Genomic DNA, 144,179 nt, shown 5'->3' on the forward strand with positions numbered 1-144,179 from the left:
ACCATGACTGTTCTGACCACCGTCTTGGTTCCATGGTATTCTAGGCATCTGGCATCAGGAGCAAAAGCCTTAAAAGGCTGAGGAAATTCTGCAATCAGGGAGAGGCCCAGGGTCCTTCCCTACCCCCATTTCTAGGACCCTTAGGATGTGCAACCCACAGTTGTCATGTGATCTGGGAGAGGGATCCAGAGAGGGAGGGAAGATGGGCCAGAGAAATGGAAATGGAGATGCTGAGATTGATGATCACCCCCATTGTCCCCCGGGTCCAGGACCCCACCTCACTGCAGAGGTCAGACTGAATTGATTGGTGGGAAAATAGCTTGAATTTGAACGTGGGAATCTGGCTTAAAGTTAGAATGTTTCCATAATGCAGATAAGAAGTGTGGGCTCAGGAACACTGGGTCTTGTCAGCCCAATTGTTTGCATGAGGAGGCATTTGAAATTTGTATGGCCTGTTCCCTAGTATTGTAAATGTTGCAGTTCTATTAACAAACAGACTTGAAAGTAAACATGGAAAGCAGCTGCTTTGTAATTTCTAATAAATATGATATGGAAACCATGGTCAAGACACTCAGTTCCAGAAGCTGTGAATCCCCTGGCTTCATCTTTATTTCCTCTCTTGTGTTTTTCTTTCTTTCCTTTTATGTCTTAAGTTCTGCATCACCATCCCTTTGAGTCAACCTATTGCTGAGCTGGTCTCAGCAAAGTAGCACTGTTTATTGGTTATATTTTGCATATTTCTTTTGCTATTTCATGCATGGAGTGTCCATACTCAATTGATCATTGGACACAGTCTTTAATGCTATTTAATTCCCTCATATTTGCAGCAGCTTGAAGCTTTTCTGGACTTCAAAAAATCATCACGTACATACAAACCTATAATAGGATGGAATTTTTGATTAAATTATGTCAGTTAAGGGCCTTTAATTAGATTGCATGATTCTGCTTTAGTCTTAATCCTATTACCAGGTCCTTTATAAATGGTGGAATAAAAAGACAGATAATAATAATAATAATAATAATAATAATAATAATAATAAACAAGCTGCAGATATAGAAAGGAACCAGGCTGAGCAAGAAGACTCTGGAAGCCAGAAGCTGAAATCAAGAGAATACAAAAACTGAGAGGACACCACTTTTGATAGGCATTGAAAGTAACAAGGCCCAGAGGAGAAAGGATAGACAGGTAGGGCACCCCATGTGCCTGATGGCCCCTAGCTGCAGGCTCAGGGAGAAAGGATCCCCTGATGATGCCTTGGTTTGGATGCAGTCACTAACTCAGAACTCTAAGCTTTTATCCTAATAAATCCCCACTGTAAATGCTGGCCCATTTCTGGTACATTGCTCCCAGGAGCTTTCAACAAATTATAAGAGAAGTTGATACCAGGAGAGTGGGGTGCATGCTGCTATGCAAACACCAAGAAGGTGTGAACAGGTTTATAAATGATTAAATGGTTGATTTTGGAAGACTTGTGAGACCTTAATAAGAAAAGCCTCTTATGCTTTGAAGGGATTGTTAGTAGATACATGGATGCAAAGGATACTTCTGAAGAGGCCTTCAAAATAATGAATACATCATTGCAAGTTGGAAACAAGGTGATCGTTGCTTTAAAGCAGGGATTCTTAACATTTTTTGTTCCACAGACCCCTTTGCCAGTCAGGCATAAGCCATGGACCCCTCACTAAGTCCACACAACATTGTGTATTATTTAATAAATGTATCACACCCACACCAACACATCCCCACAAGAATTTTTTTTTTTTTTTGTTTCAAATCAGGCTTACAGATCCCCTGTTAATAACCCCTGCTATAAAGTGCCAGAAAACTTGGCAAAATTGACTCCAGGTGTTAGAAGGAAGGCATAATTTGAAAGTGATCAACTTGAATATTTAGCTGAGGAAATTTCCAAACTAAATGTGGGAATGTGGTCTGACTTCTCCTTCCTGTTTATAAAAAATTGTGGGAAGAAAGGGATAAGCTAAGAATGGAAGTCTTGGGGACAAAGTAACCAAAAATTATTAGTTTGAAAAATTCTGAGCTTCTGGAAAATGAGTCCCCAGAGAATAGACCCCATGTGAGTATTTCACTGACAAGGGAAACAGTCAGTCACTTCACTGTAAGTCAGGATGGGAAGGGCAGTTATCCAGGAGGATCTGTGGGAAGAAAGTCTCACTAGGTGACAGCTGGCACCCAACATGGGGCCCGAAGAAGTGAATCTTCCAAATCAGTATCAGGAACCACAGAAAAGACCTTGTTGAGGGTTAAACGAGACATCCAAAGCAGAGTGGCTCCACCAGAAAGGTGAACATCATGAGTACCAGACTTTGTGCTGCCTAGCCCAGCAGTTCCAGCTGCCTGTTACTTACCAACAGCTCATGGACTTCACCCATGAGTGTCCATTGTGCACACTTCAATGACTGTGACATCAGATCCTTCCAGATCCTTTCTGCTTTGAGAGGAATGGGCCCTCAGATACATGATACAAACCCTCTGGGGAGTAATACAACAAAAAACCACCTGAGCTGTATTCATTACTTTACAAAAACAAAAAGGGGGAAATGTGGAAATATGGCCAGAGATTAAAATACTTCACTGAGACCTGTGGCAATTGCAGTCACGCATCACATTAACTTTACAAATTCTGGAACTGTGAACTTGCAGCTTGTTTCTGCCTATGAACTTTGGGCCTGTGTGCTGTCTCTTTATGCTATTATGGCAGGAACTGTTAACATTACAAAGGAAAATGGATACCAGCTATGACACTCATAGTCATAACCTACAAAAGAATTTGTGGAAAGTATTTCTTGGAATTACCCCTACTTATGAATGGGTGGGAAATAGAAATAAGACAAAAGAGTATTTGACCCTTAATCAAACATATCATCTTAAAGCCTGTTAGAGATCCATTTTGTTTTCATAACTGGTAAGATAACTATTAAGAATGACTCATTGTTTTATGAAAATGGTGCCTTGTATACACGTCTATCAGAAACTGTGTTGCAGAATGGAGAAACAATAGCGATGTCCAGAAGAAGGAAAGGCATCTGGATACTTGTGAGAATGATGCAGTTTGGCAGCCATCTCCTGAAAGTCAGTTATTGCTACATATGGCACAAGAATTCTTGAAATGGACTAGATGCTTTATTGGACTGCTTATTATAAGCATTTCTGGGACTGATTGGAATCATTACTGCTACTGCTATGGTAGCTTTACATGAAGGTACAGACTCAACAATACGTGCATGATTGGCATAAAAATGCTAGTGATTTATGGCATAGCCAAGAGCACATTGATGAACAGTTAAATAATTGGGTTAATGATTTAGAATCAGCTGTTTTGCATAGTGGAGATCAATTGTATAATTTAAACTTGTTAAGGGGATTGAAATGTGATTGGAGTGAAAGCAACTTTTGTATTACTCCTCTTGCCTATAATTCATCTGATATACAATGGAAAAAATTAAGAATCATTTGCTAGGCCATAAAAATAATATCTCTCTGGAAATAATTGAATTACAAAAGAAAATATTAGAAATGTCTCAAAATCAAATTCATGTAGCCAATGAAAAGGATATTTTCTCAGAAATGATTTCACATATTACAAAATTTAACCCAGGTAATTGGTGGAAATCACAGCATTTCCTGTCAGCTTTAGGAATAGGGCTAACCATATTTGTTCTGTTGCTCATGATTCTCATCTGTGCCATACAGTGCTTTTGAAGAAAATTGCAAAGTGTAACAGCCATGGGACATGTGAATAGCCTGGTGTTAGCAAAAGCACTTTAATAACTTCCCCTAGTTGAAGAGCTTGGCCAGTAGTCAATGATGGGTAAGACTCAAAAGAAGGGCAACCTAAGGCAGGCACAGTCATCTCAACAAAAACAAAAGGGAGGAGATGTTGGAAACTGAGGTACAGTGGTCTCACGAGGAGAGACATGCTGTTTCCATGGCTATGCTTGCAACGTAAGGAATGTGGTAATTAAGAGTCCCCCGCAAATGGGATGAAGCTGTTAAAGTCTGAAAGAAAAGATGAGCACAAACCTTTTGTAGTAAGTAGAACACTTAGACTTTGTACCTTGAGATAAGATCTTTTGAGTTCCTTAGTAATGTTAATAGTTAACTACATATTGCTGCTTGTTGTCATGTAGACGGATATATAGAGAGCCCCTTGTAAACAATAAAGTTGTCTGATGAGTCTCTACTCGCAGACCCCCTGATCCCAGCTCTCTCACTCTTTTCTCTTTCTTTCTTTCTCTCTTTCTTTCTTTCTTTCTTTCTTTCTTTCTTTCTTTCTTTCTTTCTTTCTTTCTTTCTTTCTTTCTTTCTTTCTTTCTTTCTTTCTTTCTTTCTTCCTTTCCTTTCTTTCTTTTCTTTCTTTCTTTGCTTTCTTTTTCCTTCTTTCCCTCTCTTTCTTTCTGTCATTCCTGATACCCTTCTGGTCCAAATCTCTAATAGACAGCCTGGACACTTTGTTGCCAGATTTTCTCTAGGTTTTCAGCTATGTTACAAAAGAGAATTTAAGAACATGCCAGTTTCATTAGGCCACTACTTTATTAAGAAAAAGAGAGAAGAGAAAGAAAATAACAGATTATGGGTCCCAGGTATACTTGTGGGCTGATCCAGGCAGAGAGAGGGAAAAGGGGCTAAAAAGGATAAAAAGGATAAAAAGGATAAAAAGGATAAAAAGGATTACAACTCCCCATTGCAGATTACAAGTCCCCAGGTGGACTTGCATGCTGATCCAGGCAGAGTGAGAAAGGAGAAAAAGGGGGGAAGGGGAAGGCTGATTTAGTCTCTGTGCTGGCTTTTTAAGCCATTACTTACCTCCCCCTTTGTTCAGGGGAGGAGTCCCAATGGTTTTGCTGTTTTGATTACTTATCCCACCCATCAATTCAGATGACAGCCACCTTAAAAATATCTGGAGCTTTCCTTTGATCCCAGACAAAATCCTGTTCCAAATGGGGAGTTCTCACAAGGTCCTTCCCTCAGGGAGGGTCCCAGGGCATGTGCCTCACAGCTGTGGCTTTCTGCCAGGCCCCAGGTTCATCTTTTCATTCCCTGACCTAGCCTGCTTCACCTTGATTCCTACATGTGTGTTGCAATTTGACGTTATTGATGAATTTCAAAATGAGACACTGATTATGTTTGTAAACTGGTCTGTTCCTCTGGGCTAGTGATACCCTTAGATTGTATTGAATTCCGAGATGTCACTTTTACTTGAGCAAATTATGACTAGGGCTTTGATTGGGCCACATTGTGGGAAACAAAGGCATGCTGTTTCCATGGTAACAAGTTACTTTCTGACCACTGGGTCATGCTGTCCCTGGAGATATATGTGCAGGTGGCTAATCTCTCTGGGAAACAAAACATTCCAGCAGAACCCAGATTTGATATCTCAAGTAACCTGGGCAAAAAGATTTATGAGTATACTTGTTTCAATAACATAATAGAACATCTTGGGCTTTACTATCTTATCCACTGTGCACTGTGTTTTCATTAATGAAGTTATGGGAATAGTCAGCTAGGATAGTTGCTGGTTTTCACGATTGCTTGGGGGTAAAGAAGCCCCTGATATTAATAAATTTGTCTGATGAGCTTGAGAAATCCTGTGGTAGGCAGATGCCCTATCCATTGGGCCAAGTCCACTGCCCTCATATGTATTTCTAAGATCCAGAGGGTTGTGAGTGACCATTTGATATTGTGTGTAACTCAGAAAATCATGTCCTTAGTACTAATCCATTCTTATGTATATAAACATATACATATGTATATGTAGGTGAGATGTTTGGATTAAATTAAAGGGTATGTATTTGGGATAGGAGCTTATAGTCACAAAAGCCATAAAGCATAGGTTACTTCCTTCACTGAAGTCTACTGCTACTTGTTGGAGCAAGATGACTGCTGACATGTGCCAAGTGTTCAGGCTTCCTCTTCCCCTTAAGGCACCGTGGTCCCACCTTCTTCCAATATCAGCTATAGACTGGGATAGGTCTTGTATGTCTCCCAGGGCTGGTTTCTCTCTAGGCTCAATTGCTGTGTTGTCCACAAGGACAGTTCTAGATTATCAGGAAAAAGGCTTGTCTGTGTTCCCAGGGGCTCTACCATGTCTAATGGATCCTGGTCATTTTCCTCATGCATCTGCTTCACTGTGTATTTACTTCTTGGTATCCAGGTTCAAAAACTCCAACTGTCTCCTGTTTTTTTGTTTTCTATGTGATGTGGCCCAATCAAAGCCCTAGTCATAATTTACTCAAGTAAAACTGAAACTTCTGAAGTTCATACAATAAGGGTATCACTAACCCAGAAGAACAGATAGTTTATAAACATAATGCAAATCTATTTTTGGAATTCATAAACCATATCTAAACTGCTACAAGGGTCTTTGATTAGCTTGTGTGGCTCAGGTTGGGTCTGAATCCCCTTACTGTTGTCCTTTATAAAAAGTCCCAGATACCAAAGAAATCTTGATAGAGAGGAACCCAGAAGCTCCTCCCCAGGAGCCTGAAGCCTAAATAAAAGGAACACAGAATCTGAGAGGAAGCTGGTGTAGACAGAAGCTGAAGCAACGAGCCTGGAGGAGAGGGGAGCGGCAAGCAGACACACCATGTGCGTGACTGCCCACAGCTGCAGCTCAGGGAGAAAGGGTCTCCTGATGATGCCTTGATTGGACACTTTCATGGCCTCAGAACTACAGTCTTTTAACCTAATCAGTCCTCATGGCAAAAGCCAACCCATTTCTAGTATATTGCTCCCAGCAGCTCTTAGCAAACTTAAATAATATTAGAGAACCAATTCCAAACTACCAGATTCAACTCAGAAATCTTAAAGATTCTGCTTTTCAGAACCATTCTCAGGACCAAAGTGTGCTTTAGCCAAAACTGACAAGATAAAAATATATAAATATTAAGAGAATTTTTAAAAGAGGAATTGGTTCATGTAACTGTGGATATTGGCAAGTCCAAGTTCCATATGGCAGGCAGTAAGTCAAAAACCCAATGAAGTTGATAAAGAATTCTCCTGGAGAAGCTGCCTGTTTCTTTCTGACTGCTTCAACCATCAATTCTTCCCTTAATGTCTTCAACTGATGGAATAAGATTTCCCTCAAAGCTGAAGGCAAGTTCCTGTCTTGATTGTAGGCATAATCAGGCCCAGATGCAATCAACTGACTAATGAGTTCAAGTCATGAAGTATCCTCATAGTAACAGACCAGTGCTTGTTTGATAAAACCACTGGACACCATTACTGTTCTGGTCGGCTTGGTGACTGAAAGCAATATACCAGAACTGGATTGACAATGGGGATGTATTAGCTTACAAGTTTAGTGAAGAGGCCACGAAAATGTTTAAATCAAGGTATCATCAGGTGATACAGTCTCCCCAAAGCTTGGCTGCATCATCCTGGACTCCCCTGTACATGCAAAGGCCTTCTTCTGGGTGGCGTTGCTTACAGCTATTGACTTCCTTGCCTTTCTCTCCCTTTGTATCTCTATCCATATTCATCCTGTTTATAAAGGAGTCCAGTAAGAAGATTAATGTCTGGGTCAGGACTTAACTGAATTGGCCTAATCAAAAAGTCATATTTAAAATAGGTTTACACACACAGGAATACTTCAGCTTTAAGAACATGATTTTTCATCAAACTATCACATTCCCTATTCAAGTTGATGTGAAATTATCCATCATTAGATTCATGAACTTACACAGGAACAACTGCTTCCCTATCCTGGAAGCTAAGGAAACTAGTTCACAGCTTAGCTTTGCCCCCACCCCTTCCTCCTCCCAGCTTTTCAGCTGATAGAAAAATCCAGGTTTGTAGCCTTTACCATTCTCTTCTGCAATTTTGTTTGCTTTCTCTTTGTTGTCTATAACTCAGCTTTAAAAATGGAAACCCAATAAAAGGCATTTCTAATATTAAGATTATATGAGTAGAATAAATTGCAGTATTGTAGTATGATTGGACCCTTAAAGATGGAAAGGTGATTTATGTTAAAAAAAAATCCATTGAAAAATGATAGAAATTCAGATTCCCTTTCTCTATAGCACCGTGGACAATGGTGACAGGTACAAGAAACTCCAGGGGAGTGGGATTGGGGGCAGTGTCCCGCTGGTCCCCAGATGTGACCTTTCTGGTAACCACTTTGTCCTGAATGACAGCTCTGACCAGGAATCTGCTCTGGGCCTCCAGCCATCATGCTCACCTCTGGGTGGAGGCAGGCAGCCACTGAAGTCCCCAAGTGCCCAGAAGGGCCCTGAGGCAGGCCCTCATCCCAGCTTATGCTAGATGTGGCTGCAGCAGGCCAGCATGCTGCACTGGGTCCCCCATCTCCTCCCCTGGGCATCAGAGCCCCGTGTGATCAGATAGATGGCCCAAATTGAGGTTCCCATCCAGCACACACCAGAGTCTCCTTCACCCTGGGCACTTCAGATCTACCTCCAAAATGTGGTGACTTTTCAGAGCCTGTTTCCTTGAAGGCTATGTGTTGAGTGACCCAACCGAGTGAGGGTGTGTAGGGAATAAGGCCAGGCAAATGCACGCCTAAAGGGCCTGGACTGAGGAGCCACTTGGCCAGGGAGTCTCCAGCCCTGGAAAAGCCCCTGAGTGTTAGCATAGGCACCTACCTGTGATGGCACAGAGCAGTGATTCCCCAGGCCCACCTGCAGGATGGGCTCACTTTCTGAGAGCTGGGGGCTTTGAGTGCTGGAGCCTGGGGCTTCTCTACAAAATGGGGAACAGAGCTGGGCTGAGGGGCTCTCTGCCAATAGGTACTGAGGAGATCCCACTCTGGGCAGCACAAGGGTTGGCCTCCTTCCAGGGCTAACTCCCACCCTCACTGCACCATCTGGGTTGGCGGAAGATGGTGGAGGGAGGGGTCCTGCCCTGCCCTCCTCTTGGTGTCACTGGCTACTGAAGGTTTACAGATCTACGCCCACTGGTGGATCTCACAGGCAGTGCATTCTGAGGTTCCTAGGACACCAATCTCCACTCAGACCAGGTCCAGGGCCAAGCAGATCACACTAGCTGGACTTGGGGTGTTCCTGGGTCCCCTGGGGGAGTTGACACAGAGCAGGCCCTGGGGGTTGGGCAGGCAGCCATTGGCTCCTTGCACATGCCCAGAGAGGTGGGGCTCATTGCAAGTACCTTCCTCTGTCTAGGGAAGGACCTCTGTGTGTGCACTGCTCTGGGCATGAGCCTGACCACCCTGTGTGCTGTCCTTTATATCCTGGCTTTTGGAGCTCAGTACTCTGAGTGCCCCAAGTGCATTCTCACCTACCTCCTCCAAGGCTAGGGGAGGATGGCCCTGTTCTCACTGAGCACCTTCTTACCTAGATCCATTTTCAACTCCTCACTTTTCAATTAAGGAACAGAGACCCAGAGAAAGGCGAAGCCCAAGGAGCACATGGTGGGCACAATCCAGAGGACCTGGATACTGCTGGCATTTGAGGTGTGGGCCCAACTCTCTTGCATAGAAACTTGGAAAAGGACAGCCCCTAAATAATGGGGACCCCTGCCTGCTTCTCCCCATATGAAGCTGTTTTCTTCTCAGGATCCCCAAATGGCTTCACGAGCACTGCCCGAACACACACACACTGACCAAATGGGTAGGGACAATGTCCTGGGAGTCAGAGTAGGCCTGGAACCAGGGAGGTGGCAAGGAGACAGAGGGGTTGGAGTGAGCTCTGCCATGGGGCAGGGCATCTTTCTCCTGTCGACATATCCATAGCCCCATGTCTGGAAGGGGAGATGCCAGCCTGATGGGCAGTGGGATCTCAGAGGTTCCCAGGGTTCTTCCTGGGCAGGGACAAGCCCAGAGTAAGCAGGAGAGGATAGAGGTGAGGTCCTCCCTCCACTGTTCTGAGCACCTGGAATTAAGATGAACTCCCGGGATAGAGGGAGGTTACTGGAAAGAAGGCCTCAATTTCCTCTATAAATTGGGGTGCTTGGAATGGGTGACCTTAAGTGTGCCACAGCCTAGGAGGATTATTTGGCCTTAGTTCTCTATTGATAACCATGGTATTCTGGGGTGCAGGAAAATGTGTTCTAAACCCTAGGTGTCCTACTGAACAGACACAGGCTTGGAGGATTGGGGAACTGATGACTTGCTAGATGCAGCAGAGCACAGGACCATCTATGGGGCCCAGGAACAGGTCAGACCTTGCAGGAGCCTTGAATCTGAAACTGAAAGGAACAGGAAGTCTTTCGAGGGTCTGACACCTGAAGGTGACTAAGACTGCTTTTCACAGAATTTAAAGCCTGTCCTGGCTGACTGTGACAAAAGCCAAGGTGGTCATGACTTTCTCAAGATTACACTGCCAGAACTCAGCCCTGTTTTGCTTGTGTTCCCTGCTGCTTCCCACTCCATCTTGTAAATTCTTCCTTCTCTTAATATGTACATTGGTTACAGGTGTGACCAGTCCTCAAATTTTCTAGGAATTTTCTCTGAGCTACCTGATCCCTTTCCAAGGAAGGATCAGGTAGATTTGATCCATTGTGCAAGCAGGGGAAACTTGGGAAGTGTTGCAGATTTGGATCCGAAGGGTATCAGGAATGAGAGAAAGAGAAAAAGGAGAGTGAAATGAGAAAGAGAAAGAGTCAGAGAGCTGGGGTCAGGGGGTCATCAGACAACTTTATTGTTTACAAGGGCTCTCTCTATACCCCCGTCTACATGACAAGCAGCAACATGCAGTTAATATTAGCATTACTAAGAAACTCAAAAAAATCTTATCTCAAGGTACAAAGTCTAAGTGTTCTACTTACTACAAAAGGTTTGTGCTCATCTTTTCTTTCAGCCTTTAACAGCTTCAACCGCTTTGCCAACTCTTAATTACAGCGTTCCTTACATTGCAAGCATAGCTAAGGAAACAGCATGTCTCCTTATGAGACCACTGCACCTTGGTTTCCAAAAGGGAAGCCTTGAGAAACAGAAAGACATGCCCAGGATCACAGATCAGGCAGGAGCAGGATGGTTGTGTACCAAGTTCAATCTCCTTAGATGGTTCTTGATGCCCCCAGACCTCAGTAAGGCAGGAAGGAGGACTGTATTGGTGAAATTCTGTACACATGGGAAATTCAATGGGTTAGGGGGGTAAAGAGTCAGCAGCCCAGAGGGGACACTGGGAAGTTGTTATCCAGGAAGAGAGCACAGAGAAGGGGAAGCAGGAAGTTACCTCACTTCCCTGGAGACAGAACCCAAGAGAACTTGGAACTCCAGGAACCAAGTACCCACATTCTAGATACTAACCTAACAGCTCACTCAGGCCTAGATGCTCAAGAAATGTTCTTGTTGCTGCCTGCCTGCAGCCTTGGCCACAGGAAACCCACAGCGAGAGTCTGATCCAACACTGTAGACTTTGGCTCAACCCTCAACTTCAAAGAATCTGGCCATTTGGCAGTAGGAAATCAAAGGTAACCCATGAAACCAGGGCAGGGGATGTAGGCCAGGCTGACACTGTTCTCCTTATGAGCAGCCGCAGCACCTCCCACTCCCAGGATGGGTGTATAGAGGATACAAGGCTGGGCAGAAAGAGGTGATTGGGGGTGAACACCTGCTGGGCTCATCATGTTCTTGTCCAGTTCATGGCTGGCAGGGACAAGAGGAGAAGCCTGGGGTTGGTGCCTTTCTGCCCAGACATTGATCCAGATCTGCAGAGTTGTCATCTCTCTCCTGGGAAGAGGTCAATACAGATGGGGTCTTTGCCTCATCTGGAAATAGAACTTCATGTGGGGTTGGTCCTCTTGGTGATAACCAGTCAGGGTCCTGATGCTTTGTAGCCCTGCTGATGATCCTATCTCATTGCAGAGCTCCACCCACAAGACCAGCTCAGAGCAGGATGATGGTGTCATCGACACCTGAGCAGGGTGCTGGTGCACATGGCCACCAGCAGAAGCTGGAAGAGACAAGAAGTGAAATGGGAGCTGAGGGGTTCTCCACACCCAGGTCAAGACAGGGGACTTCAGGACCTAGATCCTACCCTGGCAGAATCTGCAGGCTCCCTGCCAGGAATTCCCTCTGTTGGAACTCAGGACCACACCATTAGGAATCTAGGAATGCACACCACCCCAAACTCAGCCCCATTTGTGACCAGGTGCAATGTTTGTTGGATATCAGAAAAGAGCCCTTTTATGATGATTCAACTTTACATTAAGCCATAGCAGTCTTTGTTTTGGAACCTGCCTTGGTTGTTTAATCTACTTGTTCCTAGGGTCTCTCCATCCCCATATTTTCTGCCTGCATTCAGCTAGACTGGCTCTCCATCCTTAAGCATCCTCTCATTTCCTAGGTTGTTTTTACCTAAAAAATGGTGAGAAGATTACAATAAAATACATATTTCTGTATAACTTGCCATCCAACGGAGCTCAATACTGTGACTCTTCCAGGTCAGTGGTAGGGCTGCATCATGTTCCAAAAGGAGGCTAGGAACCTCAGAAGTTCAGCCTTCATGCCCTTAGACCTAGATGGGACTCCTTTCTTTTGTCATTTCAACTGGGCGTCAAGGAATGCCATGTGACTTTGCCTAGTCTAATAGTTCCAGATCACCCAGAATGGGCTACTAGAGTTGGGTTGGCTTGTTCAAACATTATACACATTTAGAGTTTTAATGGCTGGGGCCAAAGTCCTTGAAACAATTCAGGCATCCAAAAGCAGACAGTGATGGTTGGTGGTTCCCTGCAGTCAGCTGAAGTTGGGTGTGAATAGTCTCAAAACTTGTCTATCTGGTGACAGCAAGGCAGAATCATATTTACAATTGCCCCATTGGAAGGCGATCTACACTTGAATATTTTCAAGACCATTTGGAATTTCTCTTCCCTGTCACATTAGCTCGTTGCCTTGGGCAATCCAGAGTCTTCCTCCCATCCTGGAATCTCCAGGAATTTAGCCCTTACAGAACCTAGTATTGCCTTAGTCTCACATCCTCAAAACTCTTTCATTTGAAAAAGAGGAATGAAGATATTTGAGGTCATTGAAGTCAACTACTTGAACCCAGGATTGGTCTCCCTTTGCCCTGTCACTAAGTGGCACCCATGATCCACCTCCTGCCACAGTCACTTGAGGTCAGTGATTTCCGGTTTGAAATTCAGGCATAACCATCTTTTTATACATTTTGCAGCCGCTGACTGCATGTCCTTTTTTGTCCCAACATTCCACCTGCCAGTGTGAAAATGACATGGCTGAGATGAAAGGTCCCAGGTTGGTGCAGACAAGTTTCAGGTCCAGCAAGAAGAAAATGGAGCAGCACCTGATGCCTGCCCAATTGGGCAGGGAGTACGAACTGATTCAACATGAAAGTGGTCTTCCCCACCAAGCAAACACTGATAAAAATGATACCCAGGTGAGCACAATGCCCGTTCCATGGCCTCGAGTTTGCCAGACATTGCCATTGGACATTGGAGGTCAATTCATTTCTCTGATCCTCAGGTGGCTCCTTGGATGAGTATGGGGCTGCAGGACAAACAGCTACTAGTTTTTGAGAGGACCGAATGGGAGGAGATATAGGAAGTGTTGACCAAGTTAGTCCATGCTTGATGGGCTGTTAGAGGGCCTGGGATAGACAGAATGATTTTCCACTCACCTAGGGAGCAGGCTCTGACTCAGTCCTCAACTACCACAGGTCATAGCACAAACCTATTTCCCTTTTTTTAAAGATTGACACTTCTGTCCTAGAGTTCTTCAACCAAGGTCTAGTCAAAATGCATTGAAGGGGCTGGAGAAGTAGAAGCTGCCAAATCTGACTTCTGGGAATGTGATGATTGGGATCAATCAATAAATAGTGACTATGTATGTATACGGAAATTGCACAATTTAGTAGCTGAAGGAATGAAGGAGTAAAAATCCCTGCTGCTTGGGGTTCATTCCACAGGGAGTCAAATACACTAGACCTCACAAGCACAGGGAGAACATGAATGTTAGGTGTGAAACCTTAATGTCTCTCTAGGGATGAGAAAGTCTCCAGGTCACTCAAGTACAAGGAAGACTCATGGACCTAAGGAAAATGTGTGTAGAATATACATAAACTACAAGGGCTTTAAAGTCTACAGTCAAGTCAGAAAGTTTAGGTGGGGGTAGTCCCTGGGAAGCTCAAGACAGATCCCTGTGTCCCCAGAATTTCATGATTTACATCTTGGTTTCATTTGTCACAAACTGCCCCATTGTCTGAACAGAATCCATGGTCCCGGGGAGATGTGTTGAGCAAAATGCTAGAGTTTGCACGGATGTTCTGTCGTGGGTTCTCAGCTATAGGAAAAGTGGGGTTAGGCTGTGCTCCTGCCACTAAGAGGAAAATAAGACTTGGATGAATTATACCCATAGGCACTCAAAAAATATGGCAGCTCTTGGTGACTGGGTCACAGGCTGAGATATACTTAGACCATGGGAATGTGGGGTAGAGGGCCCCACTGAGTGCCCCTCTTTTTGAAGCACAGTGCAAAGAGGGAGGTAGTCACTGCCTCCCCTGCCCACTGGAACTCAGATTCCTTGGTACAGAGAGCAGGGAAGACATATGTGTGAAGGGTCTCTGACATAGGTAAGATTCGTTCAAATATTGGACATGAGCCTACTAGGTTGGACAATAGCCAGCAGTCTGCAGCTAGGGGATAAACAGTCTTAGCCATGTATAACAGTATTTTGGGAGTAGGTGCAGGGTCTGGGAATGGGCAGGGTTATGCAGAGGAGCTGTCTGAAACACACACTTGGATACTTTTGAGAGGGAAAATGGGATTAAAGGAAATCCTGTCTGATCTGTTGTCTACACTCTAATCACAGTGACACTGGCTATCTATTCCAAACAACGGTGGACCATGCCAGTGGGGAATTTTTCAGGCCCAGGGCATTCTTACCTGCAAGGACTGGCTGGACTCCATAGATATGAATATGTGTGGCTTGATATTTCTAGGGATGTCCCATTATGCCCGTTATCTATTTCAGTTTCTGCAATCAATAGTCAACTCCAGAAGGTGAGGATATCTGCAAGTGGGTGCCTGTAGGCCTCAGCAGACTGTATGGGTGGAGAACCCAGGCAAGATCTGCCTGGGCTGGGGTTCTCAAGGAATAAGAGGAAACTCAGAAGGGAAATAAGGTGGACCACTGCCTATAGGAGTTTCCTGGTTTAGTTGTGGTGGCTTTGGGTTTTTTCCATCTGAAAGGATTGTGGCTATTTTCTGCCTTCTAAAAGAAAGCTGGAAAGGATGTCAGGGTGGGGAACCCTTCTCTTCAAGTTGCAGTGTCAACTCTATGGCTAGCTCCATGGGCGGTGGTGTCTCCTTCTCCAGACACACCAAAGGGTAAAGGAGCACCTATAGAGCTGCTTTTTCACCATCTTTGCAGTAACTGCCTATTTTGTGGCTATTTCTAGGGTCCACCCTACATCTGGCCACAGCTCTAAGAGCATTTGACAGTGATCCTTCTGGGGTTGAGGAGGAGATCTGTGAGCAGGTTGTCCTCACTGTCACCTGGCCAGAGGAGCCAGAAGAGAAGCTAGTGTCCTTCCACCTGGGCAAGGAGTTCCCTTTCTCCTGTGTGCTTCCAACGCATCATCAAATCTCAAGGCCTACTCAATTGTTCCTGGACCAGCTCCTCACTGCGTGAGAACCATGCTCCTTCTACATCCATGACTCACTCCACATTTGTTGTTCGTTTGGTTTGTTGATTCCCTTGTCACATCCCTCCTCATTCCTCAGGTGGTGTGAGTGGACACACACTGCAGGTTCATATTCAGAGCCTAAGCACATTAGCTATGATACTTTGACCCAGATCTGATGGGCTGATAGAGGTTCAGGGGCTTAACAGATTGTTTTCCTCCCCCTGGTGGGGATCATGTTTCACAGCCTTGAACACCCTCTTGGAAGGGACAGGCCTCTTTCCCATTTACAAAGAATGTTGCAGCATCCATCCTGGAGGTCCCGTCTGAATTCCCTTGATAGCAGAGTTCTCTGGGTTTTCAGAGGGTCACCCCAGACCCACTGTGACATGGGCAAAGGTGATCATGGAGCTCAACTGACAAATATATTCTGGCTACCTATATGTGTAGGGACATTGAAAAATTTAGCTTCGTTGGAGGAATGAAGCAGAAAAATTCCCTGCCTCTTGACCTTGCATTCCACTAGGGAGTCAGACACCTACACTTGATCTCTTGAGCATGAGATGCGTTGGTGTGATGCAGTCATGGCTCTCTCTAGGTATGGGCAAGTCCTCCTGGTCTCTCAAGGAGATGCAAAAACGGTGTACCAATTAAAAATGTGAGTGGCCCACAGGTCAGAACAGAGGGCTCCAAACTCCAGTTGTGTTGGAAATGTGCAGTGGGTGTGGAGGTTGAGGAGTGGAGGTCCTAGTCATGTGTCACAGAGATCTGATATTTCCCTTCTTGGTTTGATTTGTCCCCACCTGAACCATCCTACAAATGGGATCCATGGTCCCAGGGAAGTAGATGTGTTGAGCAAACTGCTAATCACTCTGCCTGGATGTTCTGTTGAGGGAGCTGAGCTGTAGGCAAGGTGGGACAAGGCAGTGCCCATGCTAAGAAAGAAATGGTAGGAAAAGGATGAGACACTCAGAGGCCTGCTTCAATAAGGCAGTTCTTCCTACATCGGCCTCAGGCTGAGGTACAGTTAGGACATGGAAAATGGGGCAGGAGTTCCCCATTCAACCAGGCATTTAAGAGCGCCTAGTTTTTGATGCAGAACATTGAGTAGAGCAGTCACTGCTCTACTTCTTCTGTGTTGGGGGCAGGGAAGACTGACAGATAGGAGTCAAGGGTCTCTGATGTAGGCAAGATTCATTCAAATATTGGACACAAGCCTTCCTATGATTGATAAGAGTCCTGAGTCCTCAGCTGTGGGACAGTCAGCTACTGCCCAGTTTGACAGTTTGTGGAGTGGGTGCAGGACATGTGGATGGGCCATACACAGCAGCCCTCCAGAAACACACACATGGTTACCTTCAGAAGGGAATTTGGGTGGCCAGGGAAGGCCTCTCTGATCGGTGGTCTCCACTCCTCTCACAGTGCTTTCGACAATTTACTGTAAAACTTCATGGACCATCCCCATGGGAGCTTTCCCCAGCACTAGGACCCTTTGATTCTCCAGGGCCCAATGACCTTCCTGCACATGAAAATGACATTTAAATGGCCGTCCTGTCCTGCTCGTGCCAAACCTGAGGCTCAGGATTCCAGGGAGTCCAAGCCAGAAAGTCAGGATGTATGGGAGTGGATGCCTGTGAGCCTGAGCAGACAGCATGGGTGGTTACCCCAGGCAGGATTTCCAGGGCTGGGGTTGCCCAGGAGTAAGAGAAACTTCAGATGAGGCATCAGTTGAACCACTACCTACGAAAGTTTCCTGGTTTTGATGTGGTAGGCTTAGGTTTTTGTCATCTGATAGGATTGAGGCTATTTTCTGCCTTCTAAAAAACATCTGGAAAGGATGTCAGGGTAGGGAACCCTTTTCCTCTTCAAATTGCAGTGTCAACTCTATGGCCAGCTTCATGGGTGGTGGTGTCTCCTTCTCCAAACACACCAAAGGGCAAAGCAGCACCTATAGAGGTGGAGCTCCCTAGGGCTTTTGTACCATCTTTGTGGTAACTGCCTATTTCACAGCTATTTCTAGGGTCCACCCTACATCTGGCCACAGCTGTAAGAACATTTGACAGGAATCCTTCTGGGGTTGAGAAGATGTCTGAGCAGGTTGTCCTCACTGCCACCTGGACAGAGGAGCCAGAAGAGAAGCTTGTGTCCTTCCACCTGGGCAAGAAGGTCCCTTTCTCCTGTGTGCTTCCAATGCATCATCAAACCTTGAGGCTAACAGGATAATTTTCTGAAGCCCACCTACAAGAGTAATGAGAAAATTCTTAGAGAAGAATAAAAAAAAAAAAAAACACCATGCAATAAATTTATGGGAAGGAGTAAGGCACTGCTCACTGGGAAACATATAGCTATAAATTCCTACATTAGGAAACAATATCATCAAAGCAATAACCTAACTTCATATCTTGAAGAAAGAAGAATAAGCCAAACTTAACATTAGTAGGAGAAAGGAAATAATAAAGATTAGAGTGGAGATAAGTGAGATAAAGAAAAGGAAAACAATTGAGAGGATCAATGAAACCAAAATTTGGTTCTTTGAAAAGATTAATAAAATTTACAAACCTTTACCCAGACAAAGAGAAATGAGTGAGAGAAGATGCAAATAATTATTTAAGGAATGAAAATGGGAACATTACCACTGACCTAACAGAAATCAAAGGGGTTATAAGAGAATACTATGGGAAGTGGACTTGGCCCAGTGGTTAGGGCATCCATCTATCATATGGGAGGTCTGAGGTTCAAACCCCAGGCTACCTTGACCTGTGTGGAGTTGGCCCACGTGCAGTGTTGATGCACGCAAGGAGTGCCCTCCCATGCAGGGGAGCCTTATGTGCAAGGAGTACACCCCATAAGGGGAGCCACCCACTGTGAAAGTGCAGCCTGCCCAGGAATGGCGCTGCACACACACAGAGTTGACGCAGCAAGATGATGCAACAAAAAGAAACACATTCCCGTGCCACTGACAACAGAAGTGGACAAAAAAAAGAACACGAAGCAAATGGACACAGAGAGCAGACAACTGGGGTGGTGGTGGTGGGGGGGGTGTGTTAAAAAAAAGAGAATAACATTCATATGCCCACTAACTAGATAACCTAGAGGACATGACAAATTCCTAGAAACATAAAAATAACCTGCATTGACTCAAGAAGAAATAAAAGTTCTTAACAGACGTATAAAAGCAAAAAGATTGAATAATCAAGAACCTCCCAATAAGGAAAGGCCCAAGACCAGATGGCTTTAGAGAGAATTGTACCAAACATTCAAACAAGAATCAACATAAATCCTTCACAAATTCTTCCAAAAAAATGAAAAGGTCGGGATTCTTCCCAACTCATTCTATGAAGCTAGTATTATTGTGATACCCAAACCAGAGAGCAACATCAAAAGAAAACAACAGAAAAACTTCCCATATGAATACAGAAGCAAAAAATCTCAACAAAGCACTGGAAAAGTAAATCAAACTACTTATATTATAAGCATTATAACTCATGACCAAAGATGACATCCCAGGAATGTAGCAGTGGTTTCACATAAGAAAAAATCCATCTGATCACTTGAATGCCACAGAGAAGGCTTCTGGTGAAATCTACCATGATATCATAATAAAACCACTCAGAAAAATAGGAATAAAAGGTTACATCTACAACATAATAAATATAAAAACTCACAGCTAACATCACAGTCAATGTGAGAGAGCATGAAAGCTTGCAATGGGAGACTGAAACCTGAGGTCAGGAACAAGACAAGGATGCACTCTTTTACCACTTCTATTCAAAATTATCCTGGAAGTTCTAGCCAGCGTAATCAGGCAGAAAAAGAGAAAGACATTGAAATCAGAAAAGAAAAAGTAAAACTAACACTATTCTCTGATGGTATGTTCCTCCATATTGAAAGTCCCCAAGTAGTCACAAGAACACTACCACAGAAAATTTAAAAAAATTAGTAAAGTTGCAGGGTACAAGATACACCCTTAAAAAATCAGCTTTAATTTTCCATACCAGGAAAGAACTATCTGAAATGAGCATTAAAAATCTATTCTATTTGTTGCAGCATCTACTCTCCAGTTCATTGGCCTCACCCTGGTAAACAGGAAGGAGAGGATGGACAACTACCATACAAAGGAACTGAGAGTCTACAACTGCAAGTATCAGAGTGTCATCCATCAGCCATATGGAATTGAAGCCACCTCACAATTAGAGGTGGAATAGCTATCACCATCCCAGAACCTGGGCAATAAAATGTGGACCAGAGTTGACTTCCTGGTATTCTGCTAAAAACTTATTGGTACTCTAGCAATGGAAGAAATTATATCATTAATGTGGAGACAGTGGCTACTGGAAGTGCTAAAGGCAGGGAGAGGGAAAAAGAGGTATAATATGGGGAAACTTTTGGGACATGGAATTGTCCTGAATGGCACTGCAATGACAAATACAGGCCATTATATATCCTGCCATAACCTACAGAATTTAGTGTAAATTACAATCTGAACTATAATCCATACTTACTGGCAATGCTCCAAAAGTACTCACCAATTGCAATGAATGTACCACATTAATGAAAGAAATTGTTAATGTGGGGAAGGGTGTGAGGTGTGGGGAGTGGGGCATTTGGGAATTCCTTATATTTTTTTCTGTAGCATTTTGTGAAACCTAAGTATCTTTGAAAAAAATAAAAAATATATTTAAAAAAAATTCCATTCACTAAAGCATCTGAAAAAATAAAACACCTGAGAATAAATTTAAAGAATGAACTCTATATACAATGAAAACTGAAAACCACTATAAAAAGAAATTAAAGAAGACCTAAATAAATGGCAAGATATTGTGTGTCCATGTTTCACATTTAATATTGTTATAATATCATTACTACCTAAAATGATCTACAGATTAAATGCAACACCTATCAAAATCTCTGCAGCACTTTTTTGTAGGAATGGAAAAAGTCCATCCTCAAATTCATATGGGACACCAAGAGGCCCTAACTAGCCAAAAACAATCTCTCAGAAGTCTCTAACTATATAAGAATAAGCAACCAGAATATCATCCCAAATTATATACCATAACATATAAAGAACTAGAAAAATCTCATCTATTCTCCAGGGGGATAAAACCAATCAGCAGATACAGTCTCAAAAGAACCACAAAAGGAATTATGATTTTTCTCAGTTACTATCTCTGCTCAAAGAGAAAGGTAAATACTCTTGGAATGAAAGAAAAGATAGTTCACAACAAAGAAACAAGCAACAAAAAGTACATAAAAGGATACTTTATACCTAGGTATAAAATATCCAGTTCAAGGACAAACAGCAGAATGGTGGCCGAGTAAGAAGATCGTAGAGTCAGCTCCTGCTAAGGGCAGTTAGTAATCACACAGCTATCTAAAGCACCTGTTTGGGGGCTCCAGGAGACCAGAAGAACATCCTGCAATGTCCTTGGAAGGAATGGAAGGAGACTGCCCCTCTTCAGAGAAGACTATTAAATAGAGTACTTCATGTTATGGAGGCTGGTGCTCTTCCTCCATTGGAGGCACAAGCTGCCTCGGAAGCTGTTCTGTGGCTGGAATTGAAAGCTCCATTTCACAAAAATGGGGGGAGGAAGAGATGGTTGGGCATTAACTTCAGCTATTGATGAGTAAATTAGACTGGCTAATGTATAGTCCTAAGAACAGCTGAAGTCTGAACATGTCCAGGTCAGAAAGAAGCCAGGAGCTGCCATCTTAACTTCATCCCTGGCAGGGGGTGAAGTGGGATAAACTGAAATCACAGAGTTGGGAGGGACCTGCTTCTTTCCAGCCAGTCCAGAGGGCAGCTCTAGCATAAGCCCCAGCCCCAGCTCCAGCAGGGAGAAAGCTGGGGGAACCTGCACCAGCCTCTCCAGGAAATTATAGGCCATGCCACTGAGGTTGGTAATCATCTTACTTTGGCAGCACAAGGTGCCCCAGAAGCTATTCTGTAGCTGGGATTGGAAGTGCCATTTCCCAAAAACAGGGATAAAGAGACGGTTGACCACCAATTTCAGCTACTGATTAGTGAATTTGGCTGGCTAATGTATGACCCTAAGAACACCTAAAGCTTGAACCTCTCTCCAAGTCAGAATGAGGCCAGCATCCAACATTTTGAGTCTGCCCCCAGCTTGGGGGAAAGCCAGCCTGACCAAAAATCACAGTGAAGGCAGGAACTAGTTTCTTTCACCCAGATTGGCCTGCAGCCCTAGGCTAGGTTTCAGTCCCACCTCTGTCAGGGTGGCAACTGGTGGGACTGGCCCAGCCTGTCCAAGTAACTGCAGGTACCTTTGGCTGGCACAGACTGAATAATCAGAAATCTACTGGGGCAATTGCAGTCACCCTGAGCCCATAATGCATAGATTGCTACATACACCTGCAGCTCCATGCCCATCCCAAGCAGGGGAGGAAGGGGCATGAAGCTTCATAAGGTTTTCTGGGAAACTACAGCATAGGCCTGCATGAACTGGATTATTCTATGCATGTGTGACTCTGTCCTACCCCTGGCAAAGGAGAAAGTCGGGAGAAGCTTCATTGGTCCTTGGGGCAATGAGGGAAGCTTGAGTACCTTACTCAAGTAGCTTACATAACCTACTACATCCTTGGCTCCTACCACACAAGCAGCAAGGGAGAAAGGGCAGGAAGCCCTAATTTAAAGAGAAAAACAGCACCCAGAATAAATACTCTAGTAAGCAAGATACCAAGACACCAACAAAAAATTACAATCCATACCAAGAAACAGGAAGCTATGGCCCAGTTAAAGGAACAAGATAAGCCTCCATATGACATAAAGGAATTGAGACAACTAATCACAGATGATCTCCTAAGTGAATTTAAAGGGATTAAGGATCTTAAGAGGACACTGGATGACCACAAGAATTTAAAGCATACACAGAAAAATAGTACACCTTATGGAAATGAGTAGTGCAATAAATTAAATTAAAAATACTTTGGAATCATATAACAGAACATTTGAGGAGGAAGAAGAAAGGACTGGTGAGCTTGAAGAAATGGCCTCTGAAAGTGAAGAACAGATGAAGAAAGGAAAAAATCAAGCAAGATCTCAGGAAAAGAAATGACAGCAAGAGACATGCAAACAGCTGTGTCATGGGTATCCCAGAAGGAGAAGAGAAGGAAAAAGAGACAGGAGTATTTGAAGAAATAATGGTAGAACATTTCCTAATCCTATTGAAGGACATGGATATCTATGTCCAGGAACCACAATGTACTCCCATCCGAAAAAATCTGAATGGACCACCTCCGAGACACATACTAATCAGAATGTCAAATGCCAAATTGAAGAAAGAATTCTGAGAACAGCAAAAGAAAAGTAATGCATACCTTATAAGGGATAACCCAAAAAGATTAAGTGCTGATTTCTCACCAGAAACCATGGAAACAAGAAGACAGTGGTATGATGTATTTAAGATACTAAAAGAGGATAACCTTCAGCTAAAAATCTTATATCTGGGAAGACTGTCTTTCAGAATTTAGGGCTAGTTGAGAATATTCACAGATAAACAGAAACTGAGAGAATTTCTAACCAAGAGACTAGATTTTCAGGAAATACTAAAGGTTGTGCTAGAGCCTGAAAAGTAAAGGCAGGAGAGAGAAGCCTGGAAGAGAGTCTAGAAATGAAGATTTTATCAATACTAGTAACTAAAAGTGTAAAAGAGTGGTGAAAACAAAATATGACAGATAACACAGAAATATTCAGGAATAAACTTAACCAATGATGTAAAGCACTTGCATTCAGAAAACTACAACTCAGTGTTTAAAGGAAACAAAAAAGGCCTCAATAATTGGAAGAACACTCCATGGTCACAGATTGGAAGATGAATTAAAATTAAGATGTCAATGCTACTCAAATTGATATACAGACTTGATGTAATCTTGATAAAAATTCCACCGCTATTTTTTAAATAAATTGAAAACATGACGATCAAATTTATTTAGAAAGTTAAGGGGTCCTAAAGAGCCAGAAGCATTTTAAAAAGGAAAAGTGAAGTTGTAGGACTCTCATTTCCAGACTTTAAATCATATTACCTAGCTATGGTAATAAAAACAACATAGAACTCCCTGAAGGACACATAGGCCAATGGAACCGAACTGATACTTCAGAAATATACCCTCACATGTATGGTCAAGTGATTTTTGACTAACCTGTAAAACACTCAGTTCTGGCAGAACAGCCCACTCAACAGATGGTGTGGAGAGAACTGAATATCAATAGCCAAAAGAAAAAAAGAGGACCCCTATTTCATACCTGATCCAAAAATTTACTAAATATGGTTCAAAAAACATAAATATAAAAGAAAAAACTATAAAGCTTCTAGAAGAAAATGAAGGAAAATATCTTCAAGACCTGGTGGTAGGTGGTGGATTCTTAATGGAGACAAAAGGAGGACTGTGATGGCCTACTGATATTTAATCTATGTAGAAGTTTTAATTAGCTTTCCTGTAAAAGTGTGGAAATGTACAGAGTGGACAGTAACACACAGTGAGTAACAGCCAGTTCATAAATGGGTATGAAAATGGTAGTCTAGGGTTGTAAATGCCAATTGACAGAAAGCTAGAAAATAACAGGAACTGAATAGCACTGAAAACCTAGAGGTGGATGAGAATTGTGTTTGATGGTACAGATGCAAGAGTGTCCTTTCTTGGCTAGAGCAAAGGTACATCCCTATTTGATCATATGCAATATAGTGGGACTGAGGACAAACAGGAAAAGCACAACTGGAGTGGCAGATGGACTGTGGTTAGCAGTAATAATGTAATATTCTTGCATTTATGAGAAAGATGTACTGTGTAGGTAATGGGGCAGTATGGAAAATATGTGCCAGATGTACACTATAGACGTGGTTAACAATTGGATGATATTTTCTGCAACCAATATTCCACCATAGTGTGGTGTGTTGATAGAGGGGTTTTGTTTGGGAATTCTGCAGAAGTGCACAATTGTTTTGTAAATTTACAACTTCTGTCATAAAAATATATTTAAAAATAATAATAGGGTGGGTTTTGGGGAAAAGCTACCAAATGTAAGAAAAGGACTACAATAGTAAGATTTTGAAAATATTCTTTCATAATCTATAACAAATATCTCACAACAATGCAAGGTATTGATGGAGGGTTGATATATGGGACCCTGGTATAATGTTACACGTTTGCTTTGTATGTTAACAATTTTTACTTCACATTTATTGTTTATGTATGTTCACATATAAATGACATAAAGATAACAATAGGGTGGGTTGGGGAAAAATACTTTCATTAGTAGAAATATTTTGAGGAGGCCCTTTAATCATTACTTGAAAATGTTTAACAAGAATTCAAGATATTGGTGGTAGGGTGAAATGTGGGAGTCCTGTATGATGTCATATATGTTTCTTCTGTAAGTTCATAACTATTAATATACACTTGTTGTTTATGTATGTTTATGTATGAGTGATACACTTCAATAAATTTTTTAAAAATAAAAAAAAAACAAAAACAATTCCATTAATTACAACACCTACTCTCCAGATCACTGGCCATATAGGATTGAAGCCTCCTCTCAATTATAAGTCGAGTGGTCATCACTGCCATCCCAGAATCTTCAGGATTGGGGAATAAAATATGGAATAGAGGGACTTACTGGTATTCTACTATAGACATATTGGTATTCAAGCAATGGAAGAAATTATATCAGTCGTGGAAATAGTGGTCACTAGAGGAGCAGAAGGCAGGGAGAGAGAAAAGGAGGTGTAATATGGGGTCTTTTTTGGGGCATGGAATTGTCCTGAATGACACTGCAATAACAGATACAGGACATTATATATCCTGCCATAACCTACAGAATTGAGTGGGAAAGAGTCTAAACTAAATGCTAACTATAAACCATGCATAGTGGCAATGCTTCAAATGCGTTCATCAATTGCAGTGACTTTACCATACTAATGAAAGAAGCTGTTAAATGTGAGGAAGGGTGGGAGGTATGGGGAGTAGGGCATTTGGATACCCCTTATAATTTTGTGTAAAATTTTGTATAGTCTATGTATCTCCTAAAAGAACAAAAAACATTTCCATTCACTATATCTAAAAGGAAAAAATACCTGAGAATAAATTTAACCAAAGAGATGAATAACCTGTACATTGAAAACTACAAAACACTACTGAAAGAAACTAAAATTAAATGGCAAGATATGACACCCATCTTTCAGATTTAATATTGTTACAATATCAGTATTATCTAAAGTGATCCACAGATTAAATGCAATACTTCTCAAAATCTCTACAGCATTTTTTTTTAGAAATTGAAAAAGTTGATCCTCAAATTCATATGGAATGACAAGAGGCCCCAACTAGCAAATCAATCTCTTGGAAGTCTACAACTATATAACAAGCACATGCCACCAGGACATCATCCAATATAATAAAACATGATATATAAAGAACTAGAAAAACCTGATCTCTTCTCCAGGGTGTTGGAAACTGAGGCACAGTGGCTTCTCCAGGAGAGACGTGCTGTCTCCATGGCTACACGTGCAATCTAAGGAATGTGGTAATTAAGAGTTCCTGGCAAACAGGATGAAGCTGTGAGAGGCTGAAAGAAACAATGAGCAGATAACATTTGTGTAGTAAATAGAACATTTAAACTTTGTACCTTGAGATAAGATTTTTTAATTCCTTAGACTATGAATAACGTTGATGGTTAACTGCATGTTGCTGCTTCTACCCATGTGGACTGGGGTATATATAGAGCCCCTTGTGAACAATAAAGTTGTCTGAGGAGTCATTAGCCCCTTGTGAACAATAAAGTTGTCTGAGGAGTCATTACTCGCAGACCCCCTGATTCCAGCTCTCTTATTCTTTCTTTGTTTCCTTCTCCCTTTTCTCTTTCTTTCATTCCCAAATCACCAACATCTGGCGCCCAATGTGGGGCCCAAAGAAGTTAGTGAGTCTTCCAAATCAGTATCGGAAACCGCGGAAAAGACCTCATCGAGGGTCGTGTGACATCCAAAGCAGAGTGACTCAAGTCTTCTTTTAAGTAAGTAACATTTTCCGCAAAGTCATCGGGGTAATGGGTAATCAAATGGGACGTGTGGAAGCATATTCATTTGCGTTAGGGAAAGTTAATGGGGTGCCTGTAAAAATCTATAAATTACTAGAATTGTTAGCTTTAATACAAAAGCATTGTTGCTGGCTTCAGCCTCAGGGACATAACATTTTAAATTTGAAACAGTGGAGATGTGTAATGAAAGCCTTATGAAGGGCATATCAAAAAAAAAAAAAAAAAAAAAAAGGAATTCATTCCATTATCAGTATGGGCCTTATGCCACCAAATAGCAGCAGCTTTAGCCCATAAGTAAATCTGAAATGAAAGAAAGTAAATTGGAACAAGAACAGGAGCTTGAGGTGCTCAGTATAGTCTTACAGAGTAATAATCCAAAAATGTGTGTTAATGGTCTGTCTAAACTGCTAAATAAGAACTTAACTACATTTATGCTGCTCAATTTACCTTAACTGCTGATAACTAATAAAAATGTTCCAAGCACAAGCTTGAATGTTACAGGCAACATGGATTCCAGAATAAATTTTAAAAAGTACAATCTAAGATGTGATATAACAGAGAACTTAAAAGCACCTATGCCAAGAAAGTAAGAATTATGAGTCTATTGTAAACTGTATGTTTCTGTTAATGTGTTGTAATTGTTTTGTGTTTGCCTGTCTGTTCAACGTCAGTGTATATTTTGATACCTCTGGATGATAACATAAATTAATAAGTAAAAATTTTTTAAAAGAGCTCTATTCAAATGGCCAAAAATTAAATAAGTGCTTATATTAATACATAAGTTTAAATGTTAATAAGATCTCTACAATTATAAAAATTGTAAGTCTTGATTAGCAAAATTACTATAAGTCTTTTCATAAAAGATTGTTCTTGCCTAGATTGAAATGAATAGTTTATTTTTCTTCACAGGATAAAATGAAGGATGTAAAACTTAAATGAACATTAAAAAAGGTTAGAAGTTTGTGGGAATGCTGACAGAAATTTAATGTTTTTTTCTAAAAGGTGTGTTTTTGTCCTAAAATAGAATGGCTAATTTTCATAAACTCTTGGAACTTAAATGCATGTGGCAAGTTATAGAAGGTATTGTGGTAACTTTAAGTTAGGGAATGTGTTCTGTGAAGGTAAAATTTGTCTTAAAATAATATAGTTATAGTCTATATGGTTATAAATAATTATAAGAAGTTTAATGAAGCATTATTTAAATTAAGGTATTTAAGTGGCTAATTCCAAAAAGTCATTATTAAATAAAACCTGAATTGATAATACTAATAATAAAAGGTAATTTTATAACAGGAAAACTTGTTGGCAGCCAGCCTCCCCTGCCAATTTGCTTCTAGGGAACTGTTTCTAGTATTACATGCTACTAAGTATTTAAAGTGAAAAAAAGTTAATTTTAACAAGCTCGTGTTGATGGCAATTATAGGTTGTAAGAAGTTTGCCTGGTAACTTAGTATGTGGAATATATAGAATGTGTTTTTATTATTAAAAATAATAGTAATAATTTTGTCCCAAGATAAAATGATTGATTATTGGGAAAGAGTAAAATGTGGGTCAAAACCTGAATGAATACTGAAAGTGTAGAAGGTTTGTGGAAAAAAAATGTTCATGATTAAAGTTAAATAAAATTTAATGTGTTTGTCTATAAAGTTTTAAAAGGTTTAATATCAAGTAGTATACTAATGCAAAGATAAAAACTTTGTCCTTTTTCAAAGTCTCTCAAATCATTAGTTTGTTTTGGTAAAAGTTTATGAAAAGTTTCTATCCTCATAATCAGTATTCAAAGAAAGTCCGTTTTATCAAAATAGCTTCTTGTGCTTTAACCTCATCATTTCCTCAGTGTTTGAGGAAGAAAAGGTCTTATGTCTTTTAAAGGAAAATAATGCTTAAATCTACTTTCTTTTTATTCCAAACTAATTACAAGAGATTTGTTCTTTTACCTTGAAAGAAAAATTGAAGTAACAATTAAGTTCATTTAATATAAGTTAAATAGGTGTTTAAAAGTGTTATAAAATTAACAGGATTTTTTTTAACCCTCTTTTAAATAAAGTTGTATGAGTAAAAGTTTCAAATGAGTACTTAAGAGTGTATAAATTTACCAATATTTCAGCATAATATTAAACAGAAGTGTAATGTAGTTAATTATGGTTAATTATTATAAAAAGGTGTGTGCCACAGAAACTTATCATAAATTGAAGTAACAACATTGTAGTATGCAGCAGTCACAAATATTGCTAGTTTGTTGCAAAAAGTTATGTCCAGCTGTGTTGTTATCACTTTGTTTTAAAACACGGTAAGACTTTCTTTAGTATTTCCTTGGGCAAGTCAAGCCAGCCTGCATTCTCCTACCTGTAGAAATGTCAACAATGGACTTTTGCAGTGCCTCCCCAAGGCTGTGTGCATAGCCCAATCATCTGTCCTGGCATGGTGATAATAATCTACCTGCATAGAAAAAATTAGTGGCTGAAACTCTACTGATGACATTATGTTAACCAGTAACCCTTTTTTTCAGAATAAAAAAAACCCACCAGAGACACTACCTTATCTTAAGAGCCTGAACTAAGCAAACAATTGGGACAGGTGGCAAAGTCCCTGCTGCTCTATCAAATTCCTAAATGTGGTTTGGTTGGGTGGGATAAAATTATGCCCTCTTGTTATAACTGATGAAGTGCAATGTTTCCTCATGTTAATAGAGTTTGTAATAATGTTGAAGTGCTAAAAATCATTCATCTCTCATTTAGCTCAAATGTTAAAACCCACTATATGTATTAATTGGGAAAGGTCCTTCATGGAAGTAGGAAAGCCTCCAGCAAGCTGCTTTTAATAATAATAAAAGGAAGGTAAATTGTGGACATTAACTTAGCCTATGAATTGGATGTAGCAAGCACCCATATTGGCTTTGGGTAGAGTTTGTGGCAAGAGCAAAATTCTAAACAAGTAACCCTTGGATTTTAATCACAATTCTGAAAAGAGTCAAAAGCAAAAATGAAAAAGGCAATTGTGTGCAGCATAAGAGGTCCTGCTAAAAGTGAAAGACTTAACCCAATAGTGTCTGGTCACTCTAAAGACTGCCATGCCTATCCAGGGGTGGACTGCAAATACTAAAAACAAAACAGAAATGATAGACTGTTGTAAATCACCCTCAGATTATGAAGAAACATCCAGGATACCTGCTAGTAATAACAGGTGCCTGCCTATCATGTCCTTGTCCACTCCACAACATCCCATTTAGGATGGTTGATGCAGATGCCTTTGTGAAGATCCAGGGCCTTACCACAGAAACCCGAGAAAAGGCAAAGTGGCTCCACTGAAAAGGCAAACATCGATGAAGAAACGATAGTGATAGCTAGAAGAAAAAAATGCATCTGGATACTGGTGAGAATAACCCAGATTTGGCAGTCGTCTTCTGAAAGTCAAGAATTCTTGAAATGGACTAAATGCTTTATTGGACTGCTTATTATAAGCATTTTGGGACTAATTGGAATCATTGCAGCTGCTGCTACTGCTATGGTAGCTTTACATGAAAGTACAGACTCAACAATACATGCATGATTGGCATAAAAATGCTACTGATTTGTGGCATAGCCAAGAGTACATTGATAAACAGTTAAATAATTGGGTTAATGATTTAGAATCTGCTGTTTTGCATATTAGAAATGAATTGTATAGTTTAAACTTAAGTGGATTGAGGTGTGATTGGAATGAAAGTAATTTCCGTTTGACTCTGCATATAATTCATCAGATATAGAATGGAAAAAATTAAGAATCATTTATTAGGCAATAAAAGTAATATCTCTCTGGAAATAATGGAATTACAAAGAAAAACATTAGAAATGTCTTAAAATCAAATTCATGTAGCCAATGATAAAGATATTTTCTCAGATATGATTTCACATATTACAAAATTTAACCCAGTTAATTGGTGGAAATCACAGCATTTCCTGTCAGCTTTAGGAATAGGGCTAATCATATTTGTTCTGTTGCTCATGATTCTCGCCTGTGCTTTCGAAGAAAATTGCAAAGCGTAACAGCCATGGGACATGCGAATAATCTGGTGCTAGCAAAAGCACTTCAATACTTTCCCCAAGTCGAAGCGCTTGGCCGGCAGTCAATGATGGGTAAGACTCTCAGAAGAGGGCAACCTAAGACAGGCACAGTCACCTCAACAAAAAAAAAAAAAAAAGGGGGGGGGGGAGATGTTGGAAACTGAGGCACAGTGGCCTCCCAAGGAGAGACGTACTGTCTCCATGGCTACACTTGCAATCTAAGGAATGTGGTAACTAAGAGTTCCTGGCAAACAGGATGAAGCTGTGAGAGGCTGAAAGAAAAAATGAGCAGATATTTGTGTAGTAAATAGAACACTTAAACTTTGTACCTTGAGATAAGATTTTTTAATTCCTTAGACTATGAGTAATGTTGATGGTTAACTGCATGTTGCTGCTTCTACCCATGTGGACTGGGGTATATATAGAGCCCTTTGTGAATAAAGTTGTCTGAGGAGTCATTACTCACAGAGCCCCTGATCCCAGCTCTCTCATTCTTTCTCTTTGTTTCCTTCTCCCTTTTCTCTTTCATTCCCGATACCCTTCAGGTCCAAATCTCCAACACAGGGCAATAAACGATCAGCAGATACAGTTCCAAATGAACCAGAGAAGGAGTGATCAGATAAAGCAGTTATTAAGTTTCTGCACAATGAGAAAGGTAGATACTCTTGGAATGAAAGAAAAGATAGTTCACAACAAAGAAACAAACAACAAAAAGATATAAAAGGAAACTTTAGATCTAGATATAAAACACCTAAAATTCAAGGACAACCAGCAAGATGGTGGCAGAGTAAGGAGCTCCCAGAGTCAGCTCATGCTACAGAACAGTTGGTAAGCACACAAAGCTATCTAAAGCATCTGTTTGGGGGATCCAGGAGACCAGAAGAGCATCCTGCAACATCCCTGAAAGAAGGGAAGGAGGAGACTGCTCATCTGCAGAGAAGATTCCTAAGTAGAGCATTCCACGCCCTGGAAGGCAGTGGCCATTCTCCACAGTCAGCACAAGACACTTCAGGAGCTATTCCTCAGCTGGAATCAGAAGCTCCACTTCCCAAAAATGGGGGAGGAAGAGAAGATTGGGCACCAGCTTCAGATAATGATTAGTAAATTAGGCAGTCTAAAGTATAATCTTTAGAATGGCTAAAATTTGAACCTGTCCAAGTCAGAGAGAGCCTGGTAGCCACTATTTTAACTCTGCTTCTGGCACAAGGGGAAATTCACAGTGCTGGTAGGGACAGGCTTCTTTCCACCCATATCAGATTTCAGCTCTAGGCAAAGCCCCAGCCCCACCTCCAGCAGGGAGGAAGCTGGGAGGCCCTGCACCAGCCTCTCCAGGAAAATACAGGCCATGCCTCAGAGGACTGTAATCATTCTTCTCTGGATGCCTCTGGAACTATTTTGGATTTGGAAGCTCCATTTCCCAAAAAGCAGAGAAGGAAGAGATGATTGGCCACCGATTTCACCTAATGACTAGTAAATCTGGCTGGGTAAAATATAACCCTAAGAACAGGTAAAGTGTGAACCTGTCCAAGTCAGAAAGAGACCAGTGGACACCATTTTGACTCTGCCCCCAGCATGAGGGGAAGCTGGGCTGGCTGAAAATGATAGTGATCATAGGGACTGGCTTCTTTCACCTAGATCAACCTGCATCCCTAGCCTAGGCATCAGCCCCACCTCCAACAGGGAGGAAGCTGGTGGGCCCTGCACCAGCCTCTCAGGGTAAGTGCAGGTACATTCAGCTGGCAGACTGAAGAGTGGGAAGTCTACTGGGGTAACTATGGTCATTTTGCACATGCACACCATAGCTTGTTGCTCACACCTGCAGTTCCATCCCTGCCTAGGCAGGGGGAAAGGGACTTTAAGCTATGTCAGTCTCTTTGGGTGACCACGGTCTAGGCCTGAACATGTGGATCATTCCACACAGCTGTGACACTATCCTAACATGTAAAGGAGAAAGCTGGGAGGAGATTTATCAGTCCCTGGCAAAGAAAGGGCAGTTTGAGTCTCTACAGCGTTCAACACCAACTATATCCTTGGCTTTTACTACACAACCTGCAGGGAGAAAAGGCAAGAAAGCCCTAAACTAAAGAGAGAACACGCCCAGAATAAATACACATAGTAAGCCAAATGCCAATACACCAACAAAAACTGCAATCCATCCCAAGAATCAGGAAGATATGGCATAGGTAAGGAACAAGGTAAGCTTCCAGATGACATAAAGGAGTTGAGACTGTTGGAAACTGAGGCATGGTGGTCTCACAAAGGGAGACATGCTGTTTCCATGGCTATGCTTTTAACATAGGAATGCAGCAATTAAGCCTTTCGAGTCAACAGGACAGAGCTGTCCGGGGCAGAGAGAAATATGAGCAAATGCACTTTGTAGTTTGAAAGGAATACTAATTCTCTGTACTTTGAGATAAGTTCTTTAATTTATGAGTCTTGTTGATGTGTAGTTACACTGCTTGTTATCTCGATAGTTTGAGTATATATAATGCCACATGTAGAAAATAAAGTTGTCTGAGGAGTCATTACTCACAGACCCCCTGATCCCAGCTCTTTCTCTTTCTTTCTCTCTTTGTTTCACTCTCTCTCTCCAACACAGACAACTAATCATAGGTGTTCCAACAAATCTCCTTAAGAAATGCAATGAGATGGCTGAAGAGATTAAGTATATTAAGATAACACTGGACAAGCACAAAGAAGAATGTGAAAGCATACATAGAAAAATAGGAGAGCTTATGGGAATGAAAGGTACAATAAACGAAATTAAAAATACACTGGAGTTATATAACAGCAGATTTGAGGAGGATAAAGAAAGGATTGGTGGGTTGAAGAAATAGCCTCTGAAAGCAAATGTAAAAAAGAACAGATGGAAAAAAGTGGAAAAAATTGAACAAGGTGTCAGAGAACTAAATGACGACAAGGGATGTGCAAACATATGTGTAAAGGGGGCCCAAGAAGGAGAAGAGAAGGAGAAAAGGGCAGAAGGAATATTTGAAGAAATAATGGTAGAAATTTTTGAAACCCAATTGAAGGACATGGATATCCATGTCCAAGAAGCACAACAAAGTCCCATATGAATAAATCCAAACAGACTAACTCTAAGACGTATTAATCAAAATGTCAAATGCCAAAGACAGAATTCTGAGAGCAGCAAGAGAAAAGCAACGCATAACATAAGAGATACCCAATAAGATTAAGTGCAGAGTTTTCACGGAGGCAAAAAGACAGTGGTGAGTGTTACAGCTCTTTGAGAATTTGCTTAGTAGGTCTTCTGGCTCTTGCTGGAAGGCCCTCACAGTCCCCATATTTTTTTATACTAGTTTTTTCTTCCCCTCCCCCACCCTGCTGTTACTGCTATGTGATAATCTATCTCTATTCTTTTTTATCTTTGTGATAATCTGTGTCTATTTCTCTTTCTTGTCTTCTCTTCTCATCTTTCCTGTTTAGGATTCACCAGGATTTCATCCTGAGGAACTCCGACGTGAAGAGAGATTCCCTGTCAATTGTGCCACCTCAGTTCCTGGTCTCTGCATCTTGACTATCTCCTTGTCTTTTATTGCTTCATGATCTTGGGGTATGACTCACTTGCGCTGCCTCACCATGTGGGCATTTGGTCACCATGTGGGCACTGGTTCGCTGGGCAGGCACTCAGCACACCACATGGACACTCGGCTTGCCAAGTGGACACCCACATGTGCACATGGCACAGCATGCAGGCAATGGGCTCACCATATGGGCACTGGTTTGCCATGAAGGCACACTTTCTCTTCTTGTTCACCAACAGACCCCAGGGACTGAACCTGGGTCTTCCCATATGGTAGGCAGGGGCCCTATCACGTGAGCCACATCTGCATCCCACATTCCCCATAAGTAAGAATAGAGTTAAGTTCCCATTAATAAACTGTGTGTTCTTAAAAAAAAATACAACATTGGTATGACATATTTAAGAAGCTGCAAGGGAAATTTTTGAGCCAAGAATCTTATATCCAGCAAGATTGTCTTTTAAAATTGAGGGGGAGTTTAGAATTCACAGATAAACAGAAATTGAGAGAGTTTATAACCAGGAGACCAGCTTTGCAAGAAATATTAAAAGGTATGTTACAGCCTGAAAAGACAAAACAGGAGAGAGGCTTGTAAGAGAGTCTAGAAATGAAGAGTGTATCAGAAAAGTAAACAAAAGTGTCAAAGAGTGGTGAAAATAAAATATGACAGATCAAACACCAATATTTAGGAATCAAATTGACAAACATTGTAAAGCACTTACTTGTATTCTTAAGACTACAAATCATTGTTGAAGGAAATTTAAAAAGACCTAAATAATTGGAAGAACATGCCATGCTCATGTGTTAGAAGACTAAATATGATTAAGATGTCATTTCTACTCAAATTGATATACAGATTGAGAGCAATTCTGATAAAAACTTACACCAGCATTTAAAAAATAAGTGGAAAGCATGATTATCAAATTTATTAGGAAGGGTAAGGGGTCATGAATATCAGAAACACCTTAAAAAAGGAAAGTGAAGTTGGAGGACTCTCACTTATGGACTTTAAATCACATTACCAAGGTATAATGGTGAAAACAGCATGGTATTGGCATAAAGACAGACACACACACCACTGGAAAAGAACTGATGGTTTCACAAACAATCTGCATCTAGGGTCAAGAGATTTTTCTCAAGCCTGTCAAATCCACCCAGATCAGGCAGAACAGTCCATTCAACAAATGGTGCTGGGACAACTGGATATCCATAGCCAGAAGAAAAAGGACCCCTATCGCACACCTTATACAAAGTTAACTCAAAATGGAACAAAAACCTAAAGATAAAAGAACCATAAGGCTTCTGGAAGAAAATGTAGGAAAGTATCTTCAAGACTTGGTTGTAGGTAGTGGATTCTGAAAGGAGATAAGAGCAGGACTGACGTGGACTACTTATGTTTAAAGTAAGAAGTTTTAATTAACCTTACTGTAAAAGTGTGGAAACATACACAGATGATGGTAACACTATAGTGATTAACAGCTGGTGTATAAATGGGAATGTGGCTGAAAAGTGTAGTCTAGGGATGTAAATTCTAATTGACTGAAAGCTAGAGAATAAACTAGTAACTGAATAACACAGTAAACCCAGAGGTGGATGACAATAGCGGTTGATGGTACAGATGTGAGAGTGTCCTCTGTGATCTAGAGTAGATACACATCACTACTGCAAGGTGAGGGGAATGTGGAGAAGCATGGGAAAGATACAACTGGAATGATCTATGGATGCTGCTTTACAAAATTAGAGTAATATTCATGCATCTATGCGAAGAGGTACTGTGTTGATAATGTGGGAGTATGGGAAAAATGTGCTAAATGTAAGCTATGAACCTGGAATAATCCAATGACATTCTTTCATAATTTTTAACAAATGTGCCACCACACAGTGGTGTGTTGACAGAAGGGTGCCGTATGGGAATTCTGCAAGTATGCATGATTGTTTCATACATTTACAACTTCTGTCATAAAAATATATTTAAAAAATAATAATAGGGTAGGGTGGAGGAAAATACACCAAAGGTAAGATAAGGACTGTTGTCAGGAATATGATTTTTATGACATTCTTTCACAATTTGTTACAAATGTCTCATAACAATGGACATTGTTGGTAGTGGTTGATGTATGGGACCCTTGTATGATGTTAGGCATGTTTGCTTCATTAAGTTCACAACTTTTAATATGCACTGTTTATGCATGTTCACATATAAATCATATAAAAATAATAAAAGGGTGGATTTGGGGAAAAATACTCCAAGTGTAAGATACTTTGGTTACTAGTAATATTTTGAGGATGCTCTTTCATCATTAGTTAAAAATGTTTGGCAACAATGTAAGGCATTTGTGGAGGGTGAGGTATGAGAGTCCTGTATGTTATGTATGTTTTGCAAGTTCACAACTAGTACTATACACTTTTTGCTTATATAATTTTATGTAAGAGTGAAATACTTCAATAAATGAAGAAAAATGAAAAAACAAAAACAAAAAACAAAAAAACACACCCACAATTCAGAAGTCCCCTGGGTGGACCAAGAGAATGGGGGTAATAGAGGAAAGAAATCAGGGACATGGAATGTAGACCAGTAACATGATCTAATGAAGAACACAGAGTGGGGGAAAAGGCTAAACTAAAGTTAACAGGAGGAGGTGGGGAAAGACAGCATCAGAGTGAGTGCACCTCATAATCTCTCCTGTAAAGAAGTGGCTGAGAAGGGTTGGAGTCCTGCTGGACCGGGCAGTTTTGGGGACTTGCAGGGCAGGAGGTGTCTGGATGCCCATTTGGTGAGACAGTGACAGAAGAGATTCTTGCAAGTGGTAGAATTTTGGGTTTTTGACATGGAGGTCAGAAGTTGTGGGTGGGACCCTTCCCCCTAGGGCTGGCAGCTCAGCTGCAGTGATCCCTGAAAACTTTGTTGTGCTGAGGTGTTCCCAAACCCCAAGTGGGCTGTTTTGGGGGCTTGGAGGGCAGGAGGTGTCTGGATGTTGATTTGGTGAGACAGCGACAGAAGAGATTCTTGCAAGAGGTGGAATTTTGGGTTTCTGACACAGAGGTCAGAAGTTGTAGGCAGGACCCTTCCCCCTAGGGCTGGCAGCCCAGCTGTGGTGATCCCTGAAAGCTTTTTTCTGCTGCAGTGTTCCCAAACCCCATGTTTACCCGATGTGTGGTTCCCAGGTCTGTATCCCCTAAACCCTGATAGCCCATGCTCCAGAAACTCAGACACCTTGAGTCTGCAATATCACAGACTTACCATTCCCAAATCCACCACACCCTGAGATCCATTTGAGGTCCATGATTACCCTAGCCCTCCACATTCTTTTTTTCTTTGAGCTTGGAGGAGCGTACCAGCTGACTTGGGGAGAGTCTGGGAAGGAGAGGTCAAACTGCTGAGAAAGCCCAATTTACCTAAATATCCTGGGATAGGAAACTTTGTCTGGGAGGTGGAGTCAGAAAATCAATTTGACATCCCCTAGCACACCTAAGGGGAAGGGACTGTAGGACGTGCTATCCAAGGTTCCAATAGCATATCTGGGTTTTCTGGTGAGGTGTAGGTGTTCTTGCGCTGGAAATAAAGATAGTCTTCTGTGTTGAGTTGGTTCACCAAGGACCCACTTGAATCTCCTACCGGACCTCTCAGGCAGCTTTCCTGCTGCCCTGGGAGAGAGAGAAGTGAGGAAGAGAGAAAGGGGGAAGGTCAGATCCCTAAGCATTTTATTTAACTGCAAAGAGAATTCTTAGCTTGAAATTTTGGTTCTTTTTTTTTCTGTCATGGTTGCTACTGTTGCATTGTCTTCTGGTCTTTTCTCCCATTTAATCCCCCAAGGTCCTTTTTCATTTATTTCATTTTTTTCCCCCTCTTTTTCTTGCTTGTTTCCCTCCATTTTCTTTGTTCCCCCCTTTTTCTCTTCTCTTTTTTTCTTTTCTCTCTTTTTCTTCTTTTTTTATTTTATTTTCTTTATATAATAGGTGCTAGAGGGAGCGCTTCACATTTTCTGTGTTTCCTCATCCTCCATCTCCTCTTTTCTGTGTGTCTTGATTTTGGCCACTAACACTATTCCCTTTCCCCACATCTTTCTATCCTCCATCATCTACTGTTTCTCTTATATTCCACCTCCCTTACTTTGGCCCCCAAATTGTCTGACTTTTTATTTCTAATACCTTTGTTCTGTTTTCTGTCTTTTATTCACTCTTGACATTATTTCTTTGTTTTCTCTATTTTCTCTCTCATGTGACCACTGGTCATTTAATTTACTACATTCCACCCAATATTCAGTTGACTGTCTCATTATAGGTACTCTACTTACTGCTATAACTCTACAGAACTTACATGAGATTAATATCCATTCTCCCAGATCTCACATTGTTGCTCTGTTAACATTTATTACCAATACTACTTTACACATTTTCTTTTCTTACTCATTTTACTTTCCCTGGCCCTAATATTTTCCCTCAAAGTGAACTTAGCCAGCAACAAGAAAATAGAGTAAGAAGAACAAAGTGACAAAGAGAAGACATAACACACATGAACAACAACTAATTAATCTCCAACTTGACAAAGAAGCTAAGGAACTGATTAAACCCATCAAGATAAAATGATGACGAGATAGCAAAAAAAAAAAAAAAAAAAAACCACTACAAACTGAACCAATACTCAGGAAAACATGGCCAAATCCAATGAACAAATTAAAAATGAGGAAGAGGAGAAGAACATCAGAGAAGTAATTAAAGCTCTCAAAACATATATTAGAGACCAACTTAATGATGTAAAGGAAAAGATTAACAATATGAAGAAAACACTTGGAGAGAATACAGAAGAAATTTCAGTCATACACAAAGAGATAACAGATGGATGGTGATGAACACCACAGTTCAAGAAATCAAAAATACACTCTCAGCAAACAGCAGCAGATTAGAAGAGGCAGAGGAGAGAATTAGTGACGTGGAAGACAGTACATCTGAAATCAAACAGATAGTAGAACAGATCGATAAAAGGATAGAAAAACTCCAGCTAGGACTTAGGGAACTGAATGACAATGAAAAATGCACAAACGTATTAGAGGCATCCCAGAAGGAGAAGAGAAGGGAAAGGGGACAAAAAGGGTGTTCGAGGAAATAATGGCTGAAAACTCCCAAAATCTACTGAGGGAGATGTACATACATGTCCAGGAAGCAGAGTGCACCCAAACACTATAAATCACAACAGGCCTACCCCAAGACATATACTTGTCAAATTATCCAATGCTCAAGAACAAAGAGAAAATTCTAAAAGCAACAGAAAAGGGAGCTATCACATAAAAGGAGGCCCCATAAGATGAAGTGCTGATTTCTCATCTGAAACCATGGAGGCAAGAAGACAGTGGTATGATATAGTCAAGGTACTAAAAGAAAAGAATTCCCAACCAAGAATACTCTACCCAGCTAAGCTAGCATTCAAAAATGATGGAGAGTTCAAAATATTCACAGATAAACAAATTAAAAGAGTATGCCAACAAGAACCCTACCCATCAAGAAATACTAAAAGGAGTTCTGCAGGAAGAAAGAAAAAAACAAGAGAGGCAGAGTTGGAAGAGAGTGTAAGAGCAACAAAAAACATAAAAAGAGAAGAAAAACAAACAAGCAAAATTGAAAAACACAAGTCCAAAGAAAATATGGCTAACATAAATAATTCCTTGAAAGTAATAACACTGAATGTCAATGGATTAAACTCACCTATCAAAAGATTCAGACTGGAATATTGGATAAGGAAATATGACCCATCTATATGCTGCCTACAAGGAACACATCTAAGACCCAGGGATTCAAGGAGGTTGAAAGTGAATGGCTGGAAAACAATCTTACAAGCAAACAATAACCAAAAAAAAGGCAGCAGTATATATATTAATATCAGACAAAATAGACTTTAAATGCAAAACAGTTGTGAGAGACAAAGATGGATACTACATATTAATGAAAGGGATAATCTTTCAAGAAGAATGAACAATCATAAATATTTATGCTCCTAACAAGGGTACCTCCAAATACATGAGGCAAACACTGGAAAAACTAAGTAAAAGAATAGATGCCTCTACAATTATAGTGGGGGGCTTTAATAAACCACTATCAACTTTGGGACAGAACATCTCAAAAGAGAATCAATAAAGAAACAAAAACTTTGAACAGTATATTACAGGAGCTAGACCTAATAGACATATACAGATCATTACCCCTGAATATAGCAGGATATACATTTTTCTCAAGTGCACATGGGTCATTCTCTAAGACAGACCATATGCTAGGCCACAAAGAAAGGCTCAATGAATTCAGAAAGATCGAAAATATACAAAATAATTTCTCTGATCACAGTGGAGCAAAGCTGGAGAAATGGGAACACTCATCCACTGCTGGTGGGAATGCAGAAGGATCCAATCATTCTGGAGGACAGTTTCTCAAAAAACTAGCTATAGATTTGCCATATGACCCAGCAATTCCACTCCTGTATATACACCCAGTAGAATTGAAAACAAGGACACAAACCGATATATGAACACCAATGTTCATAGCAGCATTGTTCACTATTGCCAAAAGTTGGAATCAACCCAAATTCCCATCAACAGATGAATGGATCAATAAAAGGTGGTATATACATACAATGGAATACTACTCAGCTTTAAGAAGACACTACAAACACATGTGATAACATGGATGAATCTTGAGAACCTTATGTTGAGTGAAACAACCCAGGCATTGAAGGACAAATACTACATGACCTCATGATATGAAATAAGTAAACCAAGCTGCTTCAGAGAGCTAGAGATTGGATGATAGGCTTACAGGAAATTGGGGGTAGAGGAAGGATGTAAGCCGACACCTACATGGATTAAATCTATGATAAGCTGGAGGTCAGTATTTGTACAGGGAAGGGATAAAATGGGGGCTCTGCGGGCTTGAGGGGGGCTAGGGATAGGAGGATTGGTAATATTGCCCAAGAAATTGGGGGGAGAGTGGACGAACATATGACATAGGAGATTGTCAGAGATTTGGTTGAGAGTGTAATGCTGAGAAAACTTTTTCAAAAATATAATAAGGAAGGTTACTTGTTTTAGATGCTGAAAGGGGATAATCTGACACAGGACAGGCTTCTAGGGAGTGCCTAGAACTCATTTTGTCATAGTGGATTATATCATTGGATAGAGACCCATATAATGAGAATGAAGGTATACCCACATCCTGGGGAGGACTGATATTCTCAAATAGAGGGAACTGTATCTCTTGAGAGAAACGGTGGCTCCCAATGTGTTAGGGCAGTCGAGCATGTCAAGCCCTGAACATTGATGCAAGTATCTCTGAACATGGCCCTTCAAGGAATGAAGATTGACTGTCATTGTGGGCCCTGACGGGAGGGGGAAAGAGGTATTGAATAGATGGAATCAATGTAATTGTGTGAGCAATAGAAGTGTTCCACAATATTACACAAGGATGGATATAAGACATGTTAAATTACACCAAAAATGTATAGGGGCTGATAGGCTAAAATGTAAATCATAATGTAAAACATAAGATAACTAAAAATTTAGAAAACTGCATAGTCTAAAATATAAACCACAATATAAACCCAAATGTTACCTTGTTTGAAAGCTATTGTCTCAATATCTGTACATCAGTTTCAGTAAATATAAATATGTAAAAAGATTATTGCTGAGGAAGGGAAAAGGCTTTTATGTTGGATATGTGGGAGTACTGTATATTGTATATATGAAACTTTTATGAAGACAAGCTTAATAATTAAGAAAAAAAAAGAATGGACATAGACACTGAGGAAAAGATGGAAGAAGTTGCCTTGCCAATTTGCATACAGGGCAACACTTATTGCAGTGATGGAAGGCAAAACATCAAAACCAAAGCTTTTGCATCTTCTAATTTTTTGATACCTCAATTTATTTTTACCTTAATTTTTCTAAATTAATATGTATTCTATATCTAACCTTTAAACCCATCACTATATTCCATTTTACTATTAATGGAACCTGGCAATATATTGGGCTTCATTTTTGAAGATGTTTTGGATCACAGAGAGGTTCAACAATGGCAGGGGAGGAATACTGGTGTGGGATGTTATTGGCAGGGGACACATGATTGGCAGGGAGTTCTCCAGGGCATATATCCAGGGTACATACAAATATTTTCATATTGGTTACAATTAAAAACAACAATGGAGGGAGTGTTGAGTTCCTAGCCAGGGGAGCTCTATCACAGTCCCTAAAGGAACAGCAACAATCCGCCAAGTGCAATGGCAAAAACCAAAAGAGCAGGAAGGTCCAACAATGAGCCCTTGATACTAATAACTATGCTTGTGAGCCTGTGCACCTGAAATAAGAACAAGGCCAAGAGCTGCAGGGTGCCTAAGAGTTACCTCTTGAGAGCCTCCGTGTTGCTTAAATGTGGCCAGTCTCGAAGCCATACTCAGTATGTAAATGCATTGCCTTCCCCTCAGCGTGGGTCATGACTCTCGGGTATGAGCCTCCCTGGCACTGAGGGATTACTACCAAGTACCAGCTGACGATGTAACTAGAAAATGACCTTGAATAAAAGGGTCAACTCAGACCAGCAGAATATCTCAGTCTACATATAATACCAGGAGTTAAAAATGCTTTTTGACCTGAATAAAAGGGGGAAATGGAAAGGACCGATGAGTTTATAAGGTTATGAGTCTCCAAAAAGAGCCAGGAGGTTATCAGAGGGGTAAGCCCTTATGCACACCTCCGAAGAGTCCCACGGACAGACAAAGTAGATACAATCCCACATACTGGTTCTCCTGAGGGTTACAGAGACCCACAGGTTCTAAGGTCATGGCAGATGGAGTTCAGTGCCCTACTTTGTTCAGTTGGCCCTACTTTGGAGTTTGTGTTTCTGTGTGACGGAGCTGGACTCAGATGTGATCTTTGTCCACAAGCCTCTCCTGTTACTTTTACTGGATCTGTAGTTGGCACTGGGGTTTAATGTATATCCAGGGGACCAGAATCTCTGGACTGATCATGTGATAGCCAGGCCCTGAGCCTCAACAGACTTGCAACTCCTACACTCTGGTTTATTGGACTTACCCCACTCAGCTAACATGGAGGTGAAGGTCAACCACCACACCAGGGAGCCAAGAATGCCTACAACTGAAAGCAGGAGAATTGTATCCAGCATCCATGTGGAATCTAAGCCCTCTCTTGATATAGATGTGGAGTGGACACAACCATTCCAGGGTCCACATAAAGGAGGAATAGAGTATGGATTAGAGTGGTCTTACTGATATTCTATTCATGAACTATTGTGATTAGTAATTGCAGAAATGTGGCATTGGTGTGGAGAAAGTGGCCATGGTGGCTGCTGGGGGTAGCGAGTGGAAGAGATGTGATGTGGGGGCATTTTTGGGACTTGGAGTTGTCCTGGGTGGTACTGCGGGGATAGTTACCGGACATTCTATGTCCTTCCATGGTCTACTGGGTGGACTGTGGGAGAGTGTGGGCTATGGTGTGAACCGTTGACCATGAGGTGCAGCGCTGCTCAGAGATGTATTCACCAAGTGGAATGAATGTCTCATGATGATGGAGGAGATTGTTGTTATGGGGGGAGGAGAGGGGTGCAAGGGGTGGGGTGTAGAAGGGGACCTCATATTTTTTGAAATTAAAAAAATAAAGAAAAAAAAGAGAAAACAACAACAACAACAAAACACAGATTCCTGGTGCTGCTGATAAGGATAGAAGCAGTCACAGAAGAACACACAGCAAATGGACACAGAGAGTAGACAACTGCGGGGAGGGGAAGGGGAAAGAGAACTAAAAAATAAATCTTAAAAAAATAATAGAACATCAGAAAGTTGTAGGACAGTTAACATTCATGCTAAATGCTGAAGGGAGAAGAAAGAATGGTTCACAATAAATATGGGCTAAGACAGACTGAACACTACCCAACCTTGTGACACACAGATCTGAGAAGCTAAGAAAATCACACCCTGACACATCATTTAAAAAGAACAGCTGATAATCAAAGATGAAAAATTCTGAAAGGAACCTAAGAAACGTGACACATTATAAGAGAATAACAATTTGAAGGCCTGTCATTTTTCCTCAGGTCCAGTAAGACGTCAGAAGAGGGTAAAACAGGATTTTTAAAGTGCTGAAATAAAAAAACATCAACCCAGAATACTACATACAGCAAAATCTGTCTGAGGATTGAAGACAAAAAAGAAGACAGATGGAGAGGACAGAGAAATCTAAATTCATCACTTGACAACTTGCTCTATAAAGATGTGAAAGGAACATCTTCAGATAGAAGAGAAATAATTTTAAGAGGAAAACTTTGGACTTCAGGACCAGAGATGGTGAGTATCTTGGGTATATATGATAACGTATTTCACAACTGTTAATTTTTTAAAATTAAATTGTTTTTCTTGAAGATATACAGAATGTTACATTAAAAATATGAGGTTCCCACACACCCCACAACCCACTCCCCCAACTCCTCCCACATCAACATCCTCTTTCATCATTGGGGCACATTCACTGCATTTGGTGAATACATTTTGGAGCACTGCTGTACTGCATGGATTATAGTTTACATTGAAGTTTACACTCTTCCCCAGTACATTCAGTGGGTTATGGCAGGGTATATAATGTCCAGCATCTGTCTCAGCAATATCATTTAGGATAACTCCAAGTCCCAAAAATGCCCCCACATCACATCACTTCTTTCCTCTCCCTGCTCTCATCAACTACCATGGCTACTTTCTCCAGATCAATGCTACAGTTTCTTCCATTACTAGTCACAATAGTTCTATAGTAGAATACCAGTAAGTCCACACTAATCCATATTTAATCCTCCCTTTTGTTGGACCCTGGGTTGGTGATGTCCACTCCACCACTCTATCGAGATGGGGCTTAGATCCCACATGGTTGATGGATGCGATTCTCTTGCTTGGAGTTGTAGGCACTCTCAGTTCCCTGGTGTGGTGCTTGACCATCTTCACCGTCCTGTTAGCCAACCTGTACAAGTCCAACAACCTGTGCAAGTCCAACAAACTGGAGAGCAGGAACTGCAACTCTGCTCAGGGCCTGGCTAGAACATGGCCAGTTCAGAGATTGAAGTCTCCAGGGTCTACACCAACCCCAGCGCTAAACACAGGTTCAGTAAAAGTGATAGAAGAGGCTTATGTAGAAAGTTCACATCTGAGTCCAATGCCATCACACTCAGGAACACAAATTCAATATACCAATGAATAATGAGCAGAAATTGGACGATTTTGGGGGTAGATGGCCATACTGCATGTACATGGAATACATATGACAATTATAACCAAGAGTAGGGTTTAAATACCCTATAAACTGTGAGGCATCTATGTTTTACTTGAATTGTTAAAGCATTAACTGATTAGTATGTGAGAAGTTATCCCCAGAGCACCCACTGTGAACAATTCCAAACAAAGTAAGAAAAACTGGAGAACCAGACCGGCCTTTAGCTAGAAGATACGATTAAGCAGCTAAAAGATTGGCACGAAGGGTTTTCAGGTGAACAAAAATATTCATTTCTATTGGCTAGAGGATGCCTTTTTTTTTTTTTTACTTTAAGGCACAGAACTTTATTTCTAAATCAACACTAAGTACTCAGAGATAAAAGTTCATAAAACAAAAAACAAAGAGAACATAAATAGCTATGGTTGACAATATGTGCTAATTCTAGTGGCCAAATGGAATTCTAACAAATGTCAAACAAATGATGTCCCTGAAGGAGAAACAAAGAGTTTCTTGTTGTCATCACTGGTGTCTGGGTTTCTTGGAGGAACCTACCTATGACTTTCCATTTCACAGCCCCCTAGTTTGACTTCTCAGGCATTCCTAACTCTAGAGGTGTAGTTCCCTGGGCAAGCTGTGCTCCTCACAAGGCGAAAGACCTCTCAGGACAATGAAAAAAGGGCTCCGATGGCTCTGGGAGTGCAGAGTCTGCATTAGGCCTTTGAGGGTCAGGGGAGGCCTGGCCTCCCTCCTGCCCAGACCTGGGCCTTAAGAGAAAATTCCCTTCCAAAGGCAGAGAAAGCAGCTCCACCCAGAACTTCTGGATCTCTCTGAACCATGCACATAGGAAATGCTGTCAGGAACTCAGAGAGCTCCATTCCAGGTCTGCTGCCCCTGAGAAAGGGAGAGGTCCAGCCCTGTCTGTCTCCCAGCTGCTCCACAGATACACAAAGAATGTGACTGAGGATGGGCATCTTCCTATCTCCTCGACCTCCATGAAAAGCCCGAGAAAGATCCAGATTAATCAGGCTTCCAGTCACCTCAGAGCAGAAAGTTAAGAGATGGCCCATCCACATCTGATAGTTCCAGGCACCATTAACATAAGATTCCTCTGCTGTCACACAGGTGAGGGGCCCACCTGAGGCTGCCATCATGCATGCACACGCACACACACCCCAGCTAGGGTACTGAGTCACTGCTGAGGATCTAGACCCAGGAGAAGGAAGCAGTGCACTGGATGATTCAATAGTTCCCCGGGTGGCAAGACTGAGGGACCCCGGAATGGCAAGACGGAGGGACCCCGGAATGCAGCACCTCACAACCTTCCTGTACGTTCCCTAGCCTGCTCCTGGCCTGCTCCTCCACCAGCTGCCTCTGCATCCCCCACAATAATTCACAGCTGAGGAGATGTGGGAAGGACTCCCCAGGCCCAGGGTTCATCCTGGGATCCACTGCAGTGGCCACCTCAGTGGGTCCTTTGCCTCAGAAGAAATGCTGCTCAGCAGACCCGTCCTCTCCTCACTGTCCCAGCCCCACCTGACGTTCTGGCACATCCTCTCCCCTCAGCCTCTTTCACCTCGCTGAGCCCTGCTGCCACCCCATCATCAGATACCAACCAGGCTGGGCTGTGTGCTGGCCCTCTTCTGCCCTGGATCCCGGCCCCACAGGAGGTGGGAACTGAAAGAAGAAATCTGCTCCTGCAGCTGCTGCCGAGGGTCCTCCTCCTTCATGGTAACACCCATTTCGGGGAGACCTGAAAGGGGAGAGAGGAGTTCCTCTGCATCCCCGAGTCTCTGTGTGGCTGCAGCTGATGCCGGTTCTGCCTTCCCCACAGCTCCCAGCACCTCCACCCTCCCCAGTTATCCCAACATATTCAGAATGGGGTCAGTGATCCCAGTGTGTGTGGTCTCTCCTGACTTCTCCTTATGGCCACCCCTCCCACCACCTCGCCCGGGGACCCTCACTCCAAGGGCCTTCCAAGGGTTGTTTCTATACCACTTCCAACCCCTCAACCAGGACACCTGCAGGCTTGGCTTCCCACCTTCTTCCAAACTTGGGGGGACCCTGATGAATACCACATCCCTTCACCCCACTGCTCTGTGGGCCTCCTGCTGGCTGCAGTGTGACTACATTCCCATCTGACCAGGCCCTTCAGACATACACCGTGGCAGCACTGCCTCAGCCTGCACATACCTGGGTTCCGCAGCCCTACCCCGAAGTGTAAACTCCCCTTTACCCCTAGAGCCACCCACCATCTCTATTTGGAGTTCCTGGTGGGCAGCCTCATGGAGCCATCAGCTCTAACCATTCTTTCCAGTTTGCAAAACTCGCAGTTCCCAATTCAACCTCTCCTCATGGCTAGCCAACCCCGGTCAGCACCGCACAACTGTGTGGCGCTTTGGGGGAATGATACACATAAGTTCCACCTTGGGCAGCCATGCCAGGCTCCAGCTGGTCTTTGGGTCCACCCCCGCTGTGTTCTCTGACACAGTCAGTGCCTCTGGCTTTGCAGCCACCACCATGCCCTGTTGCTGTGACCAATTCAAGCCCAACATGAGGCAGCGATGCTCAACATTTGGCAGAACCACCCCAGTCGTCTCCAGGTTGGGGGTTTTAGCAGCACCGAAGAGTTTTGGGAGCCAAGTGGAGGTCACAGATGTGAGCTCCAACATTGATGCGCTCAGTGTAAGAGCAGAAAGGAGTGGGGCCCCCCACACCACGAATCACTGTGGGGTAAGATGAGGCCTGAAGCCATGGGAACCTGGAGCCAGAGCAACCTATGGCCAACATAGGGGCCAGCACCCCTAAGAGTATCCCTGTGTTTGGAGGCACTGATGCCCCTACATGCTGCCTAATACCCAGGGGCCTGCCCTGGCAGGGCCCCCTTATCTCCCGTGGAAGGTCCAGAACCTCTCAGAGCCCTGTTGTGTTTACATGCACGTCCATCCCAACCTTTATTCCCACCAAACCTACCAAGAGCAGCTTGGCCTTCAGGGTTCTCTCATTATGAGTTAGGGCTTTGCAGGAGACAGAACTGGTGGGCCCTCAGCCCATTCACTCCTCTCCAGGTGGGCTTCCACCATCTCAGGGTCTAAAGAGGCAAATATTGGCCTGAGGCAGGGAACCTCAAGAAGCAGCCTTGTCCACTTTCCTGCAGGCTGGATCTGGGTTGTCCAGTTTAAAAATGTTACATAAATAGACCCTGTTCTCTTCACTCCTAGAGCCAGCTGGAGCCCCAAAGACAAAGGTTTCCATTTCCTCTGTGTTTCCTACAGTTTTGCTCCTGAAGTTGAGGGTTTGTGCTGTCATCTGGTAGGATCCCAGCAGTCAGATTACTCAGACAGGAGAAGAGCCCTCGGCCCGTCCCCTCCAGATGTGGAGCTGGCAGAGCCCACTGCTGCCCACAGGTACCTCCTGCCCTTCCCATTTTCCTTGTCAGTCTTCCAGATCTTTTATAAATAAAACCTGGTTCTTTTACATAATTTATCTATCCTCTGTAAATCAAGTATAAAGAAGCCATTGACTTGTAGAACTGGAGACAGATGAAGGCAGGATTAACTCTTTCAAGTTTATGATGTCTCAGCTAATGGGGTGGGGAAAGCAGCACGACAGATGAAGCCTGAGTAAAAACCTGACCCATAAATATTAAAAATGTGTTTTGACTTTAAGGGATGGGAGCTCATGATATAGTGGATCCAGGGAAAGGAAAGATGGGGTGCAAGGGTAAAAGTGGCCTGGGGGAAGGGATTGGTAGATGGGGAGCCTGGGGTGAAGAGGGCCCTGGGGAGGGAGGGAGATAGGTGGAGGCCCAAGACAGTGGGCCCAGGGGAGGGGACTCAGACTGTGGAATGCACTGGGTCATCACTACTACACACAATAAAACACATGGGATATATTAAGTGTTTTGAAGCTGGTGATTATTTTTACTTTTAATTAAGTATAGACAAATCACAGCTCACCTATAGAGTGTGTGTCTGACATCAAGGCCCTAGGACCAGAGTGAACAAGGGATGAAAAGTCACCTCTGCACTGTAAACACTGAAATGTGTATGTCTAAGATATGACACATTCCTAGACGATTTACCTTAAAATAAGCATAGGACCCACTGAGTCCATCACTCTCCTTTCGGAGGAATAGGGAATGGAAGGAGGCTATTTGGGGAGGCAGGCAAGCTAAAATTAGATTTTAATTATACAACAAAGTCTAAAAATTAGGGATGCTTTCTTATCACCATTTTACAGATGAGGGATAGGCATAAAGATCTCAAGTACTTACCCTGAAGTGACCACCAAGCATATATCAGGATCTAAGTATAGGGAAGGAGTCTGACTTTAGGCATACCACTGTGAATATGAATTCACAAGAGTCAAAATTCCACCCAAGCGGGCTGACCTCAAAGCCCCTGACAAGTTTCAACTATATCCAAGTGCTGCAGATGTGAGCCTGAAAGCACCTCCCCTGCCAGGAGAGTCATTGTACACATGGTGGAAAGAGCCAAGCACCAGGCACTGTCCTCCATTCTTTACACTCTATTAAATGGTGAATGAGTGATGACTGTATATCTGACCCTGTGCTAGGCCCAGGGCAGGGAGAGATGAATGTAAACCTTTTGGAAGTGATTGACAATCCAGTGAGCAAGAGATAAAGAATCAGCAAATACAACTTGAGGGGTCAGTTAGGATAACAGAGCAGGTAAGAAAGATGTTGGAGTGCATGCGGTTCAAGCAGTTGAGCAACTGCTGCCCCCATGGGATGTCCCAAGTTTGGTTCTTGGTGCCTCCTAAAAACAAAAAAGCAAACACGAATAAATCAACTCAAGGGAGCCTATGTGGCTCAGTGGTTCAGTGCCAGCTTCCCACATACAAGGTCCCAGGTTCAATGCCCAGCCCTGGTACCACCAGAACAAAAAAAATTTCTACCTAAATCAGAGGAGACAAGACTGGAGCTGGGGATCAAAGGAGGAGAAGGAAGCAGCCAAGGGGTGAGAGGCTATTTCCACATCAAGGAAATGGCCAGTGACAAGCGGAGAAGGAAGACAGAGCATGGCTCACTGGGTAACCTCCAAGGTAGTTGGGCATGACAAACAAACCCATTAAAAGTAGGTACAGTATTGAGATAGACATTTCTTCAAAAAAGATACACAAATGGGAAATAATCATATGAAAAGTCTCAAGTCCATTAGCCATTAGGGAAAGGCACATCAAAAGCATGATGGGTTATCATTTCACACCCATTTAAATGGCTATTATGTTAAATTGTAAATTAGGAAGTGCTGATGAGGATGCATATAAACAGGAAACCTTATACACTGTTGGTCTGAATGTAAATGTAATGCATTGGCTGTGGAAAACAGTTTGGCAGTAAAAACTTAGAATTACCTATAACCTGGCAATCCCACTTCTGGACATATATCCAAAAGAAATGAAAGCAGAGATTCAGACAGGTATTTGTATGCCAATGTTCAGAGCTTAATAGACAAAAGGTAGAAGTCAAATAACCACCAGCAGATGAATGGATAAACAAAAGGTGGTAAATATATACAATGGAACATGATTCAACTGTAAGAAGCAATGAAGTTCTGATGCATGCGACAACATGGATGAATCATGAACACATTACGTTCAGTGAAATACACCCAACACAAAAGGACAAATATTGTATGATCTCACTGGTAAAAACGAATTATAATAATCAAACTCATAGACTTACAATCCAGAATATAGATCACCGAGGGATAGAATGGGGGTAGAGAATGGAAATCTGATGCTTAAATTGTGCATAATTTCTATTCAGGTTGATTGTAAATGTTTGGAAATGGATTGTGGTGATGGTAGGACCTTACTATGGAGCATGTTTGTGAATGTGGTTAAGGGAAGAAGTTTAAGGGCATATACATTACTAGAAGAAAAGTTAGAAGCCAAAACATGGGATTGTTTAACTACATGTACAATGCTGTGGACGATGGACTGCAGGTAATAGTACAAACACGAGATTGTTCTTTCATGAATTATAGCAAATCTATGACACTATTACATGTTGTTAATAATACGAAGGTATATGGAAAAATATACCTAATGTAAACTGTTCTTACATGAATTTTCTGTAGATACACAACTTTCCTAATTAAAAAAAAGTACAATAATTTAAGAAAGCATTATGGTAAGTGAAAGAATCTATGAACAAAGTACTACATATTCCATGATTTCATTAATATAAAATGTAAAAATAAATTTATAGAAATGGAATTAGATTAGTGGTTATGTAGGCCTGGGGAATGATAGAGGGATTGAGAGGTGACTGCTAAGGGGTATGGGACTTTTCTTCTTGGAATGATGAAAATGTTCTAAACTTGATTGTGGTGATGAATGCACAACTCTTGTGATTATACTAAAGTCACTGCACACTTTGGATAGATTTATGGTATGTGACTGTATCTCAATAAAACTGCTTAAAGACTTGGACACACATTCTGGAGTTCTTTGTAGTCCAGTATAATAACTTTGCATTTTACTGTAAGCTGGGAATGCACGGGGATTTCAGTAAAGAGTAACAAGGGACAAGACTTGCCTTAGGTTTGAACAGGACCATTCAGGTTGCCAGATAAGAATGGACCACAGTGGTAAGCAGGTCAAAGGCAGGCCAAGCTGCACAGCTATCACAGTAGTCCAGGCAAGTGATATGATGGATGAGACAGAGCAGTAACAGGGAAACCAGGTGGTCAGGTTTTGCACATATTTGAAGTATTGATACTGGACTGATGTGGGGTAAGAAAGTGACACAGGGAAGTGGATTTGGCCCAGTGGTTAGGGCATTCGTCTACCACATGGGAGGTCCGCAGTTCAAACCCCGGGCCTCCATGACCCATGTGGAGTTGGCCCACACACAGGGCTGATGCTCGCAAGGAGTGCCCTGCCACATAGGGGTGTCCCCGCATAGGGGGGCCCCACACACAAGGAGTGCGCCCCATAAGGAGAGCTGCCTAGCACGAAAGAAAGTTCAGCCTGCCCAGGAATGGCGCCACACACACGGAGAGCTGACACAACAAGATGATGCAACATAAAGAAACACAGATTCCCATGCCACTGACAACAAAAACGAACAAAGAAGAACACGCAGCAGGGTAAGGGGAGAGAAATAAATAAAATAAAATCTTAAAAAAAAATTAAAAAAATAAAAAAATAAAAAGTGACACAATCACAAAATCTAAAAGACAGAAGAATGAACAAACAGGAGGAATGCAACTATGGACTAAATTAGACTATTATTATTCTAATAATGGAAGAACTGATAGAAAGACAGTGGACACAAGAGGTTCTGAGGGGAGGGAGAGGGAAGAAGAGGAGTTAACATGGGGCATTTTTGAAACACTGGAATAATTTTGCATGATACAGCAATAACAGACACAACTCATACATTTTCTCAAAACTTATAATAATGTGCTGTGCAAAGTGTAAAATATAATGTAAACTACAGACCATGCTTAGTAGCAATGCTTCAATATGTGGTCATCACGTGAAACAAATGGACCACACTAATGAAAGATATTCACGGGGAAAAGGGTGTTAAGGGGAAGGAGTGGGATATATGGGAACTCCCCATATTTTGATGGAACATCAATGTCATCTAAAGCTCCTTTAAAAATAGAGAAAAAATTTTTTTGCTTCAAATTATGACACTGAAGCAGAATATCAATGGCGTTGTCATGCTAGGCAAGAGAAAGACTGGGGCATCATCAAAACTATTTGATATTTGAACACATGGAAACAGATTCCAAAGGGAGAGTGCACTGACTGAGATCATAAAAAAAAATTTGATACATGGGTCTTCACCAAACTTTAAACTACTGATCTGCAAAAGAACTATAAAGGCAAACTACCAACAGGGAATAGTATTTGGAAATTTAACTACGGCGAAGAAAGAACGGATATCTAGAATAGATGGAACAGGTATCTAGAATATTGGGACTGGATGTGGCTGAAGTGGTTGAGTGCCTGTTTCTCACAAGGGAGGTTCTGGGTTCAGTTCCAAATACCTGCTAAAATAAACAAAAACAAGCAAACAAAGGAAAAAACATGGCTTAGTGGTAGAGTACCAGCTTCCCACTTACAAGGTCCTGGGTTCAATCCCTGGCCATAGTACCAAACACACACACAAAAATACAGATATCTAGAATAAATTAAAAGAATTTCAAAATTCTCAAAATTCAACCATGAGAAAACAATACTATTAGAAAATGGGCAATACATATGAACAAACTTTTCACCATAGTAGATATATGGATGGGAAATAAGTACATGAAGAGATGCTTGATATAATTAGCTATTAGAGACATGCAACCTACACCATTATCATACGTAACTATACACTATTAAAACAACTAAAATAAAAAGTGATATACCAAATGCTGGTGAAATTACAGAGAAACTGACTCTCTCATACATTGCTTAAGGGAATGTAAAATGGTACAGTCACTCTGAAAAACTAGTTAGCAGGGAAGCGGCTGTGGCTCAGTCAGTTGGGCTCCCATCTACCATATGGGAGGCCCTGGGTTTGCATCCCGGGGCCTCCTTGTGAAGGCAGGCTTGCCCGCACGCTGTGGAGAGCCTCCAGCCCAGGCACTGCGGAGTGCCACCGAGCCTACAAGCACAGCTGAGTGCCAACGCAGCAAGGTGACACAACAAAAATAAAAGGGAGACAAGCAAAAACACAGAAGTGCATGCAGTGAATGGACACAGAATAGACAAGAAGCAAGCCACAAGGCGGGGGGAGGGAAATAAAATAAAAATAAATAAAGACACAGAAGAACGTACAGCGAATGGACACAGAGCAGACAGCAAGCAAAATGCCACGGGGGGGGGGGGGGGGGTGGTGGTGGTAAAAAAAAGCCAAACTAGGTAGCAGTTTCTTAGAAAACTAAATATATACTTACCATACAGCCCAGCAAGTGTACTCCTGCACATTAATCACATAGAAATGAAAACTTAAGCCCAAACTAAAGCATCAGTTTTTTCTTTGAAAAGATTTACTCAAACATAAACCTCTAGGCTAACCAAACATAAAATAGAGAAGATACAAATTACCAATACCAGGAATGGAAGAGGGATCATACTGGTTCCACAGATGTTAAAAGGATAACTCAAACAAGATATGAACATCCCTATGTCCAATAATTTTATAACTTAGATGTAATGGCTCAAAATTCCTTGAGAGATGCAAACTATCAAAACTCACACAAGAACAAACATATAATCAGAATAGTCCTAGAGCCATTAAAAGTTTGAATCAATAATTAATAACATTCCAAAAAAGAAAGGACCAGGTTCAGACACTGGCAAATTCTACCAAACATTAAGGAAAAATGAAACCAATTCTCCACAATCTCTTTCAGAAAACAAAGCAGAGGGAACATTTCCTAACTCACTCTCTGAGGCCAACATTAGCCTAATGGCAAAACCAGATAAAGATATTAAAGGAATGGAAAACACACACCAATATTTCTCATGAATATAAAACCAAAACTTTGTCACACTTTGTGAGAATCCCCAGCTAATTAGGGGCCTCCTGGAAGGAAAATTCATGTAACAGGACATATTCAAATGCCTGTCTTGACCCCTTCCAGAATCTTTATTATTGTATATTTTGTGGGAAAAACACACATCTATTTTAAGAAAAATCAACTGATGAAAAAGCTACAAAATGAAAGGTAAGCCTGCCTCTCATCTAGCCCCTACTCCCTCAGCTCTTCCCCCTCCCAGACACCCACCTACCAATCTCTCTTACCTCCTTGCTGGACAGGCCGACCGGGCACAAAAATAAATGCCTGTGTCTGATTTTACAGTCTATTTTTTGCATGATTTTTTTTAACTTAAATTTTTAAGTTATTCAGTCATTAAGTCAACCTTTCTTAAAGAAATTTCCATTACAGATATAATAGTGTGACCATATGATATAAAGTGGGAGGGGGGAACATGAAAAGGTAGGACAATAGACATAAACTAGGACTGCCCTGGACAAGTGGGAGCACACTACGTTAATACAGAAGGGTCGGCTCCCTCCCCAGTGCACAGGACTAACACCTACCACAAACATCCCCAGGCTGCAGAGCTCAAGGCAGCCTGGCACCTGAGGAGCCACAGCCATCAGCCAAGGCCTGGCTGCTGAAGCCTGGATACCAGCTGCCAAGTCCTGCAGCCTGGAGCTGAGCATCATGGGAAGAGGCAGGGCAGCTTCCAGGGCCACCCACCAACTGCCAAGGCCTGCAGCCTGCAGCTGAGCATCATGGGAGGGGGGGCAGCTTCCAAGGCCACCACCAACTGCCAAGGCCTGCAGCCTAGAGCTGAGCATCATGGGAGGGGGGTGCTGCTTCCAGGGCCACCCACCAACTGCCAAGGCCTGCAGCCTGCAGCTGAGCATCATGGGAGGAGGCAGGGCAGCTTCCAGGGCCACCCACCAACTGCCAAGGCCTGCAGCCTGGAGCTGAGCATCATGGGAGGAGGCAGGACAGCTTCCAGGGCCACCCGCCAACTGCCAAGGCCTGCAGCCTGGAGCTGAGCATCATGGGAGGTGGGGCAGCTTCCAGGACCACCCACAGGCAGGCCCACCCCACCACAGGGCCCAGCCAGGGCCTAGGGACTGGGATGGCCCTGCCCACCTCCTGGTTCAGGCACTCCAGGGTGCAGACACTGGACCATCTGTAACATTCCTCACCTTTTCCATTTTTTTCCCCAACTCCTTAACATTCTCCACTTAGTGTGTTATCAGCTCTTTTGGCATTTCACCTTCTCTTTCTACTTAAGCGTTATCTTGTCACCCTATTTCTTAGAGATTACATTTCAGGTTGAAGTATTTTTCCAATTTTCTTATTTCTTCTCATTCATTTTTTGAGTTTTTTATAAAATTTTATATCTTGTCACATATTGGCCATTTTCTTCATGCCTTTTATCTACTTTTCAGAAAGTACATTTCAGCACATAATGTAGATCACCATTTGTTCTGCATTTCTCTGCCCTTACTCCTTTTCTCCCTATTATTACCTTGGTACTTGAAAATAAAATAATGTGGATTTTTTTGTTAGTATTCATATAGTTAAAAAAATTATATAGACAGAAAGGAGATTGAAAACAGCTTTCCCAACAATACCGATCTGTTTCTCTCTCTATATTTTTCATGAAATGTTTTAAAGTAAGAAATCTTTCTTGCTGACATTTCTGGATTCTGTACTTCTACTACTCTTAAAACCGGGTCTTCACTCTCATTACTTCTATTGAACCTTTTGTTCCCTATTTTCTTTCTCCATCTGGCTACCAAATATTCCTGTTATATGTACTCCTCTACTGAAGAGAAAAATTACCACATTGCCAAACTCTAGTCAATCTCTATAAATGTCTATATATTCTCAAAATCATTTATCCATAAATGTCTATATATTTTAAAAATCAATTATCTGTTATTTGAATAACTTATGCTGTATTTCATTTGTGAATTACCTTAATTTTTTATATTTATATTTATTGTGTTCCTACAATCATTAGATTTTAGTTTCTCTTACTTTATAATAACTAAAGAATTATCAACTTTCTATGTTTTATATCAATCTATTTTTTTTACAGATTTGGTGTTAGTAATCACAGTTCCAATTCAGCAAATTCTTTAAAATTTCTACTGCTTTTGATTCACAATCACATAGGTTCAGAGTCATTTATATTTGGACTACAATATTACCACCATATGGCATAACATGTATCATCAGGCACACACACCAACACCCCCCAAAGTAATCTTTATATTTCCCATGATCCCCAAGGATTGTGCTTAATATGTGCCCTTGCCCCATTAAAAGTACTATTTTATAAATACCCTCTAAAAGAAAAGTTCATTTAATTGGTTTCACTGAATTTTTAAAAATTTAAGAACACATCAAAATATTTCAGGTATTGTGTACCATGATCTTATTACTAAAACTTGAACATATGGATATTAGTAAGAATTAAGTTCTTCAACCATAAAAATGTAGGTATCCTACAATTAACTCACATTCCAGGATTTCAGAAACGCACTTGCAAGATGCCAACAATCTGGGGACTTTCTGCTGCTAAGTCATCTGTGGAAGTCATTCTTCTATGTTCACAACTGCATCTAAAAAACCCACGGCTAACATCCTACTCAATAGTGAAATACTGAAAATCTTTCCCATCAGGTCACAAACAAGGTAAGTTAGCTCACTTTTATCACTGCTTTTCAACACTGGACCTAAAGCTCTTGCCAAGCAAATGGGTAAGAAAAAGAAATAAAGTCATCCAAATTGGAATGGAAGAAGTAAAGCTATCCTTATCCACTGCCAACATAAGCTTTTAAATACATAATTTCAAAAGATTCAACATAACTAATGCAACAATATAGACTTTAAGCAAACTTGATCATATGAGATACACACAAAAAAGTCGTTTTGTTTATATAGTACAGCAAAAAAAAAAAAAAACCTGAAGTGGACTTCTTTTCAAAGTCCATTCAATTAGCAGGCTAACAAATAAAATACCTAAGAATGAATGTGATGAAAGGATAGAAATACTGGAACACTAGCAAACACTTCTGAATGAAACTGAAGAAGACCTAAACATACAGCAAGACATTCATTGTTCAAGGATGATAAGACTGCTGGTTCTACTATCAATACTACCCACAAGGAACTACAGATTCAAAATAGTTATAAAAATCACAGCAGGGTGCAGAGGTGGCTCAAGTGATTGGGCACCTGCCTGCTATATGGTAGCCCAGGTTTGGTTCCTAAAAGAAGATGAGCAAACAATGTGGGGGGGAATAAATCAGTCTTAAAAAAAAAACTCCCAGCAGCCATTTTTTTTTACAGGAATGGAAAAACCAATTCTCAAATTTATATGGCATCAGTAAGGGACTTGAAAGACAAAACAATCACCTTTCTTCTTTGTGAGACTGGGAAAGATTAATTTATAATAGAAGAGCTTTCACTGAGATGTGGCTCAGGTAGGAATTTGTGGGATCCTCAGGGATATTGGGGTTCACAGAAATTTGGGTTGTAGTTCTCCCTGTTAATGTTAATGGAGGGTCACTATTTTCTGGAAGTCTCCTGGGGACTCAGAGGCAAGGATGTGGAATATCTCTGACAGGAGTGCCGTGTCTCTCCCTTGGAGGATTTTCACTCAGGCTGGGTGCAGTCTTGGGTTCTCAGAAGGAAGTAGAGGTCTCTGAAAGAACAAATAATTGACCATCTCCCCTCCCCTGTATACCCTAAATCATAGGATCTGCAGTGAGTTAAGCATAAGCAAGGGTATGACACTTCATTCAACATCACTAGTGACCAGTAAAATTCATAAGAAAACTAGAAAGTCTCTGTTGGAGAAAAACCGGCTAGGACACAGAGACTGATTGACCACAGGCAGAATATGTATTTCTTGAGAAGCTCTCCCAATGGAGGGGGTCTGAAGAACAGGCTTCAGTCCCCCCACCAGCATGGTCGGGGTCTGAAGAGAGACTTCAGCCCACTCCTGGAAGGGGGTATGGGGGACTTCAATTTATACAGAACTTTCCTAGGCAGGGAAATGATAGTTAGTGGGAGGGAGTTGAGGGTCTGAGTGAGGTACTGGGAGGGGGTTGAGGGAGTTTATGGCTTCTGGGGATGCTGCAGGAGAAGTTGTTTCTTTTCATCTGTAGGGATTAAAGGATATGTAAATAGTGAAGGTTTCCATCTCCATTTTCCTCTGATATGCAGGTAGAGGTAGTAAAGATCTCCATTTCCCTCTATTCCTATCCCTATGAGGTTTCTTGTTTAACTTGTGGGAAAATGCCTGCCATGCCCTCAGACACAGGAGAGGGGGTTTGCCTTTTCCCAATGCATATCAGAGGAAACTGAGATACAGCTTGTTAATTATTGCAAACCTCTAACAGTCTCACAGCTACATCTTTTGGAATGGACACGATCTAGGTGAAGAAAGACTTAAATAGCAAGGTGCATTCTCCAGGCTGCTGAGAGAGTTGTTCGGGTCTTTACTCAGGGAGACAGCTGTTGTTGATCACCTCTAGAGAAGTTCTCATATCACTAATTGTACTTTTCAACTCCAGAATTTCCATTCCTGTTGATTTTATACTTTATAGCTCTTTACTGATATTCTCTATTTCATGAGACATCATTCTCATGTTTTCTTTTTACTCATTGAGCAGATAAAAAATTGGTAATTTAGGTACTAGTCTGGGAAAATGGCATTGATGTAGGTGGGCACTGCTCAGTTCTTTTGCAAAAAATGGCAGCGAGGGGGCAGGGGCCTAACCTGAGTGAGCTGTCTTGGAATCCACACAGCAGCAGGCTGCAGACCTGGAGACATCATTCAGCAGGGAGCTGGACAGGAGAGATAAAGAGCCCAAGGTAAAATCAAGAGTTGATCATCCCTGTGGATAGAAAAGCCTGGGTAAATCCTACCCTCAAGGCAAATAACCTCTGTGGAACCCCTGGCTCACAAAGGCCAGCTGAGTGGGAGGGGAAGTTCCCTGGAGGAAGGGGGGTCTGGCTAAGGGTGGAGAGTGGTTTCCTTTCTGTGGGTTTGGGCACCTGAGCCCCCTTTCAATCTTGGGGTGGATACCAGCCACACTGAGGTGGCCCTGGGGCGAGGGGAGAGACTCCAGTTCAGGCAGGCTGCCACACTCAACTGCCCTGGGAGAGAGGAACTTGGTCAAGGAGGGGGTGGAGACAGGCTCCTAACTAGCCTGACCCTGAAAACTGTTTTAGAAGTCCAACTGCCTAAGGGAAATGGGGGCAGGAAGAGCCAGATAAGCTTTCAGTGGCCTATTTAGCCTATAGACCAGCTGTAGCACAGTAGGGGAATTCCTGCCTTGCTTGAAGGTCCCAGGTTTGAGCCCTGGTACCTCCTAAGAGAAGGGATCCAGGGAGAGATAAGGTACACAGTCAGCACCTTATGTTAGGGAACTTACTGAGTTTCCATTGTTTTCTTCTGTGGTATACTGGATATATTTTTTTCCTTTTTCCTTTATTTTACTCACTAAAACTGGATACATCACCTGCAGCGGGCAGGTTGCCAGGTGATGAGCGACCAGCAGCCTGAGAACGCCTCCAGGGGCCTAAGAGGGAAGGCTGCTCTCCCTGGATTGTTTCTTGGTTACTGTGTTGTCTCTTGTTTATTCTTTTCCCTTTGTTTGTTTCAATTTTTTTCTTTTACTGGTTTTTCCAAGCTACTTTATTTCTCTTCTTTCCTTCATTACATACATAAATAAGTGTATAATAGTTGTGAACTTACAAAACAAACATATATAACATCTTACCCTACCACCAATAACTTGCATTGTTTTTAAACCTTTTTAACTAATGATTAAAGAGCATTATCAAAATATTACTACTAAACAAAGCATTTTCCCCTAACCAATCCGATTATCAACTTCATATCATTTATATATGAACATACGTAAACAAGTGTATAGTAAAAGTTGCGAACTTAAAGCAAACATGCATAACATCACACAGGGGTCTCACCCATCAACCCTCCACCAACACCTTGCATTGTCATGAGATGTTTGTTACAAATTATGAAAGAATATTGTCAAAACCTTACTACTAATCATAGTCCTTATCTTACATTTGTTTTTCTCCAACCCACCCTATTGTTTTTTAAATATATTTTTGACAGAAGTTGTAAACTTATAAAACAATCATGCACATGTGCAGAATTCCCAAACACCCCTCCATCAACATACCACAATGTGGTGTGTCATTTGCTACCGATAAAATAATATCATCTGATTGTTACCATGTCCATAGTGTACATTTGGCACATTTTCCATACTGCCTCAGTATCAACGTAGTACATCTTTTGCATAGATGCAAGATTATATTACTACAAACCACAGTCCATAGGTCACTCCAGCTGTATTTTTCCATGCTTCTCCACATTCTCAACACAACTACACTAGTGATATACATTTGTTCTAGCTAACAAAGGACACTCTTGCGTCTGTACCATCAACCACGATTCTCATCCACCTCTTGGTTTACTGTGCTATTCAGTTGCTAGATTATTCTCTAGCATTCTGTGAATTGGCATTTACATAACTACACTACCATTTACAGTCACATCCCATTTATAAACTAGCTGTTACTGTGTGTTACCATCCACTCTATACATTTCCACACTCTCACAGTAAAGCTAATTAAAACTTCTACATACATTAAACATCAGTACTGCACTCAGTCCTCTTATCTCCTTTAAGAATCCACCACCTACTACCAGGTCTTGAAGATATTTTCCAATAATTTCATCTAGAAGTTTTATGGTTTTTGTTTTTTAGTTTTTTCATCCATTTTGAGTTAATTTTTGGATAAAGTGTGAGTTAGGGGTCCTCTTTCCTTCTTTGAGCTATGGATATCCAATTCTTCAGCATCTTTTGTTGAATTGATTGTTCTGCCTGAGCTGTGTGAGTTTCACAGTCTAGTCAAAAATCACTTGACCATACCTGTGAGGGACTGTTTCTGAACCATAAATTTGGTTCCGTTGGTCTCCTGTGTCTGTCTTTAGGCCAGTAACATGCTGTTTTTCACCACTACAGGTAGGTATTATGATTTAAAGTCTGGAGATGAGGGTTTACTTTTCCTTTTTATGATGTTTCTGGCTATTCTGGACTCCTTACCCTTCCAAATAAATTTAATGATTGTGTTTTCAATTTTTTCTTTAATGCTCGTAGAATTTTTATCAGGATTCATTAAATCTGCATATCAATTTGAGTAAAATTGACATCTTAATATTCAGTCTTCTGATCCATGAGCATGGAATGTTCTTCCAGTTATTTAAGGCTTTTTTGATTTGTTTTAACATTGAGTTGCAGTTTTCTGAATACAAGTGCTTTACATCATTGGTTAAGTTTATTCCTATTTGAGTTTTATCTATTTTATTTTCACCACTCTTTTAGTTACTTTTATTGATAAAATCTTCATTTCTAGACTCTCTTCCAGGCCCCTCTCTCCTGTCTTTTCTTTTCAGGCTCTAACACACCCTTTAGTATTTTCTGAAAATCTGGCTTCTTGCTTACAAATTATCTCAGTTTCTGTTTATCTGTGAATATTCTAATTCTGCCCTCATTTTTGAAAGACAGTCTTGCTGGATATAAGATTCTTGGCTGGAAGTTTTTCTCTTGTAGTATCTTAAATAAATCAAAGCACTGTCTTCTAGCCTCCACGGTTTCTGGTGAGAAATCAGCACTTAATCTTATTGGATAAATCTTATATGTTATGCATTGCTTTTCTCTGGCTGTTCTCAGAATTCTTTGTCTTTGGCCTTTGACATTCTGATGAGTATGTGTCTTGGAGTTGGTCTATTCAGATTTTTTCTGAGGGGTGTGCGTTGCGCTTCTTGGACAGGGATATCTATGTCCTTCAATAGGGTTGGGAAATTTTCTACCATTATTTCTTCAAATATTCCTTTTGCCCCTTTTCCCTAACCTAACCCTAACCCTAACCATAACCATAATCTGGGGTTGGGATGGAGCAGCAGGTATGGGCAGCAATTTATGCAGTGCGGATACAAGATGACCACAGTTGCCCTGGTAGACGTCTGATTTTTAGTCTATGCCAGCCAAAGTTACCTGCAGTTACCTGTATATGCTGGTGCAGGGCTCCTCAGCCTCCTCCCTGCCAGAGGCAGGGCTGAAGCCTAGGCTAGGGCTGCAGGCTGATCTGTGTGATAGAAACTGATTACTGCTGACACAGAGTTTCAGTCAGTCCAGCTTCCCCTCGATTGTGGTGGAATAAAAGTGGCAGCTACCAGTCTCTTTCCAACTTGGGCTGCTTCACACCCCAGCTGTTCCTAGGGTTGTCCTCTTAGTCATCCAAGACTACCAATCAGTAGCCAAAATCGGCAGCCAACTGTCTCCTCCTCTCCTGCTTCTGGGAAATGGAGTTTCCAATTCCAGCCACGGAGCAGCTTCTGGGGTGGCTTGTGCCGCTAGAGTAGGATAATCACCGGCCTTCGTGGCTTGGCCAGTAATTTCCTGGAAAGGCTGGTGTAGGTCCCCACAGCTTCCTCCCTGCTGGAGGTGGCACTGGGGCCTAGGCTAGACCTGCAGTATGATCTGGATGGAAAAAAGCCGGTCCCCACCAGCACTGGGATTTTCAGTCTGCCCTGTTTCCTCTTGTGCCAGGAGTGGAGTTAAGATGGCACCTCCCAGCCTGTTTCTGATTTGGACAGGCTCAAACTTCAGCTGTTCTCCAGATCATACTGTAGCCCACTGAATTTACTCATCAGTAGATGAAATTGGTACCCAACCATCTCTTCCTCCCCTGTTCTTGGGAAGTGGAACTTTCAATTCCAGCCACAGAACAGCTCCCAAGGTGGCTTGTGCCTCTAATGGAGGATGGGCACTGGCCTCCAGGGCATGGAGAGCTCTGCTTAGGAGTCTTCTCTGCAGATGGGCAGTCTCCTTCCACTCCCCCAAGGATGTTGAAGGATGCTCTTCTGGCCTCCTGGAGCATCCAAACAGGTGCTTCAGCTGGCTCCAGAGAGCTCTGGGTGTTTGCTAACTGCCCTGTAGCATGAGCTGACTCTAGGAGCTCCTTACTCCGCCACCATCTTTTTGGTTCTCCATGTTGTTTCTTGTTTAAAGGTTTTCTATTCCAACACTTTTTATTCTTATTCCCTTGTATTTTTAATGAATTTTTTACTCATATAATTTAGTTTCCTAGCTCTTGTACACATCCTCATCTAACTTTTTTGTATTAATATTGCCATTTTCTTCTCTTTTCTCTGATCCTTTTTTTTTTTTTTAAATAAGGGAGTGGAGACAACTACAAGTATATAGAATAAAAGGGACCAAGTATCAAAAAATAACCTAGAGGATTTCCGGGAAAATTGTGGTTGAGTAGGTAGGTAGAGACACACCCGCTAAGAAAAAAAGAGGCGAGAAGGCAGGGACCTGTCTAAAGGAACTACTTTGGATATATATAGAACAGGAAGGTGCCCTGAGTCATCTAGGAAAGTACTAGATAAAACTGAGTTGCTTACCCCAGTGGCTGGAAACAGCACATATACCCCACAATCATAGCAAGTAACTGCATGGCCCCTGGCTTGCTGCTGCCAAGGGTCTGGGAGGGGGAGTTCCCTGGGAGGAAAGGGTTCTGGCACAGCCAGGTAGTTTCTTTGTGGTGACTTTGTTTAGCTGTGGCCCCTTCGAATCTCAGAAGGACCCTAACCTGACTGGCTGCCCACCTGGGGAGAGAAAGCAATTACATTGGAGAGGGGTTGAGCACAGGCACCTCATCAGCAGGACTCTAGCAAGCTACAGAAGTCTAAAAACACCTTGGGGAAAGGTGGCAGCTAGCTCTCTGAAGAGCCATTAACCTAAGGAGACAATTTAGCTCAGTTGAGGAATTCCTGATTTGACTATAGGAGGCCCCTGGTTTGATTTCCAGGTCAATCAAGAGCATGAGCCTCCTGGTTGTCAGGCATCATCCAGCTTGTACTTTATGACAAGGAATATAATATTCTTTTTGTTTTAGTCTTTCTTGGATCTGTTATTTCTTTAAAACAAAACAAAACAAAACAAAACTTCTTTAATTTTAACTTTTTAAATTGTAATTGCAAAAACCCAGTACATCACCCTCAGAGGGCAGGCTACAGGGTGAATGATGAACAGCAGCAGCTTGAGAAGCTCCTTAGGGGCTCAAAGGGAAGGCTGTGTTTCCTCCATTGTTTTGTTGCTGTTGCTGCTGTTTTCTTTCTTGTTTGTTGTGATATCCCTTTCTTTGTCCTCCCCCTCCTTTTTTTACTTTTACTGATATTTTTCTACCTATATTATTTCTTTTCTTTCCTTCCTTTCTCTATCTCTTGTTTTCTGTTGTTTTCATTCATCCCAACTCTTTTTGTTTGGGTTTCAATATTTTCACATTTTTATTTCTCTTTTTTCTGTTTCCTTTCCTTATTTTTTTACTTTCCTTTTTTCCTTCTTCTATTTTCTTTTCCTTTCTTCTTATCATTCCAGGCTTTTAATACATTCTATATATTTTTCTCTTTTGTTTCTCATTTCACTTTTTCTATTCCACTTTTTACATCTTATTCTTCTTTACTACTTATGATTTTTTCTCATATAAATTATTTTGGTGGGTCTTTTACAGCACCCCTTCCACCTTTTATTAGTAGCAGCACTACTACTATTTTTCTTTATTATTATATCTTTGTTTTTCTCTGGTCTTATTTTTTTTCAAGGGAATATAGACAACATAAAGAAAATAGAATAAAAGGAATGAAGAGTCAAAACGAAACCTTACAAGACAAAAAGAACAAAATATAATCCTACTAAGAAAGAGAAGTTAACCAACTGAATAAACACATCAAGATAAACAGATGCCTAAACACCAACAAAAAACTGCAAGCTATACTAAGAAACAGGACATGGCCTGGTCTAATGACAAACTAAAAAGATAGGAGGAGATAGAGAACAAACAAATATCATGAATCGACTTAATGAAGTGAAGGAAGAGATTAAGGATGCCAAGAAAACACTGAGGGAACATACTAAAGAAATTGTAAGCACACCTAAAAAGATACCAGATATGAGGGTGATAAATGGCACAATGCCAGAAATCAAAAATATACAAATGGCACATAACAGCAGATTTGAAAAGGCAGAGAAAAGAATCACTGTTGTGGAAGACACTGCATCTGAATCAGACAGTAGAACAGATACATAAAAAGATATAAAAACTCCAGGAGGGACTTAAGGATTTGAATGACAACACAAAATCCACAAACTTATGCATTACAGGAATCTCAGAGGGAGAAAAGAAGGGAGAGGGGACAGAAGGACGGTTGGAGGAAATAACAGCTGAAAATTTCCCAACTCTATTGAGGGACATGGATGTACATGTCCAGGAAGTGCAGCGCACCTAAACAGTATAAATCCTAGCAGGCCTACCACAAGACATGTACTAGTCAAACTATTCAATATTCAAGACAAAGAGAGAATACTAAAAGTAGCAAGAGAAAGGATCCATCACATACAAGGGAAGCTCAATAAGATTAGGTGCTGATTTCTCATCTGAAGCCATGGAGGCAAGAAGGCAGTAGTATGATATGGTTAAGGTGCTAAAAGAAAAAAACTTCCAGCCAAGATTTCTCTATCCAGCAAAGCTGGCATTCAAAAATGAGGGAGAATTCAATATATTAACAGATAAACAGAAATTAAGAGAGTTTATCCATAAAAAAAACCTGCCGATCAAGAAATACTAAAGGGAGTTCTGCAGGATGAAAGGAAAAAAACAGGAGAGAAAGACATGGAGGAGAGCATAAGAATAACTGAAAAGATAGAAAGAGAAATAAAAACATATGGTATAGGGGAGTAGATGCAGATCAGTAGTTGAGTGCCTGCTTCCCATGTATGAGGTCCTGTATTAAATCACCGATGCCTCCAAAAAAACAACAACAAAAAACTTGATTCCAAAAATCATATGGCACATAAACCTGTAGAAAATTTGGCTAATATAATTCCTTGGCAGTAAGAACAATGAATGTTAAAGGCTTAAATTCTCCAATCAAGAGATACAGATTGGCAGAATGGATAAGGAAATATGACCCATCTGTATGCTGCCTACAAGAATCTCCCCTTGAGGGTCTGATGCAGGACGGGCTCCTGGGGAATGTCTAAATGCTCATTCTGCCAGAGTGGGTGACACCATGGGGTAGAAACCCAAGTAGTGAGAGTGGGGGTGGACCCACATCCTGGGGAACACTAATGCCATCAAATAGAGGGAACTGTATCCCTCGAAAGAAAGGGTGGCTCCCAGGACATTGGGGCAGTTGAGCAAGTTAGACCCTGAACACTATTCCATCTATATCTGGAAGTGGCTCCTCGGGAAACGGAGGTTGGCTGTCACTGTGGGCACCAAGGTGGAAGGGAAAATGGACGTTAAATGTGTGTAACCAAGGTAAATGGGGGGTAAGAGAGGAGTTTCGTGAGAGTACACAAGGATGGATATAAAACATGTAATATTACACCATAACATATAGGAGATGACAGACTGATAATGTAAACCATAATGTAAAACATAGGATAACTAAGAATGTAAAAAACTGTGTATCCTAAAGTATGCACACAATGTAAGCACAGATGTCACCTTGTTTGAAAGCTATTGTCTCAGACTCTGTACATTACGTTAAGTAAATATGATGTGAATAGGGTGTAAGAGTATCGCTGTGGAAGGGAAAGGTTTTGTGGTGGATGTATGGGAGTGCTGTATACTATATATATGCATTGCTGTGGTCTAGGGCTCCTGTGAAGAGAAGCTCAATAATTAGGGGGGGGGGGAAAGATAGGATGTAGAATTTTTTCCAAGTCAACACGTATTCTTTATCTAACCTTTAAACCCATCGCTATATGCCATTTCCTAGTAAGGGACCCTGACATTATATTGGGCTTCAAATTTCAGGGAGTTCTGGATCACAGAGTGTTTCAACAATGGCAATGGAGGGATACTGGTATGGGGTACCAATGACAGGTGATATATGGCTGACAGGGAGCTGTACAGAACATATGTCCAGGGTGCATGGCAATGTTTGGGTATACTCATAGTGGCAACAATTAAAAACCACAGCAGGGGGGGTAATGGGTTCCTGGCCAGTGGTGCTCTGTCGTGGTCCCTAGGAGAGCAGTGACAGTCTCCCAGGTGCAGCGGCGGGGACCGGGAGGGAGTGAGGGTTCAACAGTGAGCCTCTGACGCTAATGACTATGCTTGTGAGCTGATAAGCCTAAAATAAGAACACGGCCTAGAGCAGCATTGTGCCTGGGAATTTCCTCCTGTCAGCCTTCATGTTACTCAAATGTGGCCAGTCTAGAAGCCAAACTCAGCATGTAAATGCAATGCCTTCCCCCCAGCGTGGGACATGACACCCGGGGATGAGTCTCCCTGGCACCGAGGGACCACTATCAACTACCAACTGATGATGCAACTGGAAAATGACCTTATACGGAAGTTTCAACGCGAATCAGCAGAATATCCCTGTCTACATAAAATAACATGACTTTAAAATGCTGTTTGACCTAATGTAAGGGGGAAATGGAAAGGAGAAACGAGTTTATATGGCTACGAGTCTCTAAAAAAGAGTCTGGAGGCTGTCAGAAGGATTGCCCTTATGCACAACTGAGCAGACTCTGAGAGACAGATAAAGCAGATACAACCCCCAGATATCGGTTCCTTCGAGGGCTAAAGAGACCCATGGGAGTTATGGTCATGGCCGATGGGGTTAACTACCAGGTCAGATGGCCCCTCTTTGGAACTGGTGTTTATGTGTGATGAATCTGGACTCAGATGGGATCTCTCTTCATAAGACTTTCATGCTAATGTGCTGGAGGTGCAGTTAGTGTTGGGGTTTAAGATATATTTAGGGGATTTGAATCTCTGGACTGACAATGTGATAGCCAGGTCCTGAGCCTCAACAGACTCCAGCACCTACAATCTGACTTATTGGGCTCACCACACTCAGCTAAGATGGAGTTGAAGAAGGACAACCACCACACCATGGAGCCTAGAGTGATTACAACTGAAAGTGGGAGGATTGCATCCAGCATCCATGTGGAATCTGAGCCTCCTCTTGACATAGAGGTGCAATGGACACAACCAATCCAATGTCCACATAGAAAAGGTGGCATTGGATTGAGAAAAGTGGACATGATGGCTGATGGGTATGGAGAAAGGCAGGAAGAGATGAGAGGTGGAGGCATCTTTGGGACATGGAGCTGCCCTGGATGGTGCTTCAGGGGCAATCACTGGACATTGTAAATCCTCACAGGGCCCACTGGATGGAATGGGGGAGAGTATGGGCCATGATGTGGACCATTGACCATGAGGTGCAGAGGTGCCCAAAGATGTACTTGCCAAATGCAATGGATGTGTCATGATGATGGGAAGGAGTGTTGCTGGGGGGGGGGAGAGGTGGGGTGGGGGTGGTAGGGTTCAATGGGACCTCATATATATATATTTTTAATGTAATATTATTACAAAGTCAATAAAAAAAAAAAAAAAAGAATCTCCCCTTAGTCCCAGGGACACAAGGAGACTGAAAGTGAATGGTTAGAAAACAATTTTACATGCAAACAATCAGAAAGGGTGAAGAGTAGCCATACTAATATCACATAAAATAGACTTTAAATTTACAACTATTATAAGGGACAAAAAAAGGACATGATATAGTAATAAATGGAGAAATTTCTCAAGGAGCAAGAAAAATCATAAACATTTATGCACTTAACCAGGGGCCTTAAAATATATAAGGTGAACACTGGAAAAACAAAGTGGAGAAATAGAAGACTCTACAATTATTGTGGGGGACATTAATACACCATTATCACTATTAGACAGAACATCTCAACAGAGAATCAATAAATAAACAAAGACCTTGAATAGTACATTAGAGAATCTGAACCTGACAAACATATACAGAACATTACACCCAAATACACTGGAATGTACATTCTTTCTGAGTGCACATGGATCACTCTCTAGGATAGACCATGTGGTGGGTCACAGAACAACTGTCAATGAATTCAGAAAGACTGAAATTATACAAAATAATTTATCTGACCACAATGGAATGAAACTGGAAATCAGTGAGGGGCACAGAAGCAGATTAGGCACAAAGATATGGAAGTTAAACAACACACTCTTAGACAATCAGTAGGTAAAGGAGGAAATTCCCAAAGAAATCAGTAACTACCTTCAAACAAATGAAAATTACAACACAATGTATCATACCCTATGGGATGCAGCAAAAGCTGTACTGAGAAGGAAATTCAGAGCCTTAAATGTCTATATTAAAAAAGAAGAAAGTGCTAAAATCAAAGATCTAAATGCACACCTGGAGGAACTGGAAAAGAACAACAAACTAACTTGACAGGAAGTAGAAAGAAGGAAATAACAAAGATTAGTGCAGAACTAAATGAAATTGAAAATAAAAAAGGACTAGAAAAAATAAAACCAAAAGCTGGTTCTTTGAGAAGATCAATAAAATTGACAAAATCTTAGGGGGAAAAAAAAAAAGATGCAAATACATAACATAAGAAATGAAGAAGGGCATATCACCACTGACCCCATAGAAATAAAGTGTATTATAAGAGGATACTTAGAAAAATTTTATGCCAACAAGAGGGATAATTTAGAGGAAATGGACAAATACCTAGAAACACACAGGCAGCCTACATTGATTAAAGAAGGAAGATGAACTCAAAAGACCAAGATATAAATGACTTATACACAGAAAACTACACAGCATTGTTAAAGAAAATCAAAGAAGACTTAAATAAATGGAAGAATATTTGCTATTCATGGATAGGAAGACAAAACATATTAAGATTCCATTCTACACAAAGTGATGTACCAATTTAACCCAATCCCAATAAAAATTACCACAGCATATTTACTGACTTGGGAAAGCTAACTATGAAATTTATTTGGAAGGGCAAGAGGTCCTGAACAGTCAAAGATATATTGAAAAAGAAAAATGAAATCAGAGGAATCACACTATCTGACTAAAGGACACTCAAAACTGTATGGTATTGGCACAAGGACAGACATACTGATCAACAGACCCGAGTTGAGAGTTCTTACATGGATCCTTGCATGCACAGTCAACTGATATTCAACAAGGCCACCAAGCCCATTCAACTGGGAGAAAACAGCCTCTTCAACAAATGGTGCTTGGAGAACTGGATATCCATATCCAAAATAATGAGAGAGGAACAGCATCTCACACCTTATACAAAAAGTAACTCAAGTTGAGTCAAAAATCTAAACAGAAGAGCCAAGATTATAATGATCTTGGAGATAACGTAAGGAAGCTGATACAGGATCTTGTATTAGGAAATGGTTTCATGAACTTTACATCTAAAGCACGAGAAGCAAAAGAAAAACTATATAAATGGGACATCCTCAAAATTAAAAACTTTTCTATCTCAGAGGAGTTCGTCAAGAAAGTGAAAAGGCAGCCTACACAATGTGAGAAAATATTTGGTAACCATACATCTGATGGGGGCCTAGTATCCAGCATATATATAGGAATCCGACACCTTGAAAATAAAAAGATAAACAACCCATTTTAAAAACGGGCAAGTGATTTGAATAGGCACTGCTCCAAAGAAGAAATACAAATGGCTAAAAAGCACAAGAAAAGATGTTCAACATCACTAGCTATTAGGGACATGCAAATCAAAATTACAATGAGATATCATCTTACACCCATTACACTGGCAATGATTAGAAAAACAGTGGATTACAAATGTTGGAGAGGACATGGGGTTGGGAACAGTCACCCACTGCTGGTGGGTATGTAGAATGGTGCAGCCACAGGGACCTAACTGAAGAATGACCATATGAGCCAAAATTCTCACTGCTAGGTATATACACATAAGAACTGAGAGCAATGACACAAACAGATATATGCACACCAATGTTGAGAGTGGCATCATTCACTATTGCCAAAAGTTGGAAACAACCCAAACGTCCATCAACTGATGAATGGATAAACAAACTGTGGTATATACATACGATAGAATATTACTCAGCTGTAAGAAGGAATGCAGTAAGAACACATGGGATAAAATGGATGAATTTTGAAGACCTTATGCTATGTGATGCAAGCCAGGCACTGAAGGACAAATATTACATTGCCTCAGTATAATAAGTGAACTAAATAAATTGAACAGACTCACAGAGCTAGAACCTGGAAGATAGGTTTACAAGAGACAGGGAGAAGAAGGTTGTGAGCAAATGCCCATATGGGCAAAATCTTTGATAAGGTGGAAGTATGTAGTTGTGCAGTGGATGGGCATGACAGTGGTGAAGTGATACTACAGGGTTGGTCTGTGTGAGGAGGGATGGTTGAACTATCCATGGAATGGGGGGGTGGGCACTAGGGGAGGGACCAGATACCTTCTCGGTATTTGAAGGTACCTGCTTGAAACTACAAAGTTCAAAATGTTCTTTTGGAAAAAATGTAGAGAACGGTTAATGGTTTAGGGTGTTGGTTGTGTGGGGCATTCGAGAGAATGCACACCTGGAGCAGGCTTCTAGGGAGTGTGTGAGTGTTCACCTTGTCATAGTGTGTTGTATGAGTGAGTGGAGACCCACATAATGAGCGAGCAAGTGTTGGACTCCCTTCCTGAGGAGTACTGCTATGTTCTCAAATAGAGGAGTGGGAGTCTCTTGAGAGCATAGGCAGTGCCTAATAGTGGAGGACAGGCCAGTATTTCAAGCTCTCAATGTTGGTACAAGTAACTATGAATCTTGTTCCACAAGGAGTGAAGCTTGGTGGATGCCACGGGTCCCTAGGCGTGGGGGAAGGAGAATAGAGTAGATGGAACATGGGGCATTTTGCAGGCAATGGAGGTGTTCTACATGACCTTCTCTTTTCCTTTCTATTTATTGTTCTTTTATTATTTTTCTCTTTTTGATCTTGCAATGATGGATACAGGCATGTTAAATTTCATCAAATTTATGTAAATGTATGGTCTAAAATGTAAACCATAATGTAAATCATTGGCGATGTTTAATAAGAATGTTTCAATATTGGTACATCAATTGTAACAAATGTACCATCACATTGAAAAAGTTATTAAAAGGCGAAAGGGGAAGAGGGGGTGAATGTTGGGGATATGGGATTCCAGTCTATTCTATACATGACATCTCTGTAACCTAAAGCTTCTTTGAAGATAAAATGCTCAATTCATACTTGTTAAATAACAGTGATAAACAAAAGCCCTTTCCTCAACAAGAAAGTTTCCCTGAGTAATTCATGAGCACAACCACCAATGTACTGACAGTTATTTGTGTCCTCTCAGTCCCCCCTGGGGTCATACTGGAGAAGCTTCCTAATGCCAGGCAGAAGAGGAAACCGCCTCCAAGGTTTAGGTAAGGTTTCCATTCTTTGCTTGAAATATTTACGTTGCTTTCTTGTTTTTTATGTTTTCAGTCAAGTTCAGACTTGAAAACGTCATGTAGATCATAGAATTTAGGTACCATCCTCTTGTATGTGTAGTGTGTGCATATGTGTGTGTGTGAGTGGAATCTCTTACTAGCTGATTCCTGGTTCCAAGGGCATTCAGTGTTGATAGCACCAGATTGCAAAGTGTACAGCAGAAGGACTTATAATTGGTAACAATTTTCCACTTTTGATTAAGAATTTTGTAATTGTCAACCAGAACAGACTTGAAATAAAAATCCTTAAGGCCTCAGACTTCTAATCTTGCTTTCATGTTCTTTGACATGACCCCTGTTTTCCATCTGGTTTTCTGGAGCAACTAAGAGAGGAAACAACCCATGCAAACAATATCCACCACGATACAATCCTCACAGTGTTTCTTTTCCTACACTACAGGTGTCCTCAAGTACAAGAGGAAATTCTGGTTTCTCCCTGGCTGAGGAAAGAAATCTAAATGACTATGATGGGGTTTCGATGTTGCCTTAGTGAGGATAGTGCATTGATAACATTTCCCACGTCGGAGTGAGGATAATGGATGTGGTGAGAGAAACTGATTTTCAGGAAAGGATCTTTGATCATGTTCCTGGAATCAGCTGGGTTTCCTTTGAGGGGTCTAGCTTACCATAAATTGGAGTTGCACTTTGTCAATGCGTAAGTCTATGTAGTATGACTGTGCATGTTTTAGGACGTATGTGTGCTACTGTGTATTTATCCTAAACATAGGTCTTATTCACACAGGACAATTGCCACTGTCAACTATGTCAAGAATATAATCTTACCACTGTCAAGTTTACAAAGAGGAACTCATTCAGCCATCATCACAGTCATATGTAGTGGGTTTATTATACACACAACTGAGATGGAGGATCCCAGGCATAGAGACAAATGTTCCCAATCTCATGTGGAAGACGCCTAACATGTACCCCATCAAGTAACCTCAATGTTGATACAATGAGCCTATCTTAACCTGTGAAATGGGAATATTAAATACTGAACAAGGGAGATCTAGCATCTGTGTATATTGCTGAAATTTCCCAAACCTACAGTTTCCAAATACTGCCCAACAATATCAGGTAAGCTAAATAGTCAAACCACTTATTGCAACTTTCAAATGCCTTGATTTCAATCTGTTGGGTGTTTTATGTAAACATAAAATGACAAGATTTTCTTGAAACCCACGTTTAATTCACATGTGTCCACTAGGCAACTTATGAATAAGGGGATCAAAAATTTAAACTAAATAAAGTAATAATGTTCCTACCTTTGACTGTAAGTCACCAACAGCTCTTTCAATTGTGAATGATCTTCCCAGGTTTTTGTTTTAAGGATAAAAAGTGAAAATTTGTTTCTTAGTCAAAAACCTACACTGCCCATGACACCAGTCCATCAGTAGCATGAAAATCACTATCTGCCCAAGAAGAGGGAGGACGGAAGATATCACCGAGGAACTGCCCTACAGTTGGTAATATGGAAATGCAATCATGTCAATTCAAGAATAATGACTGCAGTTTATGAAGCCCCATATATAGGGAAAATCCATAAAATGCCTAAGCCATATTCTTCTTTTACATGTGAACATTTTAATTTACTAATTAAATCAGAAGTGCTACAATCACAGAATTAAGGATGCATTTACAACTCAAGATTGGTTCACATCTAATAGTGGACAGTGTTTCAACCCAAAGTGTAGACATTAGTTTATTTTTGAACATTAGATGAAATACATCCCTCCTGTGGCAGTTTAATATTATTTATGAATTCCAAAAAGAGATATTGATCATGGTTGTAATAAACTGTTCTGTTCCAGTGGGCATGATACCCCTCTTATTATATTAAATTTAATGATTTCACTTTTACTTTATTAAATCAAGATTAGGCAGATGTTCATTCAGGAAGAACACAGAAAAAGATGCAGAGAAGAAGAATACAGAGATAAGCCTGATAGTTTGGAGCTGAAGAAATGAGAACAGCTGAGAAGCCCTGAGAGCTCAGCCTCATGTCAGCCTATGGTTGAGATGAGAGGAAGCTGGGATCACGGAGCCTTAAGGGAATAAGGAAGACTGGGCCCTTGCAGACATGCCCACCATCTTGTTTCAACACGTGGCAAATGACTTTGGGTAACAAAGTACTTCTTATAGTACCTTGAGAGGGACTCTTTAGGGCCTTCTGACTGTATGCTTCTACCCCAAATAAATACCCTTTAGAAAAGCCAACAGATACCTGATATTTTGCACCAGCACCACTTTGGCTAATACACCTGAAATAATGCTTCCATATTTTGAAAAAATTAACACTTTATTCAGAGCAGTTTTAGATTCACATATACATGAATACTTTAGCTAGTTCTAAAGTTCCTACATCTTCCCCTCCCATCTTTCCCCTCCTTGCTCAGCATACTGCATTAGTTGTTTAGTTTGCACAATTACAGTGCCAGTTTCAATAATCCCTATGAAGGCTCAATGTCTGCTGAAAAGCTCTACAGTCTCTGACCAATGTACATTGTCTCATACTGTGGAAAACAGTGGAGAAATCCCTCAAAAAGTGAAATATAGAGTAACCATATATATAATAGAGCAATCTAACAAATCTATATACAGACATGTATACACATATATAACTATGTTTTGAAAAATGGGACTTCAGATACTCTCAAACCAATGTTCATGGCAACATTATTCGCAATAGCCAATGACTAGAACTATGCATGTGTCCACCAACAGATGAATGAGCACCAAAAAAAAAGTGCTATATCCATATAAGAGAATTTGACCATAGAAAGTAATGGAAGTTCCTAGATATCCTACTACATGGACGACTCAACATGATTATACTGAGTGAAATTAGATGATACAAATGACAAAAAGTGTATGATTCTGCATATGTAAAACTTCTAGAAAAAGAAGACAGAGAAGAAAGGAGATTAAGGATTATTAATAGGAATTAGGGGGAAAGGGCAATGAGAGTAATACCTATAGATAAAAGAGTGTCCGTTTCAGGTAATGAAGAAATTTTGGAGATTAATGGTGATGTTAAAGATTGTTAACATAATTAATGCCAATGAGTTAATTGTACCAAAAAATGGTTAAAATGGAAATTTTCTTTACAGACATGTCAACTTATGAAATTTAACAAAATCTTTTAAAATACATGGGACAGGCAAATCCATAATGAACTTCATGTCAAGGAGCTACAGGAGAGTACAGGGCGAGGTGGGGCAAGATAGCGTCTGAGTGAGAGCACCTCATAATCTCTCCTGCAAAGAAGCGGCTGAGTAGGATTACTGCTGGACTGGGCTGTTTCAGGGGCTTGCAGGGCAGGAAGTGTCTGGACCTGGATTTGGTGAGACAGTGACAGAAGAGATTCTTGCAAGAGGTAGAATTTTGGGTCTTTTACACAGAGGTCGAAATTGTGGGTGGGAGCCTTCCCGTTAGGGCTTGTGGCCTGGCTGCAGCGACCCCTGAAAACTTTGTTGTTCTGAGATGTTCCCAAACCCTGAGAAGGCTGTTTCTGGGGCTAGCAGGGCAGGAGGTGGCTGGATGTCGATTTGGTGAGATAGTGACAGAAGAGATTCTAGTGAGAGGTGGAATTTGGGGTTTCTGACACAGAGGAGAGAAGTTGTGGGCGGGACCCCTCCCCCAGGGCTGACAGCCTGGTCACAGCAATCCCTGAAAACATTGTTGTGCTGTGGTGTTCCCAAACCCCGTGTTTACCGGATGCATGGTTCCCAGGTCTGTACCCCATAAACCCTGGTAGTCCATGCTCCAGAGACTCACACACCTTGAGTCTGCGATATCACAGACTTTCCATTCCCGAATCCACTGTGCCCTAAGGTCCGTCTGAGGTCCGTGATTACCCTAGCCCTCTGCATTTTTTGCTGATTTTTGTTTTGTTTTTTTTTTTCTCCTTGAGCTTGGCGGTGTGTACCAGATGACTTGGGGAGAATCTGGGAAGAAAGGGGAGGCGAATCTGCTGAGAAAGCCCAATTGACATAAACGTCCTGGGATAGGAAACTTGGTCTGGGAGAAGGTAGAGTCAGAAAATCAATTAGACCTCCCCTAACACACCTAAGGAGGAGGGAATGGAGGACGTGCTATCCAAGCTTCCAATAGCATATTTGGGGGTTCTGGTGAGGTGTAGGTGCTCTCATCTGCAAATAAGGAATCATAGTCTTCTGTGTTGAGTTGATTCAACAAGGACCCACTTGAATTTCCTATGGGACCTCTCAGGCAGTTTTCCTGCTACCCTGGGAAAGAGAGAAGTGAGGAAGGGAGAAAGGGGCAAGGTCAGATCCCTAAGTGTATCATTTAACTGCACAGAGTATTCCTAGTTTGAAACGGTTCTTTTTTTCCTTTTTTGTCGTGGTTGTTACTATTGCATTGTCTCCTGGTCTTTTCTCCCATTTTATCCCCCAAGGTTCTTTTTCATTTATTTAGTTTTCTCCTCCTTTTCTTGATTGTTTCCTCCCCTTTTCTTTACCCCCCCCCACCTTTTCTCCTCTCTTTTTTTCTCCCCTTTTCTTTACCCCCTCACCTTTTCTCTTCTCTTTTTTCTCTTTTCTCTCTTTTTCCTCTTTTTTATTTTATCTTCTTTATATAATAGGTGCTGCAGGGAGCGCTTCACATTTGCTGTGTTTCCTCATCCTTCATTTCCTCTTTTCTGTGTGTATTGATTATGGCCACCAACACTATCCGCTTTCACCTACATCTTTCTGTCCTCCATCATCTACTGTTTCCCTTACATTCCACCTACCTTTCTTTGACCCCCAAGTTGTCTGACTTTTTATTTCTAATAACTTTGTTCTGTTTTCTGTCTTTTATCCACTCTTGATAGTATTGTCTTTCTTTTCTCTTTCTCTCTATCATGAAAACACTGGCCTTTTAATTCATACTATATTCCTCCCCATATTCAGTTGACTGTCTCATTATAGGTACTCTACTTATTGCTATAACTCTACACAACTTACATGAGTCTAATATCCATTCAGCTAGATCTCACATTGTTGCTCTGTTAACATTTATTACCAATACTACTTTATGCATTTTCTTTTCTTACTCATTTCGCCTTCCCTGGCCCTAAAACTTTCCTTCAAAGTGAACTTAGCCAGCAATAAGAAAACAGAGTAAGAAGAACAAAGTGACAAAGAGAAGACCTAAAACTTACCTACTAACAAAAACTAATTAATCCCTAAGACTAGACAAAGAAGCTAAAGAACTGATTAAACCCATCAAGATAAAAGGATGACCAGGCAGCAACAAAAAACTACAAACCAAACCAATAATCAGGAAAACATGGCTGAATCCAATGAACACACTAAAAAGCAGGAGGGGGAACAGAACATCAGACAACTAATTAAAGATCTCAAAAGATATATTAGAGACCAACTTAATGAAGCAAAGGAAGCTGTTAACAATATGAAGAAAACAGTTGGAGAGAATACAGAAGAAATTGCAGACATACACAAAAAGATAACAGATATGATGGTGATGAACACCACAGTTCAAGAAATCAAAAATACACTCTCAGCAAATAGCAGCAGATTAGAAGAGGCAGAGGAGAGAATTAGTGACGTGGAAGACAGTACTTCTGGAATCAAAACAGATAGTGGAACTGATCGATAAAAAGATAGAAAAAATCCAGCTGGGACTTAGAGACTTAAATGACAATGTAAAATGCACAGGCATAAGTATTATAGGCATCCCAGAAGGAGAAGAGAAGGGAAAGGGGACAGAAAAGGTGTTGGAGGAAATAATGGTTGAAAACTTCCAAAATTTACTGAGGGAGATAGATGTACATATCCACAAAGTACAACACACCCCAAACACCATAAATCCCAACAGGCCCACACCAAGACATATACTTGTCAAATTATCCAATGCTCAAGACAAAGAGAAAATTCTAAAAGCAACAAGAGAAAAGAGAACCATCACATACAAGGGAGGCTTCATAACATTAAGTGCTCATTTCTCTTCTCAAACCATGGAGGCAAGAAGGCAGTGATATGATATAGGCAAGGTACTAAAAGGAAAAAATTTCCAACCAAGAATACTCTACCCAGCTAAGCTAGGATTCAAAAATGATGGAGACTTCAAAATATTCACAGATAAACAGAAATTAAAAGAGTATGCCAACAAGAACCCTGACCTTCAAGAAATACTAAAGGGAGTTCTACAGGAAGGAAGAAAAAAACAGGAGAGGCAGATTTGGCAGAGAGTGTAAGAGCAACAAAAAAGACAAAAAGAGAAGGAAAAAAAACAATATGACAAACACAAGTCCAAAGAAAATATATCTAACATAAATAATTCCTTGAAAGTAGTAACACTGAATGTCAATGGATTAACCTCACCTGCCAAAAGATTCAGACTGGGAGACCGGATGAGGAAATATGACCGATCTATATGCTGTCTACAAGAAACACATCTTAGAACCAGGGATTCAAGGAGGTTGAAAGTGAATGGCTGGAAAACCATCTTACAAGCAAACAATAACCAAAGAAAGGCAGCAGAAGCTGTGTTAATATCAGACAAAATAGACTTTAAATGCAAAACAATTGTGAGAGACAAAGATGGATACTACATATAAGTGAAAGGGACAATCTTTCAAGAAGAATGAACAATCATAAATTTTACGCTCCTAACAAGGGTGTCTCTACATATGTGAGGCAAACACTGGAAAAACTAAGAGAAAGGATAGGCGCCTCTACAATTATAGTGGGGGACTTTAATATACCACCATCAACTTTGGACAGAACATCTCAAAAGAGAATCAATAAAGAAACAAAAACATGAACAGTATATTAGAAGAGCTGGATACAGATCATTACACCTGAATACAGCAGAATATACATTTTTCTCAAGTGCACATGGATCATTCTCCAAGATAGACCATATGCTAGGCCACAAAGAAAGGCTCAATGAATTCAGAAAGATCGAAATCATAAAAAATAATATCTCTGACCACAGTGGAGTGAAGCTGGAAATCTGCTAGGGCCAGAAGTCCAGTCCAGATTTCACACCAAAATATGGAAATAAAACAGCACACTCTTAGAAAAAGAGTGGGTCAAAGAGGAAATCTCAAAAGAAATTAATAACTACCTTGAAACTAATGAAAATGATAACACAACATACCAAAACTTATGGGATGCAGCAAAAGCAGTACTGAGAGGGAAATTTATAGCCATAAATTCATACATCAAAAAAGAAGAAAGAGCAAAAATCGAAGAACTAACTGCACATTTGGAGGAATTAGTAAAACAACAACCAAGTAACCCCACAGGAAGAAGAAAGAAAGAACAAAGATAAGAGCAGAACTAAATGAAATAGAAAATAAGAAAGCACTTGAGAAGATAAACAAAAGCAAGAGCTGGTTCTCTGAGAAGATCAATAATTTTGAAAAACGCTTGCTAGACTAACGAAGAAAAAAGAGAGAAGATGCAAATACACAAAATAAGAAATGAGAAAGGAGATATCACCCCTGACCCCACAGAAATAAAGACTATAAGAGGATACTTTGAAAAACTATATTCCAACAAAAATGACAATTCAGAGGAAACGGACAAATTCCTAAAAACATATAAGCAACCTATATTGATGAAAGAAGAAACTGATGCTCTCAACAAACCAAACACAAGTAAAGAGATAGAATCAGTCATTAAAAATCTACCAACTAAAAAGAGCCCTGAACCAGATGGCTTCACAGGTGAATTATCCAAAACATTCCAGAAAGACCTAATGCCAATCTTGCTGAAACTCTTCCAAAATATCAAAACAGAAGGAACATTGCCTAACTCATTCTATGATGCCAATTACATTAGTACCAAAGCCAAACAAAGCCACTACAAGAAAGGAAAATTACAGACCAATTTCTCTAATGAACCTAGACGCAAAAATCCTCAACAAAATATTTGCTAACCGTATTAAACAACACATTAAATGAATTATACACCATGATCACCAAGTGGGATTCATTCTGGGTATGCAAGGATGGTTCAACATAAGAAAATCAATCAATGTAATACACCATATAAACAGACTGAAGGAAAAAAATCACATAATTATATCTATAGATGCAGAAAAAGCATTTGACAAAATACAGCACCCTTTCTTGATTAAAAAAACACTGCAAAATATCAGAATACAAGGAAATTTTCTGAACATGATAAAGAGCATATATGAAAAACCCACAGCCAACATCGTTTACAATGGTGAAATCCTAAAATCCTTCCCTCTAAAATCAGGAACAAGACAAGGATACCCACTATCACCTCTTCTATTTAACATTGTCTTAGAAGTATTTGCTCGAGCACTGAGGCAAGAACCAGATATAAAAGGCATTCAAATTGGAAAGGAAGAAGTCAAAATTTCAATATTTGCAGATGACATGATCCCATACATAGAAAACCCTGAGAAGTCTACAACAAAGCTTCTAGAACTCATAAATGAGTTTAGTAAAGTTTCAGGTTATAAGATCAATGTGCAAAAATCAGTAGTATTTCTGTACACCAATAATGAGCAAGCTCAGGAGGATATCAAGAAACAAATACCATTTACAATAGTCAATAAAAAAATAAAATACCTAGGAATATATTTAACTAAAGATGTAAAAAACTTATACACAGAAAACTACAAAACACTGTCCAAGGAAATCAAAGAAGACCTAAATAAATGGAAGAATATTCCCTGTTCATGGATAGGAAGATTAAATATTATTAAGATGTCTATCCTACCAAACCTGATTTACACATTCAATGCAATCCCAATAAAAATCAATGCAGCCTTCTTTAAGGAACTAGAAAAACTAACTATGAAATTTATTTGGAAAGGAAAGAGACCCCGAATAGCAAAAGACATACTGAAAAAGAAAAACGAAATTGGAGGAATCACACTACCTGACTTCAAAACATACTACATAGCTACAGTAGTGAAAACAGCATGGTATTGGCACAAGGAGAGACACACAGACCAATGGAACTGAACTGAGAGTTCTGATATATATCCTCATATATACAGTCATATAATATTTGATAAAGCCACTAAACCCTCCCAACTGGGACAGAATGACCTATTCAAGAAATGGTGTCTGGAGAACTGGATATCCAAATGTAAAAGAATGAAAGAGTATTACCAACTCACACCTTATACAAATATCAACTCAAGATGGATCAAAGACCTAAATATAAGAGCCAAAACCATGACTTTGGAAAGCAGTGTAGGGAAGCATCTACAGGACCTTGTAATAGGAAATGGCTTCATGAACTTCACACCAAAAGCACGAGCAGCAAAAGAACAAATAGAGAAATGGGTCTTCCTCAAAATTAAAGCCTTCTGCACCTGAAAGGAGTTTGTCAAGAAAGTGAAGAGAGAGCCTACATAATGGAAGAAAATATTTGGTAACCATATATATGATAGGAGACTTATAACCTGCATATATAAAGAACTCCTATATCTTGAAAATAAAAAGACAAACATCCCATTTAAAAAATGGGAAAAAGACTTAAACAGACTCTTCTCCGAAGAAGAAATACAAATGGCAAGAAAGCACATGAAAAAATGCTCCAAATCTCTAGCTATCAGGGAAATGCAAATCAAAACTACAATGAGATACCATCTTACACCCATAAGATTGGCAGCTATGAAAAAAACAGAAATCTACAAATGCTGGAGAGGATGTGGAAGAATGGGAACACTCATCCACTGCTGGTGGGAATGCAGAAGGATCCAACCATTCTGGAGGACAGTATGGCGGTTTCTCAAAAAACTAGCCATAGATTTGCCATATGACCCAGCAATACCACTGCTGGGTATATACCCAGCAGAACTGAAAACAAGAACACAAACCGATATATGTACACCAATGTTCATAGCAGCATTGTTCACTATTGCCAAAAGTTGGAATCAACCCAAATGCCCATCAACAGATGAGTGGATCAATAAAATGTGGTATATACACACAATGGAATACTACTCGGCTGTAAGAACAAACACACTACAGACACATGTGATAACATGGATGAATCTTGAGAACCTTATGTTGAGTGAAGCAACCCAGACATTGAAGGACAAATACTACATGACCTCAATGATATGAAATAAACAAGCTGCCCTAGATAGCAAGAGACTGAACGATAGGCTTACAGGAAATCGGAGGGTGGAGGAAGGATATGAGCCGATGTCTGCAGGGGTGGAATTTAAGACGAGATGGTGGTAAGTATGAACACAAAGAAGAGATAAAAGGGGGGCAAGGGGTTGCCTTTGCTTGGGGCTTTGCGGGTTTGAGGGTGGCTGGGGAGGGACGGAGGGGTAACGTTGCCTAAAAGTGGGGGGAGGGAGGGGTAGCATACGAACCAGGAGAGGGTCAGGTGTTGGTGGAGAGTAAAATGCCGAGAAAATCATATCAAAATATAATAAAGAGGGTTACCTGTTTAGAATGCTCGGAGGGGAGGGTCTGATGCAGGACGGACTCCTGGGGAATATCTAAATGCTCATTCTGCCAGAGTGGGTGACACCATGGGGTAGAAACCCAAGTAGTGAGAGTGGGGGTGGACCCACATCCTGGGGAGGACTAATGCCATCAAATAGAGGGAACTGTATCCCTTGAGAGAAAGGGTGGCTCCCAGGGCATTGGGGCAGTTGAGTAAGTTAGGACCTGAACACTATTCCATCTATCTCTGGAAGTGGCTCCTCAGGAAACGGAGGTTGGCTATCACTGAGGACACCAAGGTGGAAGGGAAAATGGACGTTAAATGTGTGGAACCAAAGTAAATGGGGGGTAAGAGAGGAGTTTCTTGAGAGTACACAAGGATGGATATAAAACATGTAATATTACACTATAACATATAGGAGATGACAGACTGATAATGTAAACCATAATGTAAAACATAGGATAAATAAAAATGTAAAGAACTGTGTATCCTAAAGTATGCACCACAATGTAAGCACAGATGTCACCTTGTTAGAAAGCTAATGTCTCAGACTCTGTACATCACTTTAAGTAAATATGATATGAATAGGGCGTAAGAGTATCACTGTGGAAGGGAAAAGGTTTTCTGGTGGATGTGTGGGAGTGCTGTATATTATATATATACATTGCTGTGGTCTAGGACTCCTGTGAAGAAAAGCTGAATAATTAGGGGGGGGGGGAAAGAAAAAGATAGGATGTGGAATTTTTTCAAGTCAACATTCTTTATCTAAGTTCTTTATCTAACTTTATCCAAGTTCTTTATCTATCCTTTAAGCTCATCGCTATATGCCATTCCCTAGTAAGGGACCATGAAATTATATTGGGCTTCAAATTTCGGGGAGTTCTGGATCACAGAGTGTTTCAACAATGGCAATGGAGGGATACTGGTATGGGGTACCAATGACAGGTGATATATGGCTGACAGGGAGCTGTACAGAACATATGTCCAGGGTGCATGGTAATGTTTGGATATACTCATAGTGGCAACAATTAAAAACCACAGTAGGGGGGGTACTGGGTTCCTGGCCAGTGGTGCTCTGTCGTGGTCCCTAGGGGAGCAGCGACAGTCTCCCAGGTACAGTGGCGGGGACCGGGAGGGAGTGAGGGTTCAACAGTGAGCCCCTGATGCTAATGACTATGCTTGTGAGCTGATAAACCCAAAATAAGAACAAGGCCTAGAACAACTTTGTGCCTGGGAATTTCCTCCTGTCAGCCTTCATGTTACTCAAATGTGGCCAGTCTCGAAGCCAAACTCAGCATGTAAATGCAATGCCTTCCCCCCAGCGTGGGACATGACACCCGGGGATGAGCCTCCCTGGCAACGAGGGACCACTATCAACTACCAACTGATGATGCAACTGGAAAATGACCTTATACGGAAGGTTCAATGCGGATCAGCAGAATATCCATGTCTACATAAAATACCATGACTTTAAAATGCTGTTTGACCTAAAGTAAGGGGGAAATGGAAAGGAGAAATGAGTTTATATGGCTACGAGTTTCTAAAAAAGAGTCTGGAGGCTGGCAGAAGGTTTGCCCTCATGCACATCTGAGCAGAGTCAGAGAGACAGATAAAGCAGATACAACCCCCAGATATTGGTTCCTTTGAGGGCTAAAGAGACCCACGGGAGTTATGGTCATGGCCGATGGGGTTAACTACCAGGGCAGATGGCCCCTCTTTGGAAATGGTGTTTATGTGTGATGAATCTGGACTCAGATGGGATCTCCTTTCATAAGACTTTCATGCCAATGTGCTGGAGGTGCAGTTAATGTTGGGGTTTAAGATATATTTAGGGGATTTGAATCTCTGGACTGACAATGTGATAGCCAGATCCTGAGCCTCAACAGACTCCAGCACCTACAATCTGATTTATTGGACTTACCACACTCAGCTAAGATGGAGTTGAAGAAGGACAACCACCACACCATGGAGCCTAGAGTGATTACAACTGAAAATGGGAGGATTGCATCCAGCATCCAGGTGGAATCTGACCCTCCTCTTGACATAGAGGTGCAATGGACACAACCAATCCAATGTCCACATAGAAGAGGTGGCATGGGAATGGGAAAAGTGGACATAGTGGACGAAGGGTATGGGGAAAGGCAGGAAGAGATCAGAGGTGGAGGCGTCTTTGGGACATGGAGCGGCCCTGGATGGTACTTCAGAGGCAATCACCGGACATTGTAAATCCTCACAGGGCCCACTGGATGGAATGGAGGAGAGTATGGGCTATGATGTGAACCTATGTATATGAGGTGCAGAGGTGCCCAAAGATGTACTTACAAAATCCAATGGATGTGTCATGATGATGGGAACGAGTGTTGTTGGGGGGGGGGAGAGGGGGGATGGGGGGATGGGGTTGAATGGGACCTCACATATATATTTTTAATGTAATATTATTACAAAGTCAATAAAAAATAAAAAAATTAAAAAAAAAAAAAAGAGAAACTAGAAAAAGAACAGCCAATCAATCCTCAAAGCAAGCAGAAAAAATTATTATGATTAGAGGATCAATAAATGAAATTGAGAAGAAAGAAAAAAGTAGAGAAAATCAAAATCAAAAACTGGTTCTTTGAGATCAGTAAAATTCACAAACCCCTAACAAGATTAACAGAAAAAAAAAAAAGGAAGCAAACAAATACAATTGGAAATGAAAGGGGAGAAGTTACGACTGACCCCACAGTACTAAGAAGGATCATAAAAGGATATTCTGGAAAAGTGTATGCCAACAAATTAAACAACTTAAATGAAATGGGCAAATTCCTAGAAATGCACAACCAACCAACACTGATACTACAGGAAATATAAGAACTTGAACCAATCACATTTAAAGTCACTGAATCTATCTTCAAAATCTCCCAACAAAGAAACTCCAGGACCACGTGTCTTCACAGATGAATTCTACCAAATATTTCAAAAAGAACTAACACCAACCCTGTTTAAACTCTTCCAAAAAGTTGAAGAGGCGGAAAAATAACCCAACAATGTTTATGAAGTCAACATCGACATAATACCAAAGCCAAATAAAGACACTGTAAGGAAAAGAAAATTACAGATCAATCTCTCTAACGAACATTGATGCAAAAATTCTCAACAAAGTATTTATAAATCGAATCTAGCAGCATATCAAAAGACTTATACATCACAACCAAATGCGATTTATTCCTGGTAGGCAAGGCTGGTTCAACATATGAAAATCAATTAATGTAATACACCACATAAACGAACTGAAGGAAAAAAACCCACATGATCGAGCTAGAAAAAGCATTTGACAAAATCCAGCATCCTTTCTTATAAAAATATTTCAAAAGAGATGAATAGAAGGAAAGTTCCTTAAAATGATGAAATGCACACATGAGAAACCCACATCTAACATCATAACTAGTGGGGAAAGGTTAAAGCTTTCCCTCTAAGACTGGGAACAAGACAAGGATGCCCATTAGCACCACCGTTATTCAACATTGTAACCGAACCGCTATGAAGAGCAATAAAAGAAGAAAAAGAATTAAAGGCATCCAAATAAGAAAAGAGGATGACATGATCTTATATTTAGAAAATTTTGAAAGGTCCACAACAAAGCTACTGGAGCTAATAAATAAGCTCAGCACAGTGACAGGCAGCAAGACTGACACAGAGAAATCAGTAATGTTTTTGTTTTTATACACTAGTATTGCACAATCTGAGGAGGAAATCAGGGGAAAATTCCATTTCCAATAAGACAGATTCCTAGGAGTCAATTTAAGAAAAGAAGTACTTGACTACCATGGAGAAAATTACAAAACTGTGCTAAAAGAAATTTTAAAAGATCTAAACAACTGGAAAGACATTCCATGTACATGGACTGGAAAACTAAATGTCATGAAGATGTGAATCCTACCAAAACTGACTTATAGATTCACGGCAATACGAATCAAAATTCCAACAGTCTATTTTACAGAAATAGAAAAGACAATTACCAAACCACTTCGAAGGGAAAGGGCATGTGAATATACAAAAGTATTCTAAAAAACAAGAGTGACATAGGAGGAATTTTACTGCCTGATGTGAAACATTTCACAAAGCTACAGTGGACAAATCAGCATGAAAATACCATAAAGAGAGACACAATGATCAGTGGAATTGAATTCAGTAGAGAAATAAACCCTTATCTATCTCTAAGGTCAGCTAGTTTTTGACAAGCCTACCAAGTCTGTGTTACTGGGAAAAAAACACTCTTCAGTAAATGCTCCTGGGAGAACTGGTTATCTATAACCAAAAGAATTAAAGAGGACCCTTACCTCACTCTCCATACAAGAACAAACTCGGGAAGCAGACTTGCCCAGTGGATAGGGCATCCGTCTACCACATGGGAGGTCTGAGGTTCAAACCCCAGGCCTCCTTGACCCGTGTGGAGCTGGCCCTCGCGCACCGCTGATATGTGTAAGGAGTGCTGTGCCACGCAGGGGTGTCCCCCGCATAGGGGAGCCCCATGCGCAAGCAGTGCACCCCATAAGGACAGCTGCCCAGTGCGAAAGAAAGTGCAGCCTGCCCAGGAATGGCACTGCACACGAGGAGAGCTGACGCAGCAAGATGATGCAACAAAAAGAAACACAGATTCCCGTGCCACTGACAACAGAAGCGGACGAAAAGACCATGCAGCAAATGGACAGAGAGAACAGGCAATTGGGGGGGGTAAGGGGAGAGAAAGAAATAAAATAAATCTTTAAAAAAATAATAATAATAAACTCAAAATGGATCAAAGACCTAAATATAAAAGCAAATACCATAAAACTACTCGAAGAAAAAGGAGGGAAATATCTAAAGACTTTGTGGTACATGGTAGTTTCTTGGACCTTATACACAAAGCATAAACAACAAAAGAAAAATTAGATAAATGGGACCTCCTGAAAATTTGAAATTCTGCACCTCCCAGGACTTTGTGAAAAGGGTAAAAAGGCAGCTGACTCAATGGGAGAAAATATTTAGAAACCTACATGTTTCATAAGGGTTTAATATTCAGGATATACAGATATATGCTACAACGCAACAATAAAAAGACAAATTACCCAATTAAAAAATGGGCAAAAGACATGAATAGACATTTGTCCAAAGAAGAAATACAAATGGAAAAAAACACATGAAAAAATATTCGACCTCATTAATGATTAGGGAAATGCATATCAAAACAACAAAATAGAATTTCAGAGCTATCACAACGGCCACTATTAAAAAGTCAGAGAGCTACAACTGTTGGAGAGGATATGGAGAGGCAGGAACACTTACTCACTGTTGGTAAGAACACAGAATGGTACAGCCACTGTGAAGGATTGTTTTGCAGTTCCTATGAAGCTGAATAACAGGGAGGTGAAGATGGTCAACCATCACACTAGGGAACCAAGAGTGCCTACAACTCCAAGCAGGAGAATCACATCCTTCAACCATGTGGATCTAAGCCTCCTCTCGATATATAGGTGGAGTGGACATCACCAACCCAGGGTCCAAAGGATGGAGCAATAAAATATGGATTAGAGTGAACTCTCCTATATTCTACTATAGAAATACAGCGACTCTAGCAATGGAAGAAATTTTATCATTGATGTGGAGACAGTGGCCACAGTAGTTGGTGAGGGCAGGGAGAGGGAAGAAGAGATATGATGTGGGGGCATTTTGGGGACTTGGAGTTGTCCTTAATAATATGGTAGGGACAGATGTAGGACATTATAGATCCTGCCATAACTCCATGAATGTACTGGGTGAGAGTGTAAACTACAATGTAATCTATAATCCATGCAGTGCAGCAGTGCCCCAAAAGGTATTCACAAAATGCAATGAATGTGCCACAAGGATGAAAGAGGTTGCTGATGTTGGAGGAGTGGGTGGGTGGGGTGAGGGGTATGTGGGAAACTCTTCATTTTTTAATGTAACGCTTTTTGTGACAATAGAAAAAAAATTTAATTAAAAAAAAGAAATTGAATACAGATTTGCCACATGACCCTGCAACACTACTACGGGGTATATACCCCAGAAAAACTGAGAGCAGTGACATGAACAGACATCTGCACACCTACATTCATAGTGGCATTATTCACAATTGCCAAAAGCTGGAACCCACCCAGGTGTCTATCAGCTGAAGAATGGATAAACAAACTGTGGGGTATAGGCACAAGACGATATTATGCAGTGGTAAGAAGAAATGAAGTCGTAAACCACATGACAACATGGATTAACCTGGAGAAAATATGGTGAGTGAAGCAAGCGAGACGCAAAAGGACAAATACAGGAAGCTTGCATTACTACGATCTAAATGTATTATGTAAGATAATGTATGAGTCCATTTACATAAAATACAAAAATGAATTAATTAAAAAAAAAAAACATATTTGAGTAAAAATAGCCAGAAATCGGATCTGTTGATGGCAGGGGAAGCATGGAAAGATCGAGAGGTGATGAATTCTTATTTGTTTTTAATTAAATAATGAAAATGCTCTAATGATGAATGAGGTGATCAATGCACAACTATGTGATTGTGCTGAATACCACTGATCGACTACTGCGGATGAATTGTATGCTTCTGAAAAAAAAACCAACAAAAAATGGCAAGTGGCATTTAAAAATGGGAAAATATGTGAACAAACATTTACCAAAGAAGAATCATTTGATTCTTTTCATCGCTAGGAAAATACAGGTTAAAATCTGCTACACATACTAGAATGGTTAAAATCAAGAGACATAAAGAAGATGTGGAAAAACTGGAGCCCTTCTACATTTCTGGAGAGAATGCAAAATGGTGCTGCCACTTTGGGAAAAATTTTGTCAGTTTCTTAAAAATATAAGCTTACCATAATTCTTGCTAATTCCACTCCAAGAAATATATCTAAGACAAATGAAATTGTGTCTGTCGATTCCTAGGGCAAGTGCATAGCAGCCAAAACTGGAAAAAAAATAGGAATGTCTATTAGCTGCTGCATGGATAACAAAAGGTGGTACATCCATAAACGGATCTGCACCTTTATCTAATTTTAGGCACCCTGAGCCTCCCTGGCGCCGAGGGATTACTATCTACTAAATTAGAAAAAAACCTTGAATAAAAGGGAGAAATGGTAAAGACAAATGAGTTTACATGGCTAAGAGACTTCAAATGAGTCGGGAGTTCATCAGAGGGTTCGCACTTACTCATGTCTCAGCAGAATCTCAGAGACAGCCAAAGTAGATACAACCCTAGGTCCTGGTGCTCCTGAGGGCTACGGAGACCCACAGGTTCTACGGTCATGACAGGTGGCTCTGAAGTTCAGTGTCTTGCCAGGGGACCTTACTTTGGAATTTGTGCTCCCGAGTGTGATGGAGTTGGACTCAGATGTGACCTCTCTACACATGCCTCCTCTGTCACTTTGACTGAACCTGTGGTTGATGCTGGGGCTGGTGTATGCTTAGGAGACTTGAACCTCTGCACTGTCCACGTGCCAGCTGGGCCCTGAGCCTCATCAGAGTTGCAACACCTACTCTCCGGTTCCTTGCACTTACCCAGGTCAGCTGACGGGGAAGTTGAGAATGGTCAACAACCACACCAGGGAACCTAGAGTATCTACAACTGCAAGCAGAAGAATAGCATCCATCAGCCATGTGGGATCTAACTCCCTCTCAATTTAGACGTGGAGTGGACATTGCCATTCCAGAGTCCACAGGATGGAGGACTATATTAAGAATTGGAGTGGACTTGCTGGCGTTCTTCTATGTAACTGTTGTGACTCTAGAAATGGAAGAAAATATATCATTGACAGAGAGACGACGGCCAGGGGAGTTGCTGAGGGCAGGGAGAGGGAGGAAGAGGTGTGATGTGGGGCATTCATTGGGTATATTCACCAAATGCAATGAATGTTTCTTACTGATGAAAGGGGATGAGAATGTGGGAGGAGCAGGGATACGGAGGTGGAGAGTGCAGTACATGGGAACCTCTTATGTTTCTGAATGAAACATTTTCTGTGATCTATTTATCTTTAAAAAAGTCAATAAAAATTATTTAAAATAAAAAGCCATGTGTGAAATATGAATATGGATAAAACTGCATATATGACTGTTTTCTTTGAAATTAAACAAATGTACATTAATGCTACAAAATATTAATATCATAATGTCACTTATGTTAAGTAAAAGAAACTTGACACAAAGTACTACATACTGTATGATTTAATTTATATAAAATGTAAATCAGTTTATAAAGATGAAGTTGGATCAGTGGTTATGCAGGGCTGGGGAAGGACTGCTAAGGGGCGTGGGTTTTTTCTCTTTAGAGTACTGAAGATGTCTTCAAATTTTTGTTGTGATGAATGCACAATATTGTGATAATACTATAAGCCCTGATTATACACTTCAGAGAGATCATATGGTATGTAACCACTACCAAAAGGAAAAGCGTGTCCCTGGGACCATGGGGAGCTCTGAGGGAAGCCAAGGCTGAAGCTGTCCCAGGGCTTCTAGTGCAGCCACAGCCAGGAGGGGACACAGTGGGAGTGGGCGCCTAGAACCCAGACCTCACCTGCCCTGTGTGCTCCCAGAAAGCAGAACCCAGTAAAACAGGGGAGGAAGACAGAAAAGGAAAGACTCAAGGGACTCACCAGGGCTTTGACCCAAAGAATGCAAACGCCTAAGAAGAGGAGGGGCCCACACCTGCAGACTTCTGGGGTCTGATACACACTTTTAGTTGCAAACTGTTGTGATCCCTGCAAAAAGCCCATGCTGGACACAAACCTGCACCTGTAGGCCCCTCCTGGGAGGGGTCCCCATTCACTGTGCTCCCTGCAGGCACACTCCAGGTGTCAGTCATGCTCCCCCTGGGCCTTCCCAGGAGCCCGCTCCCTGGGAGCGATCAATTCCCCTCAACAGTAACCCCTTTAAGAGCCACTGCTGCAGGCCAGGCCCTGAGCCTGACTTTTCCAGGTGGGAGGAAAAAGCCAAGCAGCCTCCACCTGGCTCCAGAGGCAAATTTGAAGTGCACGGCCTGGGAAGGGGGTGCTGAAAGGGGAAGCACCCCAGGGACTTCAGAGGATCAGGAGGGCAGAGGGTGGGGCAAAGGGGTGGACCATGGCAGGGAGTGGGGGAAGGGGGGATGGAGAGGGGAATGCAAGGAGGGAGAGAGGGCTGTGGAGGGGGAGAAGGGACCATGGAAGGGGTGGAGGGACTACAGTGGTGGAGGAGGGGTCATGGACTGGAAGGGCTGTGGGGGCAGGAAAGAGAGGAGGCAGGAAGGAATGTGGGTGGGGGCAGGAGGGACTGTGGGGGGAGGAAAGACCATATAGGGGTGCAAGAGGGACCACAGTGAGCAGGGACTACGGGATGGAGAAGGGACCATATGGGAGAGATGAGGGTCCATAGGGGTGGAGGAGGGACTTTGGGGGAGCAGGAGGGACCACTGGGAGGCAGGAGTGAAAGTGAGAGTGGAGCAAGCATGGGGGGGTAGGAAGGACGGTGGGGGACAGGAGGGGACATGGGGAACAGGAGGAGGCAAGGGGGGACAGGAGAGACATTGGGATTGAGGAGAGACTGTGGGATGACAGGAGGAACTGTGGGGGTCCAGGAGGGACCGTAGGGGGCAGGAGGGACCATGAGGACAGAGGATCATGGGAAGGAGGGACCAGAGAGGATGAACTTTGGGGAGGAGACCATGGGCAGGGGGATCATGGGGGGGTAGGGACCCTGGGAGAGGAGGAGGGACTTTGGAAAGGCAGGAGAGACCATGAGGGGGCAGGAGGAACAGTGTGGGGGATGAGGTACTGCGGGGGGGGGGGGGGGGGGGGGAAGGAACTGTGGGGAGGCAGGAGTGAACAGGAAGCGATCGTGGAGAAGAGGAGAAACTGTGGGGGAATGAAGGACCATGGGGAGCACACGAGGGACCTGGGGGGGGATGAGGGACCATAGGGGTGAGGAGGGACCATGGGGGGGAGGGTCTGGGGGGACAGGAGGGATGGTGGGGTGGGTGGAAGAGGGAGCGTGGAGGCCCAAGAGGGAGTGGGGGGGGTAGAAGGGAGGGTGGATGTGGAAGAGGGCGCATGAGGGGGCAAGGAGGGACCATGGGGGGCAGAACCCTGGGAAGGCAAGAGGAACTGTGGGAGTGGAGGGAGAATGGCAGAGCAGGAGGTACCATAGGGGGAACAAGAGGGTCCTTGGAGGGAAGAGGAGGAACGCTGGTGGGGAGAAGGTACTATGGGGGGAAGAGTAGAAAACTGTAGGAGGGACTATGGGGGTGGAGGAGGGACTTTGGGGGGGAGGAGAGACCCTGGGAAGGCAGGAGGAACTGTGGGGGTAGAAGCAGCATAGCAGAACAGGAAGGACCTTGGGGGGAACAGAAGGGACTGTGGTGAGACAAAGGGGATGTTGGAGAGAACAGGAGGAACCTTCGAGGGAGGAGGGACTGTAGGGGAGAGGAAGAACTATGAAGAGGAGGAGGGGCTGTGGGGAAGCAGGAGGGACCATGGGGGGGCAGGAGGGTCTGCGGGGAGGCGGGGGGACAGTGGGGGGAAGGGACCATGGCGGGGAGGAGGGACTGAGGAGGGTCAGGACGGACCTTGTAGGGGCAGGAGAGTCCTTGAGGGTGAGGAGACCTTAGTGGGGAGGGACCTTCAGGAGGTGGGAGTGACCATGAGGGTGGAATGAGCATGGGTGGCAGGAGGGAGCATGGGGGAGGGGGGAGGAACTGTGGGGGGACAGGAGGGACCATGGGGAGGAGGACTGTGGGGTGGAGGGACTGGGAGGGCAGGAGAGACTGTGGGGGGAAGAAGGGACAGTGGGGAGTGAGGGACTGTGGGGGTGGAAGAGGGACTTTGGGGGGACACAAGGGATCTCGGGGTGAGGAGGGACCATGGGGAGGTGGGAGGAACTGTGGGAGGTGGGAGGAACTGTGGTGGAGCAGGAGGGACCATCCAGGAACAGGGGAGCCTTGGAGGGAACAAGAGGGACCTTGGGGGTGAAGAGGGTCCATGGGGGGAGGGACGTGGGGTGAGGAGGGACCCTGGAGGATAGGAGGAACCTTGAGAGGGCAGGAATCTTGGGGAGCAGGAGGGGCAGTAGGGGGGCAGGAGGGGCCATGGGGGGGGCAGAAAAGATTGTGGGGGTATGGGATCATGAGGGGGAATGTAGGGGGCGAGGAGGGACTTTGGAGGGGCAGGGATGGAGAGGGGGGCAGGACGGCCTGTGGGGGGGAGAATCATTGGTGGGGACAGTGGGCGGGGGTGATCATGTGGGTGAGGGACAGTAGGCAGGGAGGAGGAACTCTGGGGGCAGAGGGGACCACAGGGACCTAGGAGGGACGATATGCGGGGAGGGACCTTAGAACTGGGAGAGGGATAGTGCTGGGGCTGGCGAAACAGTGTGTGTGTGGGGGGGGCGAGGGAGCATGGGGGTGAGGTGCGGGAACAGGGACCTTGCAGGGGTGGGACTGTGGGGGGAGAGGGAGGTAGTGTGTGAAGGAGGAGGGGCCAAGGGGTTGGAGGAACCGTGGGGGAGGGACTTTCGCGGGTGGGAGGGACAATGAGGGGGGAGGAAGGGTCCTGGGGAGGACAGCAGGACCGTAGGGGGGGGGGGGGGCGGCAGGAGGTGCCGTGGGGGACGGAAAGGAGCTTGGGGGGAAGGAAGGCCCATGGTGGGGGGCAGGAAGGAGCGTGGGGGGAGGGCGGGACGCCCTTCCCGTGGGCCGCGGGACCCTTATTCTGACACGGGCCCCACGCCGCAGGCCAGCCGGGCTGGGCCGGGACCCCGGACTGCACCCTGCGCCCCCCTCCCCGCACCGCCCGCGGAAGCAGCGCCCCCACCCGGCGCGGCCCATCCGGGTCCCCAACAGGCCCTGAGGGCGCGCGGGACCGGGGCGCCGCGCACTACTTCCCGGGACCCGCGCCCCCCGCAGGCGAGCCAGCAGGAATTTTAGGGGACGCGGGACGGGCGCCCCTCGACGCAGCAAGGGGAGGCTCGCTCGCCCGCTTTTCCGCGCCTCTGGGGGTCCCCGCCCGCCTGCGCCCCGCCCCGACGCCAAGTCGGGTCCCCAAACTTACCGCTACCGCGGGCCGAGGACACAGGACGGGGTCCCTAGACGCGGGGCCGAGCGCTCCCCGCAGCCCCCCACGCTGGCCGACGACACGTCCCTCCTGCTCTCGGGGTCCCGGGCTGCACCCCAGAACATGCCAGCAGGTCCTCGTGCGCTCCCCAAACACCACGGGCTCTTAAAGGAGCCGCCGCGCCGTAGACTGGGTGGGACTTGAGGGACCGGAGCTTCTGCGCCTGCGCCTGGGCCAACGAGGTCCCGCCCCGCTCCGGGTCTCCACGCCCCTAAGAGGGCGTGGCCCTACCCTTGACGGACAGCGCCAGGCACCCAATCCATACTGCCCGACTTGCTTGCAGGACGCCACCTGAGCAAAAAATCAAACACTTATGCATACCAATAACGATCAATCTGAGGAGGAAATCAATAAAAAAAAAATCATTTATACTAGTCAGTTAAAAAATCTCATAGCTAGGAATGAGTTTAATGATGTAAATGACATGCACAGAAAACTATACAACACTGTTTAAGGAAATCAAAGAAGATGTAAATAAGTGGAAGAATATCCCCTGTTTATGGATAGGAAGAATAAATATCATTAAGATGTCCATCCTACCCAAACCAATCTACAGATTTGATGCAATCCCAATAAAAATCAACACAGCATTTTTTACTGAATTGGAAAAACTACCTATGAAATTTGTTTGGATGAGCAAGGGGCCCTGAACAAAGACATATTGAAAAAGGAAAATAAAATCAGAGGAATCATGCTACCTGATTTTAAAACATATTACCAAGTTACAGTGGTCAAAACTGCATGTGTTGTCACAAAGACAGGTATACTGACCAATGGACCTGAATTCAGAGTTCTGATACAGATCCTAACATATACAGTCCCTGATATTCGACGAGGCCACCAAGCCCACTCAACTGAGAGAGAATGGCCACTTCAACAAATGGGGGTTGGAGAAGTGGACATCCATATGCAAAAGAATGAGAGAGGAACACCAATTCAAACTTTACTCAAAAATCAACTCAAGATGGATCAAAGATCTAAATATAAAAGCCAAGGCCATAAAGACCTTGGAAGATAAGGTAAGGAAGCATATACAGGACACTGATAGGAAATGGCTTCATGAACTTCATATTCAAAATAGGAGAAGAAAAATAAAAAATAGTTGACAGGGACCTCCTCAAAATTGAAAGCTTTCGCACCTCAAAGGAGTCTGTGAAGAAAGTGAAAAGACAGCCTACCCAATGAAGGAAAACATTTGGTAACCATATATCTGATAGGAGCCTGATATCCAGCATATGTGAAGAAATCCTTTATCTGAAAAACAAAGAGACAAACAACTTATTTAAAAAATGGGTAAGAGGTTTGAACAGACACTTCTCCAAAGAAATACAAAGGGATAAATAGCACATGAAAAGACACTCAACATCACTAACTATTAGAGAAATGCAAATCAAAACTATAATGAGATACCATCTTACACCCAATAGACTGGCAGCTATCAAAAAACAGAGGACCACAAGTGGTGGAGAGGATGTGGAGGAATGGGAACCCTCATCCACTGCTGATGGAAGACAGATTGGCTGTTCCTCAAAAAACTAACTACAGATCTGCCACATGACCCAGCAATTCACTGCTGGGTATATACCCAGAAGAACTGAAAACAAGGACATGACCGATACATGCACACCAATGTTTGTAGCAGCATTATTCACTATTGCCAAGAGTTAGAATCAACCCAAATGCCCTTCAACAGATGAGTGGATAACCAAAATGTGGTATACACATACAATGGAATGAGTACAGTTGTAAAAGGAATACAGTATTAACACACAGGATAACATGGATGAATCTCGAGAACCTTATGTTGAGTGAAGCAAGCCAGGTATTAAAGGATAAATATTACATGACCTCTCTGATATGAATTAAGCAAATTGAGCCGACTCAGAGAGCTGGAGTCTGGAAAAAAGGCTTACAGAAAATATAAAGGGAGAAGAAGGTTGTGAGCAAATACCTAAACAGACAAAATCTATGATAAAATGGAATTGAGTGGTGCAGTGAAGGGACATGGCAGGGGCGTAAGGAAAACTACTGGGTTGGACAGTGCAAGTTTGACAGGATCTACGTTGGGGCAGATGGATCAGAAGGAGGAAGGGGAAAATGTTGGGGGAGCGAACAGGTGAACACAGGGAATTGGCAGGTATGTGGTTGAAACTACAATGTTTAGAAAACCCTTTTGGCAACATATCAAGGAAGAGTTACTTGTTCAGGGGGTTGGATGGAGAGCATCTGGCACAGGATGCACCTGGAGCTGGCTTCTAGGGAGCATGTGAGTGCTCATCTTGTCACAGTGTGTTATATCAGAGCCATACAATGCATGGGAAGGTGTTGTACCCCCAACTTGGGGATGCCTGATGTTCTCAAACAGAGGGGAGGGTGTCTCTCAAGAGCATGGGTGGCTCCTAAAGGGGGAGGACAGTCCAGTGTGTCAAAGCACTCTCAGCATTGTTGCAAGTATCTATGAATCTTGTCCTTCAAGCAATGAAACTTGGTCGTCACTCTGGGCCCCAAGGGGAGGGGCAGAGATGAATAGAATAGATGGAAGAGGGGAAATTGGGGGACAATGGAATTGTTCTGCATGATCCTGCAATGATGGATACAGGCCATGTTAAATTTCACTAAAAACTTATTAGAAGTGTATGGTCCAAAATATAAATCATAATGTAAACTACTGACCTTGGTTAGTAGCTATGTTTCAATATTTACACATCAGTTGTAGTAAATGTAACATTCACATGTAAAAAGATCACTGGTGGGGAAGGGGGAAATCGGGGAGGATGTTGAGTATATGGGAGTCCCTTGTATTCTGTATGTGACTTTACTGTGACCTAAAACTTCTTTGAAGACATGACAAAAAATATAAAAATGTGTTAAGACACTGAGGAAGAAATGGAAGAGATGGCCTTGCCACTGTACATACAGGACAGCACCTATCTATTACAGTGATGAAAGGCAAAACATCAAAAAAAATTTTGTAGTATTTTTAACTTTTTAATACCCCAATTTTTAAACTTTTTTTAGTTTTTTAAATTAATATGTATTTTCTTTCTAATGTTCAAACTAATCATTACTATTTCATTTTTCTGTTAATTGAATTTGACAATATATTAGGCTTCATTTTAAAAGAAGTTTTGGATCACAGAGGATGCAACTATGGGAGGGGAGGAGCACTGGTGTGGGGTGTCATTGATGGGGGATGTATGGGAGGGAGTTCACCTTGGCATGCATATAGAGTATATGGGGTATTGCCGTAGTGGGTAGAGTTTCACATGACAATGGTCGGAGGGCTGGGTTCTCATCTGGGGAGCTCTGCTACATTCCCCAATGGAACACCAAGAATCCCCCAAGTGCAAGGATAATGACCAGTGTAGAAGGATGATCCAATGATGGGACCTTGATACTGATGACTATGCTTGTGAGCCTGTTATGCTTGAATTTCAACTTGGCCTACTCTTGCAGGGTGCCTCTGGAATGCCTCCATGATGCTCCAATATGGCCACTCTCTGACCAAACAGCATATAAATGCATTACCTTCCCCCCAGCATAAGACATAACTCCTGGGGATGAGGCTCCCTGGCACCGAGGGATCACAACCAAGCACTGCTGGTGATGAAACTGGAAAAAGACCTAGAATAAAAGGGGGAAATGGTAGAGACAAATGAGTTTATATGGCTAAGAGACTTCAAAATGAATCGGGAGGTCGTAAGAGGGGTTGTGCTTATGCACGTCTCATAGACAGCCAAAGATGATACAAGATAATCCCAGGTAGTGGTGCTCCTGAGGGCTATGGAGATACCCTGGTCCTATGGTCATGGCAGATAGCTCCAGAGTTCAGTGCCTTAATGATGGGCCCTAACTTGGAATTTGTCCTCCTATGTGTGATGGAGTTGAACTCAGATATGACTTTCAACACATGCCTCTTCTGTCCCTTTATTGAACCTGTGGTTGGGGGTGGGATTCCTCTATGCCCAGGAGACTTGGAACTCTGGGCCATCCATGTACCCACTGGGCCCTGAGCCTCAGTGGTGTTGCAGCACCTACACTGCAGTTCATTGGGCTTACCCATGTCAGCTGATAAGGAAGTGAGAAAGGACAACCACCACACAAAGGAACCGAGAGAGTCTACAGCTATGGGCATGAGAGTCACACCCACCAGCCATGTGGGAAAGAAGTCCCTACTTAATTAAGTGAAGGAGTAGGCACTGCCATCCCAGGGTCCTCACAATAAGAGGAATAAAATATGGACTAGAGTGTGCTTAACTGGATTATTGTGACCCTAGCAATGGAAGAAATTATATCATAGATGTGGACGCAGTGGCCTCTGTAGTTGCTGAAGGCAGGGAGAGGGAAAAAGGAGGTGTGATATGGAGGCATTTTCAGAACTTGCAGATGTCCTGAATTATATTGCAGGGACAGATGCAGGACATTATACATCCTGCCATAAACCACTGAATGTACAGGAAGAGAGTGTAAACTACACTGTAAATAACAGCCCATGCTATGTAGCAGTGCTTCAAAATGTATTCATTAAATGCAATGCATGTATCACACTAATGAAAGAAGTTCTTGATGTGGGAAAAGTGGGGGGTGTGGGGAGTGGGGCATTTGGGAACCTCCTATATTTTTCAATGTAACATTTTGTGTGATCTATGTATCTCTTAAAAGTCAGTAAAAAATATATTTTAAAAAATTATCTAGGGTGTGGTGGACTTGGCCCAATGGTTAGGGCATCCGTCTACCACATGGGAGGTCCGAGGTTCAAACCCTGGGCCTCCTTGACCCATGTGGAGCTGGCCCATGCGCAGTGCTGATGCGCGCAAGGAGTGCCCTGCCACGCAGGGGTGTCCGACCCGTAGGGGAGCCCCACACGCAAGGAGTGCACCCCATAAGGAGAACCACCCAGTGTGAAAGAAAGTGCAACTGCCCAGGAATGGCACCGCACACACAGAGAACTGACACAACAAGATGATGCAACAAAAAGAAACACAGATTCCTGCGGACAAAGAAGACGCAGCAAATAGACAAAGAGAACAGAAAACCGGGGTGGGTGGGGTGGAAGGGGAGAGAAATAAATAAATAAATCTTAAAAAAAAAATTATCTAGGCAAATTATGTTCAAGCTGTATTAGTTTTGAAAGAATTGAAAGAAAGTTAAATAAACAAAAGATTACCTATGTAAAAACAATGAGAGTTACAGAAAAAAATCCTGAAAAGTCATGTAAGTAATAAAAGGATTACTTGTAATATAGTACGTTTAAAAATTTCAACACTATATATTCAAGTTCTTTGTATTTAAAGAAATTATGCATTAAATCTTAAGAATAAATACTTTCCTAGTTAAAAAAAAAAAAAGGTAGAAGCCTATTGCTAACAGCCATGTCCTAAAAGAAACGTTCAAAATTTGTCAGGGAAAAGGAAAAAGATATAGATCAGAAAATTTCATCTTCTGAAAGAAAGTTAGAGCATCAGTGTTGTAGTAATGAGGTTTAAATAAAATATTTTATTTTTCTAACAAAAAAAGTTAAAATGGTGACTCAGACTCTCAGCATGTGAATCTAAAGGAACTTCAACCAGAGAAGGCCAGCACCATGGACAGTTCTTCAGAGCTGTGGAGCAAATACAAAGAAGCCCAGGACTTAGAGCGGGGAACTGTTTTCAGAATCTGGTTCCATCCTGGTGGGATTACTGGTTCATATGGTAATTCCATACTTAACTTTCTGAGCAACTGTCAGCCTTCCACAGCAACTGCCACTACTTTTTATTACCACCAAAAATGAGTGAATGTTCCTGTTTATCCATATCGTCTCCAAGCTTTGTAAAACTGTCCGTTTTTTTTAATAGTTGTCATTTTAATGGGTGTGAAATGGTATCAGATTGTGGTTCTGATGTGCATTTCCTTAATAGCTAGTGCTTTCTAGGATCTTTTCATGAGCTTTAGGGCCATTTATATATCTTCTTTGGAGAAATGTCTATCCAAGACTTTTGCCCATTTTTAAATAGGTTGCTTGTCATCTTTTCATTTCAGAATTGTAGGATTTCTTTAGGTAATTTGAGTATTAAACTCTTGCTGGATATGTGATTTCCAAATACTTTCTCACTCTGAGTGGGTTTTATTTTTTACTTTCATGGTAAGGTCCTTTGATGCACAAAATTTTTTAATTTTTTTAAGGTCCCAGTTAGTTATTCCTTCTTTTGTTGCTTGTGCTTTAGGTGTCAAGTCTAAGAAACCATTGCCTAACATAATGATCTGAAGATGCTTCCTTACATTTTTTTTCTTGTTCTTTGTGTAGTCCTGTTTCTTATATTTAAGTTTTTTAAGCATTTTGAATTAATTTTTGAATATGGGGTGAGATAGGTGAGCCCTTCTTTCTTTTGCCTATGAATAGCCAGTTCTCCCAGATTTGTTAAAGACTATTCTTCCCCAATTTTTGTGAACTTAAGTCTTAAAAAAATCATGTCTATAGACATTAGGCTCTATTTCTGAACTCCAAATTTAGAAATTAGAAGGTAGAAATTTCTAATTTAGAAGATTAGAAATTTAGAAGGTAGAAAATTGATGTTCATGTTTGAAGGCTTTGATTCTACAAACCTCAGACGACCGTGACACAAAAACCTCATTGAAGGTTTGTGGAAACAAGCTGATGGGAAAAGAAGCAGGGCTGGATCACTGAAGGACAGCACAGGGGAACATCAGAGAAGGAGTTAAGGGAAGAATGGGAAAAGAATGCACAACTAAGAATTACAGTAGAAGATCAGTTTTGGTAAAGAAGGAATTAACACTGGGAACCCGAGATGAGACTATGTTGTTAGGGGCTTTGGAAGAGAGGGTAGGAGATATAAGAGAAGCATAGGCCCTAGTGCTAGGGAGGGAAGGGCTTGAACAGACCTTCTGATGGAGCTCAGGTTTGGACAGTGGATCTCACAAGGGCAAAGACCTCTGCAGTGAGGATGGGATATGTACTCCCTCATGCCACACACTTCCATAACCTCCCAAATAATTTTATTTTCTTAATTCTTCAAAAGATGCATTCAAGAGAGACAGGCAAGACAGTGGCAGAGTAGGGAATCTTTAAGAGTCAGCTTGTCCTACAAGAATCCGAAAGGATCTATCTAAACCCCCTGATTGGTGGGGCCCAGGAGACAGGCAGAGAACTGTGTAACATCATTGGAAGAACTGAAGGATGAGGCTGGCCATCTGTGGTGAAGATTAGTAGCCCATTCCACACTGTGGAGACCTGTGCCCATTGCCACTGGTGGCCACCATGGGAACCACTCCCTGGATGGAGTTGGAAACTCCATTTCTCAACAACAGGGTAGGAGGAGATGGTGGGGCACTGACTTCAGATATTGATTAACAAATTTAGTTGGCTAGAGTCCAATTCTAAGTAAACCTAAAGTTTGAACCTGTCCAGGTCAGAAAGAAGCAGGTAACATTCATTTTAATTCCATCCCTGGCAAAAGTCAAAGGGGAGCTGATTGAAAATCATAGTGACTTGCTGTTTGGTAGGGATCAGATTCCTTCCATCTAGGTAAGATTATTGTCCAAGTCTATGCTCCAATCCCACTCCTGACAGAGAAGGAAAGTGGGTGGAGCTTCACCAGTCCCTTCTGGCAACTACAGACAGTTTCAGCTCACATAGCAGGTAGCATAGATTACTGCCCACATCTTCAGTGCTATTACTGCCCCCAGCAGTGGAGAAATTTGGGTGGAGCTTCAACAGTCTCTCTGGGCAACTGCAGGCACTTTCAGCCTGCACAGTTTAGAATAGTGACCACACCCTAAGTTCTTACCTTATCTCTTGCACAAGAGAAATGGGGGCAAAACCTTTTTAGTTACTGGGGCAATATGAGCAGTTTCAGCCTGCATGGCTCAGATTACCACTTGCACTCTTGGTGCCAACTTCACCACTGTCAGGGTAGAAAGGGCAAGAAACAGAAGAATGCCAGAAGAAAAAGATTTAATTGGTTAAATATGAGCTATTATAAAGTCTTAAAATAAGTTTAAATAAGTGTCAAAGAGGAGCTTTAGAACAAACCCAATCAAAAAGGAAGTCTAGGGAAACGGACTTGGCCCAGTGGTTAGGGCGTCCGTCTACCACGTGGGAGGTCTGTGGTTCAAACCCCCGGCCTCCTTGGCCCGTGTAGAGTTGGCCCATGGGCAGTGCTGATGCGTGCAAGGAGTGCCGCGCCACGCAGGGGTGTCCCCCGCGTAGGGGAGCCCCACGCGCAAGGAGTGCGCCCCGTAAGGAGAGCCGCCCAGCGCGAAAGAAAGTGCAGCCTGCCCAGGAATGGCGCCGCCCACACTTCCCGTGCCGCTGACGACAACAGAAGTGGACAAAGAAACAAGATGCAGCAAACAGACGCAGAGAACAGACAACCGGGGGAGGGGAGGAATTAAATAAATTAAAAAAAAAAAAAAAGGATGTCTAAAGAGTGAAATTGAGCCCAGAATAAAAACACCAAGAATATCAGATGACAAGACACTAGTAAAAAATTACAGGCCATACTAAGAAACAAGTTATAGCCCAGTCACAGGAACAAATTAAACCTCCAGGCAGCATACAGTGTTTGAGACAATTAATCACAGATATTCAAACAAATCTCCTTAACAAATTCAGTGAAAAGGCTAAAGAAATAAAGGATATTAAGAAGACACTGGGGGTTGGGGGGGGGAGACACACAAGAATTTGAAAGCATGCAAAGAAAAATAACAGGTGTTATGGAACAAAAGGTGCAATAAATGAAATAAAAAATATAATGGAGAAACTGCCTTGGGAGCTAATCCATGGTTGGAGCTGCATGCTCCATTTTCCCTCAAAAAAAAAGGGGAAGGAAGACACGGTGTGGCACTGACTTCAGTTACTGATTAGTGGATTCAGCAGGCTGCAATAGAATCCTAAGAAGAACCAAACTTTGAGCATGTCCAGATCAGAAGGAAACTGGTGGCCACAATTTTTACTTCACTCTGGGCATGAGGGGCAGTGGGGAGCTGACTGAAAATCACAGTGCTTGTAAGAACCAGCTACTTTCCACCCAGGCCAGATTGCAGGACTAGCCTAAGCCCCAGGACCAGCTCTGGCAGGGAGGAAGCTGGGGGAACCTATACCACCTCTCTGGGAAGCTACAAGCCAAGCCGCAGAGGCTAGCACCCATCCTACTCTAGGGTGCAAGCTGCCTCAGGAGCTCTTACATATATATATTTTTAAATTAATTTATTGAAATATACCAGTCATACATAAACATACATAAGCAATAAGTGTATAATAATAGTTGAGGACTTACAAAACAATCACATATAAAATCATATGGGTCTCTCATAACTCACCCTATCACCAATAACTTGCATTGTTGTTAAACAATTTTTAACTAATGATTAAAGAGCATTGTCAAAATATCACTACTAACCAAAGTATTTTCCCCCAACCAACCCTGTTATTATTATCTTTATACCTTTTACATATGAACATACATAACCAGTTAAGTGTATAGTAAAAGTTGTGAACTTACAAAGCAAACATACATAATATCATACAGGGGTACCATACATCTACCCTCCACCAATACCTTGCATTGTCTTGCAATATTTGTTACAAATTATGAAAGAATATTGTCAAAATCTTACTACTAATCATAGTCCTCATCTTACATTTGGTGTGTTTTCCTCCAATTCACCCTATTTTTATTTTTCAAATATATTTTTTATGACAAGCTGTAAACTTATACAACAATCATGCACAGTACAAAAAAAACACAATTCTCATCCATATCTTGGTTTACTGTGCTATTCAGTTCCTAGATTACTCTCTAACATTCTGTCAATTGTCATTTACATACCTAGACTACCATTTTTAGCCACATCCCCTTTTATAAACTAGCTGTTACTCACTATGTGTTACCATCCACTCTATACATTTCCGCATTTTTACAGTAAAGCTAATTAAAACTTCTACATACATTAAATATCAGTAGTCCATCTCAGTCCTCCTCTTATCTCCTTTAAGTATTTACCAACCACCACCAGGTTTTGAAGAAAGGAGTTTTATGGGTCTTACTTTTGTTTTTAGTTTTTTTAAATCCATTGTGAGTTAATTTTTGGATAAGGTGTGAGATAGGGGTCCTCTTTCCTTCTTTTGGCTATAGATATCCAATTATGTCAGCACCATTTGTTGAATGGACTGTTCTGCCTGAGCTGTGTGGGTTTGACAGGCTAGTCAAAAATCACTTGCCATACATGTGAGACTCTGTTTCTGAACCATAAATTTGGTTCTGTTGGTCTATGTGTCTGTCTTCATGCCTCCTTACCATGCTGTTTATACCAAGATAGCTAGGTAATATGATTTAAAGTCTGGAGATGAGGGTTCACTTTTCCTTTTTATGCTTTTCTGGCTATTCAGGACACTTACTCTTCCAAATAAATTAGATGATGTGTTTTCAATTTTTTTTTTAAATGCTGGTGGAATTTTTATCGGGATTGCATCAAATCTGTATATCAACTTGAGTAGAATTCATATCTTTTATGATATTTAGTCTTCCAATCCATGAGCATGGAATGTTTTTCCAGTTACTTGGACCTTTTTTATTTCTTTTAATATTGAGTTGCAGTTTTCCGAGTACAAGTGCTTTACATTGTTGGTTAAGTTTATTCCTGAGTGTTTGAGTTTTATTTGTCATATTTTATTTTCACCACTCTTTGACACTTTTAGTTACTTTTATTGATATAATCTTCATTTCTAGACCCTCTTCGAGGCCTCTCTCTCCTGTATTTCTTTTCAGGCTCTAGCACACCCTTGAGTATTTCCTGAAAATCTGGCCTCTTGCTTAGAAATTCTCTCAGTTTCTGTTTATCTGTGAGTATTTTAACCTCGTCCTCATTTTTGAAAGACAGTCTTGCTGGATATAAGATTCTTGGCTGGAAGATTTTCTCTTGTAGTATCTTAAATATATCAGACCACTGTCTTCTTGCCTCTGTGGTTTCTGATAAAAAATCAGCACTTAATCTTATTGGGTATCTTTTAGATGTTATGCATTACTTTGACCTTGCCGTTCTCAGAATTCTCTGTCTTTGGCATTTGACATTATGATGAGTATGTGTCTTGGAGTTGGTCTATTTGGATTTTTTCAGATGGGAGTACATTGTGCTTCTTGGCCATTGATATCTCTGTCCTTCAATATGGTTGGGAAATTTTCTACCATTATTTCTTCAGATATTCCTTCTGCCACTTTTCACTTCTCTTCTCCTTCTGGGACACCCATCACACATATGTTTGCATGCCTTTTGCTGTCATTTAGTTCCTGAGACCTTGTTCTATTTTTTCCATTTTTTTCTTCATCTGTTCTTTTGTATGTTCACTTTCATAGGTCATTTCTTCAAGCTCGTGAATCCTTTCTTCTGCCTCCTCAAATCTGCTATTATATGATTCCAATGTTTTCTTAATTTCATTTATTGTACCTTTCATTCACATAAGATCTGCTACTTTTCTATGCATGCATTCAAATTCTTCTTTGTGCTCATCCAGTGTCTTCTTACTATCCTTAATCTCTTTAGCCATCTCATTGAATTTATTAAGGAGATTTGTTGGAACATCTATGATTAGTTGTCTCAACTCCTTTATGTCATCTGGAGGCTTATCTTGTTCCTTTAACTGGGCCATATCTTCCTGTTTCTTCATGTGGATTGTAATTTTTGGTTGGTGTCTTGGAATCTGGATAACTAGAGTATTTATTCTGGGTGCAGTTTTTCTCTTTGGTTTATGGCTTCCTGCCCTTCTCCCTTGCTGGTTGTGCAGTAGGAGCCAAGGCTGAAATTGGTGCTATAAGCTGTGGAATCTCAAGCTGCCCTCATTGCTCCAGGAACTGATGAAGCTTCTCCCAACTTCCTCCTTTGCCAGGGGTAGGGACAGAGTAACAGCTGTATAGAATAACCCAAGTAGTGTAGGCCTAGACAGTAGTTGTCCAGAGAGACTAATGAAACTTCAAGGCCCTTTCTCCCCTGCCTGGAGCAGGGATGGAACTGCAGGAGTGGACAGCAATCTATGCAGTGCGAGTCCAAGATGACTGCAGTTGCCCAAGTAGACTTCCGATTTTCAGTCTGTGCCAGCTAAAGTTACCTACAGTTGCCTAGATAGGCTGTTGCAGAGCCTGCCAGCCTCCTCCCTGCTAGAGGTAGGGCTGAAGTCTTTTCTAGGGCTGCAGGCTGATCTGGGTGAAAGAAACTGGCCCCTCCTCTCACTGATTTTTGGTCCTGACTTCCTCAGGCTGGGGTGGAGTCAAAATGGCAGCTACTGTCCTTTTTCTGACTTGAGCAGATTCACACCCCAGCTGTTCCCAGGGTTATATCTTAGCCAGCAGAGTTTACCAATCATTACCTGAAACTGGCAATGTACCGTATTCTCCTCCCCTGTTTTTGGGAAATGGAGTTTCCAATTCCAGCCACAGAATAGCTTCTGGGGCAGCTCATACCACCAGGGTAGGACAATCACTGGACTCCACAGCTTGGCCAGTAATTTCCCAGGGAAAGGCTGGCGCAGGTCCCGATATCTTCCTCCCTGCTAGAGGTGGCACTGGAGCCAAGGCTAGACCTGCAGTCTGATCTGGATGGAAAAAAGCTGGTCCCCACTGTGATTTTCGGTCCACCCCACTTTCCCTTGTGCCAGGTGCAGAGTTAAGATGGTGGCTTCCAGTCTCTTTCTGATTTGGACATGCTCAAACTTTGGCTGTTCTCAGGATTATACTTTTGCCTGCTGAATTTACTCATCAGTAGCTGAAGTGGTTGCCCATCCGTCTCTTCCTCCTCTGTTTTTGGGAAGTGGAGCTTTCAATTCCAGCTGTGGAACAGCTCAAGTTTTTTTAAAGATTTATTTATGTATTTAATTCCCTCCCCTCCCCCGGTTGTCTGTTCTCTGTGTCCATTCGCTGCGTCTTGTTTCTTTGTCCGCTTCTGTTGTCATCAGTGGCACGGGAAGTGTGGGTGGTGCCATTTCTAGGCAGGCTGCACTTTCTTTCGTGCTGGGCGGCTTTCCTTATGGGTGCACTCCTTGCGCGTGGGGCTCCCCTATGCGGGGGATACCCCTGCGGTGGCACGGCACTCCTTGCATGCATCAGCACTGCACATGGGCCAGCTCCACATGCATCAAGGAGGCCCAGGGTTTGAACCATGGACCTCCCATGTGGTAGACGGGCACCCTAACCAGTGGGCCAAGTCCGTTTCCCTTTCTCAAGTTTTTTACATTCTAATTTCTCTAGATATTTTTTCTCTTTTCAACTTGTTTTTTTTATAAGGTATTATCATTCACTGTGTTTCTTCTAGCTTATAATACATTTATGAAGTGATTTTCCCTTTTTTTCATATTTTTTCCTCATTTCTATCCCTTCATTCTTTGAGTTATTTCTTATCTGATGTCTTTTTATATTTTGCTTCATTTTCTTAATGCCTTATACCTTGTTTTTGAAAAAGCACATCATAAAGTACTGTGAAATGAAGATTTTCCATTTTTGTGTAGTGCAGTAACTCTGCACTTATCACTTTTTTTGCCTTATATTACCTTTGTATGTCAACTGACATGAATAATTTTTCTATTTTATATATTACTTTCCCCCTTGAATTTGTAGGTAGTTATTATGATTCAGAACAGCTTTCCCAACCTCACAGAACTGTCTCTCCTTTTGTTTCTGTAACATGTTAAAAAAATATGGCAGTTTTCTTCTGGGCATTTCCTGGTTCTGTACTTTTCCCACCCTTAAATATGGGTCTTCTTTCTTACTACCTCTATTTTACCTGTCCTCTTCTATTTTCACTCTGTATATGGTTACTGATTTTTACCCCTATAGGAAGTTCTTGTTTTGAAAGGAAAAATCTGCCACCATCTTGACAAAATTTACTCATTGTTTTTAAATGTGCATGTATTTTCAGGATCAATTAGCTTTAAGGATATTTTCAGTTATATGTCTTAAAATGTAACTCATTTTTTAAATTAAATTTTGTTCATAAGTATTTTATCTAAGAATTACTAACTTTTAGTTTCTTATTATTAGGGTTGAATTTGAAGGTATCTTTATATCAACTCAGACAAGATTATTAGTAATTTGTGATGTTAAATATAAACTCCAACATAACCCCACAAAGAAAATATCTTTAAAATGTACAGAAAAAGAATCAGAATGGGATCAAACTATTTCACTACAAAAGATCAACTACAAACAAAAGAAGGAAAGAGGGAAGTGGATGTTTGTCAAGTGATAGAGCTTCTGCCTACCCTATGGGAGGACCTGGGTTCAATCCCTAAGGTCTCCTGGTGAAAAAGAACAGAAAGCATGCCCACATGGCAAGCCAGTGCACGTGCAAGTGCCCACATGGTGAGTCAGTGCCCATGCTAGTGCCCACGTGGTAAGCCAATGCCCCACACAGGTGAGTCACACAGCAAGATGATGACACATGAAAAGAGAGACCAGGGAAAAGTAAAGGTGAAACACAGCAGAAACCAGGAACTGAGGTGCCACAAATGATAGGGAAACTTTCTCCCCATCAGAGGTTTCCAGGATCAAATCTTGGTGAATCCTAGAGGAGAGAAAATGAGAAAAGAAGACAACACAGACAGCAGAAAAACAGCAGGTCAGGAGAAGGGGGAGGGAGGGAAATAAATAAAAAAAATTTTTTAAAAAGAAACAAGGCAGCAATGGAGGAATTGAGGGGTAAAAAGTATAAGATGTACCAGAAAGGAATTTAAAATGACTAAATAAATCCTGCTTTTCTAATTAATTTTTTCAAAATAGATTATTAGGTGTATATTAAGTGTATGTCCAAGAGACTTAAGTCTTTGGGCTGTCCATGTGCCAGCTGGGCTTGGAATCTCAACAGAGTTGCAAACACCTACTCTCCAGTTCATTGGACCCAGCCAGGACAACTAACAAGGAGATGATGATGGACAATGCCTTTCCCAAGGAACAGAGAGAGACTGTTACTGCAAGCAAGATAGTGCCATCCATCTGTTCTTTGGGATCAAAGCCCCCTCTCAATCAGAGGTGGAATAGGCATCACCATTCCAGAATTCTCAGGATTGGGGATGAACTATGGTCTAAAGTAGACTTACTGGTCTTCTACTACAGACTTATTGTGATTCTAGCAATGAAAGAACTTGTATCATCCATGAAGAGTCAGTGGCCATTGGAGGTTCTGAGGGAAGGGAGAGGGAAAAACAGGTATAATAAGGGGGATTCTCAGGACTTGGGAATTGCTCTGAATGACATTGCAAGATACAAGCCATTATGTATCTTGCCGTAACCTACAATCTTACCCTGGAGAGAGTATAAATTATAATCCATGCTTAGAGGCAATGCTCCAAAATACGTTCATCAATTGTAATGAATGTGCCACAATAATAAAGAATGTTGCTAATGTGGGAAAATGTGGGAGGTGTATGGAGCTGGGCATATGGGAATCCCCTATGTTTTTGATATAACATTTATATAATCTAAGTATCTTTTAAAAATAAAATCGTAATTAAATAAATACATTAAACTCACCAATCAAAAGACACATACTGGCAGAATGTATTTTTAAAAAAATACTTGGAACACCTATGTTATTTTAAAGAGACTCACTTTAGGTCTAAAGAAACAAACAGTTATAATATTTTCAGATGGATAAATATATTACATACTAAGAGTAACTATAAGAGCTGGGGTGGCTATACTACTATCAGAAAAAAATAGTCTTGAAGTCCAAAACTACAACAAAAGAAATTGGAGGATACTATATATTAATAAAAGGGACAATCCACCAAGAAGGTATAACAATCATCAACATATATGCACAGAGCCACAAAATACATGAAATAACATTGGCAAAACTGAAAGAAGAAATAGACAATAAGAGGTGGAGACTTCAAAACACCACTTTCAAGAATGAAGTGATAACCAAGACAGAATATCGGAAAGGAAACTGAGGATGTGAACAATACTATAAACAAACTGCACCTAACAAATATATATAGAATACCACTCAACAACAGTAGAATACACATTCTTCTCAAGTGTCCATGGACCATTCTCCAGGCTAGACCATGTTAGGGCACAAGACATTAGAAATTAAAAGATTGAATTCATAGTTTCTTTCCTACCCTAATGGAATGATATAAAATTCAATAACAGAAGGAAAACTGGAATTGTACAAATAAGTGGAAAATATATGACCCATTTAAAAATAATCAATAGGACAATTTTCTGAAATTCACCCACAAGGGAAATAAAAAAATTCTTTAGAAAAAAAACAAGACAAAAAAATGCCAAAAACTATGGGAAGGAGTAGGGCACTGCTCATTGGGAAGCTTATAGTTATAAATTTCTACATTAAGAAAGAATGATATCAAAGCAATAACCTAACTTTACATCTTGAGAAAAGAAAAGTAAGCCAAACTTCATGTGGGTAGGAGGAAGGAAATAATAAAGATTAGATTGGAAGTGGGTGTGAGATAAAGAATATCAAAACAATTGAGAGGATCAATGAAACCAAAATTTGGTTCTTTGAAAAGATTAATAAAATTGACAAAGAAAAATGAGAGAAATACAAATAACTATTTAAGGAATGAAAGTGGGAACATTACCACTGATCTGGCAGAAATTAAGAGTTATAAGAGAATACTATAAACAATCATATGCCAAAAAACTAGGTAATTGAGAGGAAATGAACATATCCTAGACACATAAAAATAACCTGCACTGACTCAAGAAGAAATAAAAGATCTTAACAGAGCTACAAAAGCAAAAAAATTGAATAATCATCAAAAACCTCAAAACAAGGAAAGGTCCAAGACCAGATGGCTTCAGGGAGAATTGTACCAAACATTCAAACAAGAATTAACATGAATCCTTCCCAAACTCTTCCCAAACTGAAGAGGTCGGGATTCTTCCTAACTCATTCTATGAGGCTAGTATTATTGTGATACCCAAACCAGATAAACACATCAAAGGAAAACAACAGAACTATTTCCCTTATGAATATAGAAGCAAAAAATTTCAACAAAACACTGGCAAATCAAATCAAACTACAGATATTATAAGGATTATACCCCATGACCGAGGATGACTTATCCCAGGAATTCAGTGATGGTTCAACTTAAGGAAACCAGTCAGTGTAATAACACCACATTAATAGAATGAAGGAAAAAATCCATATGATCATTTAATAGCCCAGAGAAGGCATCTGATGAATCTACCATAATTTTATAATACAATCACTAGGAAAAATAAGAATAAAAGGTAACATCCACAATATGATGAATACAAAAAACTCACAGCTAACATCATAGTTAATAGTGAAAGAATGAAAGCTTGCAATGAAAGACTGAAACCTTAGGTCAGGAACAAGATAAGGATGCCCAATTTCACCACTTCTATTCAAAATTATACTGGAATTTCTAGCCAGGATAATTAGGCAAAAAAAGAGAAAGGCATTCAAATCTGAAATGGAAAAGTAAAACTAACACTATTCTCAGATGATATGATCCTTCATATTAAAAATCCCAAAGAATCCACAAGAAAACTACTAGAGGAAATAAACAATTCAAAAATTTGCAGGGTATAAGGTAAACACTAAAAAAAAAAAAAGTTTTTGTTTTTCCACACCAGGAAAGAACCACCATATCAAGGAAATGAGAGAGTCTACAACTGCAAGCAGGAGAGTCCCATCCATCGGCTGTGTGGGACTGAAGCCTCCTCTCAATTAGAGGTGGAGTGAGCATCACCATCCCAGAATCCTCAGGATTGGGGAATAAATTATGGACTAGAGGAGACTTAGTGGTATTCTGCTGTAGACTTATCGTATGTCTTGTTTGGACAAATGTCTATTCATGTATTTTGCCCATTTTTTAATTGGGTGGTTTGTCTCTTTATTGTTGAGTTGTAACATCTCATTATATATCCTGGATATTAAACCCTTATTTGATGCATGATTTCCCAGTATTTTCCCCCATTAAGTCAGCAGCCTTTTCACCCTTTTGACAGTCTTGTGAGGGGCAAATGTGTTTAATTTTGAGGAGGTCGTATTCATGTATTTTTTCTTCTCTTGCGTGTGCTTTGGGTATAAGATTAAAGAAACCACCATGTACCACAAGGTCTTTAAGATATTTCCTTACATTTTCTTCTAGTAATTTTATGGTATTTGCTTTTATATTTAGGTCCTTGATCCATTTTGAGTTAATTCTTGTATATATATAGAGAAAGGGGTTCTCTTTAATTCTTTTGGTTATAGATAATCTGTTCTTCCAGCAGCATTTGTTGAAGAGACTGTTTTTTCCATTAACGTGGACTTGGTGATCTTGTAAAAAACTAGTTGACCATAGAGGTGAGGGCTTAATCCCTTACTCTCAATTCTATTCCATTGATTGATGTGTCTCTTTTTATGGCAGTATCATGCTGATTTGACCACTGTAGCTTTGTAATATGTTTCAAGGTCAGGCAGTGAAATTCCTTCTATGTCGCTCTTCATTTTAGAATGCTTTTGGCTATTCATGTGCACTTTCCCTTCCTAATGATTTGGTAATTGTCTTTTCTATTTCTGTAAAGTAGACTGTTAGAATTTTAATCGATATTGCAGTGAATCTATAAATCAGTTTTGGTAGGATTCACATCTTCATAATACTTAATCTTCCAGTCCATAGATGCAGATCTATTTATGGATGTACTACCTTTTGATCTCCATGCACAGCTAACAGACATTCATATTTCGCCCCCCAGTTTTGGGTGGCATGCACTCGCCCTAGAAATCACTGCATGAACACAATTTCATTTGTCTTGGATAGATTTCTTGGAGTGGAATTAGCAAGTTTATATTTTGAAGAAACTGACAAAACGTTTCCCAAAGAGGTAGTGACATTTTGCATTCTCACCAGAAATGTATGAGGGCTTCAGTTTTTCTACATCTTCTTTAACAGTTGGTATCATGTCTCCTGAATTTAGCCATTCTGTTAAATATAGCAGATTGTAATGTGTATTCCCTAGTGATGAAGAGAATTCAATCTTTCTTCTTTGGTAAATGTGTATTCACATATTTTCACATTATTAAGTGCTGTTTGCCTTTTTTTTGGTTGTTGTTGTTGTTTTGAAAAAGCATACAATTCAACCACAGTGGTTAATCAGTGGTATTCAGCACAATCACATAGTTGTGCGTTGATCACCTCATTCATCATTAGAGCATTTTCATGATTTCAATAATAATGATAAGAAATTAAAAACGATAAGAATTCATCACCTCTCGATCTCTCTATGCTTCCCCTGCTGTGAACAGATCCCATTTCTAGCTATTTTTACACAAATACTTTTTTCCCCTTTATAAATTAATTTATTTTTGTATTTTATATAAATGGAATCATACATTATCTTACACAATACATTTAGGTCATAGTGATGCAAGCTTCCTGTATTTGTCCTTTTGTGTCTCGCTTGCTTCACCTATCATACTGTTCTCCAGGTTAATCCATGTTGTCATATGGTTTACAACTTCATTTTTTCTTACCACTGCATAATATTGTCTCCTGTCTTTACCTCACAGTTTGTTTATCCATTCTTCAGCTGATACACACCTGGGTGGTTTCCAGCTATTGGCAATTGTGAATAATGCCAATATGAACGAATGTAGGTATGCAGATGTCTATTCATGTCACTGCTCTCAGTTCTTCTGGGGTATATACCCAGTAGTAGTGTTGCAGGGTCATGTGGCAAATCTGTATTCAATTTCATTTTTTTAATTAAAATTTTTTTTCTATTGTCACAAAAAAAGTTACATTAAAAAATATAAGAGTTTCCCACATACCCGACACCCCATCCACTCATTCCTCCAACATCAACAACCTCTTTCATCCTTGTGGCACATTCATTGCATTTTGTGAATACCTTTTGGGGCACTGCTGCACTGCATGGATTATAGATTACGTTGTAGTTTACACTCTCCTCCAGTATATTCACAGAGTTATGGCAGGATCTATAATGTCCTATATCTGTCCCTACCATATCATTAAGGACAACTCCAAGTCCCCAAAATGCCCCCACATCATATCTCCTCTTCCCTCTCCCTGCCCTCACCAACTACTGTGGCCACTGTCTCCACATCAATGATAAAATTTCTTCCATTGCTAGAGTCGCTGTATTTCTATAGTAGAATATAGGAGAGTTCACTCTAATCCATATTTTATTGCTCCATCCTTTGGACCCTGGGTTGGTGATGTCCACTCCACCTATATATCAAGAGGAGGCTTAGATCCACATGGTTGAAGGATGTGATTCTCCTGCTTGGAGTTGTAGGCACTCTCGGTTCCGTAGTGTGGTGGTCGACCATCTTCACCTCCCTGTTATTCAGCTTCTTTAGGAACTGCAAAACAATCCTCCAAAGTGGCTGTACCATTCTGTGTTCTTATCAACAGTGAGTAAGTGTTCCTGTCTCTCCATATCCTCTCCAACACTTGTAGTTCTCTGACTTTTTAATAGCGGCCATTGTGATAGCTCTGAAATTCTATTTTGTTGTTTTGATATGCATTTCCCTAATCATTAATGAGGTCGAATATTTTTTCATGTGTTTTTTTCCATTTGTATTTCTTCTTTGGACAAATGTCTATTCATGTCTTTTGCCCATTTTTTAATTGGGTAATTTGTCTTTTTATTGTTGCGTTGTAGCATATATCTGTATATCCTGAATATTAAACCCTTATGAAACATGTAGGTTTCTAAATATTTTCTCCCATTGAGTCAGCTGCCTTTTTACCCTTTTTACAAAGTCCTGGGAGGTGCAAAAGTTTCAAATTTTCAGGAGGTCCCATTTATCTAATTTTTCTTTTGTTGTTTGTGCTTTGGGTATAAGGTCCAAGAAACTACCATGTACCACAAAGTCTTTAGATATTTCCCTCCTTTTTCTTCGAGTAGTTTTATGGTATTTGCTTTTATATTTAGGTCTTTGATCCATTTTGAGTTTATTATTATCATTTTTTTAAAGATTTATTTTATTTCTTTCTCTCCCCTTACCCCCCCCCCCCCCCCCCCCCGCAATTGCCTGTTCTCTCTGTCCTTTTGCTGTGTGGTCTTTTCATCTGCTTCTGTTGTTGTCAGCGGCACGGGAATCTGTGTTTCTTTTTGTTGCATCATCTTGCTGCATCAGCTCTCTGTGTGTGTGGCACCATTCCTGAGCAGGCTGCACTTTCTTTCACGCTGGGCGGCTGTCCTTATGGGGTGCACTGCTTGCGCGTGTGGCTCCCCTATGCGGGGGACACCCCTGTGTGGCAGGGCACTCCTTATGTGTATCAGTGCTGCATGAGGGCCAGCTCCACACGGGTCAAGGAGGCCTGGGGTTTGAACCTCAGACCTCCCATGTGGTAGACGGATGCCCTATCCACTGGGCCAAGTCTGCTTCCTGAGTTTGTTCTTGTATGGAGAATGAGATAAGGGTCCTCTTTAATTCTTTTGGTTATAGATAACCAGTTCTCGAAGGAGCATTTGCTGAAGAGTCTGTTTTTTTCTCAGTAACACAGACTTGGTAGGCTTGTCAAAAACTAGCTGACCATAGAGATAGATGAAGGTTTATTTCTCTACTGAATTCAATTCCACTGATCATTGTGTCTCTCTTTATGGTATTTTCTTTTTTTTTTTTTTCCAAATTCTACTCAATTTATTCATTTAAAAAAATATATTACATTAAAAAAATATGAGGTCCCATTCAACCACACTGCCCCCACCCCACCACTCCCCCCACAGTAACACTCTCCCGCATCATTGTGACACAATTATTGCATCTGGTGAGTACATCTCTGGGCATTGCTGCACCCCATGGTCTTTGGTCCACACCACAGCCCACACTCTCCCACGTTCCATCCAGTGGGCCATGGGAGAACATACAATGTCTGGCAATTGTCCCTGGAGCACCACCCAGGACAACTCCAAGTCCCGAAAATGCCTCCACATCTCATCTCTTCCTCCCAATTCCCGCACCCAGCAGCCACCATGGCCACTTTTTCCACACCAATGCCACATTTTCTCAATTATTAACCACAATAGTTCATGAATAGGATATCATTAAGTCCACTCTAATACTTACTGTATTCCTCCTTCCTGTGGACCTTGGCTTGGTTGTGTCCATTCCACATCTATGTCAAGAGGGGGTTTAGATTCCACATGGATACTGGATGCAATCCTCCTGCTTTCAGTTGTAGGCACTCTAGGCTCCATGGTGTGGTGGTTGACATTCTTCAACTCCATGTTAGCTGAGTGGGGTAAGTCCACTAAATCAGAGTGTAGGAGCTGAAGTCTGTTGAGGCTCAGAGCCTGGCTATCATATTGTCAGTCCAGAGATTCAAATCCCCTAGATATATCTTAAACCCCAGCACCAACTACAATTCCAGTAAAGTAGCATGAAAGGCTTGTGAAAAGAGATCTCATCTGAGTCCAGCTCCATCATGCCGAAACACCAGCTCCAAAGAAGGGTCAACTGACATGGCAGTGCAACCCATCTGCCATGACCATAGAACCTGTGGGACTCTTTAGCCCTCAAAAGGACCAATACCTGGGGTTGTATCTACTTTATCTGTCTCTGAGACTCTGCTCAGGTGTGTATAAGGGCAATCCTTCTGACAACCTCCAGACTCCTTTTTAGAGACTCATAGGCATATGAACTCATTTGTCCTTTCCATTTCTCCCTTACTTTAGGTCAAATAGCATTTTTAACTCCTGTTATTATATGTAGACAGGGATATTCTGCTGGTCCACGTTGAACCTTTAATTCAAGGTCATTTTCTAGTTATGTCATCAGCTCTTACTTGGTAGTGATCCCTTGGTGCCAGGGAGGCTAATCCCTGGGTGTCATGTCCCATGCTGGGGGGAAGGCATTGCATTTACATGCTGAGTTTGGCTTTGAGACTGGCCACATCTGAGTAACACGGAGCTGTCAGGAGGAAACTCTTAGGCACAGTGTTGCTCTAGGCCTTGTTCTTATTTCAGGTGTATAGGCTCACAAGGTTAGTCATTAGTATCAGGGGCTCACTGTTGGACCCTCATTCCTTCCTGGTCCTTACTGTTGCATTGGGGGACTGCTGCTGCTCCCCTAGGGACCCCAAAAGAGCCCCCCCCGGCCAGGAACCCAGTACCCCCCAGCTGTTGTTTTTAATTGTTTCCACTATGAGTATATCCATACATTTCCATGCACCCTGGACACATGCCCTATATAACTCCCTGTCAATTATATATCGCCTGTCAAAACATCCCATACCAGTATTCTTCTGCTGCCATTGTTGAAACACTCTGTGATCCAAAACTTCCTGACAATTGAAGCCCAATATACTGTCAGGTTCCCTTACTAGTAAAATGGAATATAGCGATGAGTTTGAAGGTTAGATACAGAATACATATTGATTTGGAAAAATTCTACATTCTATCCTTTTCTTTTCTTTTTTCCTAATTATTGAGCTTCTCTTCACAAGAGCCTTAGATCACAGTAATTCATCTATACAATATACAGTACTCCCACATATCCATTATAAAACCTTTTCCCTTCCACAGTGATAATCTTTTAACGTATTCATATCATATTTACTGAAACTGATGTACAGATATTGAGATAATAGCTTTCAAACAAGATAACATTTGTGTTTACATTGTGGTTTATACTTTAGGCTATACAGTTTTCTAAATTTTTTAGTTATCCTATGCTTTACATTATGGTTTACATTATTAGTCTGTCATCCCCTATATGTTTTTGGTGTAATATTACATGTTTTATATCCATCCTTGTGTACTCTTGTAAAACACTTCTTTTGCCCTCACATTTACTTTGGTTCCATCTATTCAATATCTATTTCCCTCTCCCCTTGGGACCCATAGTGACAGTCAATCTTCATTTCTTGAAAAGCCATGTTCAGCGATACTTGAAACAGTGTTGAGGGCTTGACTTGCTCAACTGCCCTAATGCCCTGGGAGTCACCCTTTCTCTTGAGAGATACAGTTCCCTCTACTTGATGGCATTAGTCTTCCCCAGGATGTGGTTCTACCTTCACTATCTATATGGGTCTCTACCCAATGGTATAACCCACTCTCACAAAATGAGCATTCAGATATTCCCTAGGAGTCTGTCCTGCATCAGATTATCCCCTCTGAGTAACTTAAACAGGTAACTTTCCTAATTATATTTTGAAACAGTTTTGTCAGCATTTTACTTTCAACCAACACCTGACAATCTCTTATGTTCGTATGTTGCCCCTCTCTCCCCCCAATTTCTTGGGCAATATTACCCATCCGCCCATCCCTAGCCCCCCTCAAACCCACAAAGCTCCACCCAAAGTAATCTTATGCCCCCATTTTATCTCTTCCTTGTGCACATACTTACCGCCAGCTTATCATAGATTTCACCCATGTAGATGTCAGCTTACATCCTTCCTCTACCCCCCGATTTCCTGTAAGCCTATCTTCCAGTCTCTAGCTCTCTGAGGCAGCTTGCTTATTTCATATCATTGAGGTCATGTAGTATTTATCCTTCAATACCTGGGTTGCTTCACTCAGCATAAGGTTCTCAAGATTCATCCATGTTATCACGTGTGTTTGTAGTGTATTCGTTCTTAAAGCTGAGTAGTATTCCATTGTATGTATATACCACATTTTATTGATCCACTTATCTGTTGATGGACATTTGGGTTGATTCCAACTTTTGGCGATAGTGAACAATGCTGCTATGAACATTGGTGTGTATATATCATTTTGTGTCCTTGTTTTCAGTTCTGCTGGGTATACACCCAGCAGTGGTATTGCTGGGTCATATGGCAAATCTATGGTTAGTTTTTTGAGAAACCACCAAACTGTTCTCCAGAAAGGTTGTATCCTTCTGCATTCCCACCAGCAGTGGATGAGGGTTCCCATTTCTTTACATCCTCTCCAGCATTTGTATTCTTCTGTTTTTTTTCATAGCTGCCAATCTTATGGGAGTAAGATGGTATCTCATTGTAGTTTTGATTTGCATTTCCCTGATAGGAAGAGATTTGGAGCATTTTTTCATGTGCTTTTTAGCAATTTGTATTTCTTCTTTGGAGAAGTGTCTGTTTAAATCTTTTCCCCATTTTTTAAATGGGTTGGTTATCTTTTTTATTTTCAAGATATAGGAGTTCTTTATATATGCAAGTTATAAGTTTCTTATCAGATATATGGTTGCCAAATATTTTCTCCCATTGTGTAGGTTCCCTTTTTACTTTCTTACAAACTCCTTTGAGGTGCAGAAGGTTTTAATTTTGAGGAAGTCCCATTTATCTATTTGTTCTTTTGCTGCTCTTGCTTTTGGTGTGATGTTCATGAAGCCATTTCCTATTACGAGGTCTTGTAAATGTTTCCCTACACTGCTTTCCGAGGTCTTTATGGTCTTGGCTCTTATCTTTAGGTCTTTGATCCATTTTGAGTTGACCTTTGTAAAAGGTGTGAGATGGTAATCCTCTTTCATTCTTCTACATATGGCTATCCAGTTCTCCAGGCACCATTTGTTGAATAGGCCATTCTCTCCCAATTTAGAGGGTTTAGTGGTTTTATCAAATATTATATGGCTATATATATGAGGTTCTATATCAGAACTTTCAATTCGATTCCATTGGTCTCTGTGTCTCTCCTTATGCCAATACTATGCTGTTTTCACTACTGTAGCTTTGTAGTATGTTTTGAAGTCAGGTAGTATGATTTCTTCAATTTTGTTTTTCTTTTTCAATATGTCTTTGGCTATTTGGGGCCTCTTTCCTTTCCAAATAAATTTCATAGTTAGTTTTTCTAGTTCCTTAAAGAAGGTTGTGTTGATTTTTATTGGGATTGCATTGAATGTGTAAATCAGTTTTGGTAGGATAAACATCTTAATAATATTTAGTCTTCCTATCCATGAACAGGGAATATTCTTCCATTTATTTAGGTCTTCTTTGATTTCCTTGAACAGTCTTGTATAGTTCTCAGTGTATAAGTTGTTTACATCTTTAGTTAAATTTATTCCTAAATATTTGATTTTTTAATTTACTATTGTGAATTGTATTTGTTTCTTGATTTCCTCCTTATCTTGCTCATTATTGGTGTACAGAAATGCTACTGATTTTTGCGCTTCGATCTTATAACCTGCGACTTTACTAAACTCATTTATGAGTTCTAGAAGCTTTATTGTAGACCTCTCAGGGTTTTCTATGTATAGGATCATGTCATCTGCAAATAAGGAAATTTTGACTTCTTCCTTTCCAATTTGAATGCCTTTTATATCTGGTTCTTGCCTCAGTGCTTGAGCAAGTACTTCTAAGACAACGTTAAATAGAAGGGGAGACAGTGGGCATCCTTGTCGTGTTCCTGACTTTAGAGGGAAGGATTTTAGGATTTCTCCATTGTAAACGATGCTGGCTGTAGGTTTTTCATATATATTCTTTATCAATAGGAAATGGCTTCATGAACATCACACCAAAATTTGCTTGTATTCTGATCTTTTGGAGTGTTTTTATCAAGAAAGGGTGCTGTATGTTGTCAAATGCTTTTTCTGCATCTATAGATATAATCATGTGATTTTTTTCCTTCAATCTGTTTATATGGTGTATTACATTGATTGATTTTCTTATGTTGAATCATCCTTGCATACCTGGAATGAACCCAGTTGGTCGTGGTGTATAATTCATTTAATGTGTTGTTGAATAGGATTAGCAAGTATTTTGTTAAGTATTTTTGCGTCTAGGTTCATTAGAGAAATTGGTCTGTAATTTTCCTTTCTTGTGGTGTCTTTGGCTTTGGTACTAGGGTAATGTTGGCTACATAGAAGGAGTTAGGCAATGTTCCTTCTGTTTTGATATTTTGGAAGAGTTTCAGCAGGATTGGTGTTAGTTCTTTCCAGAATGTTTTGTAGAATTCACCTGTGAAGCCGTCTGGCCCTGGGCTCTTCTTAGTTGGGAGGTTTTAAATGACTGATTGTATCTCTTCACTTGTCATTGGTTTGTTGACATCATCAATTTCTTTTTTTGTCAATATAGGCTGCTTATGTGTTTCTAGGGATTTGTCCATTTTCTCTGAATTGTCATTTTTGTTGGAATATAATTTTTCAAAGTATCCTCTTATGATAGTCTTTATTTCTGTGGGGTCAGGGGTGATATCTCCTTTCTCATTTCTTATTTTGTGTATTTGCATCTTCTCTCTTTTTTTCTTTTTTAGTCTTGCTAAAGGTTTGCCAATTTTATTGATCTTCTCAAAAAAACAGCTCTTGGTCTTGTTTATCTTTTCAAGTGCTTTCTTATTTTCTCTTTCATTTAGTTCTGCTCTTATCTTTTTTATTTCCTTCCTTCTTCTTCCTGTGGGATTACTTTGTTGTTTTTTTTTTCTAATTCCTCCAAATGTGCAGTTAGTTCTTCAATTTTTGCTCTTTCTTCTTTTTTGATGTATGAGTTTATGGCTATAAATTTCCCTCTCAGTACTGCTTTTGCTGCATCCCATAAATTTTGGTATGTTGTGTTATCATTATCATTTGTTTCAAGATAGTCATTGATTTCTTTTGAAGTTTCCTTTTTGACCCACTCTTTTTCTAAGAGTGTGCTGTTTAATTTCCATATCTTGGTGTGAGATCTGGGCCTCTGGCCCTTGCAGATTTCCAGCTTGACTCCACTGTGGTCAGAGATATTATTTTGTATGATTTTGATCTTTCTGAATTCATTAAGCCTTTCTTTGTGACCTACATATGGTCTATCTTGGAGAATGATCCGTGTGCACTTGAGAAGAATGTATATACTGCTGTGTTTGGGTGTAATGATCTGTATATGTCTATTAGATCCAGCTCCTCCAATATACTGTTCAAATATTTCATTTCTTTAGTGATTCTCTTTTGAGATATTCTGTCCAGAGTTGATAGTGGTGTATTAAAATCCCCCACTATAATTGTAGATGCATCTATTCTTTCACTTAGTTTTTCCAGCATTTGCCTCACGTATTTAGAGTCTCCCTTGTTAGGAGCACAAATATTTATGATTGTTCGATCTTCTTGACAGATTGTCCCTTTCACTAAACTGTAATATCCTTCTTTGTCTCTCACAATTTTTTCACATTTAAAGTCTATTTTGTCTGATATTAATATAGCTACTCCTGCCTTTTTTTGGTTATTGTTTGCTTGTATGATTGTTTTCCAACCATTCACTTTCAGCCTCCATGAGTCTCTGGGTCTAAGATGTGTCTCTTGTAGACAGCATACGGATGGGTCATATTTCCTTATCCAATGTCCCAGTCTGAATCTTTTGGTAGGTGATTTTAATCCATTGCCATTCAGTGTTATTACTTTCAAGGAATTATTTGTGTTAGCCATATTTTGATTGGACTTGTGTTTGTCATATTTTGTTTGTTTGTTTGTTTTCTTCTCTCTTTGTCTTTTTTGTTGCTTTTACACTCTCCTCCAACTCTGCCTGTCTTGTTTTTTCCTTTCTTCCTGCAGAACTCCCTTTAGAATTTCTTGAAGGGGAGGTTTCTTGTTGACATACTCTTTCAGTTTCTGTTTATCTGTGAATATTTTGAACTCTCCCTCATTTTTGAATGCCAGTGTAGCTGGGTAGAGTATTCTTGGTTGAAAATTTTTTTCTTTTAGTACCTTGACTATATCATACCAGTGCCTTCTTGCCTCCATGGTTTCAGATGAGAAATCAGCATTTAATCTTATGGAGCTTCCCTTGTATGTGATGGTTTTCTTTTCTCTTGCTGCTTTTAGAATTTTCTCTTTGTCTTGAGCATTGGATAATTTGACAAGTATATGTCTTGGGGTGGGCCTGTTGGGGTTTATGATGATTGGGGTGTGCTGTGCTTCTTGGATATGTACATCTGTCTCTTTAAGTAGATTTGCAAAGTTTTCAGCCATTATTTCCTGCAACACTCCTTCTGATCCCTTCCCTTCTCTTCTCCTTCTGGGATGCCTATAATATGTATGTTTGTGTGTTTTGCATTGTCATTCAAGTCCCTAAGTCCTAGCTGGATTTTTTTCTTTTTATCAACCAATTCTACTATCTGTTTTATTTCTGATGTACTGTCTTCCACATCACTAATTCTCTGCTCTGTCTCTTCTAAGCTACTGTTATTTGCTGCGAGTGTATTTTTTATTTCTTGAACTGTGGTGTTCATTCCCATCATATCTGTTATGTTTTTGCGTATGTCTGCAATTTCCCCTCCAAGTGTTGTCTTCATATTGTTAACCTCTTCCTTTACTTCATTAAATTTGTCTGTGATATATGTTCTGAGATCTTTAATTAGTTGTGCAAAGTTCTGCTCCCCTTCCTGGTTTTTAGTTTGTTCATTGGATTCAGCCATGTTTTCCTGATTACTGGTTTGGTTTGCAGATTTTTGTTGCTGTCTGGTCATCATTTTATTTTGACAGGTTTAATCAGTTCCTTAGCTTCTTTGTCTAGTCTTGGGGATTAATTAGCTGTTGTTTTTGCATAAGTGTTATACCTTCTCTTTGTCACTTTGTTCTTCTTATTCTAATTTCTAACTGTTGGCTGAGTTCACTTTGAAGGAAAGTATTAGGGCCAGGGAAAGGCAATTGTGTAAGCAAGGAAAATTTGTAAAGTAGTATTGGTAATAAATGTTAACAGAGCAACAATATGAGATCTGGGAGGATGGATATTAGATTCATGTAAGTTGTGTAGAATTATAGCAGTAGGTAGAGTACTATAATGAGGTAGTCGACTGAATATGGGAGGCATATGGTATGAATTAAAAAGCTAGTGTTTTTGTGAGAGAGGGAAAGAGAAAAGAAAGGCAATAGTTTCAAGAGTGGATAAAAGACAGAAAACAAAACAAAGGTATTAGAAATTAAGAGTTAGACACTTTGGGCATCAAAGAAAGGGAGGTGGAATATAGGAGAGACAGTAGATGATGGAGGATATCAAGCTGTAGGGGAAAGGGCATAGTGTAGGTAGCCAAAATCAATTCACACAGAAATGAGGCAACGGAGGATGAGGAAACCCAGCAAATGTGAGGTGTTCCCTGCAGCACCTATTGTATAATTAAGATAAAATAAAATAAGAAGAAAATGAGGGACCAGAGAGAGAGAGAGGAAAAAAAAAAAGACTTTGAGGCATACAATGGGAGAAAAGACTAGGAGATAATGCAATGTTAGCAATCAGGACAATAAAAAATAAAAAATATAAACAAAACAAAACAAGACAAAACAAAAAAGAAAAAATGCAAATGTTGAGGGCTAGGACATTCAAGGACCTCAGATGGACTTCAGAGTGTGATGGATTCAGGGATGGAAAGACTGTGATATTGCAGACTCAAGAGGTGTGAGTCTCTGGGGTGTGGGCCACCAGGGTTTAGGGGACTCAGACCTGGCAACCTCAAATCTGGTTAACAGGGAGCCTGGGAGCACTGCAGTGCAACACAGCCTTCAGGGATCCCCACAGCTGGGTGCCAGCCCTATGGGGGATGTCACATCCTCAAACTCTGACCTATGTGTCAGAACCCCGCAATTCACCCTCTCACTCAGGTCTCTTCTGTGGCTGTATCACCAATTCGACTTCAGGACACCTCCCGCCCTGTAAGCCCCCGAAATGGCCACCTGGGGATACCGCTACACTGCAGCCAATTTAATGATGCTGCAGATCAGTAGCCAGGCCCAGGGGGAGGGGCTCTAGCTGGAAACATAGATATCAGAGTCCGAAATTGAAATTCCCATGCTTTACAAAATATTTCCCCAATCAGCTTCCAGACATCTCCCACTCTGCCAGTCCCTGAAATAGCCTCCTGGTGACGTCTCTTTATTGCGAGCAATGTAAGGCTGCTGCAGATTGCAGCTAGCCTTGGGGGCGGGGCTCTAGCTGGAAGTGCTATTAATTGTGTCCGCAATAAAAAATTCCCTGCCTCGCAATCAAACTCCTGTTTGTCTCCCCAAATCATTCTGTGAAGACCTCCTATCCTTTTACCCCCCAATAGCCCACTCAGGGCTTATGAATTCCCCAGTACTGCAGAGCCTCCAGGAATTGCCAGCACAGTGCCAATGCTGCGGTTCCGCCCACCCCAGGAGTGAGTGTACTGCGTGCAGCCCCCACCTTCGTGTAATAGAGCCTCAATTTTATCTTATACACGAGTTTTCTCTGTTACCTCCCCACCAAATCGATGTCCAAACACCTCCTGCCCTGCAAAATTCTGAAACAGCCTGGTCCCGAAGAATTTCCAATGTTTCTTTATGGTATTTTCATGCTGATTTGTCCACTGTAGCTTTGTAATATGTTTCACATCAGGCAGTGAAATTCCTCCTATGTCACTCTTGTTTTTTAGAATACTTTTGTATATTCATATGCCCTTTCCCTTCAAAATGGCTTGGTAATTGTCTAATTGTCTTTTCTATTTCTGTAAAGTAGACTGTTCAAATTTCAATTTGTATTGCCGTGAATCTATAAGTCAGTTTTGGTAGGATTCACATCTTCGTGACATTTAGTTTTCCAATCCATGTACATGTAATGTCTTTCCAATTGTTTAGATCTTTTAAAATTTCTTTTAGCACAGTTTTGTAATTTTCTCCATGGTAGTCAAGTACTTCTTTTCTTAAATTGACTCCTAGGAATCTGTCTTATTGGAAATGGAATTTTCCCCTGATTTCCTCCTCAGATTGTGCAATACTAGTGTATAAAAACAAAAACATTACTGATTTCTCTGTGTCAGTCTTGCTTCCTGTCACTGTGCTGAACTCATTTATTTCAAAATTTTCTAAATATAAGATCATGACATCCTCTTTTCTTATTTGGATGCCTTTAATTTCTTTTTTTCTTTTATTGCTCTACATAGCGGTTCAGTTAAAATGTTGAATAACGGTGGTGTTAGTGGGCATCCTTGTCTTGTTCCCAGTCTTAGAGGGAAAGCTTTCAACCTTTCCCCACTGGTTATGATGTTAGATGTGGGTTTTTCATGTGTGCATTTCATCATTTTAAGGAACTTTCCTTCTATTCATCTCTTTTGAAATATTTTTATAAGAAAGTATGCTGGATTTTGTCAAATACTTTTTCTAGCTCGATTGAGATGATCACATGCTTTTTTTTTTTCCTTTGGTTCATTCATGTGGTATGTTACATTAATTGATTTTCTTATGTTGAACCAGCCTTGCCTACCAGGTTGTTATGTATAAGGCTTTTGATATGCTGCTGGATTTGATCTATAAATATTTTGTTGAGAATTTTTGCATCAATGTTCGTTAGAGAGATTGGTCTGTAATTTTCTTTTCCTTACAGTGTTTTTATTTGGCTCTGGTATTATGTTAATGTTGGCTTCATAAACATTGTTGGGTTATTTTTCTGCCTCTTCAACTTTTTGGAAGAGTTTAAACAGGATTGGTGTTAGTTCTTTTTGAAATATTTGGTAGAACTCATCTGTGAAGTCACATGGTCCTGGAGTTTCTTTGTTGGGAGATTTTGAAGATAGACTCAGTGACTTTAAATGTGATTGGTTCAAGTTCTTATATTTCCTGTAGTATCAGTGTTGGTTGGTTGTGCATTTCTAGGAATTTGCCCATTTCATCTAGGTTGTCTAATTTGTTGGCATACACTTTCGCAGAATATCCTCTTATGATCCTTTTTAGTACTGTGGGGTCAGTCATAACTTCTCCTCTTTCATTTCCAATTGTATTTGTTTCCTTTCTTTTCTTTGTTAATCTTGTTAGGGGTTTGTGAATTTTACTGATCTCAAAGAACCAGTTTTTGATTTTGATTTTCTCTACTTTTTTCTTTCTTCTCAATTTCATTTATTGATCCTCTAATCATAATAATTTTTTCTGCTTGCTTTGAGGATTGATTGGCTGTTCTTTTTCTAGTTTCTCTTGTTGTTCAGTTAATTCTTTGAGTTTAGCTCTTTCTTCTTTTTTACTATAGGCTTTTAAATTTCCCTCTCAAGACTGCCTTTGCTGTATCCCATTAGTTTTGAAAAGTTGTGATCTCATTTTCATTTGTCTGAATACATTTAGTGATTTCACTTGCAATTTCTTCTTTGACCCACTGGTTATTTAGGAGTGTGTTGTTTAGCCTCCACACACATTTGCGAATTCACCTTTATCCTGTCTGTTATTGATTTTCATTTTCATTCCCTTATGATCATCTGAGAAGGTGCTTTGTGTAATTTCAATCTTTTTATATTTATTGAGAGCTGTATTGTGCCCTAACATGTAGTCTATCTTGGGGAAGGATCCATGGGCATGTGCAAAGAATGTATAACTCACTGAGCTTGGATGCTGCATTCTCTATATGTCTGTTAAGTCTAACTCATCATATTGTTTAAGTTCTCTATTTTCTTGTTGATCTTCTGTCTAGTTCCATCTAATGATGTGAGAGGTGCATTGAAGTCTCCAATGATTATAGTAGAGGTGTCTGTTTCTCCCTTCACTTTTCCCAGAGATTGTTTCCTGTATTTTGGGGCACCTTGGTTAGGTGCATAGATATTTATATTTGTTATATCTTCCTGTTTCATTCTCCCTTTTTAAAATATTCAGTGTCCTTCTGTATCTCTTATAACTTTTTTCCATTATAGTCTGTTTTGTCCAATATTCATATAGCTACCCCTACTTTTTTTTGGTTACTATTTGCATCAGGTATCTTTTTCGAACCTTTCACTTTCAGACAGTTTGTAACCCTGGGTCTAAGGTGTGTCTCAGATAAGGAGCATATAGATGGCTAATGCTTTTTCTTTAATACATCCTGTCAGTGTATATCTTTTGATTGGTGAGTTTAATCCATTCACATTCAATGATATTACTGTAAATGCATTGTTTATTTCCACCTTTTCTTCTTTGGTCATCATATGCCACATCAGATTTTGGTCTGTCTTTCTACTTTCTTGGTTATCCTTTCTGCTATTCTTTCTCTATATTCTCTCCCAAGCCTCTCTCGCCTGTCATTTTCTTTGAGGTTCTAGGCTTCCTCTAATATATTCTTCAAGATGGATTCTTTATTATGAACTGTCTTAGTTTCTCCTTGCTCGTGAATATTTTATACCCACCTTCATATGTGAAGGGCAGTTTTGCTGGATGCAGGATTCCCTGGCTGGCAGTTTTTCTCTTTCAGTATCCCAGTTGTATCATACTATTGTCTCCTTGCCTCCATAGTTTCTCATGAGGCATCTGTATTAAGTGTTACTGGGTGTTCCTTGTAAGTGATGTTACCCTTCTTCCTTACTGCTCTCAGAATTTTCTCTTTATCTCTGACATTTGACCTTCTGAGTAGTATGTGTCTTGGAATAGGTCTACTTGCATTTATTCTGATTGGGATAGGAGGGCTTCTTAGAAATGTAGGTTCATTTCTTTCATGAGAGTTGGTAAATTTTCAGCTACTGTTTCCTCAAACACACTTTTTTTCCCCTTTTCCCTTCTCTTCTTCTTCTGGAACTCTTATGACATGAATGTTGTTGCTTTTTGCATTGTCTTTCAACTCCTTGAGCCCTTGCTTATTTTTTTCCAATCTTTTCTCTCTCCAGTTTTAGCTGTTCTGTCTTCGGTATCACTTATTCTTTCGTCTATCATTTCAGTTTTGCTGGTTTATGCCTTTAATGCATTTTTTAAATTTCATGTATTCTGTCTTTCATTCTCATTAGCTCTGTTACTTTTTTATGTCAGATTTCACATTTTCTTTGTGCTTGTTCAGTATCTTCTTGATGTCATTCACTTTTTAAGCATATATATTTTTCATCTCATTAATTTGATTTCAGAATTTGCACACATCTTGTTAATTAGTTCTCTCAATTTCTGTGTGTCTTTTGGTGCTTTGATGTATTCCTTTTCCTGGGCCATGTTTTCTATTTTCTTAGTCTGGTTGTAAATTTTTGCTCACATTAGGCATTTGATTAGGATGCAGGTTACTCAGGTGCTCAATTTCTTTCCCTTTTCTTGGGATTTCATGGTGGGAATCTGTGTGTTACTGCTGCTCTTTGATTCTTTTTTCAACCTGGATCATTAGACTTGTCCCTGTTAGTTGCTCACAACTGGTCTCTGGACCCAGTGTCTTAGTCAGCCAAAGGAGCGCTGAGGCCAAATACCAGAAATCTGCTGGCCTTTGTAAAGGGTATTTATTTGGGGTAGAAGCTTATTTGCCAGGCGATAAAATATAAGTTACTTCCCTCACCAATGTCTTTTACCATGTATTGGAGCAAGATGGCTACTGATGTCTGCAAGGGTTCAGGCTTCTCGGGTTCCTCTCCTATTGTGGTTCATTTCCAGGATCAGCTCCTGTTTTCACCACAAGGTTATCTCAAGGCTATGAGGCTCTCTAAATTTTGCCTGTTATCACAAGTTCAGCTGCCGAGTATCAGGGAAACAGCTCTGTCCTTTCCTCACAGCTTCTGCTGTGTCTAAGGAGCTGTCTCTATTCCTCTGGTGGTGTTTTCCTGCTGTCCCAATACCTAGAAGATTTTTTCCAGTCCATTTTAGCCTGTCCTCCAGCTACTTTTCTGGAGGATGAGAGAGTCCCCTGTCTTTCTACTCTGCCATCTTCTTGCAAGTCCTTGCTGGTGTCTTCTTTACATCTCCAATGATTTACGCCTTCATGGATATGCATAAACTGACTCTGCATTAACCAAATATACTACAGGAATTTCTACTCGATTGGAGGCAAGTTTTTTTTTTTGGTGGAATCAATTCGATTGCAGGCAATCCATTCTATTACATCTACTCACTCATCTTTGTAGTAAACATAATAATTATAGATATGAAAATATTGATATCTTGCCATTTAAAAATGATCACTTAATAACAGTATATTGTTCCATCAATCTTCTTTTTCTCCCCCAGGAGTGTTTATTCACTGACTTACTGACTCTCCATCTTTGGCCTTTAACAGTGGGACCATCATTATGGAGGGACACAGAGGGTCAATGCTAACAGCCTCTAAGGTTGCTCTCTAGTTGGATTACAACAAAGGTTTTGGACACCAGGTTAAGAACCAAGTGGAATATGAGTTCTTACTTGTCAGAGACCCTCATAGGGTTTGAGCATCTAGAGGGCCCATGGTAATAATAAAATCCAATGCACTAACTAGTCTTCTCAATGCCTGTGTGCTGTGGCAGAGCTCCTGGCTGTGACATCATCAGTGAGTTGACAGGTCATTCTATGTGATGTCTCACAACTCTCAGGACTTTGATTTAATGCAGAGTAATATGGATTTTCCTTTAATTTTGGACATAAGGAAGTATGCCAGATTCTGAGGTTATCTACACAGCTGGCTTCCTTAGGCCCTGGGATCTGGAGGGCCACTCTATAAAGATGGACAGTTTGGTCTCTCTGTAGACTCAATTGTAAGCACATGCACAGAAGTTGCAAGTCTCTTGCATGGTTTCTTTTTTTGTTGTTGTGTTTGTTTTATTGGTTTCTCTTTGGTTGTTTTTTTTAAAGATTTATTTTAATTTCTTTATTTCTCCCTACTCCCTCACTGTTTACACTTGCTGTCTATATCCATCTTCTTTTGTTTTTTTTGGAGACACTGGGAACTGAACCTCAGACCGCTGATGTGAGAGGGAGTTGTCTAATCACTTAAACCACCTCTTTTGCCTGCCTTTGTTTTTTCTGTCATTATGTTTTTCCTCTTATGTCTCTTGTTGCATAATCTTGTTGGGTCAGGTTGTCATGCCTGCCTATCGTGCAAGCTCTCTGTCTTCTTTAGGAGGCACCAAGAACCAAACCTCCCATGTGGTAGGCAGGAGCTCAGTATCTTGTGCTACATCCTGGGTTCACATTCAGGCCTGTCCCCTTGGAGCACCAGAGCTTAAGCAGTCCATCTCACTTGGGGGAAATTCACACAGTCACCCCCACAAGCTAACAATCACACCACAGAGACTCACACAGGGACTCCCTTAGGCCTCCACACAGCCTAAACTGTAACCCCAAAGGGAGCAGATCCACCTGGGACTGTGGAAGGAAGGACAGAACTCCTTAATGGAAAACGTTTCACCATATCCCATATCCCCATTTTGCAGTGGGGCTGGGATCAGGTTAGGTCAACAGCCTAGATCTTGTAGGAAGCCCCTTATTTTATCTCAGTTTTTCCCACATTATATTTTATTTATTCATTTTTGTAAATCATTTTTAAAAAATATTACATTCAAAAAATATGAGGTCCCCATGCACCACCCCCACCCCCCCACTACTCCCCCCACAGCAACACTCTCCCATATCATCATGACACATCCATTGCATTTGGTGAATACATCTCTGAGCATCGCTGCACCTCATGGTCAGTGGGCAACATCATAGCCCACACTCTTCCATGTTCCATTCAGTAAGCCACGGGAGGATCTACAATGTCTGGTAATTGTCCCTGCAGCACCACCCAGGACAACTCCAAGTCCCGAAAACACCTCCACATCTCATCTCTTCCTCCCATTCCCCACACCCAGCAGCCACCATGGCCACTTTTTCCACACCAATGCCACATTTTCTTCGATTACTAACCACAATAGATCATGAATAGAATATCATTAAGTCCACTCTAATCCTTACTCTATTCCTCCATCCTGTGGACCTTGGATTGGTTGTGTCCATTCCACATCTATGTCAAGAGGGGGCTTAGATTCCACATGATGCTGGATGCAATCCTCCTGCTTTCAGTTGTAGGCACTCTTGGCTCCATGATGGGGTAGTTGACCTTCTTCAACTCCATGTTAGCTGAGTGGGGTAAGTCCAATAAACCAGAGTGTAGGAGCTGAAGTCTGTTGAGGCTTAGGACCTGGCTATCATATGGTCAGTCCAGAGATTCAGATCCCCTAGATATATCTTAAACCCCAGCACCAACTACAATTCTGGTAAAGTAACAGGAAAGGCTTGTGAAAAGAGATCACATCTGAGTCCAGCTCCATCATGCAGAAACACAAACTCCAAAGAAGGGCCAACTGACATGGCAGTGAACTCCATCTGCCATGACCATAAAACCTGTGGGTCTCTGTAGCCATCAGAAGAACCAATACCTGGGGTTGAATCTACTTTATCTGTCTCTGAGACTCTGCTCAGGTGTGCATAAGGGCAACCCCTCTGATAACCTCCAGGCTCTTTTTTAGAGACTCATAGCCATATAAACTCATTTGTCCTTTCCATTTCCCCCCTGATTTAGGTTAAAAAGCATTTTTAACTCCTGTTATATGTAGACAGGGATATTCTGCTGGTCCGAGTTGGACCTTTTATTCAAGGTCATTTTCTAGTTATGTCATCAGCTGGCACTTGGTCATGATCCCTTGGCACCAGGGAGCCTCATCTCCAGGAGTCATGTCCCATGCTGCGTGGAAGGCAATGCATTTACATGCTGAATTTGGCTTCAAGACTGGCCACATTTGAGCAACATGGAGGCTCTCAGAATGGAACTCTTAGGCTCACTGCCTCTCTAGGCCTTGTTCTTATTTCAGGTGCACAGGCTCACAAGCACAATATTTAGTATCAGGGGCCCACTGTTGAACCCTCATTCCTTCCTGGTCCTTGCCACTGCACCTGGGGGCCTGCTGCTGCTCCCCTAGGGACCACGACAGAGCCCCACCAGCCAGGAACCCAGCACCCCCCCAGCTGTTGTTTTTAATTGTTTCCACTATGAATATATCCAAACATTTCCATGCATCATGGACACATGCCCTATAGAACTCCCTGTCAACCTTATGTCCCCTGTCAATAACATCCCACACCAGTATTCCTCTGCTGCCATTGTTGAACCACTCTGTGATCCAAAACTTCCTCAAAAGTGAAACCCAATATAATGCCAGGTTCCCTTAATAGTAAAATGGAATATAGTGATGAGTTTAAAGGTTAGATATAGAATACATGTAATTTGGAAAAATTCTACATCCTATATTTTTCCTTTCTTTTTTCTATTTATTAAGCTTATCTTCACCAGAGTTTTAGATCACAGTAATTCATATATACAATATATAGTACTCCCACATATCCAATATAAAACCTTTTCCCTTCCACAGCAATAATCTTTTAACATATTCATACCATATTTACTGAAAATGATGTTCAGATATTGAGACAATAGCTTTCAAACAATGTAACATTTGTGTTTACATTGTGGTTTATACTTTAGGCTATACAGTTTTCTAAATTTGTAGTTATTCTATGTTTTACATTATGATTTACATTATTAGCCTATCAGCCCCTATATATTTTTGGTTTAATATTACATGTTTTATATCCATCCTTGCATACTCTTGTGAAACACTTCTATTGCCCTCACAGTTACATTGGTTCCATCTATTCAATACCTACTTCCCCCTCCCCTTGGGCCCACAGTGACAGTCAATCTTCATTTCTTGAAGAGCCATGTTCAGAGATACTTGCAACAGTGTTGAGGGCTTGACATGCTCAACTGCCCTAATGCTCTGGGAGCCACCATTTCTCTTGAGAGATACAGTTCCCTCTATTTTGATGGCATCAGTCCTCCCCAGGATGTGGGTATACCTTCACTCTCATTATATGGGTCTCTACCCAATGATATAACCCACTCTGGCAAAATGAGGATTCACATATTCCCTAGGAGTCTGTCCTGTGTCAGATTATCCCCTTTAAGTATCTTAAACAGGTAACTTTCCTTATTATATTTTGAGAAGGTTTTCTCAGCATTATACTCTCAACAAATACCTGACAGTCTCCTATGTCCGTATGTTGCCCCACCCTCCCCCCAATTTCTTGGGCAATATTACCCATTCATCCATCCCTAGCCCCCCTCAAGCCCACAAAGCCCCACCCAAAGGTAACCTTATGCCCCCACTTTATCCCTTCCTGTACAAATACTTACCTCCAGCTTAACATAGATTTCATCCATGTAGGTGTCAGCTTACATCCTTCCTCTACCCCCCAATTTCTTTTAAGCCTATCATTCAGTCTCTAGCTCTCTGAGGCAGCTTGGTTTACTTATTTCATATCATAGAGGTCATGTAGTATTTGTCCTTCAATGCCTGGGTTGCTTCACTCAACATAAGGTTCTCAAGATTCATCCATGTTATTACATGTGTTTGTAGTGTATTTGTTCTTAAAGCTGAGTAGTATTCCATTGTATGTATATACCACATTTTATTTATTCTTTTATCTGTTGGTGGGCATTTGGGTTGATTCCAACTTTTGGCGATAGTAAACAATGCTGCTATGAACATTGGTGTGCATATGTTTGTTTGTGTCCTTGTTTTCAGTTCTACTGGGTATATACCCAGCAGTGGAATTGCTGGGTCTTATAGCAAATCTATAGCTAGTTTTTTGAGAAACTGCCAAACTGTCCCCCTGAATGGCTGGACCCTTCTGCATTCCCATTAGCAGTGGATGAGTATTCCCATTCTTCCACATCCTCTCCAGCATTTCTAGTCTTCTGTTTTTTTCATAGCTGCCAATCTTATGGGAGTAAGATGGTATCTCATTGTAGTTTTGATTTGCATTTCCCTAATAGCTAGAGATTTGGAGCATTTTTTCATATGCTATTTAGCATATGACACTTAGAGAAGTGTCTGTTTAAATCTCTTTCCCATTTTTTAAATGTGGTATTTGTCTTTTTATTTTCAAGATATAAGAGTTCTTTATATATGCAGGTTATAAGTCTCCTATCAGATATATGTTTACCAAATATTTTCTCCTATTGTGTAGGTTCTCTCTTCACTTTCTTTTTTTTATCTTTTTCCTTTTTTAAAGATTTATTTATTTATTTAATTCCCCCCCTCCCCCGGTTGTCTGTTCTCTGTGTCTATTTGCTGCGTCTTGTTTCTTTGTCCGCTTCTGTGGTCGTCAGTGGCACAGGAAGTGTGGGCAGTGCCATTCCTGGGCAGGCTGCACCCTCCTTCACGCTGCGCAGCTCTCCTTACAGGGCGCACTCCCTGTGCATGGGGCTCACCTACGTGGGGGACACCCCTGCGTGGCCAGGCACTCCTTGCGCGCATCAGCACTGCACATGGGCCAGCTCCACATGGGTCAAGGAGGCCCGGGGTTTGAACCACGGACCTCCCATGTGGTAGACGGATGCCCCAACCGCTGGGCCAAGTCCGTTTCCCTCTCTTCACTTTCTTGACAAACTCCTTTCAGGTGCAGAAGGCTTTAATTTTGAGGAAGTCCCATTTATCTATTTGTTCTTTTGCTGCTCGTGCTTTGTGTGTGAAGTTCATGAAGCCATTTTCTATTACAAGATCCTGTAGATGCTTCCCTACACTGCTTTCCAAAGTTTTTATGGTCTTGGCTCTTATACTTAGGTCTTTGATCCATCTTGAGATGATTTTTGTATAAGGTGGTAGTTGGTAGTCCTCTTTCATTCTTTAACATATGGATATCCAGTTCTCCAGGCACCATTTGTTAAATAGGTCATTCTCTCCCAGTTGAGAGGGTTTGGTGGCTTTATCGAACATTAAAAGACTATATATATGAGAATACATATATCAGAACTCTCAATTCAGTTCCATTGGTCTGTGTGTCTCTCCTTGTGCCAACACCATGCTGTTTTCACTACTGTAGCTTTGTAGTATGTTTTGAAGTCAAGTAATGTGATTCCTCCAATTTCACTTTTCTTTTTTTTTTTTTTTTTTTAAAGATTTATTTATTTATTTAACTTCCCCCCTCCCCTGGTTGTCTGTTCTTGGTGTCTGTTTGCTGCGTCTTGTTTCTTTGTCCGCTTCTGTGTCGTCAGCGGCACGGGAAGTGTGGGCGGCGCCATTCCTGGGCAGGCTGCTCTTTCTTTTCACGCTGGGCGGCTTTCCTCACGGGCGCACTCCTTGCGCGTGGGGCTCCCCCACGCGGGGGACACCCTTGCGTGGCACGGCACTCCTTGCGCGCATCAGCGCTGTGCATGGCCAGCTCCACACGGGTCAAGGAGGCCCGGGGTTTGAACCGCGGACCTCCCATATGGTAGACGGACGCCCCAACCACTGGGCCAAAGTCCGTTTCCCTCACTTTTCTTTTTCAATATATCTTTGGCTATTTGGGGCCTCTTTCTTTTCCAAATAAATTTCATAGCTAGTTTTTCTAGTTCATTAAAAAATGCTGTGTTGATTTTTATTGGGATTGCATTGAATGTATAGATCAGTTTTGATAAGATAGACATCCTAGTAATATTTAGTCTGCTTATCCATGAACAGGGAATATTCTTCCATTTATTTAGGTCTTTGATTTCCTTGTACAGTGTTGTGTAGTTTTCTGTGTATAAGTTTTTTACATCTTTAGTTAAATTTATTCCTAGGTATTTGATTTTTAAAATTTACTATTGTAAATGGTATTTGTTTCTTGATATCCTCCTGAGCTTGCTCATTATTGGTGTACAGAAATGTTACTGATTTTTGCACATTGGTCTTATAACCTGCAACTTTACCAAACTAATTTTGAGTTCTAGAAGCTTTGTTGTAGACTTCTCAGGGTTTTCTATGTATAGGATCATGTCATCTGCAAATAATGAAACTTTGACTTTTTCCTTTCCAAACTGAATGCCTTTTATATCTGTTTCTTGCCTCAGTGCTCGACCAAGTACTTCTAAGACAGTGTTAAATAGAAGAGGTGATAGTGGGCATCCTTGTGTTGTTCCTGATTTTAGAGGGAAGGATTTTAGGATTTCACCATTGTAAACGATGTTGGCTGTGGGTTTTTCACATATGCTCTTTATCATGTTCAGAAAATTTCCTTGTATTCCAATCTTTTGCAATGTTTTTTTTTCTCAAAAAAGGGTGCTGTATTTTGTCAAATGCTTTTTCTGCATCTATAGATATAATTATGTGAGTTTTTCCTTCAATCTGTTTATATGGTGTGTTACATTGATTGATTTTCTTATGTTGAACCATCCTTGCATACCTGGAATGAATCCCACTTGGTGATCATGGTGTATAATTCATTTAATGTGTTGTAGAATATGGTTAGCAAGTATTTTGTTGAGGATTTTTGCATCTAGGTTCATTAGAGAAATCCGTCTGTAATTTTCCTTTCTTGTGGTGTCTTTGTTTGGCTTTGGTACTAGGTAATTTTGGCATCATAGAATGAGTTAGGCAATGTTCCTTCTCTTTTGATATTTTGGAAGAGTTTCAGCAAGATTGGCATTAGTTCTTTCTGGAATATTTTGGACAATTCACCTGTGAAGCCATCTGGCCCCGGGCTCTTTTTAGTTGGTAGGTTTTTAATGACTGATTCTATCTCTTTACTTATGATTGGTTTGTCGAGATCATCAATTTCTTCTTTCATCAATATAGGTTGCTTATATGTTTTTACAAATTTGTCCATTTCCTCTGAATTGTCATTTTTGTTGGAATATAGTTTTTCAAAGTATCCTCTTATGATAGTCTTTTTTTCTGTGGGTTCAGTGGTGATATCTCCTTTCTCATTTCTTATTTTGTGTATTTGCATCTTCTCTCTTTTTTCTTCATTAGTCTATCTAAGCATTTGTCAATTTTATTGGTCTTCTCAAAGAACCAGCTCTTGGTTTTGTTTATCTTTTCAAGTGTTTTCTTATTTTCTGTTTCATTTAGTTCTGCTCTTATCTTTGTTCTTTCTTTCTTTCTTCTTCCTGTGGGGTTACTTTGTTGGTTTTTTACTAATTCCTCCAAATGTGCAGTTAATTTTTCAATTTTTGCTCTTTCTTCTTTTTTGATGTATGAATTTATGGCTATGAATTTCTCTCTCAGTACTGCTTTTGCTGCATCCTATAAGGTTTGGTATGTTGTGTTATCATTTTCATTAATTTCAGGGTAGTTATTAATTTATTTTGAGATTTCCTCTTCAACCCACTGTTTTTCTAATACAGTGCTCTTTAACTTCCATGTCTTATTGTGAAATCTGGGCCTCTGGCCCTTGCAGATTTCCAGCTTCACTCCACTGTGGTCCGAGATATTATTTTGTATGATTTCAATCTTTCTGTATTCATTGAGCCTTTCTTTGTGGCCTAGCATATGGTCTATCTTGGAGAATGATCCATGTGCACTTGAGAAAAATGTATATCCTGCTGTATTCAGGTGTATCGACCTGTATATGTCTCTTAGATCCAGTTCCTCTAATATACTGGTCAAAGTTTTTGTTTCTTTATTCTCTTTTGAGATGTTCTGTCCAAAGTTGATATTTTTGTATTAAAGTACCCCACTATAATTGTAGAGTCATCTATTCTTTCACTTAGTTTTTCCAGTGTTTGCCTAATGTATTTGGAGGCACCCTTGTTACAAGCATAAATATTTATGATTATTCATTTTCTTGAAAGATTATTACTTCCACTAATATGTAGTACCCATCTTTGTCTCTCAAAACTGTTTTGCATTTAAAGTCTATTTTGTCTGATATTAACACAGCTACTGATGCCTTTCTTTGGTTATTGCTTGCTTGTAAGACGGTTTTCCAGCCATTCACGTTCAACCTCCTTGAATCCCTGGGTCTAAGATGTGTTTCTTGTAGACAGCATATAGATTGGTCATATTTCCTTATCCAGTCTCCCAGTCTGAATCTTTTGACAGGTGAGTTTAATCCTTTGACATTTAGTGTTATTACTTTCAAGGAATTATTTATGTTAGCCATATTTTCTTTGGACTTGTGTTTGTCATATTTTGATTGTTTTTTTCCTTCTCTTTTTGTCTTTTTGTTGCTCTTACACTCTCTGTCAACTCTGCCTCCTGTTTTTTTCTTTCTTCCTGTAGAACTCCCTTTAGTATTTCTTGAAGGGCAGGGTTCTTGTTGGCATAGTCTTTTAATTTCTGTTTATCTGTGAATATTTTGAACTTTCCCTCATTTTTGAATGCCAGCTTAGCTGGGTAGAGTATTCTTGGTTGGAAATTATTTTCTTTTAGTACCTTGACTATATCATATCACTGCCTTCTTGCATCCATGGTTTCAGAAGAGAAATGAGCACTTAATGTTGTGGAGCCTCCCTTCTTATGATGGCTCTCTTTTCTCTTGTTGCTTTTAGAATTTTCTCTTTGTCTTGAGCATTGGATAATTTGACAAATATATGTCTTGGGGTAGGCCTGTTGGGATTTATGGTGTTTGGCATGTGTTGTGCTTTGTGGATATGTACATCCATCTCCCTCAGTAGATTTCAGAAATTTTCAACCATTATTTCCTCCAAAACCCTTTCTGTCCCCTTTCCCTTCTCTTCTCTTTCTGGGATGCCTATAATACTTATGTTTGTGCATTTTGCATTGTCATTTAGGTCCCTAAGTCCCAGCTGGATTTTTTCTATCTTTTTATCGATCAGTTCTACTATCTGTTTGATTTCAGATGTATTCTCTTCCACATTACTAATTATCTCCTCTGCCTCTTCTAATCTGCTGATATTTGCTGAGAGTGTATTTTTGATTTCTTGAACTGTGGTGTTCATCACCATCATATCTGTTATCTTTTCAGGTATGTCTGCAATTTCTTCTGTATTCTCTCCAACTGTTTTCTTCATATTTTTAATCTCTTCCATTACTTCATTAAGTTGGTCTCTAATATATGTTTTGAGAGCTTTGATCACTTGTCCAATGTTCTGCTCCCCTTTCTGCTTTTTAGTTTGTTCATTGGATTCAGCCATGTTTTCCTAATTATTGGTTTGGTTTGTAGTTTTTTGTTGCTGTCTGGTCATCATTTTATCTTTTTTTTTTTTTTAGGAGCTTTTTATTTTTTTATTTTTTATTTTTTATTTTTTTTAATTGACTTTGTAATAATATTACATTAAAAATATATATGTGAGGTCCCATTCAATCCCACCCCCCCACCCCCCCTCTCCCCCCCCAACAACACTCGTTCCCATCATCATGACACATCCATTGGATTTGGTAAGTACATCTTTGGGCACCTCTGCACCTCATAGACAATGGTCCACACCATGGCCCATACTCTCCTCCATTCCATCCAGTGGGCCCTGTGAGGATCCACGATGTCTGGTGATCACCCCCGAGGCGCCATCCAGGGCAGCTCCACGTCCCAAATACGCCCCCACCTCTCATCTCTTCCTGCCCTTCCCCATACCCATCGTCCACCATGTCCACTTTTCCCAATCCAATGCCACCTCTTCTATGTGGACATTGGATTGGTTGTGTCCATTGCACCTCTATGTCAAGAGGAGGCTCAGATTCCACATGGATGCTGGCTGCCATCCTCCCATTTTCAGTTGTAATCACTCTAGGCTCCATGGTGTGGTGATTGTCCTTCTTCAACTCCATCTTAGCTGAGTGTGGTAAGTCCAATAAATCAGATTGTAGGTGCTGGAGTCTGTTGAGGCTCAGGACCTGGCTATCACATTATCAGTCCAGAGATTCAAATCCCCTAACTATATCTTAAACCCCAACGTTAACTGCACCTCCAGCAGATTAGTATGAAAGTCTTATGAAGGGAGATCCCATCTGGGTCCAGATTCATCACACATAAACACCATTTCCAGAGAGGGGCCATCTGCCCTGGTAGTAAACCCCATCGGCCATGACCATAACTCTCATGGGTCTCTTTAGCCTTCATAGGAACCAATATCTGGGGGTTGTATCTGCTTTATCTGTCTCTCTGACTCTGCTCAGTTGTGCATGAGGGCAATCCTTCTGCCAGCCTCCAGACTCTTTTTTAGAAACTCATAGCCATATAAACTCATTTCTCCTTTCCATTTCCCCCTTACTTTAGGTCAAACAGCATTTTAAAGTCATGTTATTTTATGTAGACATGGATATTCTGCTGATCCGCATTGAACCTTCCATATAAGGTCCTTTTCCAGTTGCATCATCAGTTGGTATTTGATAGTGGTCCCTCGTTGCCAGGGAGGCTCATCCCCGGGTGTCATGTCCTACGCTGGAGGGAAGGCATTGCATTTACATGCTGAGTTTGGCTTCGAGACTGGCCACATTTGAGTAACATGAAGGCTGACAGGAGGAAATTCCCAGGCACAATGTTGCTCTAGGCCTTGTTCTTATTTTAGGTTTATCAGCTCACAAGCATAGTCATTAGCATCAGGGGCTCACTGTTGAACCCTCACTCCCTCCCGGTCCCCGTTGCTGTACCTGGGAGACTATCGCTGCTCCCCTAGGGACCACGACAGAGCACCACTGGCCAGGAACCCAGTACCCCCCCTGCTGGGTTTTTAATTGTTGCCACTATGAGTATATCCAATCTTTACCATGCACCCTGGACATATGTTCTGTCAGCTATATATCACCTGTCATTGGTATCCCATACCAGTATCCCTCCATTGCCATTGTTGAAACACTCTGTGATCCAGAACTCCCCGAAATTTGAAGCCCAGTATAATGTCATGGTCCCTTACTAGGGAATGGCATATAGCGATGGGTTTAAAGGATAGATAAAGAACTTGGATAAAGTTAGATAAAGAACTTAGATAAAGAATGTTGACTTGAAAAAATTCCACATCCTATCCTTTCCCCCCCCCCCTAATTATTCAGCATTTCTTCGTAGGAGTCCTAGACCACAGCAATGCATATATATAATATACAGCACTCCCATACATCCACCACAACACCTTTTTCCTTCCACAGCGATACTCTTACACCCTATTCACATCATATTTACTTAAGGTGATGTACAGAGTCTGAGATATTAGCTTTCTAACATGGTAATATCTGTGCTTACATTATGGTGCATACTTTAGGATACACAGTTCTTTACATTTTTATTTCTCCTATGTTTTACATTATGGTTTACATTATCAGTCTGTCGTCTCCTATATGTTATGGTGTAATATTACATGTTTTATATCCATCCTTGTGTACTCTCAAGAAACTCCTCCCTTGCCCCCCATTTACTTTGGTTCCACACATTTAACGTCCATTTTCCCTTCCACCTTGGTGCCCACAGTGACAGCCAACCTCCGTTACCTGAGGGGCCACTTCCAGAGATAGATGGAATAGTGTTTAGGGCCTAACTTGCTCATCTGCCCCAATGTCCTGGGAGCCACCCTTTCTCTCGAGGGATAGAGTTCCCTCTATTTGGTGGCATTAGTCCTCCCCAGGATGTGGGTCCACCCCCACTCTCACTACTTGGGATTCTACCCCATGGTGTCACCCACTCTGGCAGAATGAGCATTTAGACATTCCCCAGGAGCCCTTCCTGCATCAGACCCTCCCCTCCGAGCATTCTAAACAGGTAACCCTCTTTATTATATTTTGATATTATTTTCTCGGCATTTTACTCTCCACCACCTCCTAACCCTCTCCGGTGTTCGTATGCTACCCCTCCCTCCCCCCACTTTTGGGCAACATTACCCAACCGTCCCTCCCCAGCCACCCTCAAACCCGTAAAGCCCCAACCAAAGGCTACCCCTTGCCCCCATTTTATCTCTTCTTTGTGTTCA

The 144,179-nt window shown here is 41.1% G+C and overlaps 1 long non-coding RNA gene and 1 other non-coding gene across 3 annotated transcripts; one reads left to right on the top strand and one right to left on the bottom strand.

Moving 5' to 3' along the window:
• Positions 1-10,605: 10,605 nt before the first annotated feature.
• Positions 10,606-96,122, bottom strand: LOC131275261 (uncharacterized). 2 transcript variants are annotated; one of them, XR_011647016.1, is made up of 4 exons: positions 95,918-96,111; positions 59,753-59,820; positions 14,834-17,811; positions 10,606-11,886 (listed from the first exon to the last, which is right to left on the bottom strand). It is a non-coding gene; the product is annotated as an uncharacterized lncRNA (long non-coding RNA). The 2 variants fall into 2 exon arrangements; XR_011647017.1 differs by lacking the exon at positions 59,753-59,820 and having other exon boundaries at positions 95,918-96,122.
• Positions 33,899-33,960, top strand: LOC111759355 (U7 small nuclear RNA). Its single transcript, XR_002793366.1, has one exon. It is a non-coding gene; the product is annotated as a U7 small nuclear RNA (small nuclear RNA).
• Positions 96,123-144,179: the final 48,057 nt, after the last annotated feature.

This window comes from Dasypus novemcinctus, chromosome 22 (assembly GCF_030445035.2).
Source record: "Dasypus novemcinctus isolate mDasNov1 chromosome 22, mDasNov1.1.hap2, whole genome shotgun sequence".
In the NCBI taxonomy this organism is placed as follows: domain Eukaryota; kingdom Metazoa; phylum Chordata; class Mammalia; order Cingulata; family Dasypodidae; genus Dasypus; species Dasypus novemcinctus.